The sequence below is a fragment of the Serinus canaria genome, chromosome Z (genome assembly GCF_022539315.1).
Source record: "Serinus canaria isolate serCan28SL12 chromosome Z, serCan2020, whole genome shotgun sequence".
Lineage (NCBI taxonomy): Eukaryota > Metazoa > Chordata > Aves > Passeriformes > Fringillidae > Serinus > Serinus canaria.
The window spans coordinates 21437454-21581632 of NC_066343.1; the positions used below are offsets into that span (position 1 = coordinate 21437454).

The window sequence follows — 144179 nt, forward strand, 5'->3', positions numbered from 1 at the left end:
GTTTTGCTTCACAAGTAATAGTTCAGTTTTGCTTTGACTCTAAATTGCAATGACGTTTGGGAATAATATTCTGTTCCTGTTAAGTTAGGAAGTCAACTGAAGTAAATACTACTTATGCTTGTATTTTGGAAGTGGTTCCTACCGATTAAAAGTCCGGAATGGTAGAGCCACCAGCTGTGGCACCCTTTATTGTCAAATTGTGGGAATCACAGTTGTACAAAAAATGGAAGAATCATGTCCATTTAGCTGGGATGAAGTTGATACAGGCTGACAGAATGCCTTAACAGAGATGCACACTTGGAGTGTGTCATTGTGAAGACTAGCCACAGGAAAAAGAAGTGATGGAAAAACATAAAATATTATGCCCCCCAAAAGATTAACAGTTCAGAGCAAATTTGTATTTTGAGCCAGGAGCATAGAGTCATCTTACTGTGAAATCACAGCCCACCAGATTGACTGCAGGTCCAGAAAAATCTTAGTTTTTATACCATTTAAAATCTTAGTAATTATACCATTTACAGGTATAATTAAAGCTTTATATAGAGTTTTGTCTCGTTTCAACTCTGTAAAAATTCTTGAATTTAATTTGGACTGGGGACATTTCAAGATGTAGTTAAGAGTTAAATACGTTATTCTTTTAACTTATTAATTTGAATAATATAATTTAGGTGACGATTTAGGTATATTTGTTTGAATTGAATAATTTAGGTGAAGACTAAGTGAAATATAAATATTACCATCACATCACCCTTGCAAAAGTCCCTTTGTCTGCTGATATGTGATAAGTAATTTATTATTATATACATGTTATTCTGATGGGAAAATAAGTTATAAATAGTTTTTTGCATCAAGGAGTATGCAAGTATAAAGGGGAATTTATGTGGGTGTAGTTACTCATTCACATTATCACTTGGCTTTCATGCCAAGGCTAACATCCTTTCTTTCTTGAACACTTCTCTACATATAATGGTTGCAAGTTATTTAAGCCCTAATTCTCCCCTCAATTCATGTAACATGCTGACCCTTGAACAACACAGCACTTCCTACCTTTGTGCTGCACACCAAGGTTTGTTAGCAGTGACCCAAAAGAAGGCTGTTATCACCATATAGTGCAGCACTTCCCAGCAGTATACGTCCACAGAGTCAGGGAGAGCAGACCATATATTGTCTGCCTTCTTCTGGACTACATTTAAGATATTGCTTCTCAACTATTTTCTTGTACTGTGTTAGCTAATCAGCAGCTCTCTTTAAAATTGCTTTGCATTTATGGTTTCTTAAATACTTTTTAAACACTTTTTAACAGAAAAGTATTTGCACTCTTCAATCTCTAGTGGGCTTCCTGATCTTAGTTAAATAAATCATAGTACTTAGAAAAGAGCCTAGAGTACAAAATTCTGTCAAAAATATATTTTAAAAATATGTTGAAAATCTGTGCCTGAATATTAATTTGGTACTACCATTTGAAAAATCGAACTTGTTGGTCTTACACACACATGTGGCCCTGGAGCTATCAGGAGAGTAACAAACATGACTCCTGAAGGATGAAGGAGTCCAGAAAGCCTGGGTGTACTTTCAAAAAACTGTTAAATACTCAGGAGCAGGCTGTCCAAATGTGTGGAAAGACAACTTATCAGGGAAAAAAGATTGGCCTGGTTAAACAGAGAAGTTAGGCTAGCACTTAGGGGAAAAAGAGACTGTGCCATGTCTGTAAGGGGGCGTCAGGTATCTTGGGAGAGCTACAAGGATGTCCTGAGGTCATATAAGGAGAAGATTAGAAGGGCCAAAACTCAACTAGAATTTGATTTGGCAGCTATAGTTAAAGATAACAAGAAAGTTTATATAAATACATTTGCAGCAAAAGGAGGTTCAAGGAGAGTCTCCATCATCTGTTGATAGCAGAGAGTACTGTAGTGGCTCAGGATGAAGAAAAGGCAAAGGTGCTTAATGCTTTCTTTGCCTCAGTCTTTAATATCAAAACCAGTTGTCCTCAAGATAGCCATCTCCCTGAGATGGGAATAGGTGATGGGGAGATCAGTGAAGGCTGCAAAATCTGTGAGGAGATGGTAAGTGACTTGCTGTGCCTCCTGGAAGGAGGTTGTGGTGAGGTGGGAATCAGTCTCCTGTACGGTGCCTGCAGTGAGAGGATAAGTAGAAATGGCATTAAACTGAGACATGGGAGATTCAGATTAGATACCAGAAAAAATATTTCCCTCTTAGGAGGTCAGACATTGGAATAGGTTGCCCAGGGAGGTGGTGGATCCTCCATCCCCAGAGCAGTTTCAGAAGTCTCTGTATCTGGTACTGAGTATACTCCTGAAGATTTACTAAAGGAAAGACAAAGTAAGACATACTTTTCTAACAATTTTAATGCATTTAATCTCCTTAAGAGTTATGTAGTTTGTCATGGATTTGGATTGCTCAGAGGTATGTCGTCACATATCAAATAATCTACATGTAACCACTGCTGGAATAGCTCTTTATTTTCAATTTAAACCACAAGGCTCTCTTATCTTGAACCCAAAGACACAGATGTGCCTTAGATAACCAGTCCCTGTATGTGGCACATGATATAACCTCCTATATACTCTGGCTATAGATCTACCTAGAACAACATAGGATATGATGCCCTGTGGATAGTATGTTAATAGTCACTGTATATTTTAGCTGTAGAAGAACCAAAAGTTCTAACCCCTGTCAGTGTTACCATGTTACATAAAAGCCAGATTCCAGGATGTGGACATTTCCACTAAAACCTACCAGAACGTCTGTTAAATCTGGCAGACAGATTATTTTGGGAGCACTATGAAGTTATTTTAGACAAATTCTTTCGTCTAAACAGTCAGTTTAAAGTCTCATCCCATCAGAAGTTAAAGACTTTTCTTACTCCTGGGAGGTCTTGAAGCCACCATCATACCTCCTGGACAATTTGGGATCTGAATGGAATTATCTTCAAATGTAGATTAATACATAACATAGCTAAAGGAAAAGTGAAATTTCAGGAACGTCCCAATATTTTGGCTTTCCCAACAACACCGCATCTGAAAGTTTGTGAGAATGTACGAATTTGTGATATCCAAAATTTTGCCTAATTAATTGTAGATGTTCATGCAAGTTTTCTAACAGAGAAAGGACTGGGGATTTGATAATTAAAAATGCTGATTTTGCATTATAAAACACAGGGTCTTGCCATTCAAAGGAGGAAAATTGGGGATGATTCACTACTATGTCTCAGTTACAGCCCTAGGCTTACTGCTGATGAGACCCTAATGAAGCTGCCCTTAAAGACACCTTGGTTTGCTTACTGTCGCACTTCCATGCCTGAGAAAGTCTTCCCTCAGGTGTGGGCCTTCAAAGTCTCTTTTACTGCTTCAGCATTCTCATTTCAGAGAAGCAGGACAGCAGGTCAGAGAACAACTTTCTAAGTTAAATGTGCTGATTGTATTTACATTTTATACATGCACACTTTTATGTGTAACATATACACACACACAAAAGAAATGTGTGTAAAGGTAAGATAGCATTGTGCCTTCTACATTAATCAGAAGTAGCAAGTTCACAAGGTAATTATATGCTAGTGGAAAAAAAATTACATTTTAGTATAAACTTAGCAATGGTCATATTTTTTAGTACTAAAAAAATATCTCCCTATTCTCCTTCTTGCACCAGTCATGACTTTTAATTTGTATTGTTCCTCTAAAAACATCAGTTTGCTCCTCTATGAAATGAAAGGTCCTATTCTAAGAGGCAACCACATCAAATTAAAACGTAGGAAACTTAATATTAAGAAAAATTATCTACTGCAAGGGTTATGAAACACTTGAACAGGCCCAGAAGGCAAGTGGGGTCTTCATCCCTGGAGATACTCAGAACCAGTCTGGGCACTGACCTGAGCAAGCTGCTGAGGCTGTGCTTCATATGCTTCATGAAGAAACAGAGACCTCTGCCCTCTGAGGAATCCCTTCCCATAATGTAGGGATAATATGGGCTGTTCTCTCACAACAGCTTCCTTTTGTTGCAAATATGTAAGGCAGGATGTTACCAAAAGCTTTTCTTAAAAAAAGTCAAGAATTGCAGGCATGCCTCAAAGTAGGTGTTGCAGACAGTGCTGCAGCAGCACAGGGAGCAGAGGGCTCTCAGCTGTGACTCCAGTGAAGCCTTTTAGCCTGGTATCTGCACTCTGATGAAAGGAACTGTTTGTGCTACCTGAAAAAAGGTGGTCATGAGTGATACCTTTGACTGCAAAGGCAGAAAATCTGTTCAAGGAATGCTTAATGTTCTTAGGAAACCCATTTTGGATATATTAAACCTGAAAACATACCAGGGGAAGCCAGGAGAGGGCAATGAGCACACAGAATATTGCTGATAGCTAGAAAGGCCCAAGTTACTGAATCGTATGCCATTTTTTTCTTTTCTATCAAAGGATAAATATATATTTGCACCATCACTGGTCTTGAAGAAGCTGCAATTCTGGGGTTAAATTATTACCACATTGCACACAATAGGTCTAAGGGTCTCTCAAAACAAACCAAAGGTTTCCTCATCCATCTTGCTAAAATAAAAGACAGTTCAGAATTGCTGCTGAGAATGTCCTCTTGCGCTAAATGGAAGAATGTGTTTAACTGGAAAAATTCCCAGAATCAATGCCACAGAAATTTGCATTAGAAAACAACAACAAAACCCCTCCCCAACAATCAGCATTTAGAAGTGGAAAACCCATTGAAAAAGAGCTGTTCTAAGAAATTGCTTTCACAACAGTCTTCACATGAATGCACTCTTAAGTTGCTTCTTTCCCAGAACATATTCTTTTTAAGAAACCTATTTAGCTCTTTTTAGTCACATTCAGGAAGTTTAACTTTTGGTGAACTCTGAAAAATCCATGTGTTCATTAACAAAAGGAGGGTGGCATTTGTTTAGTTTCCTCAGGAAAAAAATGCTTGCTGCTCTATGTGTTGCTGTTAAGTCCACTGCAGACATAAACAACAATAAATTGTACTGGTGGATTAAGGCATATAATTTTCTTCGTTTAAGAAGACAGGGTAACTGTTAACTTCAAAGATGCTGTAATAAAAAATTTAAAAAAAAAGAAGTTGCTTCAGCAGAAACAAAAATAACCCTCTCCAAAAGCAAATGAATAAGGTACATCATTATTCTCAGGTATAAACAAGTGCAGGGGTTTAAACTGGAGCCTTTTTATAGCTGAAGTGGAAATATGTTCCACTAAAATAATATTCTTCTGAAGCTCAAGTCCTGATTTTTTATTTTTCAGCCTTAGTAATTTAGGTGGCATGTGTTGGATTCTGTTTTTGTCCTAAAGGTATTGGTTTAATATTTTATAACATAATATTTAAAGTCCTGAGGGATTCAGAATACTTTTAGTATCCACGGGAGCAAACAAACACATACTGCCTGCATACCTAATAGTCTAGTGGTTTACTGCAGTGAGAAACTGCCCACCACTTTTTATAGTTTATCCTCAGTGCTTAGTTTTTTATGGGTTCAGATGAGTTGCGTTCATGTTTCTCCTGGATATTGTTTTCTCACACTTAACCTGCACAGTTTGCTCACTGCTTGAAACATCCTTCTGACATAATGCATTTTAAACACCTCTTTATAAAAACATGATTTCATGGGATATGAAGAACAAGATGACCATTTTTTTGGTCACAGAAAATGACTTAATAAAATCTTATGTTCTTCAAGAGGACAAACTTTATTGTTTATGAGAGCATTACTGTTACAATTGGGGTGCTGCCACAGGGAGCAAGGTAAATTGAAGGCAAATTTTTCTCAACAGTATTTTAAAACCTAGAGATAAGAGGTGCTGTCCAGGTGCTATACAGCCACCAAAGATTCAGAACAGGAAGAAACATATCTGTAGTCTCTGTTTTGATTTGCAGGCTTTTTTTGGATAAGTACTTTCCAGTAGGGGTTTTATCACATAGAGGTGGAGGTGCAACACACAGGTGCACAGGAATCAGTGGGATTGCACAGGCAAGACAGGACTGCCTGGGTCACACTAATTGCAGAGGAAATCTGTAGGTTTTTTGTGGCCTCTGTTTGATATCTTTTGAACCCAGAGAAACTTGGGTCAGTTTCTTTAGGTATGTTCAGATATGGTTTGCCTGCCACATTTTAAGCCTGGGCAAAAGCTGCTAATTATGATGTAAGACTAAACATGAGGACCTCTGTGGTCCCCCAGTACCAGGCTTTTTATGAGAAGTCTCTCCACCGAGTTTGTCTTTTGACTACAATAGGGATCCTAAATGTAGTTTTATAAACTACATTTAAAAATGTGTTCTGAATATAAATTTTGAGTGGTGAAGGAATTTGAATTTTTTCAAGGGATGCAGGGCTCATTCTGATTGCAGTGTTCAGCAAGTAAAAGGCAAGTAACAAAAGAGAAGACTTAGCAATTTCTCCTAATTAATGTGTTTGATGACTCCTTGAGAAAAAGACATCGGACTGTCTTCAGGTGCATGTCTATGAAAACTTCCCAAAATGCTTCTGGAGAATATGTGGAGCTCTTCCTCCCAGCTGACAGTTACTAGTGATTTTCTCAGCCCAGTAGCATTCCATCATTTGGTAGGAAGAATGTAAAGTTAGATAAATACATTTTCAACACACCAGAGTCTGCATCGAAAATCTCCTTAACAGCAACGTGCCCCTTTCTCAGTCAGAAATCTAGGGAAGGACAGTCACTCTGAAGACCAGATAATGGCAAGGGTGTTTGAAAGTTGCTGCAGCTCATCATCAAAAATCTGATCCCCCCCCTCATGAAGCAAGCAGCCAGGAGGGAAAAGTGAGGGACCTTATAAAAATGAGGGAATGAGAACAGTAAACAAAACTTTGGTGAATGAGAACAGTAAACAAAACTTTGCTTTCTTTTTCTTAATTCTCTAGTCAACACTTATCATGCTTAAAACATTTTTATTCATGCTTGTGTTAACAGATGTTTTCTTAGTACAGATGCTGTCCTGAATGACAGCTTCAGTGAAGGTGTTCAATTCAAATTATAAACAAGGCACATTTGTTACATTTTGTAAGGAAGGGAAGAAAGTATTGCATCAGCTGACTTTGGGATGTGGTGTGCCCTCTATCATTTGACCTCTTTAATCCAAGACTGTCTTTCTAAAAAAGATATCTTAGCTCAGATAATTATGATCTTTATGCAGAAATTGCTGGGTGAAATTCCATTGCCTGTGTTATGCAGAAAATCAGACTGTACAGGTCCTTCTTGGCTTTAAAATTTGTAAATCCAAATTCTAACACATATAATCTTGCAGATTTCTCCAGGGATTTCTATAAAAGGATATTTCATTTTCTTCCTGCCCAACACTGCTCTTTACATTACTTCAACAGAGTTAACATTCTCTTCCTCGGTGTTGAGCAAAGATCAGCCATGGGAGAGATTTCTGTAACATGCTTTTGAATCTTTCATGACATGACCCAAACCAAAGTTTCTTCTTGCTAGCTTTCAGTCTTTGGCATATACTAACCTGCAAAGAGAGTGCAGTAATGATGGAAAAGACAAGTAGTAGTCTGAGAAATACATTACATTGCCCTTAACTCAGGACTTTTAGATTGTGCTCTGGAAGTTTTAAATTTGGTTAATTTAAACTTAAATTAACCAAAGTTTTACACCACAATTGTGCTAGTAACCATTATTATTTTAATGAGAAGTAAAATCCAAAGCTAGAGCTACAATAAGTAGTTTTGGGCACCCCAACATAGGAAAGACATGGAGCCATTAGAGAGTGCCCAGAGGAGGGCCACAAGGAGGCTGAAGGGCCTTGAGGCCTTTGGGAGAAGTCTTGTGAGGAATGGCTGAGGTCCCTTGGTCTGTCCAGCCTGGAGAAGAGGAGACTGAGGGCAGACCTCACTGCAGTTCTGCAGCTTCCTTGGGAGAGGCAAAGGAGGGGCAGGCACTGATCTCTTCTCTGGGGGGACAGTGACAGGACATGAGGGAACTGCCTGAAGTTGTGTCAGGGGAGGTTTAGGTTGGTTATCAGGAGAAGCTCTTCATCCAGAAGGGTGTTGGGCACTGGAACAGGCTCTCCAGGGAATTGGTCATAGCACCAGCCTGACAGAGTTCAGTAAGTGTTTGGGCAATGCTCTCAGGCACACGGTGTGACTCTTGGGGTGTCCTGTGCAGGGCCAGGAGCTGGACTTGATCTTTGTGGGTCCCTTCCAACTCTGCATATTCTGTGATTTTATAATTCTGTGCAATAAATGGAAAATACAATACCTGGAGCAATTTACGTTATCTTAAAAGTCCATCACAGGTCACATAAAAACATGTTAAGTGTTCTACTCTCAGCTGCAAAGTCTCATGCTGGTGTAACTCAATTAATTTCCATGGAGTTTTTCACTAGAACTCAGTACTATCCACAAAACTTTTAAAGGGAATCCAGACATACTGTATTCCTTTCTTGTCTGTGGGGGAAACATCCACTTCTGGAACCAGACATTCATTCTCCTCAAGCAGCATCTTTGCTTCTTAAACCTGCCAATGCTTAATCAGGTTCTGTCTCTCTACATGGTCTCTTCTGTTGATATGATTCCTACAGCAGCCCTGTAGCAGTTTCTGTAGTTTCTGCTCTTCTTTCCTCAAGAGGAGGTCCATAAGAGTGAGTAAAACAACTCCACCAAGGCAAGATTTTTGTGTTCATTATTGATTTCTTGTCACTCTTTGGAAAAACTCTTTCTGGATTACCCAACAACAACAACAGCTTCACTGGAGCAGGCACAGAAACTTCCACTTGAAAAAGCAGAAAACCTTGGAGCAGGCACACTTCCCTAAAGCCCTTTCACACTGTTGTGCTGCAAGCTGTAGTCTGTCCTACTATGACTACTAAGATATCCCATGCTGCAGAACAGCTGCCACCCTCCTGAGTTCTCCATAACAAAAGACAGAGGTGATCAGAAGTATAAAATTTTCTGAAAGTTAGGATTTTATGTGGGGTTTTTTGATGGTCTTTGTAGATCCAAGAATTTGATTTTGTACAAGCTATGCCAGGAAATTGTACTTGTACCTAGATACAGTGTTATATATACGGATGCATAGAGAAAATTGTGTTAAACAAGAGCAAGTACAGAAAAAAATTACCATAGTAAAACTAGACCAAAAGAAAAAGCGTGGCAGGTTTAACTGTAGATTTATTGGGGAGGATAAGTAAGGGGTTTAATTTTTCCTGGTTTTTCCCGTCTCATGTCCTCACATCAAGCTTCCATGTCACCACACAGATAACTCATACAAACCCAGCCACTATGTGAAACCACAGCTTTCCCCCAGAACTTTCAATGCCAAGAGAAGTCAGTGTTGCACCAGAGTCGAGGCTGTTGTCTGTGAGCTCCCACAGCCCATTGCCTGTCCTTCCGTGGGCCCCACCAGCAGCACCAGCCCAGCCCAGTGCCTGACCTGCGGCTATCATCCCACCCTGACCCAGCACAGGGAGATGGCACGAGTCAGCTGGAGAGATGGAGAAGGGGCTTTGCTTTCCCAGTTAAAGGCAGCAGCCACCTCTGTCAATACAGTACCTTCAAGTACCCACTTTTGACTAAACTACCTCTTTTCACATAATTTCTGTTTGACTACATGACAATGAATGTTGAGATAATCTGGAATTCTCTGAAATGACGCACATAAGAGCAGTTTAAACCAATTACTGTGTGAGACTTCAGCTCAGAATAAATATTGTGAAGTCAGCTTGGCCTTCCATTCAGGTTTTGGGCTTGCCCTCAAAGAATGGTTGGTCTTCCATTAGAAGCTGCTTGAGTCTGTTTGCTGTGCAGGAAGAAAGTGTTAAACATCAACTTTATTTCAGCTCATTAAAGTCAAACAAGTTCTTTGTAAGTTCTTCTACTCTTAGTTGGTAAAGCAAATATTAGAGTCATTGCCCTGATATACCTTCAGCATATTTTTATTAACATTCCTTTCAATCTAACTGCATGACTTAATGTTTTACTTCAAAAAATTTCCCCAGTCACTGAGAATATCTAAAGCTAAATCTGATAATCATGTGTGGATGAAAACAGGGATTAGATTAGGAATGTATTTCAAAAAGTATCTACCATGAAGCAGAATAGTAAAAGAGTTCATAATATTGGTATGTAAGACAAAATATTATGATGAAATTTAGACCAAAGAGAAAACCACCATGGGTGTTTTATTTGAGTCAGAATTGCTGAGTGTCAGCTGTGTTCAATAACACACACAGCTGCATGAGGGTTTTCACATGTTCTAAATATTGCATTTGTTCAATGAAGCATTCTGTATTCAGGACTGCTCTTCATATTGTAGCAGAGGCCAAAAGTAATAGTCAAACTCAGTGCCCTACTGTGAGCATCACTGAGCTGACACATAGGAAGCTGTGTTCCCTGCCCTGGGGAAAAAGGGACATATTAATTGGAAAAAAACCAGAGTAGCAAAGAGGAAAGATAACAGAACCAAGATCATGTACTTGATAGGATGAGAATCTGAACAACAAACAATTTCTCAATAGTTTTAGTGTTCTCTTCATCTTATAAGGAAGGTAAATAAATAAAGTCCATTTTTTCCAAGACTTATTCAATTAGATACTACTTATTTCAATCTTCCTGAAATAGATTAATTAGTTATGCCTAGACAAAGAAACGCTCAGAAGCCAAGAAATGCTCACCAGTCCAGACCATCACTTTAGGCAAACTGGCATATCTCTACTGCTGAATGTATGCTGATTTGTTTCAGGATTAGAAATATGTCTATTTTCACAGACTCATATAATGGTTTGGATTGGAGGGGACCTTCAAAGATCATCGAGTTTCAACTGTCCTGATATGGCAGGGACACCTTCACTAGACCAGGTTGCTCCAAGCTCATCCAATCTGGCCTTGAATGCTTCCAGCGATGGAGCATCCAAAGCTTCTCTGGGCAGCCTCTTTCCATGTCTCACCACAAGCAGCATAAAAAAAATTCTTCTTTGTATCTAACCTATACCTACCTGCTTTCAGTTTAAAAATATTCCTCCTTGTTCTGTCAGCACAGGCCTCAGTAAGAAGCCTCCCTCCATCTTCATTACAAGCCATCTGTATAGACTAATAGGCTGCTAGATTGTCTCCCTGAAGCCTTCTGTTCTCTGGGGTGAGCAACCACAATGCTCTCAGCCTGTATTCAAAAGCAAGTCCTCCAGCCCTCTGATCATTTTTGTGTTCCTCCTCTGGATGTGCTCCAATAGGTCTTAGTCTTTCTTGTGCTGATGACCCCAGAAGTGGACACAGTACTCCAGGTGGGATCTGAGTACAACAGAGCAGAGGAACAGAATTGCCCAGGATCCTGTTGGCTTTCTGAGCTGGAAGTGCACACTGTACCCCTTCTCTCCACCAAAGAAAATTACACTACTCAGAAAACTTTTTCAGTATGCCTTCAATCCCACGGCTTTTGTCATTAATAAAGATATTGAGCACTACTTGCCTAAATATGGACCTTTGAGGGGCACCCTTTGTTATCGATTACCATTTGGACACCGAGCTGTTGATGGCAGCTCTTTGGATTTTGCCCTTGGTGAAGCCATGCTGGCTGCCTCTAATTAGCTCCCTGTCATCCACATGGCCTTGACAGGTTATCCAGGAAAACATTTTTATGTAACACAGCTGTCTGATAAGCAAAATAGAAATAGGTGTTAATAATATCAAACATTTGCTTGCCAATACCATGCTAGGAACCAAGACTGAGTTGCAAATGTGTTGTTTTAGAAACATCCTTCCCCCATCAGGTATTTCCATTTTGACATCATGTACAGATAGTGTACATGCTGTAGATATTCAGGAGGGATAGATACCTAAACAATACTGTTTTTATATAGGAGCTTGGCTAATACCACTCACAAGTTGGAACTTGCCTCCCTTACCAGAAGACCTTTGTCAGGATCCTGTGTCCTGCAAGAAGCAGATCTCACTGTGGAGAGGTTGGACCATTCAGCTGTTTCTATTCTACCCTCATTTCTTTTTGAATGCAAACTGCAAACTCTATTTGTAATGTCCTTGATACCTCTAAACATTCTCTCTAATGCAAAGGCACAGGGGGGTTACTTGATTTTACTGTGTAAACAAATTCTCCAGTGAAAACAAAGAAGACAAGTAAAATCCTAGCCATAGGAGTTCCTCTACCAGTTCTTTATTTACCATCATCACTGTCCCACTTTTTATGCATTCACATTATGAAGGGCAATACTGAACAATGTTTTAATTGAGCCTTGCCAGTATAGCACCCTTTTTTTTCCTAACGTCAATTTTTAAAATTAACCTTGGGATTTGAAATAGGCATTTTCTCTGGCATTTTTCCATCAGGCATTGAAGTTCCACAAATATAGTCACCTGTCTCTGTGATGGCCATGAAAATTTGGGGATGGTTATAAAGACAAAGATGCTATTAAAAAAAAATCACATCCAGATATTTAGGAGAGTTTTCAGTGAGATGCACAGTAAAATCATGTTCCAGAATTTCCATTGACATGTTCTGTTCTTACATTATTGGGCAGTGTTCCTCTTTGTTAATGATTTACAGGCACTCATCCCCTGCTGAAGATGGAAAGAAAATGAAAGGTTTGGAAAGCTCTCAATTTCTCTCCTTTCATACATAATCTCAACCTGGTGAATGTCTTGATTCAAAACTAATTATTCTCTCAAGCCTTCCTCAGCTTAGGCTTACTAGATGGGTTTTCTTGCTTTTGTGCAAAATATGCATAAGGAAAGACTCGTTTTGGAGCACTGCCACAGCAAAGATGTGTACACAAACTGTTCAGCCAGTCTGTTTTTCACAGTAATCTCTCCTCAGTATACATAAGTTTCAATAAAATTAGGTGGGCAGTCCTTCAGCCTGAATGGTGGGCAGTCCTTTAGCACCTGTTCAGCTTGTGGAGACAATACTGAACTACCCAAGCAGTAAGGCACAGTTTACCCATGCATTGTCTAATCAAATCTGAATTTTATCGACCTTGTTAAATGAAGCTAACTCTAGTTCCTATCACAGGTGTTTATGCACAGATCTTTTCTTTGAGTGTCTTGGACTTCTGTTTCTTTGCATGTTTAATCAGACAACTTACATACCATTGCAATGAATACTATGTAGACAATAGGTAGAGAAGCTTTCATTACAGATGCTGATGGTATAAGAAATGAAAAAGCTTTGGTGGATTTTCGACTTTCTGAATTAATTTACAGTAACTGCATATTTATCTATTTATTTCACATTTTTTAGAATCTCGCTTTTGTAGAAATCTTGGAAGACAGAAAGCAAACAGGAAAGTTAGAAAAAATATAGAGATGGAACATATTATAAATTCAAGAAGTGAAAGGCTTTTTGTTTAATTCACTATGCTCTTTTAAAAACTACATTCATGGTTTCAAGAAAGAAACCATGTAACTGCATCCCGTGAAACCACTCATGTTCAGCTTTAGCAACACTTCAATACTCTAGGCTTAATAATACTGCTATTAAAACTCATCGTAAACCAGTGATTTGACAAATTCACTGATATCAGAAGGCTTTGTCTTCAGCCTTACCATGCAAGAAAAGAGCAACATCTGTCTCAGGTCCTGTAGCTGCTTTTCCTGATCAAGTTGCGAGGTCCTGAAGAGATAGACAAGTGCAATTAACTTACTTCAAATACTTGCAGGTATTTGCAATTCAGCTGTTCTCCCCATGGTGCATAAAACAAAGCAACTACAAACTGCTGTTGTAATGCAGATAGATAAACCCAAAATATTAGATAAGGGACAGGTGGCATTTTGGCTGTTAATTTTGAATCGAGAACCTTACCTGCTAATAAAATTATAATAATTTTATTTTTTCAACAAATTGACAAGTTCATTGAATCAACAAAAATCTGTTTGTTCCTTTATAAGTTAAGAGCAGAAAAAAAAAAATTCTGAACATTTACATTTGCATTTTACTTATGGTAGTGGAAAGTTGCCTGATTAGAGACTTCAAAATCATACATACAACGGGTAGCTAAATTTAACTGTAAGACTAACTTTTGTGAAAATAATAACTGTCTGCTCCAAAGACTACTGATGTCAGAAAAAGTCTATAACCCTTGTCTCTAATTAAGTTGGTTTGTTAAAAATATCTCATTACAGACCTGAATCTGAAAGTGCTCCGTGCTCTTAGTTTCATACAGTTCACATACTGTAAAGAATACCTTTACATCCTAATTCCAATTATTAAGGGGAATTCATTAAAATTAAGAACCTTTTAATCCAATGGACTAACAAGTGACTTCCTAAGTAAAGATACCTGGACCTTCTGTAAAACATGCTTCAGAAAAATCCACAGTGTTCTGGTGTGCAACAAAATTACACAACTTTTAATATTTGAATGCAAAAAATGGCAAGTAATAGAAAGCATTATAAGTAAGATCTACAACATAAGATAAATTTGAATAATCTAGTTGCAACTCATTGTTTATGCAAACTGAAGAATCACAGTAAGTTCTTTTTCTATTTAAGCATAAATCAGATTAGTACACTGAATAAAAAACTTTTTCTCAGGTAGAAAAAGTTCATGGTAAAGGTTTATGTGTGTGACCCTAGCTAAGAATACCAGTTTTTGCCTAAACAAGAACACAAATTATCCAAACAATAATACAGAGCTGAAATTAAAAAAAAATAAATAATGTAACAAATAATGTGATTGATGTAAACTGATAATTAAAATTTCTTCCCCTTTTTTAAACTATCATACTTTTTTCATACACATATCAAATAGTAAGATTAAAGGACCTTAAAATATGTGTCTTAGGATATGTATTAAGACATGCCAAATTCAAATAGCTTTGTTTCTGTTTGGGGTATTTTTGTCGTGAACAGATTAACATTTTTCCATTTTCAAGATTTACAAATGAATTAGAAATTTAGCAGTAGCGTACATATTAAGGTAACTCCAAATGCTACTAATGCCATTGGAGACATTTTTCCATTTGTAACATCTGAGTGAGGATTGCTACAACCTTACAATTAAATGTAAATTTAAATGTAAGTTACCTCTTGATACCAGGTTCTGAGACATTACTGCCATTACTTGCTGACATCTGCTTTAATTATTGTCATTTTTTAGTGAAGGAAGATTTTATTTCTCAGTTGATATACACTGTATTTATTTCTGCAGATGGCAGAAATCAAATCCCCAGTGCAAGAAGTACCGAGGCAAATCAGTTATTCCAGACCAAAAAGGGGTAAGCAAATGCTGAACTAAATTAACTGTGATCAGTATCAGAACTGGACTTTACAAAGCAGCTGTATCATCCTCATGAGAAAGTTTAATATCAGACTGCTTGACAGTTTTCTGGGCAGTCACAGTACCTTACTTGCTTATGAGTCTTTTTCACCTCCACACCTCGGGTCACAGAGCTTTTTGATGGTCTTTTCAGACCCATGATGTAAAAACCTGGTGTAACTGGGCAACCTGTGGGGAGGGGAAAGTAGTTAAATGGACATGGGCACCTAATGCTAAGGGAAGGACATGACTCTCTAGTGATGCTAATAATGCCTTTCAGGCCTTATGAACCCTAAATTAATTAACAAATGAAACTTGTGCTACGGAGAAAATGGCAAACAGTGTGAATGGCTGATAGATGGGCGAGAATACCAGTCTCAAATATGCTTTCTCCAATTTCATGAAAAATAGTAACTTAATCAGGCATAAGATAAAAATGGCTGGAATCCCACTGCGTGGAAACATTGTCTAATATCACACATTGGGCAACAACCTGATGTTTGTAACATTACTAAGATTTAGAGGAAGATTAAAAAGACAGAAATCTCATTCCTTCAGTGTTGCATTTTCCCTATCTTCAACCTTTCCATTTTACTCAGCTTTAGTCACTGATTGTTCCAGGCAAACCCTTAAACAGAGAATAATATTTTCAAAGCCACAATGAGAAAGATCATAGGGGATGAGCAGCCTGCAAATATGATGATTAAGAGAACCCAAACCAAGCCACCTCTGCAGCAGACTGCCCAAACTAGCACAGCCTCCTTGTGGAAAGGCACCAGTTACTGTTCTGGATGGGGGTCTGTCCAGTAGATGCTCCCCACCATCCTGGTGCTGGCTAGCAATGGTAACAACCACCCACCTGGCTACTGGATATGTTCTCAGGTGAGAAGGCTTTGCTGTCTTTGGAGCACAAGTGTCCTGTGCTCCTCAGTGTTCTGCAGGCTGACCATTTTTATGGTGAGAGCATGGCCAGCAAGCCTGGCATGGCGAGCATTCAGTGCCAGCCCCTGACCCCCAGTCCGTAGGGGGACACGCAGGGTGGCACCACTGATTTCAGGGTGGTGAAAGTACTTTAAGGATGAGCACTGCAACTAATAGTTCTATAGCAGTGTAAATCAGCATTCACCATCCATCACAGCCACAAATGCAGGACCTCATTTTGCTGTTTTTCTCTTATTAAGTGTGCACCATTTAAAGTCATAGGCAATTAAAATGAACTACAACACAACACATGATGGGAGAACTGTACAAAACCATCAAAATCCAGTCACAATATCCACCTGGCCAGTAATGTGTGACCAGTTAACCTGATCTGGGGAAGCTGGCAGAGGTCCTAGGGTGCCTTGAATCTACCTGAGTGAGGTGAAAACCTCCAGCCCAGACTGATCATCATTGGCAAGATTCACTTAAATATTCTCACCACCAAACTTTCGGTGAAGGAGAACTTTTGTGTATTCTTCTCAATTCCTTTGCAAGGATTCATAAGCAAACACTCTTGGAAAAATACACCCAAAAGAAATTTTGGCCGAAATCCATGGACCTTAATTCATTTGACTTACTGGGTGATTGTACTTATCAAAACACAGCCTTGATGAACTCTTGTAAAAGCATGAAAGAAGGGAGAGGCTTTCGGGCCGCAGCCTGCTCCTCTTCCCCAGCATGATTTTGGGGAGACACTACCCAAACTAGGTTTATTTGTTCTGGTGATGGGACTAAGCCTCTCCCATGTGAAATTTCACTTTTCAATGAAAACTTTTACTCTGCGAGGAGCATCGCCAATATATTTCTCGTGTGACTCATATGCACAAAACCCAAAAGTCAATAGTCAAGAGTTTATTTGATGAAGGTTTTCTCCTAATTAAGAGGTCACCAAGGGGATCCGACTGTTACTCAGCGCTGAGACGAAGGTCACCAGCAGCTGCTCCTGCCCGGGGGATGTGCCGGCCAGCACATTTTCCAGAAACATGTTTCCTCTCTCGCCAGCGGCCCCTTCCCCCTCCCCGCCACCCCGTTTCTAGTCTCTCCAGCGCTGATGAGCTAATAGCATTTTTCCTTTGCATACTTTGGCGCTGCCCCACGGCATACTCTGGCAGCCTACGTGTGTCTGAGCGCGCCGCAGGCTCGGCACGGCTCGGCGCGGCTCGGGGCGCGGGGGGAGGCAGGGAGGCAGGGCAGGGCAGGCAGGGAGGCAGGCAGGGAGGCAGGCATGCAGGGAGGATGGGGAGCCCCCGCCGCCGCGCCGGCCCGAGCCGCCCCGTTCCCCCCGAGCCGCCCCCGCGCGGGGCGGGCGGGGGGCGGCCGTGGGGGGAACTGTCAGGGCCGCACGTTTCCAGCCGCATTACGTGAACAAATGGCGGGGGTGCAGCCAGCCCAGCCAGCGGGGCTTGTGTAACTTTGCGAGCGTGCCAGCAAGTTTAAAGTCCCTGGTCTCTCCTCCTCCTCCTCCTTCCCTCGCTCCAGACACCAGCGCGGGCCGGAGGACGATGAGAGGCTGATTGTTTGCTCCGGCTCCCATTCGCATACCCTCGCCTATAAATACCGGGGAGAAGAAAAGCCGCTCTCGCCGCCTCCCCCGGGCCGGGTTTCCTTTCCGACGGCCCGACCTGCCCGATGGCACCTCCCGGGTGCTGCAGCGCCTGAGACCCCGCTGCCCGCCCGACCCTTCCAGAGGCTCAGCCCGCGCCCCTCGGCTTCCCCGCACCGCCCCACCGCTCCATCCCGAGCAGGAAAGGCGCCCCTCGCTCTTCTCTCGCCCCCCCCCCTCCCGCCCCACCGCTTCCCTCCCGTTTTCGCCCGTGTCTCTGTACCCGCCGGCGCCCACGAAAGAGGAGAAGATGCGTTTCGCGCCGCCGGGGCTCCTGATCGCCCAGCTTCACGCGTGCATCTACTGGAGCTGCCTCTGGCCCGCCGGCTGCCAGCAGCAGCCGCCACGCCGGGATCCCCCGCCGGCCCCCGCCGCCTGGAGGCAGCGGATCCAGTGGGAGAACAACGGGCAGGTGTACAGCCTGCTCAGCCTGGGCTCCCAGTACCAGCCCCCGCGGCGCAGGCAGGCGGCGGAGGCGGCGGGCAGCCCCATCCTGCTGCTGCGGAACAACGGCACGGTGCTGCCGCGGAGAGCCGCCGCCCGCGCCGCCGTCGCGCAGCCCCCGCCGCAGCCCCAGCCCCAGCCCGCTGCCGGCAGCCGGGGGGGCTCCGGAGCTCGGCACTGGTTCCAGGCCGGCTACCAGGCTTCCTCCGGGGGTCGCGCCGCTGCCGCGCAGCGGAGCCCAGCGGCCGCCACCTCCGCAGCCCGGAGCGCCTCCTCGGGGGCGCCGCGACCCAGCCCCGCAGGCGGCACCGGGGCCGACGGCAACGGGAGCAGCGCCGGGGCCGGCAGCCTGCCGCCGCTGGGCAGCTTCAGGCCCGGCCGGGAAGATGTCATGGTAGGAGACGACCCCTACAACCCCTACAAGTACACGGACGATAACCCCTACTACAACTACTACGACACGTACGAGAGGCCCCGCCAGGGCAGCAGGTACAGACCCGGCTATGGCACCGGCTACTTCCAGTACGGTAAGAGCCCTCCTTTCCGCCCGTCCCGTCCCTCCCCGGCCGGCGGCCCCGGCCCCGGCCCCGCCGCGCGATCCGCTCGCTCCGCGCACGCCGGTCCCGGCGGGATGCGCTGCCGGGGCCGCCGGCCCTGCCTGGCCCTCGCTTGGGGCAAAACTTGACCGGGAAGGCGTTCGCCCTGCGCCCGGACTGCGGGTAGCCCAGTCCCCGCGTCTCGGAGAGGGGCGAGCTGCCCATAAACCCACCGCGGGGTCCGGGCGTCGTTTGCGGTGGGGCGTTTGGGACAAGCCTGAGCAAAGGGGAAGAGTAGGTTAGCGGCGTCCGTAGCAAAACGACGGCTCCTAACGACTGGGATGGTAGCCAAATATTTGCAAACGTGTCCTGGGTTGATCTTACTGTTATGTGGTTGGTTTGATGAACTGCAGGTCTCCCTGACTTAGTCCCGGATCCCTATTACATCCAGGCGTCCACGTATGTCCAGAGGATGTCCATGTATAATTTGAGATGTGCTGCCGAGGAGAACTGCTTGGCAAGGTAGGCATTGTCCCAAGATTTGCCCGTTTGCTGTGGGTTTCTGTGCTCCTGTTTCCACCTGTGAACGCGGTGAAGAGTGGAGAAGGGTGAGGCTGAAGGGCTCACAGAAACACAGCCCTTTGTAACCTTCTTCCAAGTTTGTGGCAGGTGGTAGAGAAAGCAGTCCTGCCACATTAGAGAGACAAGCTGCAGATCTCCTGAAGAACCTACACACTGTGGAAAGTTTTATTACATGTTTTTATTGCCAGGCTCACTTGAACATTTCTGAATTTTGTGAAATGGAGGCACCTAGAAAACAACTTCATTCTGTTGATTTTCACCTCCCTCCTCTACTCCCACAAGCTCATACGTTACTTCTTTAAAAAAACCCCAAAACCCAAAGAACAAAACCCCCATTCTTAACCAGCACAATTTACTATTAAGATTATAATAAGCTAATTGTTTCTGGGCCTATGCCTTTTAACGTCTCCTAGAACTAAAATCCCTCTGAGAAGTGTTTCAGAGTCTCTTAAGGGGTTGAAATAACAGCTTTGTTATGAAGTTAGGTCTTGTCCAGTTGGCAAAGAAGGATTTTCCTGTTTTGTTTGGAAAGAAATCAACATGGCTGGTTTTAACCATTTTAACTTGTTTGATACCTTATCATGCAAAACAAATTTATTATTTTATCAGCATCATAAATTTATGTTTCAGGGTCATGCCTGCTCTTCACTTGCAGGAAAGAAAAAAAAGACATAGCAGTTTGGGTTTTTTTCTTAGCTTCACAATAAAGACTCATTGAAGTGCTGGCTATTAGCTGATTAAAATATTCCAGTATTTAAAAGAGTGTAGATAATAGCTATGTAGAATAGGAAAACACAGCCTGATTCACATACCCATTATTTTTTTTGTGTTTTTTTACAACAGAATCAAACATTTGTTGTGCGATCTTGCATACACAGGGAGTTATTTTGGTGAACAGCAACTAATAAAATTATGGTTTTTGGTACCAGAATTATTTTACGGCTCAGTAGTGATCTTCTTCATAGAGCGAGTCAGTCAGTGGTCAAACTTCAGTTTATAGAATTAAAACCAGGTCTAAATTTTACTCAGGTCTTGGTCTGACACCAGGAATTTCCACACCATATGGAATTCCTCTGTGAATCTCCAATGCATGAGGCTTATGGAGCCTGAAAAGATCTCTGCTATCAGTTACTTCTGAGACAAAATAAAACATTTTTTCAAAGTATTCCTTTCATGTACTTATGGCTTTTTTCTATGTTTTCTTTGATTTGCATCATTGCAGTTCAGCTTATCGAGCGGATGTTAGAGACTATGACAATCGGGTGCTCCTGAGATTCCCCCAGAGAGTGAAAAACCAAGGCACATCGGATTTTCTGCCCAGCAGACCCCGCTACTCATGGGAGTGGCACAGCTGTCACCAGTGAGTGAAGTGCTCAGTATGGCATCTTCTAATTATGCTTTTCACTAACAATTGTTACTTACAAGGCGACATTTGCTACAACTAAAGTGAAGTAGAGAGAAACCATGGGGAAAATTTAGCCTTTTACAACCGGATTAATTTTACGTTGTGGTAATTACTCTTTGTAGCTAGTGATAATTACACTTTGCACAGACACATGAAATGAAGATGGATACAAAGGTTATCCATATGTATGAAACTCTTACAATGTGTAGATTAAATACAAATACAAGTCTGAAATGCAATTTGACAGTAGCACTTTCTCCTTTTATTTTACATATAGTCCACTTACATTTAAGTGTATTCAGTGAATAAAAGTCTCAACCATGTAAAAATAAATAGAAACCCTAAAATGTACATTTACTAGCATATTCCCTATAATAACACCTCATTTTAAACTGTGACACATACTTTTTGAACTGTACTTAATGAGCTAGTTCTTCACAAGGAATGGTCTGATCAATTTGGAAAAGGAAAGCTACTGGGTTGACTGATCCCCTTATCAATGATATTATATATATATATATATATATATATATATATATATATATATATATATGTGAGATGATATTTTGATGTAGTGGAACAAGCAGGTAACATTGCAAACTTGTACCTTTTGAGAAAACTCCGAAAAAATATGCAGGAGTTTGCAGGTTTGTGCCAGTTTTTGCTACGTCTCAGCAGAAGCAGTTATAAAATACTAGAACCAATTATTCAAAATACTTACTTCCACCTTCCTTTAAATACAACTCTGCTGTTACAGGTACATAAATGATATGGCACTTAATGATAAGTCACTTAATCTTTTTTTAAAAATGGTAGGCAATGTGGGTTTGGTCTGAGAGCCTCTGAGCCAATGGAATATTTCCCTCTAGATTCAGAGGCTTTTCATTTTATTGAATGAAAAATCAGTATCATTAGAAAAAATTCTTTCAAAAAAGACTCATCAGTTTATAAATCTTACATGCATCAAAAAAGCTAAAACTAAATCAAACCTAACAAAAAAGCCTCCACAAATGCTTTAGTTAACCTCTATCCCTGAAAAAAAATCTCCACCAATAACAAAAATTCCCCCGACCCTCATGCTTACAAACTTGAGAAGTGGGTGAAATGGGTAGAGAGCAGTTGGAGTTTTCCATTTGTAGAAGAACAGTTTCTTACTGTGCCACAATAGCCCAGCTATCACTGTCCAGATGCAAAGTGTCTCTGATGTTGATTCAGTTCTTGGACAGAAAATATGTTGCCTACAAAAAAATGAAGCTCTCGTGATCATTTCCATAACAGTGAAGCAAACTCATTTGGAAATGAGCCCCAGCTGCCAGTTGCTCTGGCTAGCCATCAGACCGCAGTGTTAGTCATCATCATCATCTGTGGACCGGTTTTAGTGTTCTGGATGTGCTTGTGAGGCTCCCGTGCTGCTTTGTCCCACCAACACATTTGAGTTTTGTTTAATTAGGCCTCTCTCATATCCCTCTTGAGGTGAAATCATTCAAAAGTAATGGCAGCCAAATGCTGCAAAGATATGGTGCAGGTAGAGAAGAAAAGTTTATTTTGCCCACACTTTTGGAAAGGGTGAAATTACAAGAATAAGAGGTGTTAAAATTCCACAGTAAGAGCTAGAAGTCACTTTGTGTGAAAGCAAGAAAAATGCATCACTTTGCCCAAATCAAAAGCAGACACGCTTCTGAAATAGAGACAGCATTAAGTACAGACTGTAAAAATAGCTGATATTGGATGAAATCTGCATTGCCAGTACAGAGAAGCTGATTTCTTTATGCAGATTTTGTCTTCACCAATGTTATGAATGTGCTATACTGTCTGAGGGCCATGGAAATGTAAAGCCAAATTGTTGGGGTTTTGCTAGCAAGTAGCAAACTTCCATGGAATTTATGGTATGTAGGTAAGCATTCCTAGCAAACCTCTGGTTAAAGGCACTTATAAGATGTTCAATTCAAATATGAAGTACTTAATATTTGCTATTGTTGTTGGAAAAGAGGTGAAACAAAATTTTGGAAAAACAGTGCTGCTATGGAATCTTTCCTATAACAAATTAAAACCTATTATTTATTTATAGGATGACATGTGGTACTTGAAAATGAGAGTAATGAAAATAATTGGGTGGTCAGAAGTAGAAAAATATACTAACACGCAAGTTTTGAGTAGAGTTTTGAGTAGTAAATAAAGTTTGTCCAGATTTAATGAGATGTAGATCAAATAGGAATATGTGAACATGTTATTGATAAGATCTGATCCATCTCTAATAATGTATCTGTGGTTTAACAGACATTACCACAGCATGGATGAATTCAGCCACTATGACCTGTTGGATGCAAGCTCACACAGAAAAGTTGCTGAGGGACACAAAGCAAGTTTCTGCCTTGAAGATACTTCCTGTGATTATGGATATTACAGGCGGTATGCATGTACAGCACACACACAGGTGGGAGCTGCTTTGGAGACCACCACACCTTTGTGTTTGGATAACTTTTCTGTCAATCACCTGATGCCCTAAATTAGCTGATGCCCTAACTAGCTTCTGGAATTCCCCATTATGGAGGCCAGGATACTAACCTGGAGAGGGTAATTCACCCACGTGCTGTTGACTGTGGGTTTCCTGTTAAAGGGCAGTGACACTCACTAGTGTAGCACCACTGGTAACTGAGGTGTATTAAAACACACCACAAGTTCTCATGGCAGTAGGACTGGCCAGGCTTGCTAAGAGGCACTCAAGACAGCCCATAAAGAAGCTGTCCTCAATGTTCATCTCCCCAGACTGTGGCTGGTCCCAGAGTTTGTAGCTGGTATTTTCTCCCTTGTGGAGTGTGAAGCTGTAAAGGGCTGTATTTCTCCAACACCTGCAGCTGCTGGCTGGCAGCCTGACACAGAAATCTCAGGGGACTTTCTGTGCCTGCAGAGCAGGAAGCTGTTAAAGAGAAGAGCACCTGTGTGGATGCTGTGGTGGGCCACGTACCAATGTAAAGCCAGGTGCCAGGGCTTGTTAGGGGAGCATGGAAAATGGAACATACCATTATGACAGACCAAGGCAAGACTTCTGCCTTACATATTGCATCACCACCTCTCAGAACTGCTAAAGAAAAGCTTAAAAAATCCTAACCAGACAACCCTAGCAGAACAAGGTTGATCAGCAGTGTAGTATGGCTAAAAAATTTCATAGACTATTCCAATTGGAAAACCAGAAGTAAGACCAAAACTTGACTGGTTGCGGGTTGAAAGAGGAAATCTTTGATATTTAAAGACAATAGTTGATGTTTCTGTCAGTATATGAGCTGAAGACCTGTCAGGCAACAGCTTTAAAACAGAGAGGAGTGCTCTTTGGACACATGAATGAAGTATTAAATTCCTTGCTATTGGATGTTTCAGAGATCAGTAATCTCCATGGGCTCAAGAAGAATTTAGACAAAGCAACAGATGTTATTAAACATGAAAATCTAATGGTACCCTGTGCCTTAAATACAGTTAAATGCCCGGTGGAAGGAATTTGCCTGACATTACACATCCCATTCCTTATGCTCTTTACTCATTAAGCATCTGCTGCTGACCACTGCCAGAGACATGACACTGAGCTTTGCTGGATCTGTGGTTTAACTCGGTGTGGCCATACGTACGCATAAACCTGTATCCCTCTTCCTGCAGCTTTTAATCTAGAAAGTAGTTATTCTGTCACAGAGAAATGACTATGTTTCCCTGGCTGACGTGTCCATATTTGAGTTTTAACTATAATGAATGATCTGCAATACACAGAGGTTTGAAGAGGTTTTATAAATACCTTTTCTACTTCTGTAGACTATGACATCTAACTAAGCAACATACATATTTTACAGCTGAGTACTGGTGTCACTAGAATCATGGCTGTGTCAGCATTTCCACTGGAAGCCCATATTTCAGGGGTTTGTAACTGGACTGTAAAACTTTCCTCCAGCCTCAGACTTGGCACAAACATGAAAGAGTCTGAGCTGATCACCAGCTGGGTCAAGAGGGAATTCCAGCAGGACTTGGGCTTTCTGCACTCTGTGTGCTCCCAGAACAGATCAGCTCTGCCTAGAGCAATCTGTATTGGCCACAGCTAAAGACACTAGCTTTGAACCACCAATACATTCATATGTGGGATTCTTACTCATGTTCCTAACAAGAAAGATGCATCTGGAATAAAGGCTGCGTTTTCAGTTCCCTTGGATTCTTGTGTCACTATTTTGCAAAGCTCAATGTGAAAATAGCCCTTAACCCTACTATTCAAAGATGGCACATCCATAGCTAAAAGTTGCATCATTCCTAAGGGTAGAGAGAGGATCCAACATGGTGATCAAGACTGCCTGTACTCATGACCTCAAAAGATATTCACTCAACATTTACAGATATAAAAGTCTATAAAAGTGGAGTTGTTCTAGTTTAGACACACAAAGAAAATGCCAGCTAAAAATAAGATTAATTTTTCTAAGTTAATTTTCAAAGTGAACTGTGATAGCTGAGTGAACTTTCCCAAATGTCTAGAATGTCACTGTTTGTAAAGATACATGTTTTTTCACATCCATCTTAACTTCATTCTTAAGGGTCTGAGCCCTGGCTGCTACGACACTTACAATGCTGACATAGATTGCCAGTGGATTGATATTACTGATGTAAAGCCTGGAAATTACATTCTGAAGGTAAGTGTATTGGGAATGGGGAGGTTTGGGGTTTTTTAGGAGCATTTTTTTTTTTTTTTTCCTCTTCTGTTTAAAGAAGCAAATCATTTGCATACAACCTCTGGCATGCAAGTTCCCAGCTGAAGTGTGGCAGCAGACAGCAGTGTGCTCTCTCCCCTCCAGGTGAGTGTAAACCCCAGCTACCTGGTGCCTGAATCCGATTACTCCAACAACATCGTCCGCTGTGACATCCGCTACACGGGCCATCACGCCTACGCCTCTGGCTGCACCATTTCACCGTAAGTGCCTCCCCACTGCTGGCTTCTCTGCCACTCTTCCCACTGCCAGGATTTTGTTTTGTGGGAATTTTCAAATTGGTGGGAATTTTGCTCTCGCGCTCATGCCGTTGGAATATGTAACGCTTTCCAAAACTGTTGCTCCCGTCTGGTCTGCCAGACAACCACCTCTGGCTCACACACCTTCCTTTGTACTTGCATTAGGACCTTTCTAGGATCATTCAGTACCCTTTTACAGAGCCCACACACAACTGAGCAGCTGCAGTGCTCTTTAAGGCATTCTGCAAAATCCCACACATATGTGTTACTTGCAGAGCAGAGCAGCCTCTCTCCCTGAAACAGTTTTTTCACACATCCTTCCTTTACAGTTTTGCTCTTTAAAAGTTTAAGCAATGCCAAAATTGTGCCTTTTTTACATTTTTTCCTCCAAAAAGGCAAATTTGTTTAATAAATGTCCTCATGGTAGATCTACTGTACCTTAGTATCTGTGAAACACACACAGAGAAAGCAGTCTTTTGTAACACTGAGGTAAGCAGCTCTCAGAACACTGTGTAAGTTGCTCATATGAAATATTTTTCAAGAGACTTCATTTGGATTGTATAAGGAGCATTAGTATTGTATAGAGATTCATATGAAACAAATTCCAGAGTAGTAAAGGAAAAGTAAAACATATGACCAGTGGAGTCTTCCATAACAGTATCAATGAAACAGATAGACTGAATTAATGTGACTTGCTTAGTTAGCCTGTAAAATATTCATTCCTCACTTTGCGTTAGGAAATCAGTAGTTAAATGAGCCAAACTTATGTTTCATGCTTTTAACTTCTAATCTCTCCATCTTACCTCTGAAAATGTTACTGAGTACATAGAATAATAGAATAGTTAATGTCAGAAAAGACATTTTAGATAATGAAGTCCAGCCATCAACCTCAGACCTACACCACGTTCACCATTAAACCATATTCTCAAGTGCCATATTCATATCGCTTATGAGCACTTCCAGGGATAGCAACCTCACCACTTCCCTGGGTATTCTGCTCTAATGCTTCACAACCCTTTAAGTGAAGAAGTTTCCCCTGATATTCCATCTAAACCTCCTCTGAGGCCATTTCCTCTCATCCTGTCTCACTAGTTACGCGGGAGAAGGGACCAACCTACACCTCACCACTGCCTCCTCTTGGGGGTTTGTAGGAAGGGGTAAGATCTCCTCTCCTCTTCTCCAGGCTCATATATATGTGTGTGTATGTATGTGTGTGTATGTATGTGTGTGTGTGTGTGTGTGTGTGTGTGTGTGTGTGTGTGTGTGTGTGTGTGTGTGTGTGCGTATCTAGGTATAGATACATATATATATATATATATATATATTTGTATTATATCTCTCTCAGGTACATATTCATGCAGGGCTAGGAAACAAAATGTCTGTTACTGACTTGTGCTTTCAAGCTGAGAAGTGGGTGTCCAGCAGTTCCTCTTTCTCTGTGTGCCTGCTCACCTGCATAAAATTATTTCTCCTCTTTCAACAGATACTGAGAAAGATGCAAGAAGTGGACGAGATGGTGACAGATGTTTTGAACTGAAGTATCATTATACAAACTTCACTAGGATGCCAACACTATAGAAACAAAACTACAGAACATACACAGATACACCCACACTACTTATGTGACTTTGAAGCACTTCTGCTGCTTCTCGACCAAAACTTAACTGAATTTTAAGAATCTAAATTGGCATTACTTGTATTGCTATTGAAATGTGCGAAACTGGTGCTGCATGTAGAGATATTTTAATTTTTGATAATCTAACTCATTCATAAAAACATGGGACCATTTCTTAGCTCCTTCAGATTTGGAGTTTACGTGATAGTAGACGTCAGTGGGAATATTACTGGTGAATGAGTTGAACATATTTAAAAACGTAGAAAAAAATGTACGCAAAATGAATTAAATAAAACTCAAGAGAAAGTACTTATGTCAGCTATCTCAGAAAAGATCATAATGAAAATCAGATTAGAATGACGATGCAGTACTATTAAAAATTCTTGCTAGGACACATTGATACGAAAGAGAGAAGTATGTTCAGTTTTCAAGGAATATTAACATATAGCAGAGAAATACATATATATTATATATATCAGTTATACCCCTGCAAGAAAAGTTATGTTTACATTTTTAATACATTAGAAGTTTTTCCATTTTCTTAAGTGAAAAACAGATGGGGTTTTGAAATACACCTTTCATCTGTAAAAATGAATTAAAAAGCTTAGCCACCTTTATATGTTCAAGAAATTTTTCAAGGTGGGACTTTTAAAAAAGTTCCGCAAACTTAATGTGGATAAAAAATACCTGTTAAGAAATGGGCTCTTGGAGATGATGAGGAGTCCCTGATGTGGTCATCTGTGAAAAACATCCAATTTGAACAGGTTAACCATCAAAATAATACAAGGCAATTAATAAATAATAAGGCAATTAACTCAGGTGGCACCACAAACAGAAGTAGGTCAGAATCTCTTACAAAGTATTTTTATTGTGAAGAAAACCTACTACCTGCTTCCCCCTTAAGTACTGTAGTTGAGTTTAAAATGTATATCTCAGTATTCAAAATAACAAAGTGGAAAATATACTATGTAGAGAGGAAGAGCAAAGTTCAGTGTATTTGACATCCTACTTTAGGCTGTTCAGGAACCAAATGCAACATTGTTAAGGGGAAAAACTTCCAGCCCAAATAAATGTTTTTGCTGAACTGCTTAACTGGTGCTGGGTGTACTACTCCTCCTCCCATTCCCAAATTATTTTGCTTTTGCAGTGCACCCTGCTGTAAACTGCAGTAGCTGTGATTTTTGTTTTAAACTGTGAAATGACATATCACAAGGGGATCTGGCTTTATTTTTTTTCTTTCAGAAGAATTCTGATCATGTAAAATGAAGAATCTGCTTTTGGAGCAATGGGACCTATAAATATTGATTGGTGTTCAGTAATTTGGTCAGCAGTTCAAAACACCTAATGAAATATTGGAAGCTCAATAAATTAAAAAAAAAAAAGGAAAAAAATGTGCTATTCAATATAGTTAAAAAATTAAAAATCTGAGGAGTATGGAGAGGTTTTAGTCTCACTATTGAGAATACTTCAGGTAGTATTTGGAAATATTTTACGCATTAGAACCCTATGGATTTAATTTGGAAGTTTGAAGAATTACCATAATATCTTTCATGGATCAGCTTTATTTAAGTTTATTTCCACCTTAATCATAACTTGGTTACAAATTTGCACAATCAGAACTTAAAAGGAACCTGAGATTACTACTCACCAGAGAGAGAGGGTGTGGAATAATATAATTTATACCTGCAGGTCCGTTTCTGTTTGCTGCGAGATCCATTTAAGCAATCTGTAACCGGTATGGGCAATGAACAGAAACAAAATTTGTAAACTTGATTTATGAGAAGACCCTTTGTTACCTATGTCTGCAAAAATGAGGGCCTGTTTAAAGTCTAGGCTTCTGAAATCTCAGCCCAAAGAGTTCTTAGGTTTAAGAGGTGTTAAGGGATGCAAGCGCATTCACCTTTCTATTGACTTAGGTCAAAATTGGGGTCAAAGTCCTGAGAGCAGCTTGGGCAATGGACACAAAAGCTACTGAATGGAAGCCAGGCTGTGGGCATGGGCTGCTTCCTGGGAAGAGGTGGTGTACTTGTATCTCACGGTGCCTGAGGCTGAGTGTGGGAAATGAGAGCACTAACTGGAGACAGAGCAGCGGCAGGAAGGGAGGTACCCCTCGGCATGACACACTCACCTGCTCACACGTCTGTGCCCAAACTACTTGCAGAGCTCCACTGAAGTCAGCAAGAAGCCAGAGGGCCTTGAGCATCTGTGCAGGTGGAACAAGTGGGAATGGCCTCGTTTGGAAAGGTGTTGAATGCTGTAACTTTGAATATTGGGGATACTGGAGCTACGAAAATGTAGCTTTTTTTTCCGTAGCAAAATATTGTATTTGTTTTGAAATGTGTGTTAAGCGACATGACATTGGTGTACAATAGCACAAAAATTGCCTAAGACATGAACAGAAAAACAAGGGATTTTAGGATTAAAAAAAATGAAGGATTGTGACTTCAGCCCTGTCTAACTACAGTAAATCACAATGCAGTAGAAGAGTTTATTACATAGCATGTGTAGAAGTAGTGCCAACTAGGGGAGCGCAAACCAATATTTTCAGTATCTTGGCTCTGCAGATTTGACACCTTATTTTTTGCATACTGGAATATGGTTTTGGGATTATGTGCATTTCTAAGAACTGTTTTGGAAAAACGTTTTATTTTTACTGCAAATTATATTTGGATTCCATTTTACCAGACATCGAGCTTGTTCCCTTATCTTTGAAAATATGTCTTTGTATTGACATTGGTTGCAGTGGGGGCAAAACCAATTTAAATTTTGTGGGATTTCTACTATGAATTTGCTGTCTTGCAGTCTCAAATTTCTTCTGAAAAGCCAGAATGTAGAAATGTGTGTGAAACAATAACCTTCCACACTTCAAATCTTTACTTAAGAATTGCACAAAAGGAACATAATGTATGTCAGGCTCATTAGAGGAAGGGTTTGTTATGTATTTTTTTTAATCCTGAAATACATTTGGTATTTGTGTATTTCTAGACCAAAGTGTAACAAAAATGACAGACTGGTCACCAATGGAACCAAAACATTTGTGTAGATGATGTTTTTGTGTTAGGAAAAGTCTACTCTATTTTTTTTCTGCTCCAGCATGAATGCACATATCAAATGTACCTTCCTATTGTTATTCATGCATTGTTTGCAGTCTGCTCATTCAAAACCAGCAGGGTGGTTTTCATAAATGAGACATTGAAAGGTGGTTTATCCTGTGTCTCACATTTATGCCAAAAAGGCATTTTCATTTCCTCCAAATCCTAAAAGGTGCTGAAAGATTTTTAACTTGAATTAAAACCAAAGAGTATGTAATTGGGAGGCTTTTATTATGCAACTAAATGCTACAGATACAGTGAAATGCCACTTATTTTTGCAACTTTCTTGAAGACTTTTCATTTCCTTCACTTTTCTTCAAAGAGTCTTAATTTCAGTAACTTTGCATCTTTATCTGAAGAGCTCTAATTTATAATATTCAGGCACTAGCTTTGTATTCTTCACTGCACTTTCATATTCTTGTGTTACCTGCCCGTATTATGGTTGCAAGTTTATGTGAAAATGACTTGAATAAAATGTTTCAAGCGTTCTACTTGTTGAAGTATTACACTTACTGCAGAGACCAGATCCATCCCTCAGTGAGAAGGCTTCAGTTGAGGTTGTTATGTCTACATGAAAATGAAGAAAATTCTGTCTTGCTGACATGGGGTCAGAAAAAATGTGACAAGAAGGTAGAAACAAAAAAATTAAAAATTCAAGGCATGATAAACTACTCCCCACACTACACAAAGGATTAATGTGTCAAGGCTTAACAGGAGGAGGCATATGGTTTATCTGGAAACACAATTTCCTTACCATATCTGTCTTGCTAAAACCAGGAACTTAAAAAGCACTTTCAGAATTTCTGCTCCAAAAACTAAGCTTTCACAGAGAGAAGATTTGAGCAGTATGTGGTAGGAAGTCTGCGTACTCTAGAACTAAGATTAAACATGCAGTTACTCCAAACATTTTATCCTGTTATTTTACATCCTCTGAGTACAAGCCAGTGTCCTCCTGCCTCTTCAATCTGTACGCTAAACTTGATGAAACAGTCTGAGTTGTGAAGCATCTCTTGTCCCTTCACTGAGGGACTACTATAAATGAGAATAGTTAAAAAGATACTTGGGAGTCTAAATAGTTGAATACTTAAAAAGTATCTTGTTGGAGACTTGTTCCAATAAGAAGTCATCAAATACTTAAATATCAGCTAATTGGCACTCTTGGCTTCACGTAAATGGAGACAAAGCCAACGTAACATCTTTTAAAATTAATAAAATAAATGTAGAATTATTTCAGATATAACCCACTTTGTGTAATGTTTTGCTATTTGAAAAGTATTCCCTATCCTACTTCTTATTAGCGCTAAGAGCTTCAAACTGAGAATTTCTCCAAGTGCTATTTCTAGAGCACAGAAGCTGGAGTGGATCAGCTTCTGTGCAAACACAAAAATGCAATAAAAACGGCATATGATAACTGCAGAAAGCATATTCAAATCTATTGAAAATAAAGCATCTCCTAGTTCCCACGTACCTTCTACCCCCATTATGGGATCTCATTTTCACATTAGAACACCTGCCTCGTATCACAAAATGATCTAACAGCAGCAGATCTACCACCATTCACAAAGCAGCTCAACACTTTCACTCCAGAAAGTATTGCTGGAACTCATTTTTCATTCAAGCCCCATTTTTCCTCATCTAACAATTCCATAAAAATTGATTAAATAAATATTTATGCCTGTTTGGAAATCTACAAAATGGTCCCATCAATAATACACCCATTTGCTATTAAAAAAACCCCAACAATCACATTTAAACTAGTGATGACTATCTTAAAAGATACTGAAAAATCGGATATTGATTTGTTGGTAAGCCTGAACTGAGAAAATTGTGCACCTGAAGCAGCCTAGTAGTATCTAACAGTACATACCTGGCTAAAGACATTTCTTCTGTGGTATGGTACTGAACTGAAAAGCATAGCTCTCAACATAAAATCTAATCATCACAGAAAGAAATAACTTCCCATGTCACTACAAAAATAAATTGCTAGTACTTTGTGAGAGGTCTCTGTCCAAACAGTGCCACAGATATGATGTAAGTTAAAATCACATATATGCTGAAAATGCATGTTGTTATAATGAAGAGAAAACATTCTAAACTTTATCAACAACCTCCAGGCAAGTTCCCTGGGTTTATCAGTTCATAAACAAATTGCCCAGTTACACGTAAAAGATATTATCAAGTCTCCACCATCACTACTCATTTGTATAATGTATTAAGGCTGTGATCCAGGTGAGTCACTATGCACCAGCAGTAATCCATTAAAATATGAAGCAATGCCAGCATCCTAATCTCTCTCATTCATGTTCAGTGTATGTTATCTTTTTTCTTTTCTTTAAAGTAAAAGCTCAGAATATTTTTGAAGGAAAAAAAAAAGGGATGTTTTGATAAGTCAGGCTTCCTTCAGGGAGAATTCTGTGGCCACAAATTACAGCTGTAATAATGCACTAAGAAACTTGCTCTAATGCTAAGATAAACCAGTGCTCCTAGATCTTTTAAGCACATACAAAAAACCACTTTAGAACATTGTCTCCCTAAAGTCTTGAGGTTTTTTTCAAACTATTTGCAATCTTTAAGTTTTTGATCCTTAAACAGGGTACTCATCTGCTAAAAGAAAGGTAAGCAGAACATGAAAAACTGTTACAACTGATGACACCTACCAAAAGACATTTCTCTTGCCTTACAGTGGAAGCAGAGAAGTCACATAGCAAACCTTTGTTTGTTGTGGCATTCATCTAGGATTTATTTACTTATTTTTTCTAAAGCTTTAAAGATTAACATTTGCATCTGAAAATCTTGAAGTTTGTAGAAACCAGGTAAATGCATGGCTTTTTCTGTGAAATATAACCCTACAAAACCACAGTAAGCAAGTTTCTGTGCTTTATTTTGAAACTTTTGGCATTCAATGCTGTTCCATACGCTACAGTGAAAAAACCAGCAACAAAACCACTTTGAAATGAAAGGTGGTTTGAATTTCTCATTCCTCTGGGAGGCAATGCCATTAAAGACAGTATCACATATACTGGCATTTACTCAGTATATAGAAAAAAAGCCTAACTAAGTGAGGCAAACCATGCCTAAATATTAATACAGAACAGACCAACTCGAAGGTTTAGTCTTCAAGAACTTAACACAAGATGGGATGTGTATGATGTAGCATTATCTGTGCTTAGTCCCGGGCAAGGATCCTCATACTGCTGGCAACATTTTGCAGTCCAGGAACCTGATGGCTTTGGCTGAGACACAGAGAAAGACCAGGCTTTTTCAGACTGCAATACGTAGGAAGGCTGTCTACACCTTAAGGGATGACATATTCTACAAGTCTGCCAGGATTCAGAGATTTAAATCTGAAGAAAGGAAATTAATCAAGGATTATTAAACACCATAAGCTACAATATCACAAGATGTCGCCGAGCTGTAAAACTGGAAGCTTGAAGAGATGGATGTTGCATGATCTATCACTGCGTGCTCCCTCTGTCCTTAAAGCATCCCTTTTTGACTACTTTCAAAGATACTAGGTTAGATGGGCCTTTGGGGTGATGCAGGGCTTTCCTCAGGCATCTCAAAATGCTACATGAATAATACAGTCTAGTCATTTACAAAGTTCATTAATTGATTACGAAAGGTAACTATTTTTAAATAAACAATACTGTTAAAGATTAATTACATGTTCAGAATTTCTTTCAATTAGATAGTAGAAAAAGCACCTGAAGAAGTATTCAATGATTTTTTTGGTCATATTCTAATCAGATGAACTCCCAGTGTCAAACTGGCACTTAAAAGTCAAATGTTTCTTAGTGTACAAAGTTTTTACACATTTTTGCAGAAAGTGCAACACACATGTTGAAGAATCCAGACATAACTACCAGAACAATGTATTAAAGACACCTCTTCATTTCTTCAAACTGGCAGTATAATCAGAGGACAGAGATCACAATTTAAAAGCACAATATTTTATTCTCTCCAGAAATTTTCATATTATGCTTAAAACAGATTGACTTTTCCAGCTACCCAATACACTGAGGAATTTATGAAGTCTCTTCAAGTTTAAGAATCTTTTACTTTGTTTCAGCTGAGATGCCACAATATAGAACCTTTCTTTTGACAACCAAATTCTCATAAAAAGTACATTTTTCTACGTACAAAAAAACCCCTTCCACCCCCCCCAAAGAATCTGTCCTATTCCTACAGTGCACAAATTATGTTCCTAAAAGCCCTTTATTCACATTAGGGCACAACCCTTTATTCCTACAGGGCACAAATTATGTTCCTAAAAATCATTTATTCACATTAGGGTATATTTCATGAATAGTGGCACTACATAATGGGACTTAGGAACCAGCACCAAATGGCCACTACATTAATCAACAGACAGCATAAACAATGGATGAAACAATCTTGATATTCCATGATGGTAAATAATAGTTGCAATTTTGTCGGTTGCAAAGGATATGGACAGTATAACAAAGATGTTCAAACAGCAGCTGCAAAAATAAATTTATTTAGAACCTCCATTTACATATACTCTAGTCATCAAATTTAATCTTTTTCCCCTGGAATGCTGTAATTTGAGATGTTTGCTCCCTGCGTCGCCTGCTTGCTTCCCATGAAGGATGAAGAGGCTGCTCCAAAGGTGCTTTCTTATTGTTGCATTTAATATCCCCTGAAGCTTTTGCAAATGGTTTCTTCTTCTTGAGCATTGTTTCATTTTTAAGAAAACCTGCATGAGTACAAAACAAAACATTAACTACATCAGGAACACAGTCATCTGAATATTCACAGCCAGATTTCTTCATCTTGCACCCTGGTAAAATGCCACTCCGTAGGCTGCAGATAAGATTTATTAATATTGACTACACTCTAAATTTGTGTAGACAAACATTCAGCACAGTGTAAACTTTTTTCTTCACAATAAACCAATGACTGTTACACAATGTAACTCAATATGACTGGAATTATATCCTTAGTCCAATGAACTCCAAAATGGTACCACAGAAGATAAACTGCATAAAACATTCCATATTCAGGAGCTAGTGAAGAAATTACTTATGAGATAACGTACTAGTTACATATTACAAGTAATGCTAACTGCTCAACAGACAGAAAAGCACTTTCCAGTATAAACCTTATGTTAAGTATTTCTAATATGAGAAAACAGAAAATAGCAGACAATATCCACAGATTAAAATAAAAGCTGAACTGTTTGACCATTTCAACAACAAATGTTAAAATATGGGCCACAAACTCAAAAAGAAACAAATACATCCCATCATGAATAGACTGCAGAGGCAACAAAAATTCAAAATGCTTTTTCTCTCCTAATTTTACCAGGTTAAGTAATACATACCTGTTCTTTCCTTTTTGAGAGGCTGGTCTTTAGTATTTCTAAAAAACAAAAAGAGAAATTAAGATTTTTCAATAAAATTGTCAGATTACAAACACCAGTGAATAAAGAATCATTATCACCAAATCACTAATGGAATAACTTCAAACATAACATGCAAGCTTCTTCAATACTGCTCCACCCATGCTAATAAAGAAGTAGAAAGAGAAGTATTCAGAAGTTTTTGAATTTGCATTTAGATCTAGTTAAGAATCATAAATCAGGGCTACTGTGAATATAAAATATTGTCAAGAAAGCTTAAGAAGACTAGTGAGTAGTTTCTGTGAAAATGTTCTAAGGTTTAATGGGCTGAAATTCTCTTTGTTTAGAAAGGATTACTAGAAATCGCAACTAGAAATCATATTTCCATTGCCATGAAGGAGGGAAGGAATGGAGAACATAGCATGGGGAAGAAGCTTACCTTCTGTTCTGAGATTTCTGATTGGTGGTAGACAAAGAACTGCAGAACACTGACTCCAGCTTGCTTGCTTTCGCCTGTGACTTTCTCTCTTCCATGATTAAATCCTGTGCTGCCCTAGACACTGTGCTCTTTTCTGTTTTCATTACATTTTTCTGAACACCACCCTTTTCTTTTGTTGAAGAAAAATTATTAACTGCTGCTACTTTTTTCTTCTTTTTTACTTTTCCAATGAAGAAATCATCATTGCTGTCACTGTCAGAATCTGATGACTCATTATAAAACCTCTCCTCAGTACTATCATCAAAGTATTCCTTTTCATTGGGATGCTCTTGGTCACTATCATCAATTATTTCTTTTATTGCATTTAATTTGTTCATACTCATATTTTCTTTCCTTTTTTGATAGTCAAGTTTCTTTCCTATTTTGTTTTGAGTAACTGTTTGCATTTGTACTGCCTGAAACTGAGGCTCCTCTGGAGCACTTGCTCTCTCCATTTCCACAGTTTTCTGCTCATTTTCACTCTCACAGAGCTCTTCAACCTCTTTGTCATTTTCTACTTTCATGCCTGGTTTTGTTTTGTGTTCACATCCTTGCTGTTTTTGAGGCCGCTTACAAGCTTGGTCATCCAAGTTGTTATTGGAATGTTGTGATGATTTAGGCTGTTCTTCTGACTGATCCTTTTTCATAGGAGTGGCTTTGTCTGGGTTCTTTCTTGCATCCTTAAAAGCTTTAACAGCAGCTGTACAAGAGGCAGAAAAATATTTTGTTGCAAGTACATATGAACCATTTTTATATAATAAAACAGTTTTGCAACTTACACGCGTTGAATGGAGCATATTTTGAATGTCCTTATGAAATATTTACCAAACACATGGGACAAGAGATACCTTAGAATACAGTATCAACAAAAGTGAAGGAAAAACCCTGAAAATACTATCAATAAATACACTATGAAATTTGGGTTAAACTGTGAACTTCTCTTTAAAAAAAATAATCTGCACTGATAATCATACTCGCTTAGTGTACACTTGTACACACATTTATACTGTGTGTAAAACTGCAAACTGATATTAATTTGTTCATATATAACTAAATGGGTATTTGATATGCTGTTATTAATGAAGTAACTTTGTGACCTTACTACTCGGACTTTACCCTTTTTAACATTAATTTTAGGTGGAAAATTCCAGTTTCAAGAGAAATCCTAAATAACCAGGAAACATACCCTAAGGATTCTGAAGACAGTTTTCACAGAAAATTAAGAAAGTGATTTGTAAAACCTTTTAGGTACCTGTGAAGATCCAGTTGTAATGATCCATTTATGTTCCTATTTAATTTAGAAACACTCCATTACATCTATTTGATTTTTAGAATTCCCATTATAACCTCTGTTTGTTCAATACCCTATATCAAATAAATGTCATATTGTATACTGTCACATATAAAGCCATATAAATGGTTTGAAGTTTGTAACTTAGCTCACTGCAGCTAGTTAGGCTAATTACAGAAGCTTTTCGTTTTTGTGGGTTTCTTACTTTGGTTCATGTCAGAAATATACATGAACAAAGTAACACACCAGTAAGCAACAGATAAAATAAAAAATTCAATAAAATGTTTCATACCTTTAAGCTCAACAAATCTGGGCTTCAGGGTGGGGTGTGTTGCAAGTCTTGCCATGGCTCGCTCAGCTGCAGTACAGTTTGGCTACACAAGAAAAATTCAAGGGTATGAAGTGAACAGAACAGTCAGCTTACACAGGTCTGTGTCAGTATGCTACAATGCATACTAATATGATTCTCACCAGGAACTGAACAAGAGGAAAGCTTATGGCACTAACAAGTATTCTATTTTTCATGTATTACCATCCTTCTACATGCATTAAAATCTGCCTGCCTAAACATTGACAGAAACATAGCAGATGCACAACACGTGATATTTCTCAGGTACTGAACAGGGATAACATGATTTATGCTTTCTTTAAAGCCTAACAGACACATCGTTCACTGATTTTACATTTACTATTTTATACAAGAGCACAGAAAATAAATGAACTCACTGAATAAAGAACATCATACCGGTAGAAGGCATTCTGCTTGCAGGAATGCAAGAGCTTGCAAGAATTACAGTATTGATCCCATAAAAGCTGGCAAAATGACATAGCAGAAATTGAAGGAATACATGTAAACCAATGAAAGGCAAGGTCTAACTTGACCACAAAGACAAATAACCTTAAATTTGACGTGGTAGAATACTGGAACTCAGCAAACTGATTCAAAGAAGAAATATTCTTACTTCAATTAAAAAAAAAAAAAAAAAAAAAGAAGGAATTGCTTCTATTATGACTTTCTCTTTTACATACTGGAAATCACAGGTATGAGACATTGTAAAAGCTCTCATTTTCAGGTTCTTGCCATCACTCTGCTTGAAAAACAAAATGAAGGGTATCTAAGACTTTTTCAAAGACAGCTCTGTCATCTGTTTTTTTTTTCTGTGTGATTGTTTGTTTGTTTCCTTTTTTCTTATCTTCTTTTTTGAAAGAAGGAGAAGTAAGTTCAACAAATTTGTAAAACACAGCTTTATCAGGAAGATTTCTTAGAGCCTGCAGTAGAATTCTCTGGGAGAGAGTGGAAAAGACCTACAAAAGACATACCTTTCTCTCTTCCTCCCAGTGGTACTGCAACAGAGGATGATATTCATAAAGAACCAGACAAGTGCCCTGTGACCCAACCTGAGCTGATTTTGGTGCCATCAACTCAACAGAGCATGCTGCCTCTCCTGTCCTAAGCAACCACCACAGCAGATGGAGCCCAAGCCACAGGTGTTATCTGGTAAATACCAAGGAGTAGAAGTGGTACTGGCTCTCTCCTGGGATGGAGTTAACATGCCTCATAGTAGACAAGATGGTGCTGTGTTTTGGATTTGTGACTAAAACATTTTAGAGTTGGTAACACATCAGTGTTTTAGTTACTGCTGGGCAGTGCTTGCACAGCATCAAGGCCTTCTCTGTTGCTTGATCTGACCCAACCATAGGCAAGGAACACCCCTGGTACAGCTGATCCACATGAACCAAAATAATATCAAGTCCTTTTCAAGTCATGCTTAGCAATAAAAGCTTGAGGTAACAAAAAGGTATGGGGAAATGTTTGTGGTTATGACATTTATCTTCCCAAGTAACCATTATGTGAAGCGAAGCCCTATTCTCTGGGATGTGGCTAAACATCTGTCTGGTGAGGGGAAGGGGTGAATAAATTCCTTTTTCTCCTTTTCTTGCACACACAGCTTTGATTTCCTCCTCAAACTGTCTTTAAGACAGAAGTTTTTCTGACTTCTGTTCTTGGGATGCTCTCCCCATCCCACAGGGGTAGGATGACTGAGCAGCTGTTGGGTGCTTAGCTGCTGGCTGGGGTCAAACCACCATGATACCCAACACATCAACAATTCATGCTTAAAGCAGCTGACGTGATCCATGTAAGACTGCTCAGTGGTGAATGTTACTTGTTTGCATGTCCATTTTCTTCCAGCAGAACCATGTGACTATAAACAGTTATATAGCCAGTGCCTAAAGACAGATGGGACAATTCCCACTGACTGCTAGTGCAAGAGAGTGACTCTCAGTGCTTTGCTCTGAAGGAAACAGAGCAAAAGAAGGCACTACAAATAAACCAGAGTCAGTACTTCTAAATGCAGAAACATTTAATTGGTTTGCCAGTCATAAATCTTCTTCCTCAACCAGTGGAAAGCAAATCCCATTTTGTAATTCTTTTGCCAGTTTTAGAGCTTATAAAATATACTCTGTGGTCAGCCATATTTCAAGTTTGAAGTGTAGAGCATCTGGGAATTCTAGTACTTTCCCCTCAAGTCTCTGCTACTACAACATTATTTCTTCAGGTCAAGAAAAACTGAAAAAATGTTCTTTCTGAAGACTGTCTATAGAACTATGAACACTGGCCAGAGGGGACAGGTCAAAAGATGGGTACAATTCCAAGGGCCACAGACTGGCTTATTTCCAGGCTAGTTTAGCTGTAAAAACTCGAAATCTGAACTTTGATCCCCATGAGACAGTGCTGCATGCTGCCACCAGATTCTTGGGACAGAAAGCTCACATTTCTGAAGATCATATGATATTTTCTTTGGAGATTTTCCTATAGCTGGAAAATCTATTTCTGAACTTAATTAATACACTTTTTCCCTCAGCTACTTCCTGTGGGTTTTGAAAGAATATACCATGACGTTCAGAAAGCAGCAGCAGCTTCTGTGCAACATCTGGTGTCTTTTAATTCAAGTATTTATAGAAAGGTTTTAAGCATATACAGGCCAATCCATATGGAATAACCACATTTTTTTCCTTAGAGCAAAATACTTCAAAAACACTACTTATACTGATAGCTACCAGCTACACACAATACGATATTCACATTCCCTCAAATTTCTCATTTTTCTGTGTATGGGTTTTTTAGTTTTGCTTTGCTTTGGGGTTTTTTTGGCACAGCCAACAATCAATTTATTTTCCCTCAAGTATTTTCCAGTATATAAAATGCTTTAGAAATATAGACAATACTGAAAAACAACAAAGGAAATGCCAACTGTCTTTAAAATCAAGAACACTTTTATCCCTCCTTCCCATCCCTTGGATGTTAATTAGATACGAAAACTGTACACCTTTTTTCTGACATACTTCTGCTACTTCTTGTATTATTTTGCACTACTTATTTTTTATGCAAGAATGTGCTAGTACTTTCTACAGGAATGTTCTTCCTCCTTCAGTGTGCAACTGAGGCACTGGGAAGGGGACAAAGCAACTGAGCAGTGTATAGTCACACTCTGCAGGGAGAAATTTTAAGTTACTGTGCTGGTTAAGGCTGGGATAGAGCTGTGAATTTCCTTCACAGTGGTCCTGGGATGGGGCTGTGTTTTAGATTTGTGCTGAACACAGGGTTGATAACATAGAGATGTTTTTGTTATTGTTGAACAGGGCTTACACAGAGCCAAGGCCTCTTCCGCTGTTTGTACTTCCACACTGGCAAGGAAGTTGGGGGTGCATGAGAGGTTGGGAGGAGACACAGCCGGGACAGGTAACCCAAACTGACCAAAGGGATTTCCAGACCATCTAACATCATGGTAAGTACATGAAGTGGGGGGTAAAAGGAGGAATGGGGGGGACATTTGGAGTGATGGCGGTTGTTTTTCCAAATGACTGTCACATCTGATAGGGCCCTGCTCTCCTGGAGAGAGCTAAACCTGACCTGCCTGGCATAGGAAGCACTGCATTCATTCCTTGTTTTGCTTTCCTAGTGTGCACAGCTTTTGCTTTCTATATTAAAGTGTCTTTATCTTAGCCCGTGAGTTTTCTACGTTTTATCCTTCAAATTCTCTCCCTAATCCTGCTGGTGCAGGAGTGAGTGAGCATTTGCTTGGCACTTGCTGTTGGTTACAGTTAAACCACCTGAAGACAGTCTCCTCTAAAATTCTATCTTGGTAAATAATGCATTATTTCTGTAAATAATACTAAAAACATCTATTATCAAACACACATGTAAGCCATAAGAGAGCCATAAGAGAAACCATAAGAGAGACAAACTTGGTAAAAAGTGGCAATGACTGTGAAGAGAATGGAGACTACCAATGTGCGAAGATAAAAGCAGATTCACAATGCAAGTTCTGAGATGTGCTGGAACAGGTCAGAAGCTTGGAATGGCTCTGAGAGCTGGCACCACAAGGTAAAAAGAAGGAGCAGTGTGATGTAAACATCAGGCAGAAGCTGTGTGGATAGAACTTGTTTCATACAATGCAGGTAAATAAAGTGAGAATGAGAAAGTGAGTGTCTCAAGGCAGATGGGATTCCAGGAGCTGTATGGTATGCCTTGGTAGTAAGCCTGAGACAGTAGAGCTTCAGAATGAATTAAAGGGCAGAAACCTGTGATCAGTCTGAGAACATGAAATGTAGACTTTTGACCATTGCTATATTCTGAACCATCTTTCTGTTCCAAGACTACTTTTGTCTGTACCCTCTTTGCTATAGTTATAACCAATAATATGAAAGAGGTAATATTCTGTTCTTCAACTCACTTTTGCACAAAAGAGAACTGCCTCATCAGATCTCATCAGAAACAATACTGTTATTAGAAGCATATACTACTATAAGGACAACAACTAGAGTTTCACCTGTGTGAGAGTGCTACCAAACTGGTAATACTTTGTGGCTCTGATTTTTCATTATTTAGTCAGTTCTTTAAAACAATTACATTCAAATTGAGAGACAGTAAGAAACCCCACTGGTAAGTAAGCTGTACATGGAAAAAACATGACACAGAAACCAACCTTGGGGAATATCATACTAGTTTTTAAACTATCTAGAAGTGCAGTTTTGTGGTATTGTCCACAAGGGTCCCAGGACGAGGGAAGAGACGAGAAAGTTGACTCCATGTATCAGAAGCTTGATTTATTATTTTATGATAGATAATATATTAAAACTATACTAAAAGAAAAGAGGAAAGGATTTCATCAGAAGGCTAAGCTAAGAATAGAAAAGGAATAACAAAGGCTTGTCTCTGCCTGAGACCATCTGGACAGGTGATCTGTGATTGGCCCGTAATTGGAAACAGCCAGATGAGACCAATCACAGATTCCCCCTGTTGCATTCCACAGCAGCAGATAAGAATTGTTTACAAGTTGTTCCTGAGGCCTCTCAGCTTCTCAGGAGGGGAAAAATCCTAAGGAAAGGATTTTTCATAAACATGTCGGTGACACAGTTTAATTTCAAATGTTAACAACACCCTGAATGTAAGATAAAGGAAAAAAAAAAGGGTCAATACTAACTAGAGTAAGCATAAAAAAGGTAATACCCAATTCTGGGCCAAAAAAGATGTCATTGCAATACCCTTTATTAGCAGCTTGGGAGTAGACCTCTCTATTAAAACATAGCACAAAGCAACCAAACAACTAGAACACCTGTTAATCCACACATTCTTTACAAAACTCTGAGTAGTTACAGCTGTCCTTCAGAACAGCAGATGTGATTAATGTGAAGTCACAGGGTGGCTGAAGGTGCCAAATCATGGCTGTCACCCATGTCTATACCATGACCTCATACTACTTTGGAACAAGACTTGACAGAAGTTACTTTCTGACTGTGAAGCTCAGCTAGTTCTCCCTCTTGCTTTATGTCTGTAAGGCATACAGCATGTGATCTGTGGCCATTAGACATGGTGAAGATTTTTGCATGGGAAGCAACTAGTAAACGGTATCACTCATGGCAGCATTGACGTCTCAGCTCCTGACAGCAAGGGGCTGGCAGTTGACTGTCTCTCACATTAATGATGACAAATTATTTATTCATCATCTGCCAAAACTTCTCATTTTTATAAGAATCTACTACTTTGATTTCACTCAAGCTTTAAGTATTTTCAAAACGATTGCACAGGTATTATAAAGTAGCAATTATAAAAGCTTGATAGCATGACAGGTGAGAAGTTTTTAAAGAAATAAATTCGTTATGGATCTCAGGAAATTGTCCAAGTTTCAGTAGATTTTTTTTTTAATTGGACAATATACAATTTTTAAAACAGGCTGATGAAAAATTTCCTTTTGAAGATAAAAAAATGTCTTAACAGATCTAAAACCTTTGCAAAAACTCATCAAGACAATGTTCTGTGAAAGAACTACAAAATTAAAACTGAGCAACTTCTTACAAAACACCAAGATACAGAAGAAAATTTGTTTATTATTCTTTTCAATGCTTGCCACAATTTATATTAATTTACATTGTTTTCTTTTATCATGGTAATTCAGCCATGAAAGTATCTGGATATTTACTTTATTTATCTTGAAAGCCATGGTGGGTCAACCTTGGCTGGACGCCAGGTGCCCAGTGAAGCTGTTTTTATCATTCCCCTTCTCAGCAGAACAAGGAAGAGAAAATACAATGAAGGACTCATGGGTCAAGATGTGGACAGGGAGATATCACTAACCAAGTACCACAATGGGCAAAACAGACTCAGCTTGGGGAAGTAATAATTTATTGCCAATCAAATAAGAATAGGGTAGTGACATCTAAAAGCTAAATCTTAAACACCTTCCCTCCACTCCTCCCTTCTTCCCAGGTTCAATTTCACTTGCCTTTTCTCTACCTCCTCCACCCCAGTGGCACAGGGAGACAAGTAATGGGGGGCCTTGGGTCAGTTCACATATGGTCTCTGCTGCTCCTTCCTCAGCTCCAGTGTCTGAAGCACCTCCTTCCCTTCTTTCTTCCACTTATTCTCACTCCTCTGTTCCCTGGCTGCAGTTGCTCCTGTGCATTCCCGCCCGCCCCCATTCCTTTTTAACTCTGTTATCCCAGAGGTGCTGCCACGATCGCTGAAGGGCTCAGCCTTGGCCAGTGGTGGGTCCATCCTGGAGATGGATGGCATTGGCTCCATTAGACACAGGGCAAGCTTCTGGTCCCATCTCACAGAATACACCCCTATAGCCAACCCACTTACCAAAGTCTTGCCATGCAAACCCAGCACAAAACATTATGAAGAACATTATGAAACTGAAGACATGGGGTACTTGGCAGTATGCACAATCTTTTTGCTTATATGTAAAACTGCACACAGTAGAAGGCAGAAGTCTGGAAAATCTATCTGAGCTTGGGCTGCCAGCAGCAGCACCAACCCAACTCATTACTGCCTACCACAGACTCTTGAATCCAGCACCAGGAAACAGCATGAGATGCTTCTAAATACTATCAAGGTACTTACATTGCTGTAATTTTATTTGAATGTCTGGACCAAAGCTACCCTTTTCCAATAGATTTGGTCACTTAGATTCACATTCCTTTCCACATTAAGTTCGTCTTGTCTTGTTTTTTGGCTTGTCTAAAGAGAAGTCTGATGTTTCTATCATTCCTCCTCTTCTTTTAAATAGGAAGGTCCAAATAGGTCATCGATTCAAACAAAAATATTATTTGCTGTTCTTCACTACATGCATGATAAAAAGTACCTACTATCTAAACATTTTAAGATGTTCACAACAGGCTCTTTAAAAAGCCTAGCACTCTGCAAATGTCAGATGACCATATTTAATATGAGTATAAAAGAGTCAATAAAGTTTCTTTGGACTAACCTGTCACAATTAACTTAGCCAGGCAAAGAAGTGTGATGTAAATGCTTATTTTTCAGATTTGGAAATGGTCAAAGAAAAGTGGAGTCTTTCATCCCAAACTATCAGAGAGATCTACAGCAGAGCTTGGCATAAACCCCAGACCTGCCCAAGTACAAGGCTAGTGAGGCTAGGTGTCTATAATCATCTCAATTTGGCATCCCACACAAACAATGTGCACATTAAAAAACCAAACAAACAACTTCTTAAGGTTATGAAAGAGGACATAAAGTGAGCTCTGTGACAACTCCTCCCTGAGTTGTGATGGTCTAATTCATATGAACACTGAAACCACTGCTGGCCTTTAAGAAAACCTCGGAGAATGCTGAACATTATTTTATGCTATAGAAAACTATGTACAAATTCCAAGTGGAAAACAGATGTGAAGGGAGTGCTCCCTAAGTCAGAGTCTAAAAAAATTAAATAATTTAAATTGTACATCCAGGACAATTGACCAGGATAAAATACATGCAGTTCTAACTTATACAAATGTAAAATCAAACACATAAAGTATAAGTGTAAACTCTACATGGTTTTGGCTTATTTTAATATATAGTTTTCTATAAACTATATGCCTTTCATATTTTTTTGACATTTGAACTGTTTGGGCACAGTATTGCTATAAAATATATGCACCATGCCAAACTGCATAAACAATTTTGGGGGAGAGCATAGATGGCACTAAAAAAACCTACCCAAACACCACATAAGAAAACCAAGCAAACATTCCATCTCAAAAAGCCAAGAGACAATCACATTGAGAGATTAAATGGTAAAGCAAACTAAGATTAAATAGAAACCCTGAAAGAAAATATGTACTTCAGGGGGAATAGAAACAAAATACCTCCTGGATAACAGGCAGTAGCTGTGACAAAGAGAAAGTTCTTTGCCACAAAATTCACACAGACTTAGAAAAAGAAAATGAAAATTTGGAGAAAAACATCATAAACAAATTAGTTGGACGCCAATTATATATCAGATCTGAAAACACAACTGACTTTTACAAAAAAGTAAAGTTGAGATCATTTCTTTTAACTGGCCATCTTGAATGAGGGTCTGAAAAATTAAAACAGGCAATCGTCTGAATAGAGAGTAAAGCTAGGTAATATAAAAAGTAAACATGAAATTTTTTTTTGGAAAAATATTAAAAATTGATTATTTATACTTCTTTGTTATAGAAAAGAGAGTCGATACACAAAGGAGACCAACAACATTTAGGCAGTGCTGTAAAACAATCAGTAAACAGAATTCTCTGGCTTCACTTTAAGGAGAATGCATCTGAACTCCCATGAGTAAGCTGTGCACCATGGGCTTGTCCAAAGACTGAGTGGAGCTCATGGTAGCAACTAAATTGGTGATACAAGGATGAGCTCTGTATTATTAAAACTATTATAATGAACCAAAAAGTTCAAAATATTCTGTCTTGGATGAATCAAAGAACTTTCAGAACTGATATATTCACAACTCTCCCTATGACATCAATATGCTGACAAAACTGTGTACCAAACTATCAGGGATGTAATCTTGAGATACCCTTAAAATATTTTACTTTAAAACAGATGCTCAAACCTCAAACTATAACTATTCAGTTGCAGCCTGATACTGTACCATAAGTATAAGCACATATGAACTTAAGTTTATAGCAGAGAAAGTAGATGTAGTTGAGCTCTTAAAATTTAAAACAGATGTAATGCTTTAAAACTAGCTAACATTTCAAAAAGAAGTGCCATTTTAATCAGGCATATTTCAGATAATTTATAGCATAAAGGAAAAAAAATTATCCCTGTGGACAAATCTTGCTCAGACCTTTACAATTGCAAGCATTACTACCAGGGAACACACCTACATATAATTAAAGTATTGTCAAGTTAAATGTCTTCAGATAAAACTCTCTGGAGAGATGCACTTCTGTTCAAAGCACCGTTGAAGGAACTAAGAGAGAGGGAAATGGAGGCACAGATGACTTAAAAGACTTCACAAGTACTGCACACACTAACCAGGGTTAGGCCATCTTATAATATGTTACTCAAGACAGCATTTCTTGGCATGCCACATTGCAATTTGTGTGCATGATTGAAACCAGATTTTTTTAATAATATATATATGTCTTTCAGACTTTTTCTGAAAAAGACAATGGAAATACAAGTTCAGTTCACTGAAAAACTATTAAAACATCAGAGATAAACATGCCAGTTCTCTGGCACCAAAATGTAGATTTTCCATCATTAAGTCTATTGACTTAATGCATTCGAGACCAACTTTAAAGATAAACACACAGATACACACATAATCCCTGGTATCACTTGAGCACATCAGCAGGGAATGATGTAAAATACATGGCAATCCTGGGTGATCACATTTTATAGCTGGTATTTCACTATATGACACACAGAACCTTTATGCTCAGAGGCCCTTGGGCATCTTCTAGGCTATTACATTTTTATTACCTAACTCTTGCATGCTGTTTCCCTGGTGCAACTCCAATCACTTGGCAGTTAAGTGAATTCCAAAACCAAGAGAAAACAGATCATCAACACTATAAACGTAATGTTGTTATATTTCCATTAAGTCACTAGTTACCTCCAGGTTCCAATACTTTGTCTTACCTACCAATATTGCCAGAGAGGTGCAATGTGCTATAAACTTATGCTGTCATTTTACCAAGCTAAAACCTTTTCACATGGATGGTCTTAGCAGCTATGTTCATTGGCACCCCAATATGTGAGAATTTTTTTAAAGTGAATCCAATAATTCAGGAACATCTTCTACAGTTTCAGGCAATGGTGGCTCTTTTCTTTTCCAGTGTTAGCAACAGATGATGGGCTTCCTAATGAGTTGAATGAGCCTGCTTAATTCCATAACTTTTGTTTTACTTTTTTGATTTTTCTAAGTATCAATTTCCTAGTGCTTAGTTGGACATTTTAAAAACTTACCTGGATAGCAGAGATGGGAAGAAATCAGAAAAATGTATTTTTACATTATATATATAATGAAAAACTGATAGAGTTTCATTTGCAAAAATAAAAGGAGCATAAGAACCAGCAGCTGGTTTTCATTTTCAGAAATATCAGGAATGTCAGATTTTTTTTTTATTTTGCAATGCAATTCTGAATCACACAACAAAGCAATATACAGAAAGAGTTTTTCCTTGTTAATAATGCACATGGAACTGTTAGTCTTTAACATAAGTAATCACACTTGTTTATATAACATTAAAGACATCTTAACACTTAAAATTTTCTAAGCAAGTAACCAAAATAATGTTTAAACTCATGTAAATACTACCTTATGTGGTCTCCTTGCACTTTACTTCTAGACAGGAGTGCATTCACTTGGCATACTACCATAGAGTCCCAACTCTATTGTGCTTCTCAAAGCAAGATCAAGACATAATAAACTATGGCCATTTTCCCCTCCAGGATTCACTGATTTCTCACATTCACAAAAACAGAAAAAAGCCTTCCTGCTGGAAGTTAAATCTCTTAAAACCAGCTACAGGAAGCTTGGTTGAAATTGCTCAATGAGTATCTATTCCCAGAGGATTTTAAGATAGATGACAAGACAGAGGAAATATTTTCCTTTGTCATTTGGTTGCACAAATCCATCATCCTACTCCTTCATATGGATCAAATTTACGAACTGATTACTTTGCCTATAAATAATATACAATGTAAAGATTCTGACTTTCTGTTCAAAAGGATTAAGAGTAACTGAAAACACTGACTCTTATTATCTGTCCTAAAGTTGTAGCTTCTCTAGTCTCCTTGAACATTTTCAATGTTCAATGTTTTCAATGTTCAGTCTCCTTGAACATTTTCTGTTCACCATTACCATTCTCTCTGGGGCCTGTAATACATAAGTGGTATCAAACTTTTGTTACAGTTGGAACTTCCACTCAAAACATTTCTGAGTGCCTTTTTTTTTTTTTCCTGGTAATACCTTTGAGCTGTTAAACTACAGTGCTTCACAGAAAAGTACCACTCTCATGTGTGTACATCACATCCCATTATCCCTGTAAATTGCATTAAGTATCTTGAAGAAGTGGTGGAAGGAGGGCATCTATATTGTCTGTAATCATGTTACATGTCAGGAATTCTAGTTCCCTGCCATTATTGTTTTCAGTGCAAGGGTTAATACTGAAGCATTCATAATTAACCCTCTTTCCCGGTACCTTAGTATTGGAGGTGTCAATCAGCTGTCACTGGAGTCAGTCTGATTTAACTTTGTTACTTGTTGGATCAAGCTGTTCTGTCCCTGGCCTGTAAGAGACATCCTCAAAAGCAGCCACATGCTCCCTGTGTGTAACATCACTGTTAGTATGATGTTCCTCCATGCATATAACCTTCCCTGTGCTTTTAAATATTCCTTTATTTCCTTTAAAATTTTTAATGCTGAGAGCCCAGTGCAATAATGATTATGCTGCAGGTCATCTTTCATGTCAACTTTTCCTGGCCCCAAACACACTACAAATATCTAAGTGTCTAATTTTTATACCATACACTTATCTAGGCACTGATATTCTGCCTCATAGGAATTGTATGCAAGTCTGGGCAATCTTGAGAAGAAGATTGTGGCCATCAGTAACCTGGACTTCCTTTGTTAAAACAAACAAACAAACAAACAAAAAACTCAAAACCCACCAAAACAACAAAACCCAAATCAAACCAAACAGTTGCCAAATCAACCACAGTACCCTGAGAACCTCTTTTTATGCAAATTTTCTGTATTTTCTTCAAGGAAAGCACAGAAACTAGACTACTTCTAATATTCTCCTCTATAATTTCTGTGACAGCTCATATTCCAATAGATACTGATCACATATCACTCAAATACTCATTTAAAATAGGAATGAGAGTTGTGAACTGCTTGTCTTTTGTGAGTGTTGTAACATAAAACCTTCTGTGACTAAAGAAGTACAGCCATGTACATGTGCAGCATCATGCATCACAACACCACTGCCACAGGCATATCTGACTAACAGCACTGTTCTTCCCATCCTGCTTTTCATCCATTATAACCTCATTTTGTTTGAATTACCTGGGGATCCAAGCCAAGTCTCACTCACAAAAATGTGAACCAACTTCCTTTGAGCTTTACTAACTGCGATATGCTTGCCCACATTCTGGTCTGGCACATCAAATAAGTGAAATGAGCACATTAAAATCAAAGGCAATCACACCACTTCTGAGTCTAGGGAAAAGACTGTACTTTAGCAAATTTGAACTTTCAGCCAGGCAACAAAATTAAGAAATACAGCCTCACAGGATTGCAAATGAGTGGTAGAAAGATTCTTGGACTAGCAATTTAAAATCTGAAAGAAGACAGCCCTTTTGTGTCAGAGATACACAATATCTCTGTGAAACACTGCCAAAGTTACTAGCAGCTTATTTAGATACTGAACTTAGAAGAAGACTCCTTCCAGAATGAACAAAATCAAAGTTGAGGTTTAACTGAGCTCATTGCAATTACTACTCTGTATGTTGAAGATGATGCTAGCTTTGGTCTAGCCTACCTCCTTGCTCTCGCAGCGGCACTATAGTGGAGTGTGTACGGCAGCCTGGTCGGAATGTGAAGGGGCAACTAGAGAAGATGGGTAAGGTGGCAGTGACATGGACAGAACTCAGCACAACTCTGTACTCTCCCACTGGAAGCCTGGGGAGGGATTGATACTGGCTAGGCTAGCAGACATATGGCCAATTGCAAAGCAAAGTAGGTGGAAAGAAGACTGGAGAGAGATTTGTCAAAAATTGGCAGACTTCATTTATACTGACATAAAATTCCAGTTGCAGCCACAGAAATGGATTCTAGGCTCCAAAATACAGCCTGGTATACATAAAGGCCATGCTAAACAGCTTGGAGTTCAAGTGATCAAATTTGGAAGATGAGGAACTTTCAGGAAAAGAAGACAAAGAACAATCAGTTACACAGAGGAAGTATTTACATCTAAATGTCATATTCATCAATAAATGCAAAATTCTTCATTTCATCAGTGGTCTTCAGAAGATCACAGACATTCCTGTTTAAGAATAACATATGGTGTTTGACATGGAAAATTCTCAGGAAACCGTGGCTTCATACATTTAGTGTAACTTCCATTGAAACTGAGTAAAAATACTAAGGACAAAAAGAATCAAACTCTGTAACACTGATGCCCAGCATAAAGACAATTATCTTAGTCTGTAATGCAGAAAATTGTAACATTAAATGAATGCAACATATTTCCAAAAAATATAACATGTTGACAGATGCATCTATTAAAGACAGAAAAGTCTAGCTGACACCTAATATGCAAATTAGTATCTATTGTTTCTGTCCTAGGGTGACTGTTATCCCCATTCGTGTGTATGTAATTTATGCTGGATATTATGTTCTGTGCCTTTAAGACTGGCAGAGTGAGAGTTTTGTTTTGGGCCTCTTATCAGCCACTCGGCGGGACATACAGATAGCACCAGTGCATGTTGCGGCTTTTTTGCTTTTTGCCCTGCTTTTTGCTTTCGCTCTTGCTTCTGCTTCGCTTCTGCTTTGCTTGCTCTTGCTTTTTTCCCCCCTTCTCATTAGTTACTTTAGCTAAACAGTCCAAATTCCTTTCTGGACTGTTCCCCCCACCCCGTTGGACCTGCTGACTGCTCTGGACTGGGATTTAGAACACCGGAGAGAGAGTTTACACCTTGTGGCTGCAGCAGCTGCCTCAGCGCCGGAGGGACTGATAACAGCAAACAACCCCCAGGAGAGACTTTCTGAATTTGTCATCTTTCTCAGAGTAGTGGAAGAGTGGTGTAATCCGGTATTGTTCATTGAGTGTGCTGGGGGGTGCTGTGCTTGTCAAATAAACAGGTTCTTTCCACTTCTCTCCGAGGAATTCTTCCCGAACCAGTTGGGGGAGGGGCCGTGTGGGTTTGCTTTTGGAGAAGCCCTTTTTGGGGATTCTCTCCCAAATTTGCCCTAAACCAGGACAATTGTGGCGCCCAGAGTGTGGGGCTCGAGAAAGAGTGGAGAAACCCTGTTTTGAGTGCATTTTGGTTACCATTATTCTGTGTCAGTATAAAGCAGTTAATAGCCATGCTTTTTGAATTCATAATGTCTATTGGGGTGAAGGCTTGCATGCATTTCTGGTCCCTAAGGCTTTTTGAGATCTTAATACCTCTATGGTCCCTTGGTTTATGTTCTTATCCAGAAATAGCTCTTGTATTGTCCCTAATACGTAGCTTTTACAGCAGAAGGGTAGTGACCAGAATAGCTATCCTGCTGGGCTTGGTAGTAATAGCTTGTAAGAAGTTTATAAACATGCTGGGGTCTGCTCCAGGTGTGAATGGTTCGTGGCTATGGTTATGCATCCAGATTGTTAGAGGAAGAGCAGGGGGTGAGGCTTTTCAGCCTTTGCTTTCCTTCTCCTCTGAATCTGTTACATCACTATTGGAGAATGTTCAGTTTCCCCTGAATGTTAAAGAGACCATCTTTCTGGGATTCAGTCTGGTAAGCTTCCTCTACACAGTCTGCTGCATCTCTAGAATGAGGGCTGAGATTTCTAGACGGGCTGATGAGATCCCTGACTCAGGAATAGACCCAGGTGTGGAAAATCCTAAGTGGTGTGGGAAATGGGAGAATATGGGCCAAATCCTGAAGGAATTCTCTGACCCTATAGTCTGGGACTTTCCCCATGAACAAATTCAGAACCCAGTTGAGGTGGGGAAATATCTGAAAGAGAAGTACCAGGATGACCCTAAAGAGAAAAAGATCATTGCAGTGAGCTGGGCCTTGGCATATGCTTATCGCACGTTGCTAGATACGGTTGGCCAGCAGACAGAGGCAGGGGGGCAGGGAGACAAACAGCAGCTATAGTCCTAGCCAGCAAACCAGGCTCACGCACTGCATGTGAGCCTAAGCCAGCAGCTAAACCAATGGCTGTTGCTACTAGCACTAGAAGCGGGAAATGCACAGGCAAGACCAATCGACCAGTGGATGATGATGAGGATGATGCAGGAGAAGGACCCTCAGTGCCTCCTGATGTAAAATCAGAAGTCAAAGCAGCAGGTGCCAGACCAGAAGCCAATATGGAGTCCTTTTCCCTGAAGGACCTCTGTGGCCTAAGGAAGGATTACACCCGGCGACCCGATGAATCCATAATTAGTTGGTTAGTCTGTCTCTGGGATGCTGCAGGCGAGGCCACAATTCTGGATGGCACTGAAGCCAGGCATTTGGGATCCCTGTCACATGATCCTGTTATCGACCAAGGAATGATGAGGGGGGTTAATCCTCACAGCCTCTGAGCACGGGTCTTGGACAGTGTTGCACAAAGATATCTGCGTGCAGATGATCTTTATATGCAGCAGACCCAATGGAAAACCATAGAGCAAGGGATCCAACGCTTGAGAGAAATGGCAGTGGCAGAGATTATCTTCTCAGATGACGTAACAACTAGGAACCCAGACTTGGTACCATGCACGTCTGTGATGTGGCGGAAACTTGTACAACTCGGGCCACATGAATATGCTTCTGCCTTAGCCATAATGAAGCGGGATGAGAGGGATGAGACCGTGCTGGATATGGCGAAGAAGCTCCGAGCATATGCAGACGCTGTGCATGGCCCAACACATGCCAGGATCGCAGCAGTGGAAACACGTCTGCAGAAGTTAGAGGATAAGATAGAGGAGAATCACAAGAAGCTCAGAGAGGAGATTAAAGAAGACCTCCAAATCTCAGCAGTACAGATCAGAGGTTCTGGTACCCAATACAGATGTTCTCCAGATGGAGAGAGAAGGTACACCCCACGAGCTGAGCTGTGGTTCTTCCTGAGTGATTGTGAAGAAAACATGTGGAGATGGGATGGGAAATCTACTGCTGCTCTGGCACGACGGGTACGTGAATTGAAGGAAGGCAGGACTCAGAGAGGGAGTTCCACCAAGAGGGAAGCAGCTCCAGTTGCCCGTAGCCGAACTGCCAGATATGATGATGATATGTCTGATCCCCTTGAAGGAACATCCAAGACATATGCCCAGGGAAAGAAGGATGACCAGGCTTAGAGGGGCCTTGCCTCTAGCCAGGTAGAGGCTAGGGAAAATCGTGTTTTTTGGACTGTGTGGATTCGTTGGCCTGGCACATCTGAACCACAAGAATACAAAGCTTTGGTTGACACTGGCACACAATGTATATTAATCCCATCGAGACATGTGGGGACAGAGTCTGTTTCTATTGTCGGCGTGACAGGGGGATCCCAGGATTTCACCTTGGTGGAAGCGGATGTGAGCCTGACGGGAAATGAGTGGAAGAAACACCCTATTGTGACTGGCCCCGAGGCCCCATGTATTTTGGGCATAGATTACCTTCAAAGTGGGTATTTCAAGGACCCAAAAGGACTCAGGTGGGCATTTGGGATAGCAGCTGTAGTGACTGAGGGCATCCAGCAATTGAACACTTTGCCTGGACTGTCCGAAAATCCATCTGCAGTAGGACTTCTGAAGGGAGAAGAGCAACAGGTGCCAATTGCCATTTCCACAGCGCATCGACGGCAGTATAGAACCACTCGAGATGCTGTGATCCCCATCCATAAGATGATCCGAGAGCCAGAGAGCCAAGGGGTGGTCATCAAGACCCACTCACCCTTCAACAACCCCATTTGGCCTGTGCGTAAATCTGAGGGGGAATGGAGATTGACGGTGGACTACCGTGCATTGAATGAAGTGACGCCACCGCTGAATGCTGCTGTGCCAGACATATTAGAGCTTCAGTACGAGCTAGAGTCCAAGGCAGCAAAGTGGTATGCCACTATTGACATTGCCAATGCATTTTTCTCCATTCCTCTGGCAGCAGAATGCAGGCCTCAGTTTGCTTTCACCTGGAGGGGAGTGCAGTATACCTGGAACCGACTGCCCCAAGAGTGGAAGCACAGTCCCACCATCTGCCATGGACTGATCCGGACCACACTGGAAAAGGGTGAAGCTCCAGAACACCTCCAGTATATTGATGACATCATTGTGTGGGGGAACACAGCTGCAGAAGTGTTTGAGAAAGGGAAGAAAATAATCCAAATCCTCCTGGGAGTGGTTTCGCCATTAAAAAGAGCAAAGTAAAGGGACCAGCTCGTGAGATTCAGTTCCTAGGAGTGAAGTGGCAGGACGGACGGCGTCAGATCCTTACAGATGTCGTTAACAAGATCACAGCTACGTCCCCACCAACCAATAAGAAGGAAACGCAAGCTTTCCTAGGTGCCATACGCTTTTGGAGAATGCACATTCCCGAGTACAGTCAGATCGTGAGCCCTCTTTACCTGGTCACCCGCAAGAAGAACAATTTCCACTGGGGCCCTGAGCAACAAGCTTTTGCCCAGATCAAGTAGGAGATTGCTCATGCAGTAGCCCTTGGTCCGGTCAGGACAGGACCAGATGTGAAGAACACGCTCTACTCTGCAGCCAGGAACCATGGCTTGTCCTGGAGCCTTTGGCAGAAGGTGCCTGGGGAGACTCGGGGTCGGCCACTAGGATTTTGGAGTCGAAGCTACAGAGGCTCTGAAGCCAATTATACTCCAACGGAGAAAGAAATCTTGGCTGCCTATGAAGGAGTCCAAGCTGCCTCAGAGGTGACTGGCACGGAAGCACAACTCCTCCTGGCACCCCGCCTGCTGGTGCTGGGGTAAATTTTCAAAGGCAAGGTTCCTTCATCTCATCATGCCACTGACACTACATGGAGCAAGTGGATTGCCCTTATCACTCAGCGCGCCCGTATAGGTAAACTGAATCGCCCTGAGATTTTGGAGGTGATTACAACTTGGCCCGAAGGTGAGAATTTTGGTGTCACAGATGAAGAACCAGAACCAGTAACATGGGCTGAAGAGGCCCCTCCATATAACCAGCTTCCACCAGAGGAAACACGCTACGCTTTTTTCACAGACGGTTCCTGTTGCATTGTAGGGATGAACCAGAAGTGGAAAGCAGCCGTATGGAGCCCCACATGACAGGTCGCTCAAGCTACCGAAGGAGAAGGTGGATTGAGCCAACTTGCTGAACTCAAAGCTGTTCAGCTGGCCCTGGACATTGCTGAGAGAGAGAAATGGCCAAGGCTCTACCTTTACACTGATTCATGGATGGTAGCTAATGCTCTGTGGGGATGGCTAGAGAGGTGGAGAGAGGCCAATTGGCAGCATAGGGGAAAACCAATTTGGGCTGCTGATGAGTGGAAAGACATCACAGCTAGGGTAGGGAAGCTACCTGTGAAGGTCCACTATGTAGACGCCCATGTCCCCAAGAGTAGAGCCAATGAGGAGCACCAACACAATGAGCAAGTAGACTGGGCTGCAAAGATAGGGGTGTCAAAGATAGACCTGGATTGGGAACACAAGGGAGAGTTATTCCTAGCTCAGTGGGCCCATGATGCCTCAGGCCATCAGGGCAGGGATGCCACCTATAAGTGGGCACAAGACCGAGGGGTGGATCTAACCATGGACAGTATTTCTCAGGTTATCCATGACTGTGAGATGTGTGCTGCCATCAAACAGGCCAAGCGAGTGAAGCCCCTGTGGTATGGTGGGCGGTGGTCCAAGTACAGGTAAGGGGAGGCCTGGCAGATTGACTACATCATACTGCCCCAGACACGCCAAGGCAAGCGCCACGTGCTGACCATGGTAGAAGCCACCACTGGATGGTTGGAAACCTACCCTGTGTCTCATGCCACTGCCTGTAACACCATCCCAGGCCTTGAAAAGCAGGTCCTTTGGAGGCATGGTACCCCTTAGAGGATTGAGTCAGACAATGGGACTCATTTCAAGAACAGCCTTATCAACACCTGGGCTAGGGAACACGGCATTGAGTGGGTGTACCATATCCCCTACCATGCACCAGCTGCATGGAAGGTAGAGAGGTACAATGGGCTACTAAAAACCCAGCTGAAAGCCCTGGGTGGAGGATCCTTCAAAAACTGGGAGCAGCACTTAGCAAAGGCTACCTGGTTAGTTAACACTCGAGGTTCCACTAACCGAGCAGGTCCTGCCCAGTCTGAGTCCCTGAATATAATAGATGGAGATAAAGTCCCAGTGGTACATGTCAAAGGTTTGTTAGGGAGGACAGTGTGGATCAATTCTGCCTCAAGTACGGACAAACCCATCCGTGGGGTTGTCTTTGCTCAGGGACCAGGATGCACATGGTGGGTGATGCAGAGAGATGAAACAACACTTTGTGTACCTCAGGGAGACCTGATTGTGGGGTGAGAATGAAATTGTTTGACGATATGGGGATAAGGGGTGGAATGTCCTAGGGTGACTGTTATCCCCATCCGTGTGTATGTAATTTATGCTGGATATTATGTTCTGTGCCTTTAAGACTGGCAGAGTGAGAGTTTTGTTTTGGGCCTCTTATCAGCCACTCGGCGGGACATACAGATAGCACCAGTGCATGTGGCGGCTTTTTTGCTTTTTGCCCTGCTTTTTGCTTTCGCTCTTGCTTCTGCTTCGCTTCTGCTTTGCTTGCTCTTGCTTTTTTTCCCCCCTTCTCATTAGTTACTTTAGATAAACAGTCCAAATTCCTTTCTGGACTGTTCCCCCCACCCCGCTGGACCTGCTGACTGCTCCGGACTGGGATTTAGAACACGGAGAGAGAGTTTACACCTTGTGACTGCAGCAGCTGCCTCAGCGCCGGAGGGACTGATAACAGAGCAAACCCCCAGGAGAGACTTTCTGAATTTGTCATCTTTCTCACAGCAGTGGAAGAGTGGTGTCATCCGGTATTGTTCATTGTGTGTGCTGTGCTTGTCAAATAAACAGGTTCTTTCCACCTCTCTCCGAGGAAATCTTCCCGAACCAGTTGGGGGAGGGGGCTGTGTGGGTTTGCTTTTGGAGAAGCCCTTTTTGGGGATTCTCTCCCAAATTTGCCCTAAACAGGGACAGTTTCATACTGGAATAAAATGGGAAGGTAACATTTTAACATGTAGGAAAATAATTTGACTATTATTATTTTACTATTTTCAACTTCTATTCTATAAAGAATAAAAAAGTCTATAAAGACTTCGTTGGAGAATAGAAGCCATGCACCTAGCAAGGCAATACATTCCTTCTGGAGCAGAAGGAAATAAGATAACAATGTTTCCAATACTTAATACTTATAGGGAAGGGGGCAGAGAGTGAGATGGAGATTATCTATGAAATCCAGGTAGGTTATTAAATTATCAGATTGTAACAACCAAAATTTAGATAAAAACGAGAATCAAGTTTTCTATGTGTTCCCTAAAACCACCAGCCATTTGCCCCTGCATAGCCAAAAATCAAACCACAAAACTGTAATGTATTAATGATAAGCATATTATACAACGCTTATGGACTATCATATCAGTATTACAAAGAAAATTGATTCATACAATAGTCTTGTCCCTATGGTTTATGTACTGCAAACAAAATATTTCCATAGGCAATGTTAAAAATCCATGTACATAAGAATCTACTAATAAAGGCACTAGCAACATAAACAGAAGTTTTACATCAATAATAACATCTAGACTAATTACTATGTTTGTGTCATGAGTAGAATTCTTCAGGAGGGCTGGGGAAGGAGAAGGGAGGAGGTGGAACACTAAACAAAAGACAGGAACTATCTGTGTCTTATCCAAAGCCTTTAAAGCTAACAGCAAGTCTCCAGTTAAAACGCAGAAGACCATTTTCAGGGGCCTTTTTTATCATTTAGTAGATTTCCTCAGATTAAATCTATAGTACATGCAGAGGGCTTGTTTAGACATTCTCAGCTAGGAAGTATATTTTTAAAATAAATTAAGGAAAGGATCACAAACATACATTTAGAATTATCAGATGAGAGAGAAACATTTCTATTTTTCAAAATCAGGAAATACAGACATGACTGTTCCTCTAATCAAAAACCGTACTTGATTCAGAAATTAGATCTTTCTTATCCTGCCACAAAGTTCAAAAGTGTGAGGAGTATTAAGTTTGAAATTTCCTTAGTAAATAAGTGTATTTATTAGAACAAAGTCTCGTATATTCCTTTAGCAAGAATGATGTCTTGTATCCATCTGGTGAGTTATTCTGGGACACCTGGTATGCCAATTAATTACTCACTGTTAATTAAAGCCTCAAAGCTAGCAGCCTTTCATAAACTGCCTTTCACATACTGTTGGTGTGAAAAACATTTTCAATGTAAATCTAAAAATAAGAACAAAACTAGTATTGTGACTATTCCACCCTTGCTCTTTCTTTGTTTACTAATGACAGAGAGGCTGTGAATTGATAGACTGATCTCAGGCCGTCACCCGCACAATTTAAAAAGGACATGAATCTGACAAATGCTATTTTGATTATGTGCTTGAAACACACTTTTGAAAGAAATAAAGTTGATACATATTTAGCCCTATAACTCTGTCATTCTTCTTCCTGTCTGTCCTGGGCAGAAACACCTTTCTAATCTCTTTCTCATCTCCTTTTTGCCCAAGAACTTCCTTAGCCCCACACTAGAGATTGAGTGAATTCAAGAAGTTTGGGACGTGAAACAGAAATGTTCTTCTCACATGTGAATAAGTCAAAGTCCTGTTTGATAAATCAAAGAAAACCCTTTCATATTACTCTTAGTATTTTGGTTGGTTCCCCATCCCAAGTTCATTTAAGCCATATAGGTAAAGTGCCAGAGATACTGAATGCACTCACCCCAGAACTTCTAACAGTACTATATCTTTAGGCATCTGTTAAAAATATCTGCACCAGAAGCCACACAGCACTAATGTCAACCCTCCAAAATCATGTTAAGCCAAGTTGTCCTCATCAGGCAGCTTAGATTTTAAATGACCAAACTCACACTGTTTACCCAGTTGCTCAGTTAAATCCTGGCATGTCTCTCTATGCCTTTTCATGAGCTGCCTGAGATCCAATTTCTAAAGCCTTTGAATTCCTTTTAAATTCCAAACAAGACAAAGTTGGTTCCTGTACATGAAGCAATCCAAAACAAGCTTGCCAGACCTTAAATTAGGGAAAAAAACCAAAAAAAGGCGCTTCAAAAAGCTACTAATGACTTACATTTCTGGCCTACAAAAATTTTTTAAACATATTTAGAAACTGTGGCAAGCTTTTCAGTAATCTTCAGATTCAGAAGAATGTGGCCCCAGAAAAGCTCTGAGGATTATAACATACTCAATACTTGCTGTGCAGAAAAGCATCTGTATGATTCAAACACAACAGGATTTGAGCAATGGGTGCAATACAAGACTTAATAGGAAAAGGTAGCATTCTTCTCAAGGACCACAGATTAAAGATCAGTGTAAAACAAGGGAATATTATGCTCCCACAGTTATGTGAAGATTGCATCTGGAGGCAAAAAAATTAGGTGGTATTTATGATCTGTGAATGCTTTTTCTGTAAGTCAGAAGCGATGTGCCAACCTCAGATCATAATGTATATGCGTACTCTATTCACCCAAAGTAAAATACAATAGTTGTTTCAACCCTGCTCCCAGGGATTGGATACTGTTGCTGCATTTTGAAACACATACAGTGTGTATTCTTTAGAAAAATTAAGATGTATTTTGACTAAAGGCAAGATGACATATCACTGCTTGTAAGCACAGTTCCATTATGCTGGAATTCTGTCATTCTCAAGTGTTTAAAACGCAGGGATTTCTTCCTTATGTTCTATACACCAAAGACTTAGTGGAAGAAAAGCTAAATGAGATGCTACAGTAAGTTAGTCAACATCTGTTAGCAAAGGCAACAAAACCAACTGTGCTTATGATGAAGGTGTTGGCAGGTGGACCAACATCCTCTTTTCCTGAATAAACAGCCCAGATTATAAACACAATTTTGTAATACTGGAAAAACATTAATTCATATTAGCTTATTTATCCAGCCTACCTTCACCTATCTGAATTACCCTAAATCTCTGTTAGCAAGAAGTTGAAGGTAACACTTAAGACTTTGCCAGTGCTCAATTCAGTTTTTTGCTTGTAATGAACAACATTATTAGGATTAGCTTCCAATTTATAACTTCAGTGTCCTGGAGCACAACACTGATGATCAAGCCACCAATACACTGCAGGAATATATGCTGTGTGCAACAGTTCAAAATGCCACCACAGCTGCAAATCTGAGTTTAAAATATGAGCTCTATGACATGTTTTTCTAATTTTACTAATGTTTGTCAAATATATTTGTGACAGACAATGCACAACTTGGTACAAAAAGTGCACAAGGACTTGGAGAAAACCTACAAAATACAGGACCTGTTCTTCAACAGCTGTAACTAGAACCAACAATATAAAGCCTAATCAAAGTTGCATGGTAACATTTAATTACAATTTTTACAATAGGATTTATCACCTGTTGGTAACAATGGTACTAGCTGCAGCAATATTCAAATTGATTAAAAATACTTCAGCAGACATATACAAAGAATTGTTTATCTACTGATTCTTATAATGCTTTTATAAAAAGTCTTGTGTCATGGGACTGGTGACTCTTGCCAACACCCCCTGCAACTTGATAAATCTGATCTGCTTATTATCAATACAGCCATATTAAAATCTTAATCACAGGAACTCACAGTAAACTGCCACCTGCTAAACACTTAGCACAATTTCATTGTACTTGATGGAAATATGTGCAAACTCTTTTTAAACAAAAAAGTATGCATAACTTATTCTGAAAAAGTTTGGGAAACAGTAATGGAACATAAAAGCTCAGTGAGCAGAAGCAATTAAAAAGTATCCTGACTACATGACCACTACGCAAAACTAATATTCAGCATTCCACAGTGAATTAAAAGCAGATTGCCTTTTGTCAATGAAAACAAACCCATTCTGAAAATGAAAACAGCCACAGGATGTTTTCCTTCAAATATTATGAAACTCAAGATAATGAAAAGGTAAACAGTGTGGTCTGTATTTCACGAGACTACCAAATATTGCTAAGGATAGAGAATCAAAATTTTTTAATTGTATGTTTAATGACTAACTGTGGGAAAATAAGAAACAAAATACTGGAGAATTAACTTCTGTTTAAGCACAGAAGGGATGTCTTCTTTAGTTGGAGATATGTTATGGTCAATCAAAAGCAACAAGAAAAGTTATGATATATATTGTAAATATTCTTCTACTGCAAGGAGGTTAAAACTCTCTACGGATTTAAAAAAGGATGAGCATTTTTTCATCAGCTTTATTTGAAATGTAAGTTCCATCCACTAAAAACTGTGAGATTAACAGACTTCCATTCCCTGAAAAACAGGGACACCAGCAGAAAGTAACAGAAAAAACCACAGATCAAAACCCTGAAACAACTCCATGCAATATACATTTTCAAGAATTAAAGCTAAATTAAAGCCTATTTTAAGACTTTAAATAAATATGAGAAGTACACCATCAGTCATGACTATGAATATATGAATATATAAAAATACATAAAAAATAAGATTAATTAAATTCTTTTAGCATTCTTTTCAATAAAATTGCCACCTTAGAAAATAAAATTCCAACTGTGAACCTACAAACGCCTTTAAAAAATAGCATCAATAATTTCATTTTGGTGCTCCTTCACTTTATGAAATCAGCATAAGCCTGATGAATTTGAAATCTTGGCAGAAGAATCTCCTATGGTTAAGTGACAAAATGTCACAGAATTTAGCATCTCTCTTCAAGAACGAAATCCCTCTCCATGTGTCCTCACACATTCAAAATCTTTGTGTCTGCCCTGATTCTAATATCAGAGTAACCAGTTTCTGACTACCTCATCTTCACACTGGAAAATCCTGGTCAAATAAATTTAAAAGAAGAATGCTTTTTAGCTTCATGCCAGTGTACCTGTGACCTTTTCCTTACTCTCTTCTATCACTACGAGAAGGAAAAACATTTAGGATGCTTCTACCCAAACACTTCTCCAGGAATACCGAATTCCTATGATATTTTCCTATTAACTTGATTTTGCTGACATAAAACATTGAAAAACTTGCTGCACACTATGCTAATAACTGAATTACATCACATGACTGTAATATGCAACAGCAGAGTTATATTACAAATTAATGATGCCATTGGGTCATTTACAGGAGTAAATGACCCAATTCTACGTTAAAACTCACCCTGTGTACAACAAACATTTGAAGTTTCAGCCTTCCTCAGTGGGCCACCCATAGGAATTAAGGATAAAGTGAAAAAACCCCATAAAACGTCATGCATTGACATTTTTAAACTCAGAATTGCTTTCTCACGTCAAAAATGTAACATGCTCTTTAAAAGAGGGATGCTCTCAGCCTCAGCCGCTTATTTCAAACAATATCTTCGAACTACTCAAAGATACTTTCTGTGAGTATCTTCTATGTCTTCATTTAATCTCTTAGGACATCCCTAGTTAGGCTGTCAATATTTGATACTGTACCATCAGCAGGTTTCCAGAGAAACATTACATTGAAACGACTAAGACACAGGGGTGTTAGAATTCCAGCTTTATTTCAAGCTAATGTTTGTCCTGTTTTGTTTACACATGGAAACTTCTCACTGCATTTAAAAGTACTGAGAACCTTTTCCCAACTGCTGCTGAAAGCTTATTTAGGATTATTTATACTAATTGAAAATGAACTTATACTAATTGACTTTATACTATTTCATGCATATATACTATAAAAACAGAACAAATCTATTTATAAAGACTAGGAAATAACTACTATTATTCCTGGTATTCTGTTCTAATTACTATGGACTAGCCCACCCAGCTAATAGATAGCTATTCATTTTTCTGTAGATATGTCCCAATGGATAAACTTCCTCAGAAACAGAAGATCTCCAACGAAGATACAACACAACAAACAGAACACATTGTGTCAAATCCATGTACTTGCACCTTTTCACACTCAGAGAAGCAGGGGAAGGAAAACAAAAACCAGCAAGTCTTACCTTTTTGCAGACACTTTCAAAATTAACTTCTGTCCTAAGAGCAAGTCTGGTAACTTCATCTGGTTTTATTTCCTGTAGATGAAAGATAAGTTTATTCTTCTTATGATCAGACTATATGAAGTCTTTCTAAGGTTCACCTTCCTTATAAACATTCTAATCATAGCACCTCTCTAATCTCTTAAAGGAAGAAAACCAGTTCATTATGTGGCGAATTTTTTTGGTGTGTATGTAAACACTACATTTATACTGACTGACCTTTTCAAAACACTACCTTATACCTAATCTGACTGTATATACTAGTGCTGAAGGAAAAAGGGATTTTTCAAAAGCAAAGTATGTAGAATGGGTGGTTTTATTAGCAGAAATATTTCAATTGCCCAAATTGTTGTACTACAAATAAACTTTGGAAGGCCTAAATCCTGACTTCTCTTCTGATGAAGTTACATCTTATCAATGTGCATTAATATATAAGTTAAAGACAATGAAAATTAAACTAAGATGAAAAAAATACTATCTTTTTTCTAAAGAGACTGACTGAACATGCAGTTTGCATTCCTGGATTTAAGCATTTGCATTGGCAGCTGAAATAGAGGAATGAAAATCCTGGACAAGTGGATTTTGTTAAAAGCTGAATATTTAATGAAACATGCCCCCATGACAGATTTTTTGCTATTTTAAGACACATGCTTTATGTAGGTTGTATTACAAAATGCTCTATTAACCTCATCAAATGAATTAATTTAACATTATTTTCCTCCTAGGGCAGTGCAACAAAAAGTCATGTTACATACCAGTTGTTTCCCAGACAGCCATTCAAAAGCAGTTTAGCTATTCTTATGCCAGACCCCAATAACATCCACTCATTTTGAAAAGTTAAAATTCTCTACAAAGTAATTTAGTTCTTCTGATTGCTTTCATGTTCAACAACTATACTGTATTTGTTAATTTCTTTCCCTGCTTAAGCATTCTTGAAACCTATTCCAATATCTTCATTTTAACTCCATGGTTAAGTTCCATATTCTATTCCTTTTCTGTTGTACATCTGGAGCAGTCTGTACACTTCCATAGATATAATTTCAGGAAAAACTGAGTAGCTTACCTTTTTATAAAAGGTATTACCTTGCATCTCAAAATCTTATGTTTTTCTTCTCTATACTGTATAGATAAGATACTTTACAGACACTTGCAATTTATCTATTTATTTATCATGAATTGCATATGACTTAAAACTGTAAACAATTATCTGCTAATGGGAAAAAAGTAACAGAACTCAGTTAAATTAACAACAACAACAACAAAAATATCTTTTTGTGAATGTCAGAAGAGCTTCCTGACAATGAGATCTAGAACTCTGCAAAATCATCTTCCAAAGGTACTAGAGGAAGCCAAATCGCTTAGAGGACAGGATCCACACTGGAAAAACACTGGTGGATGTAGGAAACAATATTCTACTGGCAGATGAACAGTTGGGTGACCTAACAGAGATGGAAAAGACCTATGATTCAGTTTTCCATGACTTTCCAAAGTGTTTCACAGATGGTGAAAGTAGGACACGTTGGTTAAGTGACATGCTTACTGTCACATAGGAGCTTATTGTGACATGGTTAAGTGACACGCTTACTGTCACACTGTTACAAATGAAGCTCTGTAATTCAATATTATTCATTAAATCAAGCTGTTGGTTTATAAAAAAGGAACAAAACACAAAAAAAGATAATTCCTATGATCTTTATCCCAAATAAAACTGCCTATTTCCTGATTCCTTAGGATTTAACAAGGTTCAGGGCAGAGGCAGACAAACGTCAGTGATCCCTCCATGAGTGTCAGAAGTTTAATTTTGATATGACAATACTGCAGAATTCCCAAGACACTGCAGAATCATGAATAATACTGGAGAATTAATTACACTTTGGAATGTGAAGTCATTAAAGCCACACTAAAATGCCTAGGATACAAAATGAAGCCAAGAACCTTCCGCTCAGGCTTAAATCCCCAACTTTATAAATAATCTCCTTCAGTTCTCCTACGCTTAAGGCAAACCAAGCATTTTTGACTTAAATATTCTTCCATAGAAGAATATTGTTTGGTTTTGTAAACACAGTCACATGAATCAAGTTACTGTAATAAATACATGTTTATTCTGTCTCTATTAATGGTCAGCAATGGACAATAAAACAGAAAAAGGAAATAGTGGTATTTTTCTCAGTACTGTTTTCTCAACTTTGAGATGCACCTGACTCACAAGGAAAATCTTAGTGTTGAATATCCATCATGGAACCCTCTTTCTGATTGTGCTAAGGGATGATATAATGGATGCCCCCTCCAGCATCTCTGAGGCCAGTCCAGGGATTCCTCCTGCCCTGATGCTGGAGCCCAACCCAATGAGTCCAGAGATATAGAGGCATCTGTCCCAGGTTCACAGATGTAGCACTTGCTTTCTTATTGACAGGTTCAACCAATAGTGAAGCTCAGCTTTGCAGTATGTAGCACTCTCAGGACTCACATGAACTTCAGCAGAGCAAGCCAAGACCTCTTCCTTCTTTTTTGATCAGGACTGAAAGTTCACTACTGAGAGCATGCCACCTTCCAGCCCCTCAAAATGCCCAAACACATGAGGACTTGTGGATCCCTCAGTATCAGCAAAGCATATCCTTCTGTCCATCAAACACCCCTCAGCCTGAGCCATAGCCCTTGTGCCCCTCTCGTGGGCCTCTCATTTGCTGGCTGGCGGCAAGTCACCAGCAGGTAGATACACACACTCACCTTACAGGCACCAGCAAGGCTCTCTGGCCACCTGATACCCCTTCCCAGATCACAGAACCACAGAATGGTTAGAAGGGGCCTTAAAGCTCCTGTAGTTCCAATCCCCACCATGGGCACTCTTCCGCTAGACAAGGTTGCTAAGGGCTCCGCCTAACCTGGCCTTGAACATTCCCAGGGATGGGGTATCCACAGCCTTGGGTAACATGTGCCAGCACCTCCACACCCCCACAATAAGGAATTTCTTAATATTCAAACCTAACCTATCTCAGTCTAAAGCTATTACCCCATGTCTTATTACTACAAGCTCTTGTAAAAAGTCCCTCTCCCACACAGTGCTACTCCCATTTGAGGTTTGCTAGTGAACTGCACATGCCAGAGAGACATACATGTGGGGGTCAAAGCACATGAATATTAGACAGTCTGCCTGTCCCATCAGCAGTAGCATGGGCACATGCTACTGGACTGGGCTGCTGTGACCAGCAGCCCAGTCCAGATGTGCCAAGAGCCTCACTCACCCCAGCCCCACCTACAGATGCATGAAGAACACACTCTGCCTGTCCTCCCCAGCAGTGCATATACTGCTACTGCCTCGGTGCCTGGAGCTGAGACCCCCACGCACTGCTGCTGACACCACAGGCTTGGGGCACCTACACTTCTGCCCTGACTCCTGCTGCTTCCCCCACAGCCTCAGCAGCTGGCACCTAGTCCTAACAGCACTTGCGGGCAGGGGGCAAAGAGGTGAAATTACATACAGGTAAGAAAAGAAAAAAATGTCAAGATGACACTGGGAAGAGGTGGCAAAGGCAGGGCAGCAGTAGGACCAGCCTGACTCAATTTCTCCAACAGTTTGGGGACTGCTGCTCCTCCAGTCATTCAGTACCCAGGCAGCTGCTCCAGTGGGCACTGGAACACTGTCAGGAGAACTGACCTGTCAGCCAGCTGGATCCTGGCTGCAGGCAATGACCAGGCCTTGGCCTGAGATTAAGATGAATAAACAGGGTGTGAAAAACTACTGGACATATGAAAACTGCTGGACGTGACAGACAATGCAAGAAGCTGCAGAGTGGCTGCACAGACCATCACGGCAGAGTTACACAACATGGAAAAGTGGAATACGGGGCAGACTTCAGGGCAGACATCTTGCAAGGTACTAAGGTAACTGAATAGCACATGAAGCCAACATTGTTACAGTTACAGTGAAACACCAAATTTATGGAAAAAGTAACTACGGGTGGGCAAAGGCTGGCCTGGGCTGGGAAAAGTGAGCACTGGGGTACCGGAAGGGGTAGATTGTGGGGCAGGCAATCACCTCTGAACAGAGTACAGGAGGCAGCAAGTTCACCCCACGCACTTACAGAAACTTAGAACAGAAATGTTGGGAGCTTTTTTTTTTTTTTAAATAAACTATAACTGTCTTACACAGAAAGACAAGACTATATTGAAGAGAAGTATGTCAAGTGTAAATGGTATGTGAAAATAAGATTTCATGCTTATATTGATAGTGGCTGCTCAGATGATACTTTATCCAAGTGATACTGAGAAAGATAGAGGTTCTAACCTAACAGGCATGGAAATGTAATTTATTGAATAGCCTCTGGAAGACAGCAAAACCAAAAAAAATTACTGTCAAACAAGGCTTCAACAAATCTCAAAAATGCAAGATTTTTCACACAAAATGTATTCTCAGCTATGCTGTCTCAGGCAGTTTTAGATTACTCAGGAAAAAACCCTAGGCTGCCAGTGCCCTGTGGAAGCAATTTAAGAGTCCTCAGACTATTAAAAAGACACGATTTCAATTTTGTTTTGACTAGTATTTTTTGTTTACCTTTATAATAAAATCCACTACTTCTCATCATTATTTTTTCATATTTTTTTAGCTGTGCAAGTTTTAAATCTTTCCACATGAAAAGACAATTTTAATTATAAATGCTAAAAATTCTACAAAAAGTAAGTAACAGAATCAAGGTATATAGAAACAGAAACAGAACATGTTTACCAAAAGTCATATTTCTGGTGAAATCTCAGCTATAGTTTGCTACCCATTTAATGCACTTTCAGCTTTTAAAACATAACCATTTAGTCTGATTTAGCTACTTTGTAATTTTTCTTGGTTGCTTAGAGAGGAGAAAGGTATAAGAGAAAAAATTCCAGTACACATCTTTAGCTTTTTCCCCCTACAATTTAAGTCCTATATGTCTTCTTTTCATAACCAATTTGCTCCCCTAAGTCTTCAGAAGTTCAGTATTTTAGTCATTCAGAACAAAAGTAGTCTTAAGACTTATGGTAAGTATTACCATTGTGAAAATACACAAATATGGGATATCTTCAAAGTAGAGAAATAAATCAGCCATGTCTCATCTGAAAGCTTATCCAGCTTCCAAAAAGACACTAAATCCATTATAAAAGCACAATTTTTTTTAAGTTACAAAGGCATGTTTTCCAGAAATGCAATGCTGTAACTGATTATTATCAAACTGATTATGAAGAAAAAGAATACCTTCTTTCCCTAGCAGTTTATAAATCCAAATCCCTTGTCAGTAGCTGTGACCTAAATACACACACAAGAATTTCCATTCTAAGTCACATTAGTGGACCACCACACCAAAGTAAATGGCACTCTGCCTATACAAAAAAAGAAAATAAATAAATCCCAAACCTTTATCTCCTTAAGTCCCCATTTTACTAGATGTACAACAAAGATGAAAAGTACTACCAGAATAAAAATTTGGATAAAATTAATAACAGAACGAAAAAAAATTGATCTGGTAAGTAAAATATAACTATTTATAGTGTCTAGTTATTGTCTAGTTAAGTGTGGCTTAAGCTTGTTAGCAAGTTTATTAAACAAATCAGTGCTACACTGACTTACCTGCTTTATTTTAAAATCCCTCTGTCTCTAAGTAATTTTATCACAGACAAAGCAAAGCAATTTCAAGCAAATGCCTGACTTACTGCCAGTGTTTATAAACTATTAGTAAAACACATCTCAAGCTCTCTTATGATTAATTAGATATCCTGAACTTCATCTACAGAACAAAAGTTTAAAGATGTGTAAAGACTCTAAGCATCTTTAGTACTTGCTCTCATTTTTTAACTACAACATTTAAAACAGGAATAAAATGGGAGGCAGTATCTTTCTTGGTAATATCACACAGAAGAAGAGAAGTCGGATCCTAGACAAAGAGACTGTAGCCTTGGCTCTGGAAATTTCATCTTCCATTTGGCTTTAGTTTTTTCCTCAATGGAATCCAGGCAATCCAGGTCACTCATCTTTATCCAATACCTGTAAATTCCATAAAATCCTTCCAGCGAGGCCTGCTGATTTGTCCCAAATTTCCCTAACTGTACTCTGATGATAGGTAAACTCAGAACACTGTACTTGCTACTTGTTTGCAACTGCAGCTTCTACAGTAAAGCATTTTTCACCTGAGAACTCACTTTTGTTTTAATGATTTCCTGCTTCGCTGACTGTGACAGTTCTCAGTAAAAATTTATCCTTCCAGCTGAAAGACAACGTGAGAATGCCCAAATGGTGCAATTGTTTAATTTATTTTACTTGGTGCAAAGAAACAGACTGGATAATCATTAAGATGTTGCATTCTTTGAATTTCTAAAGCACTTCTAAAAAGACCCACCACTGCCTCCTTTTGCAGCGAGCAACATCTGTGGATGTGAAAGCACTACGAATCTACTGGGAGTTTCCTGCTGAGAAGGACTGAGGTTTTCAATCCACAGGTAAGAATTCAGTGGGGGCCAGTAACAGTCTCATGAGAGGTTGATTAATTTGACAGGAAGTCCAGGATGGTGCTCTGTCACAGGTCTGAAGCTGAATGATGTCCAGAAATTTATGAAGACTGCCAAGTCACTGGTAGAGAATACTATAATCCTTCATGAATCTAGTAAATACCTATGCATCTCCATGCTAAAAACTTTCCTGCTAGTTCCTTTTTTTAACTGTCATTGGGAAAAAACCTGCACTCACCCATCCTGAAAGCATCAGCTGACTCGCTGGCCCATGCAGCTGAAATGAGGACTTGTTCTTGGAGTTCATGGGTGAACCACACTTGGGGCTCAGGGCATGGAATGTGCTGGGGAACTTCAGCACTTCAGCTCCCCTCTGTTACCACAATGCACTCATACCACATAGGAGGTATAGGGCCTTGCTGTGCCTACTAAGAAACAGTTAATGCTGGATTTAAATAAAATGCCATTAGACCCATTTATTTTTAAATCTTGAAAAAGACAGAAACATCTACAAAAGTTCTTAGGAAAATAAATAAAAGACAAGTTATACCTAGTATACCCATACTAAGGTTAAAGATCTCTCTGCCTCATTCAGTTAGACTTGCCATTCCTCCTGGCAAGACAACATTTAGGATTTTCAATGTTTGTGTACATTTATGCCAGAGCCTTCACCTTTCAGTATAAAATATAAAGGAATCTATTTCTGGGAGCTATATTCAGGATTTCTTTGGTGACTCACTGGTATAAGTTCTTGCTTTTCAAATTACAGAAGAACACAAAATCTAAGTGGTACTACCATGTAAATCTCCTTAAAAAACACAGGACTCTACTGTGTGGTTAAGAGACCATAAAAGACAGTAACCACTGTGGGGTGCATGTGTTTGGGAAGACCTTCTTATCTAAAGTAATGTAATACAGTGACGAAGTAAAGACTGCTGAGGCATATGTGCACTCAAAATTAATATAAACAAAACAAATCAGCATATTACTAATGTACTCTTTATTCCAAGAAAATTAGATGCCACATTACAATTGGGGTGGGAATGTCTTTCCAACTAGCAACGCTCTGCATGTTGTGGAAGCTTCTCACTATCAAAGACATATATATACTAACAGATCTCAAATGGAAATCTAATAGTACTTGAATAAATACCATTTCAGAAGTTTGCACATATTCAGAAGCAACATACTCTTTTAATAAATAATTTCAAGAAGTTTGCCTTTGCTAAGCTTACAGTTAATGCAGCAAGTCTGATAAATGTCCTAAAAAAAAAAAAAATATATATATATATATATATATATATATATGTAGCTTTCTGTGGAAGTCAAGTTTTACTGTACATACCCGTGTAATAAAGGACAGACAACTACAGCAAAGCAAGAGCACAGTAAGAAAAAATATTCCATCAATTTTTTAAATTTGTTTCACCAGTATAGCCAACACAGCTTTTGCCAGTGACCTCACTGGATGACTTGTTTCTGTATCACTATATACTGAAAACAGAAGCTTTATCCAGTAGAAATGAAGACATTTTCTCTCCAATTGGAGAGACAGGTTAATTAATTATAATTTAAATATATTTCCCTGTATCACTTGGGTTTAAGCTTATTACGATGTTCGAAAGTAATGACATAGTTTTTAATTAATAACTTATCTAAGATCTGTATTACAAAGAGGAAGAAAAGCATAGGAAGAAGTGGTTCTACAGTTTCTAATTTTCCTGATGTATGGATCAAATACATTTAATGTATTTTTAATGACTTTGCATGTTTTATCTACTACCTAAAATTTTCAAAAGCTGTATTGAATTTTATGTTGCTTTAACTGGTCTCTGATTTTAATATAAGACATCTCAAAATAAAAAAAAAAATCTTGAAATCGTTAATTTTCAATCTTGTTGGGTTAATAACAACTTGGGAGAGAAATACTACAAAACAGATTAAGAAAAAAATGGTAAAATTTAATTCATATTTTAAAATACCAAAACCAAAGACATCACTAGAGGAAATTACCAGAATACAACTTCCCAAAAAAACCAGAAGCTTAGGAATCACCTTACTTTAGAGGAACAAAGGACAATTGATTTTGATGCAAATTAACTATTCCTAACCTGTCAAAAAAAAAAAAAAAAAAACCAAACAAAAAACCCCTCCAAAATCACAGTTAATCATTGGGAATTTAAGAATGTACTTCAAGGGGAACTTGTCTAGCAATTGTTCTTTTTGTAAACTATACTGGTGTCAGGTTTTTGCTGGCACCAGTTTTAAACATTACCAAATGTCTACAGTACTGCTGTCTCAGTTTAGATCCAAGTGAAATTCAGTGTCAACCTGTGAATTTTCATCTAGTAAGTTTCACAATACAAAATTTTATAGTTTTCTGGGTTTGTTGTTTTCTGGAAAATTAAAGTTACAAAAATACACATCTAACCAACTGACACCATATTCTTATAAACACAGTTTTGCACAAATGGTTACTTTCCTCAAGCTAAATACCATCATTCTTCTATGCTGCATAACCTCTTCTAAAAGCAGAACAAGCAGCTGAGGGAAAGACTACTTATTCATGCTTTAATAACAAAACAAAATGAATAAAACAACTTCCCAAAAAGAACACTTAACATGGCTAATTGCTTGAGCTTTTGTAAAATACCCAAACTTTATTTGGCAAGTATAGGCCACTCTTTTCTGCCACGTTTATAAACTAATTTAATGTTTCAAGAGGTATGCAAGTCAAATGCCAGCAATTACATCAGTCTACTGAGATGAACACTGTGAACTTGGCATTTTATTCTGTCAATTAGATTAAACGAATTGTTTCATTTTGGAGGTTCACATCTGATTCAGTAGTCACATTCAGAGCACAGTCACTATTTTCACCACAGCATACAGAAAGCAATTAGCAAGTCTGCAATCTTGAGACAATTTCAGAAGTAGAAGGTATTATGAAAGTAAACTACAATTACAAGCATATAAAAATGACAAAAAAGAGAAGTAAAACAAGCTTAGAACCACAGCAAGCATGATGCCAAAAATTGTCATTATTTGAATATTCCTTTTTCTTCAAACATCCCTTTTGTTTTCTGGTTCTGAATGTCAGTGTTCCCTCGCACTGTAATGCAATCTGCAATATCATTGTACTGACACACTTTGTTCCACAGTGCTTTCCTAACATTAAAATAACAACCGCATCTGACTTGAGGGTTAACATACTTCCAAGCAGCCCTGCACTGGCTGGAAGTGCCGGGGGTTTTGAGTTACTATCCGCGGCATTCGGCGCGGCTGCCAGCAGCGCCGGCGGCTGCCAGCGGCAGGCGGGCAGGCAGCGCTACCTGCCAGGAGAGGGCGCGGGGCTCCCCTGGCGCGAAGCCCCGCTCCCCGCCGCTCCCGCCCGGCAGCCTTTTGTTCCTGGGCTGAACCACTGCTGGGATTTGCAGAGGAGCTTGCGAGGGGGATCTGTTGCGCCCCCGTTGTCGTCGTCGCCTGGCTGGCGACTAATTATCGCCCCGGCAGCTGGCTGTTCTTGTCTACCTTTGGTAGACCTCCTATTTGTGTTCGGGCATTGTTTATCCATACCGCCTTCTTCTCCATTATGTTAAGTGGTCTTTACATTGTATTCCCTACTTGGGAGAGCTTTTACTTCTACCTCAACATAATTTTAGATAGCCACTGAATTAGTACGCAGTTTGTTTAACAAAAGTAAAACTCCCTAGTAAGGCATATGTTGTCCAGAACAGCCTTGAGCTGCCACTAGCAAAGTAGAATGTGCTGTTAAGAGCACAAGCAGAACACTTTTGTGTTTCCTAATAGTGCCTGACGCCTCACACATCTATGCTGACCAACGCACATGTGGATATACCTGCCATTCAAAGTCCCACGCTTCCTGCATTACTATCAAAGAATGCATCATGCATAGATAGAAAGCCAGATGCCTGCACCAAACCAAAGATCTGGGCTGCTCCATTGAAGGAGGGCTGAATAACTTTAGGCACTACCCCTTCTTCCTTCCCTGAAATCATCTACAAGTGGCATCTGGCCCACACCATCGTGGGAGCTGAACCACTCCTGCCTCTGCCTTTTGTTGAGAAACATCAAGAACTGCTCCTAGGATGACTACACTGAAGTTTATGCAATTCCCATTACTCTTACAAAAACTTTTAAAGATTAAAGATTCTACAACATTAGGATGAATGTTTGCTATCTATTTTAAAAGAAAATATGCAAGACTGTTGGAAACACATGCCAGGAGAAAGAAAAAGCAAAATGTGCCTTTGTTTCCACTGTGACTTAAGACAATTTTACAGTGTGATGTTAACTGAAAGCCAGGTTAAAGAAGATGAAACCATTAATCAAGAAAGAACACAGTACTGCTGGATGAAAATGACAGATCTACAAAAAAGACTGGTATTTTAGGATATAAAAATTCCATGCAAAAAAAGCCATACTAGAAGAAAGACCTACCAAGTTCCCTAAGCTGACCTGCTACAAAAATTATCAGCTACCCAGCCCTGTCCTCAACCTCAGCACTATTCCACACCTATTACTTTCAGGAAATGGAATGACTGTTGTTCCAAGGACATTGAGTGTGTCCTTGAAAAACAGCCTTCAAACTGAGGTTCTACTTCTATAAAATAATTTGGTTTTCAAAACCATAGTAATGAAGTTCACATTTAAGTCTACTTCTGTTAACATCTTGCTAGAATATAAAACTAAGAAAATAATGTTTTTATTTTTTCCTGTATCTCTGTCCTGGTTTGAAAGGAAGTGGTTTTTTTTTTGGAGACAGTGGTTAGCCCAGTGGGGGCTCAGGTGTGAATATTGGCACCTGTTTGGACCAATGAGGAGATGGTTCCGCCTCTGAGAACACAGGGTATAAAGGTAGAACTCCCAGGAAGTGACACTCTCTTGCTTGTCGGTCAGCAAAGGGATCAGGTCAGTTCTCTCTCCCCCTCCGGCTGTAGGCCGGGTGGGGGAGGGGAAAAGGCCACGAGGCGCCGTGAGCTAGGCCGGAGGCCTTGGATCTTGGAGAGAGAGAGAGAGAGAGACGGGGAGGGAAGTGAAAGGATGGAGGGGTGGAAGTAGTGAAGAGAAGAGAGCAAGATCCCCCCCCCCCAGCACCGCGCTAGAGAGAGAGAGAGAGAGAAGAGAGAGAGAGAAAGAGATAAGACGCGCTGGGCAGCTCCTGGAAGTCGGCCAAGAGTGAGAAGAGAGTCCGGCACCTAGAGATGATTTTAACTTTTTTTCCTTCACGATGGAAACCTTCCAAACGTTGATCCTCCCGGAGGACAGAGATAAGAACAAGAAGAAATGGACAAGTGAAATGAGAGGTTTGTGTGAGTAGGGAGTAGTGGAGTTAATGAGAAGAATTTACTTGGGAAGAGATAAACGGAGGAGCAGTTTTTTTTCGTCTGTGGATGGGCTAACTTTCTATTGTAACACAGAGACTGCGGTTTTGGGGGGAAAGCAATGGCTCAGACCCAAGAAAGGCAGTGAAGAGTAGTGGTGGGCAGAAATCAGAAATGAGAGGATTTCTGTCGTGAAGCCCTAGCCCCGGGGGAAATGGGGGGGATTTTGTTATCCCAAAATGGAGAGACTGTCGTTTTGTGGAACTGACCAAAGTATCCTTAAAAAGAGAAACCCCAAAAGCAATCTTCTGGTCCATTTCCATGGTGAGAGCATGGAATATGGAAAGGGGTTAGTCAAGAAATGGCACAAGGAGAAGACTCCTTCCTCTTTAATAGAATGTATTGATTGTTTGAAGAAGGATAATGGACTGAGAATTAAAACCTGGGAGATGGGGACTGAAGGAAGATTTGAGTTGGTATTGTATGTTGTAATGTGGGTTGAGAGGGGGAGGAGAAATGTGTTTGAAAGATTTCCATTCTGTTCTTTGTGTGTGTGTGTGTGTGTGTGTGTGTGTTAATAAAGTTTTTTTTCCTTTTATTCCTAAATTGGTGTTTGCTTGCTCTGTTTCTGGTCACATCTCACAGTAGACACTACGTGGATGTGTTTTCATGGAGGCACTGGCATTGTGCCCAGTCTAAAACCAAGACAATCTCTTGTACTACATTCACTATTCTGTAATAAATACTGTAGTTTAAGCGTACTAAAACCCCTCATTGTATTAACTAATCTGTTTCTCCAGTGACAGTTTTCAGGACAGAGAACATACCTTTCCAAGACACGTGAAAATGGCTGAAACCAACTGCTGCTCATTCCTGACAAATGGAAAGCATTTTTCCTTCAAGCACTGCAAATTGCCTTTTTGCCCATATTTTCTAAATGGGCATCCTCCAAACATGATATAGCAACATCTCGCAATATCATTGTCATCGTTGGAGCCTGGCGCAATGCCAATGCCCCCATGACAATACCTCTTTCCCTGGTATTAACTGTGAGATGTGATCAGGGACAGAGCAGAGCAGGCTCCAACTTAAGATTGAAAGAAAAAAAAGAATTTTATTAACCTAAAACTACACAGAAAAACACACAGAACACAGGATGAAAACCTTCCAAATTTCTTCCTCCTCCCCCCACCAAATTTCCAATTCCATTACCACCCTTGACTGAATAGTTTTTCTCGTGGGTGCCTGGTGCTTAGCCAGTGTCAAACCACAACTTTGGCAACTGGAAGAAACTTGGGAAAAAATTGTCTTATTTTCTTCAACCTACAGAAAGCCTTCAGGCCTTCAACCATTAAAGAATTCCTAGAAGTTGTAAGTTACCACTTTAATAAATCATTTATCCCAAAAATACACACACTATCAAATTCTGGTGCAACATCCACTTTCTGGCTCCAAACCACTTTGGCTGGTAATTATTTTGTTGGATTTTTTGCCTTTTCCACTGAACTGCTCTTTGCAGTTTGCAGCTCCTCAAGACTAATCATTCACTAAGAGAGAAGAGGCATTTTTTCTTGCATAAAACACATAAGGAGAAGTTAATGGACAACTTCTTGATGTTAACAGAACATGAAAAATTGCTATATCCACCACACAATCCATCAATTTTGAAAGGATTTTGAATTTCCTCTGGCATGTGTTTGAGATCCACACACTAAAACTGTTAAAATAATCTAGCAGAACTCAAGCCTTAGTTGCTCTAAACTGCAACTTTATAGATAATTTTCAATTTCTATTGTATCCAATCTTTCCTTTAAATTCTTAAATTCATAATTTAAGTTATGTGAAGGTGGTTTTTATGAATCTTATAATCAATAACTTAAGACAAAAGGTTGGTGGGAGTGAGATTTCATCAATATAAAATCTTCCAGTCATCTGAAGTAACATTACCAGTTTGTGTGAATGCTCTCTTTTTTACTTCTTCCATGCTGAATGAGGAATGTTTCTATGTAAACTCTAAAAATCTCTGTTAGTGCAGAAATCAAGAGGCTGAAAAAGTATGTTAACAACTAGTGCCTTTTAGGCAGTAATTCATAAGAAACAGGAGTTTTTCTTTCATTTAAGAAATAAATATACTATAGAGCTAGTAAGTGTCAACTTGTGCATTTTTGAAGTCTAAAAAACCTCCAAGTAAACAAAACTTTTTTCTATTAAATATTAATATAACAGTGCATTGTTTTTAACAATAAAGTGAACCTACAGCTCTTAAAATTTCAGATAATCAAGCACATTCACTAATTTCAACCTGCAGCACTACTTTTCAAATAACCAAGTGCATCTGCCCAAGAAGTGGGAGAGTTCTTCCTTCTCAGCTGCTTACTTTGAGGACTCCTCCCTTTCTATAAACTATTTCAGAGCAAAACTTGCCTTCAGCTTTCTAGACTAGAAATCTATCCTTCCCTAACAGCCATTCTTAAAGCTACCACTTACAAGCCCTGTACGTGTTCGTGCCAACTGAAGCAACACTTGAATGTACTTGGCCAATACAGTCCTGAGTGCAAGCAGGCTTTAAGATGTTGGCATGAGTTGATCCTGACAGCAAAACCACAATGTGGACAAAACAAAGACTCCCAGTAAATGTGTGCAGAACAAATCCTGCAGTGAAACCCTCTCAAACTCACAAAAGCCCCATTAAAAAATATGGGCTTCTGAGCTCAGTGCTCCAGCACACCTGATCACTTCATCATTTTCTTAGAAAGTGAGACACACACACTTGGCATTAATAAACAATTTAAAAAAATTAGAAAAAAAAACAGAGAGAGAAAAAGGAGCAAATACAAGACCAAGTTTAAGACTGAAGGTAAGTCAGTCAGATGGCAATGCAGAGTGCCTCAATATTACTGTCATGGTAATTGAGCAGTGCTGCCTGTTTTTTTTTCCCTTTTGCTGGTTTATGAAGACTCTTCCTGGAAGTATTAAGCTAAAAATCCCTCTGATTCTACTTGATCAATTTGGCACAAAGCACATCTAAATTGGTCAATGAAGCCCTTCCTAGGCTATTAACCTTTTTTGAAGACTAAAATCTCTGTAAGGTTGAGAAAAGAAAGAGAGAAATGTTAAAAACTAGCAACAATATTGTGTGCCCCCAGAGTAGCACACAAGAGTAGTGTAAAGATATAATCACTAAAGTTATCAACTATGCTTGTCAAGGAAACAATCAAAACCAGCCATATTGTGAGAAAACATTTGTCACCACCTATACATGACTTGCGTGCAAGTCTATGATTGGAATTCAGAACTCATTTCACCACACAATTTTATGTAGAATCAACTAAAATTGAGAGATTAGCACAAATCATTATGAAGTTATAAACTTTCTGAAGCATTTTCTTGATGTCATAACATATAAGATACAAATACTGTATCAATGAACAGCAAGGCTGACCGCCAAAAAAAGATCTGACTCTAGTGTAACCAGTCCCTTACAGCTACAATTTGAAATTATTACAGAACCAAATACAAATGGCATGATATTTAGAGCTTGCAGGACAGACAATGAGGATACTGTACTGTTAGACACACAAAATGCCTCCCCATACTCCTGAGCAGCACAAGAACTTCAAATTCTGTGCTTTAACTGTTACAGTAAAAACTTTCAACAACACACACTGCTAAGCAAATTCATTGGAGCACTTAAGACTCAAATTGTTTAACACCTCAACAAATGCAAATACTCACAATTTGCTAGCTGTGTTCACGTTCAAGCTTACTCTGAAAATACTTAGTTTCAGTAATGCAGTTGCAGAAAACAGAGAACTTAAAATATATATAACTTAAACTCTGATACTGAATTATCTAAACATGGCCTTACCTTCATGGCATGGATTTCTTCTATTAATCTCTCAACTCTTTTTTGGTTCTTTAGTTTCAAGTCTTCTGAACCCCTGCAAGTGAAGTCCATCATTATTTTAAAAAATCTCAGTTTAGTTACTTTATTTCCTCTCTTGCAAGACTAAGTAGCAAAATAAAAAAGAAAATCAGGAGATGGTGCAAAAACACAATCCCTTATTGGCAAATGAACATTTTAGCAAAGAGCTGAACATAGCCTAAAGCTTTTGCTGTACTGTACAGCAGAAAAAACACTGAGGATTTAGCAGAACAATGTGAAAAACAAATGTTACTGTATCAGAAAATACAAAACCACAAATCATATCAAGAAGAGGTGACACCAGTGTCTCAAATGTAATTTTATTCTAAGATCTCTAGTATTTAAATATGGAAGTTCATTGGATTACTTCTTATTTTGGACAACTTGCTAAAATTGTGAGTATCCTCAATTTACACTGTGAACACAGTAGGAGATGTATCTTACACCATTTCTAAGACATGTGCTAAGTTATTTCAGGTCAGTAATCTTTAAAAACATAATCTACAATACATTGTTTAAGCTGTTCATATAAGAATTAATTAATAGTAATTACTAAAAATCAAGTATGACATGAATACCTATGCAAATTAAGTATTTTTTGCTACACAATCCAGAAGACAACTATAGTGAGAAAACTTGGTGAAACCTAAATTCAACAGCAGAATAACCTAAAAGACGAAATCTGACACTTTCAGATGTGCTGTAAAAGGTTCTGTAACTGATTCAGGTTACCTTCCAATACACTAAATCCCATTAAAAAAGTAATCTCAATTCAGCTTTATGAAACACCTTTTAGTTAGTATTTTTAGTCTAAAATTATGTTAAAATAAGACAAATATGTGTTTTAGTGCCTTAAGTTTTAAATGTAGTACATTTTTTCTCCCATTTTCCATTTTTGTGAAAACAATTAAAATAGTGCCTTATTTATAAACCAGGAAAAACCACTATTATTTAAAACTGACTTTTTCGATTTTAATTTCCCGATGTGTCTGGTTAGTCTGCGAATAGTGAGGACTCTGGCCTTCTTCACATCTTTTCTCATCTTCACAACCTGTGAGAAATATGGAAGACATTATAAACTGTTTTCCTTGATTATGTTCCATACATAATACATTCATTACATTGACCTAAATTTTAGAAATTAGTTCAACAAATAGAAATATTTTGAAAATAGAGTGCATTTCCCTGCTAACCAAATCTCATTTCAAATTAATACAGAGTTCCATTAAAATCAAACTGCTTCCTAAACATCAGAGGAAGAATAACCAACAGTCTAAAAATGTGTCTGAGGTCTAAGCAGAAGACAAGACATTCCTAACTAGCCATACTTTAATATTATTCTTAGAGCTAGACTGAGCTAGGTATTTGAAATGTCTCACCTTTTGCCTTCACTCCACTTATTTTTGTCCCAGAGAAAAACCAGCAGTACATTAAGTCCATTGGTGCATAGTACATAAAAGCATTTTAATTATTAAACATCTTCAAGTGTTAAGGAAAGACTTTCAAAAATTAACATTATTTATTATGGAACAGAATTTGAGATATTAAATTCTTGTTATACATTTGAATTCATTCTTGTTGAAAACAGAAGTCCAAGTGATTTCTAACTTGTTGCAGTCTGTCTCAACCTGCCATCCTAGCCACTACTCTGTTCTCAAATTTAAAGCAGGCAGTTTTAAAGAAAATTTGGCAATGATGTTTTGGTCTTAATTCTCACTCCAATAACAAAGAAAGAATTCTTTTTATTATTATTATTAGACAGATAGGAAGAACAAAGAAATCTTTCCAATCTTTTGCAATTAAATTCCATAATGGAAAACCTTATGCCCAGATACTGTCTAATGATGAACGTTTCAGATAGAGGGAGTCAACAGTGATCCTTTATTTTTACAATTCAACTTCCCCCTAATTTATACATATATATCTTACTATATCTACTAAAATTTTGTATTTAACAGTTAAGCTTAGAATAACATGAAATACTAAACCAAAAAACCAAAAAAGCAACAGCAACAACAACAACAACAAAAATCAATCTCCCTGACAAAAAACAAATTTATCTTAAATTTATCCAGTGGGATAAGCTTCAAAATGAAGTTGGCACCTCCTTCTCAATAAAGTTCTTTACATCAGATTTCTATTCTAATTTTTCAGCGATAACATCAAAATGACATACTGATGATGACACCACGACCTAGTAAGGTCAATAATATTAAGTACTATAAACCTACATCAGGCTTGAACAAAAAAAAAAACCAAAAAGAAAAATCTTCAAAGCTCACAGAGCAGTACTTCACACCTGTGATGGGGAGTCTAGCTAGTACATATACACCTTGTGCAGAGACCACGAAGATCACACTTAAAAAAAACAAAAGGAAAGCAGAACACATACTTTTCATAACTGATTATGTTTGTAGCTTAGTGCACTGATTCAATCAAGTTGTTAAGCCCTGCATGGTATTCACCAGTAGCTTAACTGAAGGCTGAATCTGAGCAAAACAATTTCTAGGGAGCATGTCTGATTGTCAGCCTTGCCTCTGGCAGGCAAGCAAAGGAACATGGGAAGCAGTGCTCCTCTGAGAAGCAGGGGAGGGGAACTGTATAGGGGGCAGCATTAGTCACTTGCACCATGAGAAATAAAAAGGTGAAGCAGACTTTTGGGATAAAAATAACTGACCTAAATGTGGTATCCTGTTCCAAAAATTGTAACAGCAAAGGTCAGTACTTACCTTAGTTACCCTAGTAAAAGTAACTGTACACACAGATCTACCCACAAAAGCATTTCTACTTCAGTTAACAGCAGAAATCACATGCCAAAAAACACCAAGTGCCAAGTTTCTGCTACACAGCAGCACTGCTTGAGACTTTAACATGTTAAGGAAGAAACCCATAACATCACCATTTGCCATCAAGGCATTCAGATATTCCTTTCTTTATAAAACATTGAATGAGATTATCATAGGTCCCTAGAGTACATCATCTTCTAAAAGGAAGAAAGAATAAAAATGGAGCTTCTGTCTGAACACCTCTTAATACGATACATACATACTGGTACATTCAGTGGAACGTTTGGAATGTCAGAGGAAAACTGGGTAAGCCTTCTTAGAACATCTGGGTAGGGGAGGTAGTTTGGAGGTTGGGATTTTTTACTCTCTATTTTTTTTAACAACCACTAAAAACATCCACAAGCTAGAAACATACTGCAATTAAAGTAACTCATACTTTACATATTAGTTACTGCGTATGCAAACATGAAGTATATTTAACTTTCTCCCAAAAATGTTTTGTCAGGTATTTTTTAATAGAAATATTAATGCACACACAGCATGTTTCTGGGGCCTACAAGAGCCAAACTTCAGCCTCCTCTGCTGCCAGCCAGTGAAGACTGTATAGACATGACAGCAGGAATGAGGGAAGGTATTCGCTCCTTGGCAGACTAAGAGTATCAATTTATGTAATCCAGTCACTTTTTTCACACGGGACAGTATGCATCAACTCTGTTCTTGGAAGTACTCATAACGTTCTCAAGAAAGCAGTCAGCTCTTTGGGAAAGAAATCAAAAAAGTTTAGCTTCAGATTTACAGTGTGCCTGAAGCAATGGGGCTTAGACCACCAGGGCAGGCCCTGGTCTCTTGCATTACAAAGTGAGAGAGGCAACTTTGCCATCAGTAGGGAAAAAAAAAACAAACTAAGCCAAACCAAACCAAAAAAAACCCACCACGAATAGTCACGACTTTCAAAAAATAATAACAAATATTTATTCATAATAAGGTACTTTTTATAAAAAGTTTAAGAAAAGACAGTAAGAAAAGGGGACATCTTTGCACTGAAACATAAAAAGGCTGCAGTCTAAGTCAAGATCAGACTTTATGCTTTAAGACTAGGCAATAAGGATTTTAATGTACTCAGCAGTGACAGTAAGCACTAAAGAATAATTATAAACAAACAAAACAGAAACCAAACAATTTCTTCTATCAATAGGATCTAGGATTCCTGGAAATTAAGGAAGTCTGCAATTGTGTGTGGAAATAACCACTTCAAGGATTATTTTGAACAAAGAACAAGAGATGTTTTCCTCTGTTGAAGACAGTTCTTTATTTTGTTGGTAAATACTATTTATGAGACCATTAAACTACACCTCCTCATGAATGCTACCAAATGTCTGTGTTCACACATTATTAATAATAGATAATATCAAAGCAATAGTAGATATAGACTATATACCAATTATCAAATTTAAAGAAAACATAAAAGAAATTAACTCATTTTTGGAAACAAGTCTAGGTAGTAACATATAGAATGCACATAAGCATATTTCAAAAGCTATGGTTATAAACAAAAATCATCCATTTAGCACTATGCCCTTTCATAAAACAAATACAAAATGTATAAATATTACTACTAATGCTAAACAAAGATGAAGTCAAAAAAATTCCATGACTCATGGTACTCCATCAACCCAACAGCTTTTCACCTGCAGTAAGCACTGCCACAAAGCATTGACATGTCCCAACCAGCAGCACACAAACCATCTCAAGCCATAGGCAGATGGTAGCTGCTGCTGCCCTTTCAAGAAAGGGCAAACAAAGAGCACAGCATGGGATCAGCAGATGACAAGCCAGACAAGAACTAGAAACTCTCCTGCAAGTCACCTTTTCCAAGGAGAGCACATTTCTGAGGAAGACTGTAACAGGAATTGCTGGCTTCAGCACAGCCTACATTAATGTGACACTTGGCACAATGCTCCCAGTACTCATCTGGCAATGAAAACAGCCCCAGCTTTAATGTATGGGTACCACTCACACAGTCCAAAGGCACAGAGGGTGATTTCTACCAAACAATAAAGAACAAGCGTGTGTTTAAAGACATCACAAGAACTGCATTTAACCCAGAATGCACAGGCAAGAAAGAGAGAAACTAATAGCTTCACCTACATGGCGTTCTATTTTAGGTTATACCTGGCTCCAAAGGGTTAAAAGCCATTCCTGAGATATGTCTTTTTGTGTGGAAGTTCAATCAGACCTTTCCAATCTCCAGCATGTCCAAGCCCTTCTCATGCCCAGAAAGAAACTGACACAGCATTACTTAATTACACCTTTGATCTCTTAGTCTTCTCTAGGGTTTTTCCATGAACACTGGAAGTTCCATTTTGACACTGGCATTTCACTTGTAGTTCAAATTAATTTTCACTAACAAAAGTCTTGGAAGGGCTGAATCAGTTCTTAAATCAGTGTTAGACAGTGTTAGGAAAGAGCTTCTGATCACAGACATGATCCCTTTTAGATTAATGGGGCGCTGTTCTTGTACATAATATAAGACAAAACACATGTACAATAGAAGAGGAAGTTATTTTAAGAGCCTCCCACATAATTAATCTGTTCCAAAAAAACTTATTTGAAAGTTTTCAAGTTTCTTTTAGAGAAATGTAAGGTATTTTTAGATAAAACATCAAGAAGGCTAGTTCTGAAAGTCTGTATTACTACAAAACCATCCTCATATTAGGGATGGCAAGAAAAACACTAAGGAATGTGGATAAAATGACAGTGTAGGTACAATTACACATTCAAATTCACATGACTAGCCAAAGATATTTGCCTTCACATTTTTAAAACAACAGCAGCAAAGTTCTCAAACAAGCATTACATTAGAATAAAATGTTATACTTGGCCACTTCTTGAACTTGTTTTGAGGTCTATACAAGCAACATGACTCCAAACTAAGCTAGTGTTCAGCCAGTTAGAAAAACAAAAAAGGAAAGTGTGACTAAAGATATGTAGATGTATCAAGAAAGGTACGTGTCTACTCTGAACTATGGTATCAACGGTACTTGACAAAAAAAATATCCCAAAACCAAACCATTATTCAAAACAAAAAAATTCAACGGATTGAGAGAAGCACTAATATGTTTCTACCAATGACTTGTTTGAATGTATTTTATTCAAACAACACTGAAATACTGGAACAACTGTGAAGGAAACGCTTTTTGTATTACCACATACAAAATCTAATACTGTATATGAAAATATCTGAAGGACCTCGAATATCTTAAATTCTTTTTAACTAAATTTAATAGAAGTTAACTTATACAGTTAGCCCCAGCTATCCAAATGCATGAAAGCCAATAAACTAATGGACATGTCCTTTTCTTTGGAGCAGTCTGAAGCATATACAACTGTTCTTGGGCTTCAGTCCACGAGGTACTGAATACTTTGGTCCTGACCCAATAATGCACTTAAAATATTAAATCCTTAAACAACCAGCACTAGACAGACCAGAATTTCTTCATCCACTTCTGCTTTATGCCAGCAACAGTCTAGTCCTAGTTCTGGTACAAGTAACCAGAAAAGACAAATCATTCTGTTCTCTTCAAGGAAGGACACTGCATGTAACCTCATCTAGTGAAAAAAACCCTTATTATAAGAGTTAATAACATTGTGAAATATCCATAATGTTGAACAAACACACACTCATTAAACAGAGGCCTCCAGCCAATCCCTCAACATGGTATGATATCTATGAAAACTGTCTTCAACAAGACAATTTTGCAGACACAACTGCAAAAATACTTTTACAATTTGAAGACAATGTTCCTAAAGCAGTGTTCTGTAATTTTACATAGATACATCTAAATTCAATATAAGGTGCAATATAAGGTCTCTAATATCTTTTCTATGACTTGATGCCTGGAAAAAAAGACGGCAGTTCTTGCTTTTCCACTTCAGTTTCTTCTGTAGTCTCCAGGCTAACAGGATTTATTTGACATGAGGGTCACATGTGAGAGTGGATAACAAGGAGAAAACATCAAGAACCAAGGCCATTAATTCTGTCCCAGGAAGGGTCTATTTTAAATATAGCCTATCATATTGCAATTGACAAACTACCATTTACCAGGGTCTAGTGAATGAATGACAGGAAAAAGATGAAATTGCAGGTACAGGATGTACTTGATCCCTAATACATTCCCCTCATGCCAAGAGAACTCTAGAAGGTTGAAATGAGAGCCTGATCTACTGGAATCAAAATGGCTCAAAGCAAAAGGAAAAAATTATTTATATATGCCTGTAGGTACACAATAGCTTTCAGATTTTACTGCAGTAAAAGATTTACTTTTGAACTCTGTCAAGTTTAAACAGTGCTGCTAAAGTAGAAGGGGAAGAAGTCATTAAAAATACACCAAAACCACTTGTGTTTTGTAAAGTGGCCTTTTCTACAAATTTTTACAAATTGCTTAAATTACACATTAACAAGTGTCAAAGCAAGAAATCCAGCTTTAAAAACCCCAAATCAAATAATAAAAGGCAAGTGAAAAGTTAAAGACAGATATTCAAGGTCTCTCCAATACCTGCAAAAAAACCCATGTTTTTTACTTTACTGGAACTCAGTAAAGTTTCAGTTCTCACTGATCTTCTTTCTCTTCCTTATTTCAGGACACATCAAAAGCACTGGTTTCACTTTATAGTTACTTGACAGTCTTCTAACAAAGAAGTTACCATGGTAACAGTGTATTCTCAATGTTAATTTTTGGTGCTACTTGGCAACACAGAGTTTTAAAATTTGAAACACCTGCAGTTGGATCACAAATTAGCCAGAACTAACAATAGTACATAATCTTTTGAGTGAATAAGCTAAATGAAAAAATGTTTCTGGAACTTCATTTCAAATATTTCTCTCTAATATCTGGAATGCCAGCTTGAAACATCTAATCATTTTTAGAGTCTTAGGAAAAGCTAGCAATTGCCAAGTTTTCTTTTTTTCTTTTTTTACAAAAAGAATCCTTGTATTACAGTATATATTTTATACATGTCAAAATATGTGGAACTAGGCAGAAAGACTTAATACAGCTTCATACATTTCATTATAAAAACACATATAAGTAGGGTGGCAAAGGCAGCAAGAAACAACACAAACACACCTGTGAGCAGTATCACTGCTCAGTTCCGGAACAGTTTTATACAGATATATACTGCAAAAAAGAATATATATAAAAAAACAAAACAGGGTGAATTTTCAGCCAGATCCGTTTCCTAAACTGTTTTCCCTTATGGTCACATAAATGTTACCTAGTTCCAGCACAAAAGAGCAAAGTTAGAACACACAGAAGACAGATATGGACCACAACAAATCAGACTACAATAAATGAGCTATCTCTTCATTTAATATAACGATCAAATCTCAACATAGGAAGTGCTAAGTAACACAGTTTTTCAGTTACTGTTTGTGCCAACATCAATACCACTGTCATGTTAATCTTGCCTTTGCCATCTGCAGCTACATGAGAACAGGTTTGAATCAAGTGGATTAAATTCTATTCCAATACAACTATCAGAACATACAGAAATTCTTGAAACATGAGGTAAATTCTTCTGGATTAAACTATTTCACTCTGCTGCCCAAAGCTGAAAGAAGTGCCACTGCTGGCTAGAGCATCCAGAAACCAAAACACCTACAGCTTCTCAGGCCTCTGGGTACTCACCCTGTCAGGTTTCCTAAAGGATCTGCTAAGGATGAATGAATAAAAGCACACCACCCACTTGGGTGAATTTCCACCTTCCTCACAGGAAAAGTAATACACATCTCATGTGAGTTACTGTCAAACCCTTCCTCCACAGTCTGCCCATGCTGCTTTCTTTGTATTTTCACAACTGAAGCACTGAAATATCAGTTTCTTTATTCTTTATAGCACTGTATTTCCTCCTGCATGGAGAACAGTTGTCAGTTCTAACGTAACTTCTCCAAGTGGAAACCACAGTGAGTACTTGGAAATGCTAGAAAAGATCATTTTCATCTAAAGGTTTTGAAAAGCATTTCCAAGTATCTAAGATAGTTGGGAAGGAGTAAGGCTAGCCTAGAATTACTTGATCATTGCCAAAGACCAAAATTTAATGGATTTGCTGCTTCAAAGTCAGTGTCTCACTGGATGGAGTCAGACTCTATGCTGTACTTCAGAAAGCATTCAAGTCCAAACCAGGATCATGAGACGGCTAGACACATTTCTAAACCCTAAATACACATCAGTAGTTGTAAACGTCCAGATAAGAAATAACTGTTATAAACTAGCCTCAAAATGCTATATTAGATATATCACTTTGCCCACATGGAAGTAGAAACTATACACGTTTTCTAAAACAGAGGACTACCTGAAGGTACTTTTAAACTGTATTTAATTGATCAGCAAGTTTAAAAACCTCCAGCTACCACTCTGCTAAAAATATTTCCATGGAATATTGAAGGAGGATGAGATCAAGGCATTCAATATAGACAAGTTCAACTGAATGGACTTTGATGTCTAGGACTTCTTAATCAGACCAGAGCTCTAGCTAGAGCTCACACGTGAATTTCATGCATCCTTAAGCTCTGAATTTACAGAAAGACAGTAACAGCAGAAGCTGCAGTAGTGACATAAGAATTACGAGGGTGAACACACATGAATAAATAGTAAGAGGACTTCTGCCCCTCTTCAAATAGTGAACCTTTTAAAAGCAGCTGGAAAAGAGTGCTGATCACAAGGCAACATTATGAATCTCCACATTACTTGCATGAACTGAAGCATGACACCACAGCTTGACTACAATGACTCACAAATTATCTATGTAATTTTTTACATTAATTATATAGGTCACAAACATGATCCACACCTGTAGAGCTGAACTGCCATCACAAAAAGAAAATTGTGTCAAAACTGGATAAGAACCTTTCCCCCTAACAAATACAAAATTCAATCACAGTGATTCCAGTATTAATTTGAAGGCATGTTTGGTGGTGTGGTGCTTTGGCTTGAGATTAAGAGATGCTAGTATAAATGGCAGTATGGCCTCCTAAGTCACCACAAAAAAACTTCAAGTCTTGAGTGCTAATATGTTGCAACTTTTCCCAGCCATTCAGAAAGAACGGTATATCAAAACTGTGTATTCGGGAATTATACTTGTTAGCATGATTTCTGAGAAAATTAGGTTTGTCAGCACACTGCTTGTCTGTCAGTATCCATCTCTGGTAACTTTTGGGCTTATTAAACTGAAATCAACATTGACCAATAATCACAGCTCCTACATGTTTTGTGAAAACTGATAGCCATGTAGAGCTGTAAACTAACATCAGCGTGACCAGCATGGAAGAACGCAGAATTCAAGTCTTTTCCGTTTTGGCTGAGAACAGTACATGCAAACTCATTCAACATAACATGTGACTCTGAACCAACCACAGAACATCCTCTCCTGACTGTCCAAACAGGCAGGAAACATAGGCCATAACTGCAGTTACTGAGAACACTCCAAAAGCATAACAAACAACAAACCCCAAGGATAACACAATGAAAACTAAAAAGAGACAGAGGAATAACTCATGATCTATACTATATGAAGTTTTATAGAACACTGGACTGAAAGCTGTAACATGCCAGGCATCATTGGTTCTCAGCTTACACACACAATACATTTTATTTTTATCACATTGTTTGTACTGATTGTTTAATGTCATGATTCAAACTTCAAGGGAAATCAGAACACAGAGGCCTTGATGAATGGCATAGGAGAAGAGCTTCTTCTATGCAAGACAGCTCATGAGCAATATAGTTATTTCAACTGCCCTCAGCTTGCACTAGTCTCACACACCAAGAGGCCAGGAAAAGAATGGGAAGCCTGAACAATGTTACAGCATCACAATATTTGACAAATATTTGTATCTTAATAGTATCAGGAGAATGCATTATTATCATCTCTCATTCAACACAAATACTCATTTTATAGTAACACTCATTAATTTCAAAATTTGTATTACAATGTCACTATATAGTTGTTATTATTATGCTGGCATAAAGTAATAATTAAGGAAAAATGGCTTCAAGTTCATGAAATGAAACAAAACAGCAGCAGGAGAGGAGTGATGAAGTTGGAGAAATACCTACTAAATAATTTTCCATTTCTCCCTAAATCTGAATGATAAAAAAACTAGTTAAGTACCACAATTTTTAGATTAGCCATAGATATACATTTAGTCTGCATTATGGCATAAGTACTAGAAAAAGGCAGGAAGGCTATTTAGGTATGTGAAAATTCCCATTAAAAATAGGGATGATCAACTGTCAACAAAAGGAAGAGCGAACAACTACTGCTGCTCATGCAGAAGTCCATGTTCTGGATAGAAGCAAGCCACGCCTAGAGTTACATCTTGCAACAGTTACAGCTAATTTTCACCACCAGTATTGCCACCTTTTGGAGGGATAAACAGGTCTCCCAATTACGTTCTCCTCACAGCCTGAAGAAATTTCAGTCCTGCAAGTATATTTTAAAATAACAATAAAAGTTTCTCCTCTCTAAGGTGTAACTTTCAAGACTGTGCTTTCTTGTCTGATGTTCTGATATGACATGTATAACATTTTGAAAGACAAAGAAATCATCTCTAAAAGTAGCATCACAAGACCATAACAAAAAACTTCACGCAGGAAGGAAGTAGAGTGGTATGTCATGGAATGACACAGCATGATAAGAAAAGCACAGAATGATGTTAAATCTAAAACAATGATCACATAAAAATGAGTGAGTTGAGTTCCAGGAGGAAAAAAGAATTAAGAATAATAAAAACAAAAAAATCATGACCACTTTCTTCTTACACCTGGGAAAAAAAGCTATTGAGAAACAAATAAGGATTTAGTATCCACATTTTTAAAGGAAAAATTCCTTTGTTAAAAAAAGAAAAGAGAACAAGAAAATAGGGAAATCAGAAAAGATGTGTTTGTGGTTTATGACTTTCAAAGTATTTGGTACTTTTGCCTTTCTTAAAAAAAAGTCTGTCTCCTTATTCAAAAAATGTTACCAACCCCAAATTTCTTTGAAGAAGTGTGAAACTCCTTTTACTAAGAGACTATCAACTCTAACTTTTCATCTGTCTTATGGTGCCCCTAGCACAGACACCTGACATGCATATAAAAAGCAAGTATCAAAATGCATCCAGTGAGTACAAGTAAGTACAATCAACTCCTGTTCAGACCTAGGGTATGCCAGCAACCAGCAAAAGCTATGGTCTCAAGAAACACACTCTGATAAAAACCTCATATAAGGGAAATCCAAATTTGCATCACAGATCTTTCTGACTTTAACTTCCTAACAGAGTGAATATTCAATCAAAGACTATGAACATCACCAGAACATGAGGTAAACTTCCATTGGCTTCAAACATGTTGCAGTATTACTGGCCTGACAAACTCCGAAATACTATCCTACTTCTCACAGAAAAACTGCTCATCCCTTTCTGCAATTATGTCTTTATGACTTATATTTTTGTGGGAACTTTCTCTCAGTCAGTAGTTATAGATTTATGCCAAAAAAAAAAAAAAATTAAGTAGCACTACTATATAAGCTACTCTTCAATCTTTTTGGACAGATGGTAAGAATTCTTGCTCATGGGAATGGAGAAAAAACTTGTTACACCAGTTAGTGTTCCTTATTCCCTCCAAGCAGTTTAAAAAAGAAGACAATTTCAAGATGAGAGTTCTTCAAAAACACGAACACATGGGAAAGTCAGTGTTTAAAAAAAAATGTGAAAAATCTAATAATCTCCTTTCTTCCTAGAAGTTTCTTCATGACATCAATAGAAACTGGGGAAAAGGAGAAGTATGAAAAGTAGAAGAAATAAAGCGCTTAAAATACCCCTGCCAGATGTCTGACATCTATTCATTAATTTAAATACCTTTCCACAAATTGTTCTCCATCAGTTGCCAAGATGCCAAATGTACAACAGATTTGTACACAACTATCCCAGTAATACTTACTAACAACTAGGAGCAATGCTTAAAGGCTCTTGCAAAACCTTTATTGTGACAGAAAAGTACTCTCACCTGTCTGCCCAATAGTATGTACATTGTCCAGCCACTGACAACTTTTCTTTCACACCAAGTGCTGGTTCTGTTGGAAGATTTCCTTCTACTGAAGCTTGCTACCTTTTTCTTCTATCTCTAGGTGCTTCTTACCTCATTTCCCTTTTCCCATCCTTATAAGCTCTCCTCACTCATCAACCTATTTCTTCTTGTTCAACACACCCCATCACCCACCCATCATTTTCGACCCACCCATCATTTTCGTCTGGTCTAATATTCAAATACTTTGAAGCTCCTTCCTTCCTTCCGCCACTTCCTTCCTTCCGCCACTTCCTTCCGCCCCTTCCTTCCTTCCTTCCTTCCTTCCTTCCTTCCTTCCTTCCTTCCTTCCTTCCTTCCTTCCTTCCTTCCTTCCTTCCTTCCTCCCTTCCTCCCTTCCTCCCTTCCTCCCTTCCTCCCTTCCTCCCTTCCTCCCTTCCTCCCTTCCTCCCTTCCTCCCTCCCTTTCCTTCCAGCAAGCAAGCACCTTAACCGCCCTTTTGTTTTATACTATTTGGAACTCCTATATTATCCATGTAACGTATGTGCTATTCACAACCTCTGCAGCATTTCTTCAGTGACACCTGCCTCTGGATGAAATCCACCATTCATTCCTTTGAACCAGTTGCCATTCAGAACAGTCCTTACCAGCCTCTCGTGCAAACAGCTTTTATCTGCTCATCTCTTGCTATATTAATGTACCTGTACATGACCTTATGTTTTCTCATATGTGTCCTCATTAAACAGCAAAGAGAATTCACAAAATCATTTACATTGAAAAACACCTTTAAGACAAAGTCTAGCCATAAACCAAATACTGCCAAGCCAACCACTGAACCATGTCCCTAAGTGCCACATCTACACACTTTTAAATACTTCCAGGCATGACTCAGCCATTACCCTGAGCATGCTGTTGCAGTGCTTGACAACCCTTTAGGTGAAGAAATCTTCCCTAATAGCCAAACTAGCACAACTTGATGCCATTTCCTCATGTCCTGTTACTTGGGAAAAGAGACCAATCCCCACCTCACTACAACCTCCTTTTAGGTAGATGAAGAGAGCAATCCACCTCAGCTTATTTTTCTATGCACAGTTTCATTAGATATTAAATGCCATATGAATAAACAGATATCACTGTGACCCCTCTTTGCAAAGGAAATAACATAATGGTATTTTTTTTCAGAAAAAATCAGTACAAGACTTGTAAATCCCTTTACGTGATTTAAAAGACGTTCAAAAGAGTCATTGAATTTAGCAGTTGGCCACATTACTTCATTAATTGCTCTTACTACTGCAGCACAAGACAAACTGAGAAGAATTTTATCATTGCGTATCAATTAGGAATTGCAATGAATTCACAACTGGCTACTATTCTCTTACAGGAACATCTCCCCCCCCAAGCCCCCAAATTCTATTATGAAAAAGTCTAACACCACACCTTCCCTCCTACACCTATTTCAGCCTTGCTCCCTTCTTCATTTAGCACCAAGTTCCAGACCCAGCAATGTAAAGGCTGCTGAAAGACCTCTGCAAGGACAGCAGTAAGCAATTATGCCCATTTACTATAAAAGAACTGCTTTTAAATTGTGTTTTATTCAGGCATATATAGCCATAAATTACATTTAATAAAAAAAAACTACACTGTGTACTGCAAGTACCTCACAGTTCCCTTAAAGTAAAAGTTACTAAGTTTCCCATGACCATTTGCATGTTTTTTTCATTATTGTACACTACCACACCAAGGAACCACAGATGTTTTTGTTTTATGAGAGCATCTTACTAGCCTACGTGGCCTACCACACACACTTTATATAAACCACTTGAGCTAAGAAAAAGTTTTCATTCCTGTCCTCAAGTACAGTAGTCCAATAATGGCTATATACAATACTGTCAGTAAAAAACTTCCTTGTTAGCCATGGTTAATTGCTTCAGTAATCTGATGAAAAAAAAATCTGTGTGAAGAGCAAGCAGATCAGAATTTGCTGCTAATATTAGTAAAACCGATGATGTGGCAACTCTAGAAACTTTAGAAACAGCTGCTGGAACAGTTCCTAGGGGGAAAAAAAGCCACAGTTCCTCAGAATTTTATCTCACAAAGTTTGGAAATTTCATAAGCTTTCAAAAGACTTTTTCCTTAGGACATTTACATGGTCTGTAAAAGAATGTCAGCAATTTAACACTTGAACTGTTTAAAGCACAAATCAAGCTCTATGCAGCACAACTTTCTTTTCCCTCTTTAAGAAACTGTTGTTCCTACAATTATTCATTAGTAACAAAACTAATGCAAGAATTTTTACATGCATTTCCATACAGCTAAAATGACTCCTGCCAAGTAATCCAGAGTTTAAAAAGAAAGCCGTGTTTGCTTTCCAACTCTGCATAGACTTGTAATATACAGAAAAAACACAGTGATTTGCCAGTATACTAAGAAATGAACTGATGGAAAAGATTAGCTATTTAGTTTTGAATCGTGCAGAAATTTATCTTTTCTCAGTTCTCATAACTTGTTTATATGCCTTTCCAAGACTTTAGACTGACTTTAGTGACATTTAAGAGAATGCAGAACAAGCTTCAAGAAGTATTTAAGACCATGTGTGAGCCAGGGATACACAGATCTTGGCAGTGCCAGCAGTCAGCCACAGCTTCAATTTGACCACAAAGCATCCTAGACACCCATACTTTTTCAAAAGTATCCGAGTGCTAGCTACTCTACCTTGAGAATAATTTTGAAGTGGTCACACATGAACTTCAAGCCAGGTTAAGATGACCAAGAGGCAGAGATGCTGTGATACATGTGTGAACCGTACTGGCAAATAGCTCAGGAGAGTACAAGAACTGGTGTCCACCATCTGAGGAACAGTCTAGATGCTGGGGCACTTAACAGAACTGCAAAACCTGGTACAGGAATCTAGGGTAAGTAAATATTTCTACTTCAAGAAAAGGGATCAGCCAGCACACTGTATAGGTGCTGGATGAAATACAGCTCATAAACCACAGAGAAAATAGCAAGAGAACTTGTCTATAGACCAGCATGAAGAATTTTCTCGGGAGTTAAGAGTTCTGAGTTCCAGTTTTTCCTTTCAGGGAGCTCACGTATTTTATGCTAATTGTTGGATAAGCAGCCCTTGGAGCACAGTCAAGGACTTTTCCTACGGAAATGCTCCCACTGGTGAAACACATGACCAGGCTCCCCATACTCCACAAAACCACCCTTTGCCAGACAGTAGCCCAGCAATAGTATTTGTTAATATTTGTGATTAGTGCACTCTGCTGGTCACTGTGATTCACAGGAACCAACTCACCTCAGACTGAGGGAACCTATACATCAGCTTTCTCAATTACTGGCAAGTTTTACAACAACTAAGCCATTAAACTAAAAATTTTCCCCCCTAAGACAGCTTCATGCCTTAAAGAAAAAGACTGTATTTTGAATTATGAGCAGTTAAGACATCTCACAGTACAGTCCAACACCAGGTAACTGGTGAGATGCCTCACCTCAAGTCTCATTTCCCCTTTATATAAAGAGACCAGACACAAATATGAAATTGCCCTAAGGGATTCCTCAATAACCTCACAGCCCAGGGGATAGCATAAAAATAGATCTTTGGGGGTAGCTACTTTATTTCGGTGAGACACTGGATCACTGTACTGGATGGACTGCCCAGTACTCCAAACTGCCTTAAACACAGTAGTGCCTACAGCACTCAGTCAGTGTTATTCTGAAAGCTGCCATCTCAAATTCTTTTTCATCACTGTAAGGAAGGCTTAGGAATATACTTTAAAATATCATAACATACCTTAGGCAATAGAAGCAATTTCGATCCTTGGATCTAATACAATAAAAATTTGAATGCTCACATCAATTTGCCAGGGATAGCAAAAAGCATTTTAAAAGAAAGCCCATTGAAGCATCATGCTTCAACAAGTCCTTGAGAGCAACAAGTCTTAACTTCTTAATTACTATTGGAAATACAACTCAAATACTACATTTTCCCCTACTTATTACCGGACTGCAACTTGTTCTTTTGCAACAGATAAGAGACCATTTTTTTCCCCCCTTAGTCACATTTCCCAAAAAATAAACTTAAACTTAGTGACATACAAGAGACAGTATGACCAGGTTCAAGGAAATATTTAAGAACACAAATTGTCAGGTATAAACAGATCTTGGCAGTGCCAGCATCCAGCCACAGCTTCAACTCTGACCACAGAGCATCCTAGGCACCTGTGTACCTAAACACCACTGAAATTTTAAGATTCTCTTTAAAGCTGATTTTTAACTAGTCTCCTAGGAACTCATTATGTAAAGCTATCAAGATCAGACAAATAAAAGGGTTCCTTTGGCTTCTCCTTCAAACTCTGTATTTCTCCTGCCTTTACAGCCTTGACCACCATTTAACTTCTGCAACAAAACACCTGCCAGACAACATAACTGCACATTATGTATCACCCTATTGTACATTTTTATGGTTCAATACCCTCCTTAAATTCTACATTTATTCCACAGAAAGCCACTGCTTACAGAGAAACACATAAATGAGATTAAATACAGCACAGCTCTATCAGCCAACCAATCAGCTCACTCACTGCAGTGGGATAGTCCATCTCTCTACCTGTGTGCCCACCCCAAGTCCCACATGGCTCCCACTTCCACTGGCTTGTAAGACCCTGGTAAGATTGTTACCATCAACCTGTAGCAGAAAACTACCCTAGCAACAAACTTCTCATGATCACAGTAGCTGGAGGCGAGACCATGCGGCTGGAATGGGTGAGGGAGAAGCCCCAGATTCAGAAGCAGCAAGTCCAGAATGCTTGTGAAACCACAGAGAATCACACTCCATCAGGGGCACGTATCATCTGTCTGAGCTGCAAAGCAACTCTCCACAAAAAGCCTTATATTTAACATTGAAGGCGCTTCAATGTTAAAAACTCTCTTGGTTTCTACAGAATAAAATGTGAGTAAAAAACCAGAACATGAATAAAGATTTTAAATTATATGTCTAATTTATCACCCTAAATCAATAAAAACATAGAGAAGCATATCACATCTGAGTGACAAGAAAGTCATACATAATGCTGAAGAAGGCTGAAAATACGGAAAATCTTATGTAACTGTAAATAAATACTCACTTTGTACAGAATGCTTCTTGCAAAAATGGTAACCATTCAAAGACTAAAAAACTTTAGGTTAATTTTATTATCAATTCAAAAATATTATACTGGCATGCTAGACGTACTGTATAAAAACCAGAAATACATAATACCCAAAGGACTAGCATAGGTAAATACTCAGATCTTTCATATTCAGTGCACCTTACTAAAATCATGAGTCAGTTCCTGGTTATAGAAATCAGTTCAGCTTCAGGAAGAATGAATGACCCGCTCAAATTTCCCTCTCCTTAATCTTTCCTGATATTATGTTCACACCACATTCTCTTTAGTGCTATACAGAAACTTTGGTGACCAAAAGTTATTTACTTATAAAAGGATGTACTCGAATTTTCTTCAACTTGTGAAGAAAGACAAGTATAAATGCAATTTCAATAGCGCTTTCCTTTTTGTTTTCTGTCTTAGCTGCATCTGAACTCCTAAGGAGAAACCCAACACCTACCCATGATACACCATGACAACTCAGTCTTTATACAAGCATCTCCAAATATACATTTACTTCTGTCTGCACTGTGATAAAAGATCAAATAATTACAGATATAGTTCTGTACAATTATTAAGCAACAGCTCAAACTCAAGACTGCAGTTTCAGACTTCCAGAGACTGTATAAGCTTCACTTTCTCCCTAAGTTAAGGTTATTCCCCATGGCTTTTTTGCCTAATTTTTTTCCATTATCAGCCACACTACTGACACCTGACTTGGCAATACACCAATTTGAATTCTTAATTCCCATGTCCAGACTGCTTTCTAAATGTGCCATTACCTAAACTGCTGCCTGGGTAAATCTGAGGCCAGGATGTTGGCCCTAAATCTAAAGAGTAGAAGAGCTGAGTGTCGCCATGCAGAGTATCACAACGCAAAGTGCTGGGACCCAAAATAACATAAATGGAATGTATCACCTTGAGCTTTATTACAAAGCTCCCCACATAACAATTTCAATTCTGGACTTTGCTTAGCAGGCTAAAAAATATGTGTGCATATTTTGAGAATGATATGCACACATATCATTCTCAAGGTATGGTCTTATCTTGATCCTACCTTTTAGGAAAGAAAAAGAACAATTCTACTGTAGATGACAAGCATTATGCAGACAACAGCTTTTACTATCTAAAACCTGTAGTTTTGTAAATACGGAGAAAAACTAGTTTGTTAACATAAGATTAATTATTGCAAATTTAAGATAAAAATTCACTTGATAGCAAAGTTTTGATATCAAATCATGTTTAGAAAATTTGATTCACATGTCCCACAGACAGAAATGACTCTCAACTCTAAGAATTTGCTTTATATATATGTTGCCTTACTAATATTCAACTTCAGCCATTACAGCACTCATGGAGATACAAATAAGAACACTTATTTTTATATGAAGTCTGTATACAGACTTCATTTGCATTACCTTCATGAGCTTTCTGCAGTATAGCTCAAGGTAGCTGCAAACAGAATACCATTCAGAAAAGAGGGTAGAAAGAGAACTGAATTTGTTGCAATAATTCAATATTGATAGCAAATTAGGACTGTAAAAGCAGAGCAACAATTTAAGAAACACAGGTTCTAAAAAAAAACCCTAGAAGTCTGTAGGGCTCCCATTCAACAGCTTCTGTTTCATACTATTGTGTACTGCTGATCAACAAGGATAATTTTTCACATTAAACATGAGCTATCTCCCTTTAAACTTAATGATGATGTGCTGCCATCTAGCAAATGTTTCCAGAAAAGTTTAACTTTGGAAGCCATTCTGTGGCAAGACACCTGAAATTTCTTAGAAAGCTTTTAAAAATAGGAAACATATTCAAGACAGCAAGAGGTTTTTAAAATTCTTCCTTCAGCCTGCATGCCTGTAAGAGTAACCACAATTGGAGAATACCATTAGGCTTAATACAGACAAACTCTTCAAAAGTAAGATCATATACAGCGAATATGGAATGGCAAAACTGAAATTTTCATTCTACGACTTATGCTTTCCTTTGTTTCAGCTAACACAATGAGTAGAAAATGGAAAGAAATACTGCATTTTCTTCTTTCCCAAAAACTCTAGGCTTCACTGTTTCACTTTGTCAATTTTCTAGTTTTTATTTCCTTTACACCCACTCCCCCTCCTTCCCCCACCCAATTGTTCTCTGGGCAGTAATCAAAAAGCAGCAATCCCATACAGTAATATGATGCCCACATTACAAAAAAATCTGTGTTTCTTAACCCTTTTCAATCTCAATTTTTCAGTCATGCAGTCACACTGAAACTGTATCATGCTATTTACCAACAGCAAGATGGCTTCCTAAAATTACTGGATCTTACTGATTGTGGGTTCTGACAAGACCTTACTTTATTGTTATTGTCTAGGTATATATTCAATTAGAAAAAACTAAAGAAAACATTTTGACAATTTTTGGGACAAGTCCTGCTTGTTAACATGGAAATAGTGTGACGTTTTGAAGCACTTACACTGCTTTTCATTAAAAGAAACATTATTGAAATGGCTTAACTAATTATTTGTGAATATGATTGACTTCTTATTGTTTTCTGTCTTATATCACCTCATCACAATAATTGCAACTTCCTCTTTTCACCCTGGGTCCTTAATATTGTACAGCTACCTTAAATGTCTCATTCATCCAGTCACCTAAACAGTACAACATTTTCATTCTTTGCTCCTCATAGATCAGAACAGTTGGGAGACTACTGCTCCATGGAGGTATTATTCTTTCAGCAAATTAGAATTAAAAAACCCTAAAGCCCAACAACTTTTGAGGTCTCCATTCCTTTCCAATTTCTCTGAAATTAGCCAATGAGTTCAAAAGCTCTCAGAAAGGACACAGACATCACAATCCACTATTTGTCTCACTTCCCCAGAGCATTTTCTAAATCATCATCATTATATCATCATGCAATTAAATGTCCTCTAGTTTCAAAGCACATATACACCTCATGTAGCAGACACTGCAGAACAAGTAAGCTTTTTGACACTTATAACTATTTGTTAGCAAACAAAACCAGTAAATAATTAAAATAAGGTCAAATAAAGGTCTCCAGTTTATCTCACTGAGAAACATTGGCCTTAAGAATACCTGCTCTTCCTGTAAACAAAAGGTGAATTGGTAAAAAAATTTTTGATATCTGTCATAGAATTCCTTAAGATTCCACCATTTGGCATGTCATGGTATTTTACATTATTAAAAGCAGAAGACTTTGCTAGAATTAAAACCTGAAATATATAATATTACAGAATTTCATAGAGTAGTTCGGGTTGAAAGTGACCTGGTTCCAACCTTGCTGCAATGAGAAGAGTCACCTCCCACTGGACCAGGTTGCTTGGAATGCACCCAACCTGGCCTTAAATACCTCCAGAGATAGGGCATCCACATATGCACAGCTCAAAACACGCTAATTCCTCACGACCCTCACAGCATAGAATTTCTTCCTAATATCCAATCTAAATCTACTCTCTTTCAATTTAAAGCCATTCCCTCTTATACTATTTCTACATGCCTTAGAGAAAAGTCTCTCTCCAGCTTTCTTGTAGACTCCCTTCAGATAGCAAATTCCTGTAAATCCAGCAAAGACAAACAAGTTTATCAGCTACACAAGGGTGACAAGGTTGTCTCTGCAACAAATACCATTATACCTACTGTATATGGCCTAACGGGGAAAAAAACATATGATCCCTAGTACTGTCTGATTGTGGAAAGCTGAAGGTGCACAGAATAGAGCTGCTCCATAATTTGCTTTCCCTCAGCAAACTGGAAGAACACACAAGAAATATTATTTAATAGACTGCATTTTCAAAAGTTATTCCTTTAAACATGGTCCTAATAAAATTCCTCCATTTCATCTTTATTAGAAGAGGATATGATTCTTACTCTTTAAATGCATTCTCACAAGGAAATCTCTGTAATAAATACACAGAGGGTATATGTTATAGAGATATGAAATATCTAGGTATTGGTAAATAATTTATTTCACATTTTATAACTAAACACCACGGTCATTAATACAGCTCTGACACTTACAAAAGGACATAGGCATAGAAATGGAAAACACCTTTTACTCTACTCACGCTAGGTCTCATCCTACTCTGAGCCAGACTGACCTTCTGTTCCCTCTAGAACAGATGGCAACCAGGATTTCAGTCTCTGTCCTATCTTACATCTCAGATGGACCTATTATTTCAGCATGTCTACTTTTTGTAGAAACTGGTAAAAGCTATCTCCTCCAGAACTTTCAGTTTCCTCTCAGGAGAAAGTTATGTTTGAAGTAGTAGATGAAATGACATTCCTAGTGTCCTTACTGAAATCTTCCATTGTTTTGTGCAGAAACTTACTGTACTCTTTCTCTGAAGAGCTTCTCAGCCAAAGAATGCTCCCAATTTCATCCCTGGTTATTTAGCACTTTTGTGGTGAAAGACTATGAAACATCACCCAGATGTGAATCAATCACAAGAAGCCCACACTACCACAATGAATGAAATACCCTCTTCTTTCCTTGGGGATTTACAGGTATGTTTCAATGTCAAATCACTCATTTCTGACATTACACTTCTTAACAGCGACAACCAAAAACTACTGAGTAAGCATCCTGATTTTATGCACTATCATGCACTTTTCCTGATAAAGAGGCTACACTTCACTAAATTCTTGAAATCAACTTGCAAATTAACTCCTGTCCAAGTTACCATATGCCTAAAATAAAGTAATTTTTGTTCTGCTGATAACTGTAATCAAGCTGTTAGTTATGTAGGAATTCTGGAAGTGCACTCTGCTAAGCGCAGGTGCTCATATCACACATGCTGAGCAGAACTGCCAGCTACTCTAAACTGATGGTACAACACCTAAAATGAGGTTACTTTAGTTGTGTCAGGCTTACTGTGCACAAAGATTTGCAAATATGTAACCAAAACCCATCACAAGTGATACACACATAACGGAATTCACACTATAAAGAAGACAAAAATATACTGAAATAAACATGAGACACCAAGAAGAGAAAGAAATTAGCAGTAGCCTATTAATTTTTCATTTTGAATCCCTCCATGTCCAAAAGAACAAGGCAATATCTTTGCCATCCAGGAGACAGGCAGCTGGGGCTTTGGGGGGTCCGCCAGATCACCTGCAAAACTTCAGGGTGAACACAAACATAGCAAGACAGGCCTGATGAAACGACACCCAGGTACAGGACGTCGCACCGAGGCACACGTGTCGAAATCGCGTGGCACCCCCCTTATAAGTAGCTTAACTTCGCCCGACAGACGTTTGTTTTCATCACAGCTGAGCTCCAGCACGATGGGATGCGCTTCCCCACGCCGAGGGGCGGCGGCAGTCACCTGCGGTTTCCCCTACGGCTCCAGGCCGCCACGCCGGCTGCGGGGAGGGTTGGCCCCAAGCCGGCTCGCTCGCAGGGCGGTCCGCCGCCGCTGACCGCCGCCCGCCGCCCCGGCCCTTCCCCGGCCCAAGCCCCCCCGGCCCGCTCCCGGCGGCTCCCTGAGGCCGCGGGTGTCTCACCTCGTTGTTGAGGTTCAGCACGGCAGCCATGGCGCCGCCAATCCGCGCAGGCCGCTCCGAGCGCTCCGCACGCCGCCGCACGAACCGAAACCGCGCGCAGGCGCCGAGGGGCCGCGCAGGCGCCGAGGGGCCGCGCCCGCCCCGCCCCGCCCCGCCCCGGAGCCCGGGTTCAAACAGGGGTCGAAGAGCCTTGACTGGGGCTGCGCTCTGGGCTCACGCGTGGGGGCGGCCTGCTCAGGGGGCGGCCTGCTCAGGGGGCGGCCTGCTCAGGGGGCGGCCTGCTCAGGGGGCGGATCCGCAGCCCGGCCTACCCGAGGCGTCTAGGCCGTGCCTAAGCAAGTCGCCTCGGCTCGGGTGAAAGCTGAAGCGTTGCAGCGCGGCGTTGTGCCCGGCCTCGCCGACCGGCTGGCTAGCTGGCGTGATCCGGGCAGTGTAGGCTTGTAAATCCTTAGACTGAAGTGTCCTCTGCCGCCACGACTTTTTATAATAGAAATGTTGTGGGGTTTTTGCTTTTCCCGCCGTGTTGCTGTTGGAACGCGTTGCTAGAGCAAGCTGCGGCCGCTGCCGTGACTCTAGGCTTTGCCCCCTGCCCACCATGACAAAACAGCATCCGTTTTCAGAGTGCCTCGGAATTTTCAGATTGAGTTTTCCGTTTGTGCAGAAGGAAGATTTAGGGCTGTGTAGGAACTATACGTCCTGAAGCTTTGGTTGTGTAAAATTTTATGTACATAATTAATTTTAAATCGCCGTGGTGAAGTGTGGCTGAGCATGGGTTTTGGACTGAGTGATGTCTCAGTCTGAAAATTTTGGCGAAGTTTTATCAGAACTTTCCTCATCATTGCCATTTTCTTGTGCTAGAAGGATTTGTTGATTTAAATTGCTACAAATATTCTTCTATTGAAACTTTTGCAAAACCCGTGCTTAAATGTAAGCAAAGCTTAGTATGTTCTGATTTTTTTTTTTTTTTTTTACATTCCTGTTTATCTGCTGCAGTATGCAAAAAGAACAGAGGTCATATTTGAAATTACTTGGGGAAATTGTTTTAAACAAACCAAATTTTGTTTCTATAAGAAACAAAAAAACCCCAAAAGCAAATAACACAAAACAAGCCAAAAACCTCCCCAAAAAAGTTTCAGGAAATTTACCAGCAATTAGCTGGCCCCTGGATGGCACTGTTGTGCCTAGAATTCTGCTTTGAAGTCTGAATGTTTAAACAAATACAGCTGTTGTCAGCTGTCTCTGTAATACATTTTATCTGCAGGACCTAGCATTTGGATCTTGTTATATTTTAGTATTTGATTTCTAACTGGTACTTAGGCATCTCCTGTGAGTGAACTGCAACAAAATCACCCTTGACTGTGCTTTTTATCAAGCTTTGCATGCAAATGAGGTTAGCCCAAACTAGTCCTTTCAAAGTGTTACTTTTGAGTTCCATTTAGGATGTTTCTGAAAGTGGTGCTGGATGTTCAGTAGCAGTCTAGGTGTCATCTGGATCAGTAAAGAGCCAGCTGAAAATACTTTGAGATCATCCTTTCATTTTGTAGTAAAGGAATTTTGTTCCAACAGGAGCTGAATTTAATTTAAAGTGTATTTTTGTTTTGAGAGTGCTTTGAGTCTCACTGCAGATGGGGGGGTGTTTACCCCAGCTGGTGCTTCACAAAAGTTCTGACTTGGACTATTATATCCAGTTTAGCAAAAGTCAGCCAACCATCAGAGAGTGAACTTTTCTTTGCAGTACCACCAGTGTCAGGCAGCTACAGTGATCTGTGCGAGGAGGAGCTGAATCTGACTCTGTCTGAGAATAGATTAGTACTGAATGTGATAGACACCATGTTTAAGAATTGGTGGATATAATCTCACATCTAGGTTGTGTTTGTTTGCAGTGACTGTAAAATTGGATGCAAAAAAAAAAAAATCCAGAAGGAAAGATCTTCCAAGGAAAAGAAAGAGCTCCTTCCTTTTGTCTTGGTATTTCATGCAAAACTAATCCTTACATATGCCAGTTTTAGGTTCTGTTGTGCATCTTAGCAAAGAGAAAGACAAAAGCAGGAGCAGGGAGCCAGCTGCGGTTCTGTGAATCCAACCAGTGCCAGCTTCACTGAGGCTGGCACTGGTTGAATTCAATTAGAGTTGTTCCATCTCTGTAGCCTATTGGGTCATAACTTCAATTTTCCTTTCCATTTCCTCTGAACACTGAAATAACTTGCTTTGAAAGTTTCTTGTCGTTAGGGCCCTAATGACACACTTCTGGCCCTTCTTCATCCAACAATTTTGTTTTCTTCTGACTTAGTCATTGCTGAAAATAAGTGCTTTATTTCTTTCTCCCTTTTTAAACCTCAGTGGTCATCCAGAGTTAAGAATCTTTGTACCTCATAGCTTCCTTGTTGGCCCTTTGTCATACTATTTTTGACTTAAATCTTGACTAAGTCAAGATTTTCTTGTCAGCTTGTCACAGCCAGGATGCTTTGAGGCATTGCCCCATATAACACTTTTGTACTTTGATGCTTCATTCTGACATTTCTTCCTGTGGTGTCAGTATTTCACTCCAATATTTTGGCATATATCCTTGGTGTTGGAATGCAGTTTTCTGAACTATTTTCTCTCCTTTGTGAACAACTGTCTGTGTTTGCACATTGCAGGGCAGCATATATTTATTGGCTACGAAGATGGTGAAGCCATACAGGGAGCAGCTGAGGACACTTGGTTTGTTCAGCCTGGAGAAGAGGAGACTGAAGGCAGACCTCACTGCAGGTACAACTTCCTCCTGAGGGGAAGAGGAGGGGCAGACACTGATCTCTCCTCCCTGGTGACAGTAACAGGAGCCAAGGGAATGGCCTGAAATTGTGTCAGGAGAGGTTTAGGCTGGGCATTAGAAAAGGGTTTTTCATCCAGAGGGTGGCTGAACACGCTCCCCAGGGAAGTGGTCACAGCACCAGCCTGACAGAGCTCAAGAAGTGTTTGGACAATGCTCTAAAGTATTTGGAGTGATTCTTGGGGTTTTCTGTGCAAGGCCAGGAGCTGGACTTGAGTGATCCTGATGGGTCCCTTCCAACTCAGGGTATTGTACAATTCTATGTTTCTATTTGGAGGATGTAAGATGTTGCAGAACAATACAGGGGAGTTGAAATGAAAAACTATTTCAAGAAAGAGGGGGTTATAGCTGTGTCCTATTTCTTTCCCTTTATCTTGGCACTCTCCAGGTTCATGTGATGGGGTAGCAGCTGTGTAGACCATCTTGTAATTACAACTGGCCTTGATCCCAGAAGCCATGCATAAAAGTTATATTTTTGGAATAGTTTCTGCAATACGTGGTTATTGCAGACACTTGGATTGTATGCTCAGTACAGATGTAATGAAATACGTATGAAGTTTGTTTTGTGTTGAAAATGACAATAGGTAAATTTTAGAAATTTCAATTAATCTTTTATGTTTTGTGAATTGAATTTAAACTTTAAGAAGTTTCATAGAAAGAAGTGCCTTCGTAGAAAGAAGTAGTTAACATTACTAGGCACTGAGGACAACAAAACCAGAAGGTTTTCTGCAACTTGGTGTTTCCTATAGCTTGTGCTTTGACTTTTGCCAGAGGAGTTTCTTTTTACTTATACCAAGACATCTGTTCTGGGCTTGCTCCCTTTCTTTTCGTCATGACAATTTAAAGATATGGACACTCATTAAAATGAGTTACCTCCCCCTAATTTCAACCAACCCCTTTCCACCTACAAGGAAAAAGTATTAGTAGATATAAGTTAAAAAATATCGGTTACCAACAGGCAAAACAGCAATAGCAAAAAACCCCCACACCAACTAGTAAATAATCACTTAACACAAAATTGCTAAATCTCAGGAGCCCCATGGGAACAAGGAGACTCCCAAAATGGTGGGAACTGCCCCTTCCCAAGATGGCAGCCCCTGCTGCTGACTGCGTGTAAGGAGACAAAGGGAAAATGATGCCAGCCTCTTCCCCAAGATAGGAATTTTTATTTACATAGGGAAATTATTGAAAAAATATACAGTAACAAATTCCTTCATCCTCTATGAACAGGTTCAATGAAATTAGTTGTTTTGACTTCTAAGACAGAATAGAAACATTTGTTCTTAGCATTGCAGGTGTTTTCCTTATTATTTTCTTCACTTTTGAGTCTTCATACACACAAAAGACATGAGTCTTCATGTGTTACTGTCCTTATGTACACATAAGAGCACACACTTTGGTGAAACTCACTATATTTACATCATAAATGATCATATCCCTCTATTAATAAGAAAGCAGAACTAACATTGAAATTCATTCCTGCTTAGAATCCATTCAACTTTGAGAATTTAAATTAAAAAAAAAAATCTGAATTTAATAATTATTTTGATGTGTATGAAAACAGAGCTTAGAAAGAAGATTTTGTGGTGAACTTCCACCTGGGATATTAAGTTTAAATGTGTAAAGCACATTGTTTTCTTCTACAATCCATCATAAATGCATTATTTAATAATTCTTATAGCCTACATTTTTCTTTTTTAAGAAGCAGTTCCACCAGTTCAGCTGGCTATTTCACTTGCTTGTTGTGTGAGGCCAAAATTTTCTCTTATTACACACAGGTAAAGTATTAAGTAAAAAATGGGATCCTAATGTCTTTTAGATTCCTGAATTATTACTATAAATTAAAAAAAAAAAAAATTCACATGAAAGTGTCATCGGTAACTCAAAACATTCCATATCCAGAAATTGTTACAACCTGGTTGGTGGGTTTGGAGTAGAAAAAAGTAACTCTATGTTTGAGTCCAGAGATGACTGCTGAATTTATGATAGCTGAAAAGACTACTCAAAGACAAGATTCAGGTGGAGAAAAAGACAAAAGACCAATCTCTCTCTGATCCCTTGCAGGAGGAACTCTTGAAAATAAACTGCAGAAGCACTCTGAAGAGTTCCCATGAGCAAAAGACGGACAGTGGGTCTTTGTCGTGGTTCTCAAACAAGAGATGTACTGGGAAAGATGAGAATGAAGTGGGTCTGACTCATTCACAGAGCGAGGTTGTTCAAATTTTCAGTAAAATATGCACAGGGAGTGCATATCTGTGGTGTCTACAGTTAGAGCTGTAGGATGAGTCCTTGTACCAAGTCCCTGAAAAGGAATTTGGAAGTGAGTGATGGAGCTTATAAATAGATGGGGAAGGGGTGTATGGGATATTACTGGAGTGACTGATGGGATTAATGGGACTGTCTGCTGCCTGTATAGCAAAGAAAAAGCTGCAGAGAATGAGTGGGCAAGAAAAGGAAAAATTTTAGTACAAAAGTTTTAGTAAGTGGGTCAGGAGTATCATGGAATCATTACTACTAATGATGATGTAGGACCAGACAAATAGAGTAGAAACTTCTTGGCTAAAGTGGAAGAGAATTTCATATCCATAGAATAATTTTATGAAAATGTGAAAATGTAAAGCAAAGCATCATTTAATTTTACTCTGACAATTCAGAGATTATTTTGTTCCAGAGTTTAGATTTGGTCAGCATAAATTTTTTGTGTAGAAAAGTCTGAAGGCCAAAGTTTGTCACACCCAGTGTTAGGCTTTTAAACAGAATGTCAGGCAGGAGTCAAATCAGGATTATTTGTTACTTCCATTCCCTTCAGAGTGAGACACAGGGATACTTCCAGAGAGCATTTAAGGCTTATCTCAGGCTTATCTTGCTGAGGGTAACAGAAGTCTAGGGTGGCTAGATTCTTGACCTAACTGTCTCAATTAAAAATTTTTTTAGATAGGATGAAACTTAGCATGGTTGTCATTGTAGGTGTGATGAAAAACTCAGAAATACAGAAGGAGAGTAACTGGTAGTTACAGTCTGCCTAAGTCTGAAAGCATAAACAGATGTGATTTACTCCAGACAAAACATGGGGATTCTTGAGTGCCCCCTGGAGTAATTAAAAGCCTTTGAGTCAGTGCCATGTTTCATCAGGTTCACGGACAAAATCAGCTGGGGAATTGAGTCTCAGGGCATATTCCAGTGGGAACCTGACTGATCAAGATTGTTCTCTATTTTCTTTTCCTTTTGGAACTGATCTAGGAGTCAAGTCTGAAGCTGAACAGAATTTGGGTAGGATTCTTCCCTCAGGAGTCCAGTCCAAAGCACTCATCAAACTCCATAGATCAGAAGCTTCCTTGCTTCTAAAACAAAGCTTTAGTTTGGTAAATCAAATGATTAAAGTACAAAGAGTACTACTTTGAAAATTGTATGTTTACACAGTACTGTTAAGTGGTCATTAATGAGAATCATGGTTCAGTGTTGATAATAAAAATTTTGATATATGAGAAAGATAAAAGACATACAAGAACAAATTTTAACAATGTTAAGTTCTCTGAATTTCTTTCAGGCTACTAGTTAACAGTTGTTTTTACCAGAATGCGCAAAGGATTGTGGCATTTTAACCTGAGTTTTTTTTAAAGGCATTGTTTCGTTATATCCTATTCTTAAAGTAAACTGATTTTTTCTAGAAAAAGATTCATGTTTTGTCTCCATGAAAATCAGCAAAATGTAACAAAAGCTTGAAATGCACTGTAAGTTTTCTTAAAGTAATTAGTTATACTCAGTAGTTCTTGGAACACTCAAATTTTCTGTCACTTATCTTCTGACTTTAAGACTGCTGCTGTCACTTAGGTTATGAGCATAATCACAGAACTAATGAAAGTTCTAAGAGGTTTGGGTAGCCAAGAACATGAGCAAGTGTTGCAATATGAGGTGCATAATGCATTTTACAATCTCACATACATTTCAAGCACTACCCTTATATATTTTCACTTGACCATCTGTTATATCTTTGAATAGGAAAGTACATTACTGGCCAATTTCAGGATACATTTAATATAAGATAGATTGTAGCAACTTGAGAGAAGAAGGTTCTACTTAAAAGCATGTGAGTCCAGTCAGTTGTAGTAGCAAGTTCTCAAGGAAAACTTCATCATTTTTTTTATCAAAATGAGCAAAAAGTTAGAACAATTTTCAATAATTTGTCTTCAATATGTAGTTTATGAAACAGTCTGATTTTCGTTTTATACATTTTATAGGAACATAAAAGCTGGGAGACTTTATGCTTTAAAGCTGGACAATACACAAACACAACAAGTGTTTTCTTGGTTTTTTGTGTGTGTGTGTTCCTGGCTTAGAACTAGTTTACAATTAGTCTTAGAAAGCTAATGTTAATACCTAAACATAATTTTATGATGCAAGTTTGAGAGTAAGAGTCTGTGGTGAAGATTCTGACTAATGAATCTGTAACTGTGGCACCATTAGCAGAATTTTATTTCAAGGTTTTTAAAAGCGTACTTGAGAAATACAGATGAAAAATTAATGAGTCTTTTTAATTTACAAGTTTGTTGAACCCGCACAAACAGTAAAAAGTGTTTCATTTAAAAGCACTCCGTGTCATTGCAAGAGAGTACATTATGTGATATACCCAGAGTTTATGTAACATATGATCCTTTGGCAAAGATTAAACATACTGAGCTTTCAAGCTGCAAAATGATGGAGAAAATCTGGTGTCTTTCCAATGTCAAAGCTGTTGTTGAATGTTTCCTATGAAATCACTAAAAACAAGATAATTTTCTGAATTCTGAAAGCTTGAGGCTGACATGGTGGAAAGCAACTTGGCAGGAAAACACCTTTGTGTCCTGGTGGGCACTAGTTGACCATGAGCCAGAAATGCACCGTCATAGCAAAGAAGGCTGGAGGTCTCCTGGGTTACATTAGGAATGACATTGCCCGGTGGTAGGTTGAGGGTAGTGTTTCTTCCCCTCTGTCACGTGTGAGACACATCTGAAACTGTCAGTCCAGCTCTAGGCTTCCCAGTGCAAGAAATACATGGACATCCTGGATCAAGTCAAGTGGAGGATGACTACAGGACCATATCTTCAAGGAGCATGCAAGAGAGCTGGGACTGCTTAGCCTTGAAAAAGCTCAGGGGGGGTCTTAGCAATAAACATAACTATGTGATGAATATAATTATGTGATGAATATAACTATGTGTAGTGGTGCCTACTTGATATGACAAGAGGCAGCAGATGCAAACTGATAGTAATATAAAAACCCAGTGTATAAGTAAGTTTTTGGTGTTTATTATTCTATATTGAAACAGGCAAGTGATGGGAAGAATAGGCCGTTCCTAACTGATCAATGTTTATATCTCACTTCTTTATGTTTTTTGAGCAACTTTGTTATATCTTGAGGGAACACATTGGGGTAGAATCTTGTATTTTGGTCAGAAGAATATTGCTAGAGTGATGAAAAGATGTTAGCCAGCAGACTTGCATGATTTGAGCAAAAGAGTACTCCCTCTTTTATGGTTTTTTTTTTTTTTTTTTTTTTGGTTGGTTGGTTGTTTTTTTCCTGGTGTGATTTTGTAGGAAGGTGGAGTTTGTTTTTTGTAGCAAGTGAGTAATATGCTAGAACATGGAAGAATCAAGAATGTTGTTACTGCATAAATATATTAGACACCTGTGATGGTTTTCTTCACAGTCTCCAAATCTGGCCTCCTTTTCAGTCTGCTGAAATCTATTCTGAATAGAGATTCCACCATACAGATTGTCAGGGACTTCCTGGTTTTTCTTATTGTCTCTTTTTTCAAATTGCCTGCATTGTATACATCTGTTCTTGTTTCCAACTTGGTCTAACTTCCATTTCTGAAATAAAAGCCTTTCTTAGATGCATAACTTCTAACAGAATAGGAAAGTAGTTGTGTCTGTTGGCTTGGATTTTTAATTTTTTTTGCATTTCATTGACATTTGTAATAAACACTCCAGCAATTTTGTTAACCTCTGTATTTTAATTTATTATAACTGTAGGAAGAATATTCTAATTTCTTCTTTGCTTTTTTCCTTGATATTTTTAGCATTAGCAAATTTTTAAAGCTTGCCAATAAAACATTAGTAGGGTTTTTTCAGGGCTTTGATATTTGTGTGTGTGTGCGCACGCATAAGTGTTGTGGATCTGTGACTTTGATACTGCATGAGAGAATAAATAGAAAACTCTTTTGCATGTCTGAGAGAAATTTAGAGGAATTCATTCACAAGGGTTTCCATAGGACTACTGCAGCAGCCTCTACATGGCTGAGTTAGTACACACACAGCTCTTCACAGATTTTGGTTCTTTCAAAGCAAATAGAGCAGGAGAGGAGCTTAGTGAATAACCTGGCTTTTCTGTTGCATCTGCTGCAATAGAAGACTCTCAGTGGTGTTGACAGCAGTGTCAGGCAATGTTTTAGTCACAATATTTTTGGTGTTTATTAGTTTTGTAAATTTTTTATGTGAGTTCTTTTGAAAATGTTCACCAGAAGTGAATATTCATAAGGGAGAGGCAGTTGGGGTGATTACTACTCTGAATAAATAGCAGTTATTTTATGAAGAAATGCATTTACGCAGAGAACTTTTCAAGTTCTCTGCCGTTGAATGTACAAAGTCTCTGCAACCCTTAATAATATCTTGATCAATACCTGATTGTAATTATTCTATTCATAGAATCATACCTGGAAAGTAACAAATGTATTCATGATGTTTCAATCAGAAAGAAGCCTGTTTAAAGTGAAATTTTCAACTGAATATATGAGTAAGGAATTCTGTGAAATGATTCTCGTCATCTGATTTCTTGATGTCTAATGATGAATACCCACCTCTGGAAAAATTTCAGAGAGAAGGACTGTCATAAAATATATGCTGAGAACATCTTTTAAGACTGCTTAGGCTTGGTTCGCTCAAAATTCTTGCTCAAATTTCTATCAAGCAAGGAAATAAATTTGGTTTATACTTTTAGCTTTGTGGCCTATCTATTGCATTAGCAACATTTTAGGCTTTGGTTTCCAAGGGACAGGTTATGTCAGTAGTTCTGATTTCTCATTCATTTTGTTGATAGGTGAAAGACCTGAGATTTGTGCAATGCAGTAGTTTTGGAAGGCAGATAGAAAGTTGATAACTCAACCTCCATAAGACTTCTCTGCACAACTTCTAGGGGTTAATTAGTGGTAATGTGTTGTGTTGTGTTGGACTGTTCTGTTTCCCTCTCTGTTGTAGATGGTTGGTTCTGTTTTCCCCCCTTTTAGTTTATATGGTTCAGGCCTGGCTCACTCTGCCCTCCTCCTCCCTGCCTGTCACCCCTGCTCCTCCCAAGTCCCAATGTATCCTCCCTTAAACTCCTCTCTGGTGCCCTGCCTGTCACTCAGCGCTCCCTCCCCTCCCTCTAGAAAGTTCTAGCCGGAGCGTCGAGTGATTGGCTCTGGGACCGGGGCCCCGCCCTTTAAGCATTCCTATTGGTTTTCCCCTTATGTCATTCCCTCAGATACCACTCCTTTCTTTCTCCCTATTGGTCCTGACATTGTCTCCACCCATGTTGTCGGCGCCCTTTATAACCTGGTGTAAGCCGGGGGTCTCTGGCTTCAGCTCCAGGATTTCCCAAGAGTTTAAAGTTTCTACAATCCTCAGTTGGGATTTTCTACTCTTTTTCTCTCTTTTCTACTGCTGGGTTGCTGCTGCGAGTCCCGTCCATTACAGGGAGCTGTGCCCGCTATAATGTGGGGCAGGTCTCCCTAGGCGCCCTCCAGGGTAACCGAGCCCAGGAGAGTGCTCCCTGCTGCGAGCAGCGTGCTGAGTGCTTGCCGGGCGGCTGAGAGGGTCGAGCCCTCTCCTGAACTCTCGCTGCTTCAGTAATGGATTCTGATTTTACTTTTTGCCCTGATATGGGAGCTCCTTGGGGAAAAAAGAGAGGTCAGAATAGTCATTAGCCACTGAATTCTTTTCTGCAGTTGCTGGCAGCAGGCTATTAGGATGCTTAAATTTATGTGAAGGTCAAAAAAGCCAATTGCAGGGATGCTGGATGTCCGAAACTGACAAAAATTCCTTGCTGAGCATAGCCAACTGAACCAGAAAATCTAGGCTGAAATCATACTGGAAATTTGCAGTGCAAAAGCACCTTTGTGCATAGGCTTCACACATAAAAGTTTGGCTTCAGATCAGGTAAATAATTCATCCACTTAGCCATATCTTTTTTATATCAGTTAAATTCAAGTATGTCATTAAAGCTCAAAAATAAAGATTAGAGTCAAATTGAGGGGTTTGGGTTGGGCACAGGGTTAGTATTGTTATAATGATCTGACCAGTGGGGATTTTTCTACTACCACAAGGAGATACTTTCAGAGATGGTGAGGTCTTTTATGATCCCATTAAAACGAAAAATTGGTGAAAAAGACCAGAAGCCAATTTCCACACTGCTTTTTGAATGTTTAGATAGTCCTTAAAGTAATATGTGGGCATCCACGAACAAGTACAACAAGAGGAATACAGCCTGAAAAGCACTCTCTGAATATTTATTTTTGTACTCTGGTGTCAAACCAGAAACCTGAAGGAGAAGTTCAAAATTACCTGGTTGTAAATTTAAATAATTTTTCACTTACATTTAAACCAAATTTCCCATTGTGCTGAACAACACTGGGAAGAACACCTAGAAAAGAAAAATTTTCCTCCTACACTTTTCTTTCTATTATTTTCTGACAGTTTGGGGTAAAGTTATTGATAAATTATGACTTCTTTATTAAAAGAAGTTTCTCTGCAGTCTTTGTTTAGCTGTACTGGTTTTGTACAAGATGTCTGAATGGGTAAAAATCCCCATTTCTTCCACGTATGATGCTTTGGATGATTCACTCATAAGATGTGTGCTCTACCTGAGAACCCTGATTTGGGTTGTATATGGTGGATTATGCTTGTAAAATAATTTCTAAGAGACAAATTATCATTTTCTGATTTTCTAAAATTCAGATTATTTTCAGCAGGTTTCTGTCTGCATTCTAAATATTAGAGAAAGAAAGTGTGTTCTTTATAGACAAAAAGATACTGACAGTCATGCATAATTAATGTTAATGACATTAATATTACAGTAATTTGAATATTTTCCTTGACTCTGTTATAGCAACTTAATTTTAAATTTGACTGTGCATTAGGAATTGTATGTTCTCTTGGTTGGTTCTCACAGATCTTGTGTATGAACTTCTAAGATCTTCTATGAATTGCTTTGCCTTCTGAAGTTATAGAGATTTGCTGCAGGAAAAGTGAGTACAGCAAGCTCAAGAGTTCAGGTTATGGTATTCTCTATGTTGTAGACTTTTATTGTGAAATAGCTTTTCTGGTGTCTATAGTAAAGGATAAAATAGAAATAGACTCAGCTGTTGGGTTTCAAGTAAATCATACAATCTCTTCTCTCTTAATTTCTGAATTCCAGCTTCTATTCTTACGGTTTACATCTCTGAAATAAGTAAGTTTAACCCAATGGAGTTTGGGTTTTTTGATAGCTCTGGGTTGGCTACTGCTGGACTTTTTAGTAAATACTTTAATAAAATTTATCCCCACACCAGATCATTTAGACCCTCTATAACTAAACCTCTTCAATTGTTATGTTTTTCAGTTAAATGGCAGGAGGTGTTATGTGCATATGCAGTGAATTGAGGAATGACTATTCTGGCAGAAGATGTCAGTACTTCTTCTGATAGTCTAAAAGATGAAGAAGTGTACAAATCTTGCAAAATATTACTTTATCTGGCTTGCAGGGAACCTATATGCAGTTCAGGATAATGCATGTAAGTGAGGAAATCTTTCAGGTTGTTGTTGGCTATTATAACTGGGAGGTCCAAAACCCACTAACATTTATTTGCATGAATGTTCACATGCATTTTGTAGCATACTTTTAGTTATATGTTAACCAAATGGATTTTCATTTTGCTTGAGTCAGGAGAGAGGAAATAGTTTATAGAAATTTTAATGTAATACTGACCAAATTCTTTCAGTTTTATGAATACAAGTCCACACAAGTACTTGCTAAATTATGGTGAGCAGATTTTAAGTAATTTGTGTGGTGTGTGCAATTCCACATAATAATCTGTGAAAAAAGTTAGGGACATAAAACAGGTGGTGGGATGCACCACATGCACGGGAACAGGAGGTGTTTTCTTTCTCTAGTAAGAGTGAAAATGTAATCATATTTGTAACTTTATGTCATGCAACTACTAATTAAGGTGGATATGAAAGTAGTTTAGCTTTTAATATCACCAAGCAATGCCTTCAGACATCACTCAACAGTCAGATCTGATCATGTAATTTCAGCTATTTTTACAAATTTTGCTCACTAATCCATAAATAACCGGTCTTCTACAATCACGTAGAAGCACTTTTGGGAAGAAAATGTTCACTGATTAAAGGAACCTTCCAGGTGTTTATAAGCATGTGCATCCTAACTTTTGTTCTATTGATGCCAATATTCTTTTATTTGTAAGAAAGAAAAGTAAAACTACTGTTGGAGTTATTGAAAGACTTTTCACTGCTAAAAGGGACAGCTTTCTAAAAGTTCACACTAATTTTTCTGAAAGTTCACACTGTTTAATGGTAATTTTTTTGCCTACTTGACAGAAGATGCAATGTGCAGAGATGTTCATGTTGAGAGAGAGACCTTTTTCATGATTACAAAACCCTTAGCATAGTCTTGCCGTACATGCTCTGAGGTCCTCATTGGAGACTTTTCTGTGTACATCTGTACATAGAAGTGGTGTATGAATTTCCTTACTTAGGTCAGTCTGGAATGCAACTTTTGAAATATAATAGGATTTCAGTTTAGTCTTCATGATCATAAATTTATTTATGTTGTGATATTATACTTACTCTACAGGTACTAACCCCATGATAGTCACAAAAGGTCCCCCTGGAGCTGCTGGAAAGTTAGCATTTCATTGCTAACTCTCACTTCTCTAATGTTTTTCCCTTTGAATTTAATTTCAGAATAATTTGTTGTCTAATATTTAAAAAAATCGTATTACCAAGCTCTGTATTGTTAGGTTAGAATTTCATTATGTAAAAAAATAAAAAAAACTAGTTAATAAATAGTTTTTAAATATTAAATGCTGTTTTCAGATACGTTGTACTCAATGAGGTTACTTTTAAAAGCTGAGGTATTATTAGTCTCCATCACTGTACTGATATATGTGTTGTTATAATATATTCTTATTATATTTCTAATTCCTATATATTCCTATATTCCTGGGGTATTCTGCAATGAAGCTGAAGCAAATGGCTGTTGGGGCATTGAGTATTGTTTCAAGACTCGTTCCTAACATCTGTTTCTCATTTGAACTTTCTGTACTCCTTTATTTTCCTGCCCTGTCTGGGCCTCACTGTGAAACAGAGCTGCCAAAAGGAAAAAGAAAAGTTTCTGGTCCCTTGAAACTCTGGTCAGGCAGCAATGTTCTGCAGTATTTTCTTTTTATACCATCTGACATAAGAACATACTCTCTCTCTTATTCTATGTTTTTTCTCGCAGGAAAAACTCCAGCCAACTTTATGACAGAAGAAAAGAAGCAAGAAAGGCTGATACATGACTCCAGAAGATGTTTTAGACATTGTGGTCTGCAAATAGATTTACCAGTCTATTGATCTGGACTAAGTCATCCTTCAAAGGAAAATAATTTATCAGGACTCAGTGGGCAGTAGTCCTTCTGAGAACACTTACCTTGAAGATCCAAGATATTTCAGAGGCTTGTGTTGTGAATGTGTGTTTTAGGGTTGCTTAAAGAATCATAGGCAAAGGTACTGCAAAAGCAGGGCTTGTGTAAAAGCTAAAGCTGAATAAGTTCATTGCTCAGGTTTACCTTGCAACTTACTAGATGGTTAAAGCACACAGAGAAAAAGCAAACAAAAATCTAAACCCATTCAATCTGCAACCAAAGTCAACTCCAAAATTACCTATGACAAGGCTTGGGGGCTGAGGGAGGAGGAGGAGAGGAAAAAAAATGGTTAGAAAGTATAAGGGTCAAAAGGAAAAAGGAATAAAGAAGGACTGGTGCCCCCTGAGTTTAAGTTTAAACCTAAACTTAAAAGAAGTTAGTCTATAGCTTAAATTAAACAATTGAACAATTCATACAGAATTTATGATAGCACCACAGTTACTCACAGGCCTAACTTACTTACCAATCTAAAATACTTAATCCAGGAGAACAACATTCCCAGTACATTCGCTGTGGCATATTCATGTTCGCACGCACACAGATGTCAAGGGGTGGAGGTCAGATATACACCTCTGAAAAAATTCCATTTCAGTGAAGTATTTGTGTCAGATGCTTTTGCATCTTCTCAGCAGGCAAAGGGTTGAGTCTGGAGGAGGGGATGTATCACCATCATTGTTGTTCAGTGATCCTCCACCTACAGCAGGCTGGAGAGTTCTCTGCCTCTGAGAGGCTGTGCTCAGAGGGAAGAGCTGGTGACAGCTGCTGTGGTCCAGGAGAGCTCCAAGGGTCTCACTTTGGACAATGGTTTATAGGGTTACAAGAGAGTGAGCCTTGGTCATAATGATTTCTCATCCTGGCTGTGATTCAGGTAGGTAACTTTGTTCAATAAGTGTAATTTCCCTTGGGCAGTTTTTCAGTCATGGAAAATAAATTTCCAACACTGTTTGTTGAAAACTGGCAGCTCGTTGGACAGCACCAGTTCCTGGGAACAGTTTTTCTGATAAGCTCAAGAAAAGCTGAGCCCAGGTGCTGTTCCTCGAGGCTGAGGCCTAATGAACATTTCTCAGGTCATGGTGTGGCCTGAGCAGGGCAGGGGACACACCACTACAAGCTATCACAACATTGCACTCTGCTTGAGTTTGGCCAAATTTTTGTCCAGGTTTCCCTGGACAAAAATTTGCAGTACTACCCAAATCCCACTTCAAGACAAGTCTGGTGGAGACATTTTAACAACACATGAAGGAAATTTAGTGAAATGTGTATATGAAGCGCATTTGGATTTTCTTTTTTTTTAAGTAGACAAGTATTTTCAGAAAATTCAATTACATATATATGGGCTGTGAGAATAAAATTGTATGGGATATTTTTGTAAAAGATGGAAAAGTTTTCTTAGAATTCGGAGAAACCGAAATTTTTCTAGAGCACATTAGCAATGACTCATGGGATGCAACAAAAAGGAACTCTGACAAAATTTCTTTGTCACTTGGAAGGCACTTAGGTGATAGCAAAGTTGGTGTACTTGCAGCATGGTTCAACACTGAAAGTGAAATCTGCTAGGAGTTAAAATGCTATAAAGTATGGTAAAGGGAGATTGACAGAGGCTAAAATCTGTTTTGCCTTTTTTTTTTTTTTTTTTTTTGGTGGGTTAGTTATGGTGGCATTTCATGATAGAGTTCCAGTAGTTGACAAGGGAAGAAAAGACTGTGTTTTATGGTCTTCTCTGCCTTCCAGTTTCTTCTGTGATGAATTCAAATTTTTCAATCATGTAGCCAGGTTAAAGAGAGAGAAGTTCACATTGGATTGTGGGACATGGTATTAGAAGAGCCTTGGCTGAAATGGATGCCTGACATACAAATTCCATAGTGCAGTATAGGGCCTGGGAAATGATACTTAACCTTTTTTTGTGTCAAAAAGATGTTTTCTTTTGGTGCATTATAAGATATATGAGTCAGAGAGACTCACAAAGAAATATTTGATTTTGACTTTATATAAGGAAAACAGTTTTCCTGTGGAAAATTCACAATGAGCTTTAGTATTAGTATTAGTTAAGTAACTAAACATGTAGAACTGTGCTAGTTCTAGTAAATTCCTTTTTAATTTGTATCCAAGAGCCTTCAGGAACACAAATATTTCAGTAGAAAACAGTGATCTAGCATCTGTTCTGTTCTTTCTAGTTAAAATTATAAGGAACTTGTAAAGACTAGATAAAATTTTTGTCATGGATATGTTTGTATTACAAGCACTGTGAGGAGTTACACTGAATGGAAAAAAATTTCTCATGTCAACCATAAACATACAAAAATCAATGAACGCCAGACTTTCCTTTCCCCTCTGATCACATTCCCTACATACAGGATCCAGTTGTTCCAAATTTTGATCTTGAAGCATTTATAGACGTAATTTTCTCATCAATTATTTAATCTGGAAATGTTTTAAAACTAGAACAAACTAGAAACTTATGTTTTCAGGCAACAATTCAATTCTGAGCTGGTATTCAGTCAGTTCCATAGATGACATCTCCCTAGTTTCACTCTCAAATGTGGATTGATTTATTACCTTCATACTTTGCAACTTTGTTGTCACAATTCTGTCTTGGAAGCAAGACAATACTCCCTTGTGGAGAGGTATGCCAGTTGTATATTAAGTCATCTGCATAGTTTGAAAACAATAGCAGACAAGGTTTTAGTAGTCAATAGTCCTATTTTACTTCCGTAAATAGAGAAAAGGCTGTGGATGGCATATAGGGCCTTCTCAATTTCTGCTCAGAGAAGCAGAGAACTTAAGTGATACTTCAAAAATTGTTGGAAATAGAGGCCCTGGTATCAGACTTAAATACTTGCAGACATGAAGCAGGAAGGAAAATTGGTCATGCTGACCAATCATAGTTCTTATAGTCTGCTCCATGTAAAAGAATAATGTTGTGTATTTCATTGCCTTATGAAAAACACTTCATTGCTCTTAATAGTGCTGAAGAATAAAGCACCACAAATACTTTTTGAGGCTTCTAGGTAGTTATTATCGTCATTTTCAAATGCGAAAAACCATCCCAAGGTATTAACAGCCTGAGACAGAGCTAGGGAAAGGACTCAAAATTCTTGAATTCCTTTGACTTAACCAGATGACCTTTTTAAGACCATGTCTCCTATTTTTGGATGTTTTCTTAATACACAGCGGAAGAAATAAAAGGATTTGTTTGGTATCCATTACTTCAAACTTTTCCTGTTAAGTCTGAATTTCCTGAAGGTAATGTGGGGGCTGACATGTTTATCCTGTGTTCCCGGATGAATATCAGGAGAAAAACACTGGTGAAGAAATATTAAAAGCACTTTTAATAAGAACTTGCATCAAAAGTTTAGGTTTCAGTAGCTCTTGTGAATCAAAAGTGATCAAAGACACCACAGATTCTAAACAAGCAGCATGTGCAATTGAGCCTCCTGTTATGTGTGCAGGAAATTCCTTGCTCAGTGCTGTAAGTGTAATGTTACAAAACTTAACATCTGGAAATTCTGAATTTTATTACTGCTTAATGAAGACTAGAAGTATTTTCACAAACCCTGTCATTGGTTCAGCTCAGGCTGTTGTATGACAGCTTTGCACATGGAATTGTAGAATGGCTTGGGTTGAAGGAGACGTTAAAGACAATTCCATCCCTCCCTGCCATGGGCAGGCACACCTTCAACTAGACCAAGCTGCCTAAAGTCCCATCCAATCTGACCTTGAACACTCCCAGGGATGTGACATGAACAACTTCTCTGGACAACCTGTTCCAGTGCCTCACCACTCTCACCAGAAATTTTTTTTTTCTGAAGTCTAATCTAAGCCTACTGTCAGTTTAAAGCCATATTGGAATTAATTGTCCAATTACAGCCTCAGGTTATGAAGTCCCATCTTCCTAGTTTGCTCCTCTCAATTTGTTGTTGTTTATACTTTCTTGGGCTTGAAGATGTGATGGTGACCTTGGTTTTCAGGGTGGAAATGGATTGTGTTGTCTAACTAAACTGTGAAGAGAACTTCCTAACATTTTATATATAGCTCAGAGTTATATACTAATACAGTACAGAATCTGAAAAATATGAGAGCTAAAACTTAAGACATCACTGGATTACCTCAATTAGGTCACCCTAAAATTTTCTTTTAACTAAAACTATAAAATTCTTACCCAGGATCTGAAACACAAATGAAGACTTTTCCTGCTTAAGTATTTTTTATTATGTGGAAAGAATGTGATTTTATAATAAGATCTGCATTTCAAACCCAACTTTTGTGAGGTCAGGCTGTGGAAATAGGTTTAGCATTATCACCTAGAATTTCTACTAGCCTTCCTCTGGTTGAAGAGCTGCTTTTCTAGCTTTTGGAAGGAGTTTAACTGGCAGCCCTGTAGAAGCTGGGTGAAAACATATTGCTGACGCTAGCCAAATGCAGTGGTTTTATTCAAAGAACTTGGACTTTTTGATTTATTATTAAGACAAGTGAGTATCTAAAGGAGGTTGCCTTCTGTTCATTCATTGAAAACATAAAGTACCATTGAAGCAATTCTCTTTTAGTTGGGCTAGATTATTGCATTTATGCAAAATAAACTCTTAAGTGTCACATACTGTAACAGCTTTCTAATGACAAATTACAGTTTTTATATGTGTCAGGGTTTTTAAGTCGTAATTTTCATAAAAAGCGGTTGAATTATCAAAAAAATCTGGCATAGAACAAAGATGTATCCATGGTCCTCAGGTTCTAATTTTTAAAAGCAGAATTTTTTTTTTTTTGTTGTTGTAATAATTTCCTTAAATACTTGATTATACATTGCTTGTGTTGGAGAACTTCCAAATAAGCAGAGGACACTGAACCATTTCTTGAACAATAGCATATAGAATCTGTATCTGAGGCTTCCACAGTGTTTACATTAGTGAAGATTGCAACTACTGGTGAAAGGAAAACCACTTTTCTCACTTTCTTCTGCACTAGTACATAATGATCAAAGTTAGAAAACCACCTTTTTATTTAGAAACCAGCTAAAAAAATGAAATGCAGCATGATTTTGTAATTATTCTTATTCTGTCTGGCTGTGCTGTTTTGCATGCCAAAAATTCCTTTCATCTAAGAGGCATTAGTGTAAAGTTTAGGCAGGCATCTATTTTTTCTTATGATGTGCCATTAAAAGCTTCAAGCAAGCACAGTATTAAATCAGCTTTAAAGAGATCCTAAACTCTTTTTCTTGCCCTTTCTCAGATGTATCAAAATGCAGCAATGTTAAAAAAGCAAAAAGATCAAAACTTCATTAATTCCCAAAATAATAATAAATCCAAACCACCAAACCTGGAGTAAGTACTTCTGAAGTGTCAAAGATTTCTGTTATTTCAAGGTAGCCAGGATATTATGCTGCAAGACTTTCATGCTTCAGCAAAAACTCCTATGTAGCTGTGCATTGAGATAAAAGTCATCAAGTCAGTATGGTTAATAGATGTAAACAATATTTTATCACCAGTCTCCTCTAATGGTACAGATAGCATAGAAACACTCATAGTAATACATTAGGAAAGCTGATAGAGTTACAAAACATTAAAAGAGAGGAATACCCTTTAATATCCTTTTGAGATCATGAGGCAAATTTATTCTAATATGTTGAAGTGCTAAAGTAGAGCTGTGATACAAATTCTTCCCTGTCATAATATGTCAAAATGAGTGCCTTGTCAATTTTAGCTAATTACCACTGCTGGTAATCCATGTAAGACATTTCCTTAAAAATAGCTTATGATCTCATGGGTACTGGAAAATTTAATTCCCCTGCTGCTATATCTGTCTTTTCCAACTCTCTACATTCAATTTATACAAAAAGTTTAAATTCCTTTAGGTTCTCTAAAAAATAATTGTAGTATCTTAGTGATTTCATATTTTGATTCTGGGTGGTGAATTTGAATATAAATTCATTCAGTCTTGAGTTGTTAGATTGAACAGGCTGCATGGGGATGTACACAAGCAGGGGATGAGTTATTGGCTTTTGCTTATTTCAAGCTGCTCAGTTCTGACTAATCTAAGAGATTTATTGCCAATCTTTTCTGAGGGATAGATTCACCATTTGCTTTACTTTTGTTTTTGTGTAGAGGATGTAATCTGTGCTTTTAAAGAACACCTTTCTACAAAAGGTTAATACACAAGTTGTTCCCTGTACACTTTAACTCATTTTGTTTCTTTTTATTTTCTTATTAAATAAGAAGACTAGTGCAAAAAGCAAGCCTAATAAACAAATCATCATCAAACATTAATTTACATTAAAATGAGGTTTTCTTGCTTTGATTTGAAAAACTAAAAGGAATGACTGTTAGGTGGCGAAGAATCTTCAGTAGCTAATGAGCAAAGAAACTCCAGAACATCAGCTATTTGCATTTATGTTGAAACTGAGTTGAGAAAATAATTGCTAGATAAAAAGAACCATGAAAAATATTAAACATTTTAAAGTAAAACAAAACCTAAAAAAATTAAATAGATTAAAATTAATGAACAAATATAGAAATTAAGATATGGCATTGCATTGCCAATTTACCTTTATTTAGTGAAAATGAGAGAAGGGAAGAAGATATTAGCAATTTAAGGTGAAATATAATTTAAATGAAAGTGATAGTAAAAAATTAAATGGTTGCAGTATGAAATCTAACTTTCCCAAGAGGGAAGCTATGAGTAAGCCATACTAATTTAATGGGTAATAAAACACGGGTGATACAGGATTAAAAATGAAGTGGAATAACATAATGACACTAAAGGCATGTATATTTTTTCTAACTGGTGGGGTTTTTTTTAAAAATGCATGTATGCAAGATTAATATTTTAGGCTGGTTTACTATGACTTCGTAATGGGCAATGGTTTCAAATTGAAAAAAAGTTTGTGTAAGAATATTGGAAGTTCTTTACTGTGAGGGTCATGAGGCACTGGAACAGGTTGTTCAGAACAGTCATGGATGTGCTACCCCGGAAGTGTTCAAGGCCAGCTGGAGTGGGGCTGTGAGCAGTATGCTCTCTTTGAAAGTGTGCCCTGCCCATGGTGGCAAGGTTGGAACTAGATGATCATTTAGATCCCTTCTTACCCAAACCACTCTGTGGTCCCTAGGATTCTGTGATTTAATTTCGGATGGTAAGAGGAAGTGAATCACAGCAAGAATATAAATTAGGAATGCATAAGACTGAATAAATTTTCCACTTGCCCAATGTTCATTCTGTGTAAAAGACCATGAATTAGGGGCCAAATTAATTTTTTCTGAATATTTATTAGTTTATGCATTGTTGGTTTTTAGCAGTAGTAAAGGTTCAGATAGAAAAGGTGGGTTAGAAAAACATCTTAATCTTTGGATATCTACTGCCAAGTCCAGAACAAAATGCTGATTAAAGTCATCAAAGTGTTAAATTTTGCTTTACAGCTCACTGCACATGAAATCAGCATGAAGATCTCACCTAAGACCTTAGTAAATAATCATGGCTAGCACATCTCTGTAGGGGCCCGTAAGTGATATTTTGTCAACACGAGTAAAGTATATGTTGCTTGTTTCACGGGTTTTGTAATTTCTACAAGTTATGAGAAATAACTACATAACTCAAAACGGCAATGTAGAAAATAGATATGTGCACTCAATTTATAAGGAACAGAAGAACAGACTGACTGCTCTAGGTGTTCGAACCACAGACTTCTTGTCTGGCACACTTCTGATGTGCAGAATGATTTTAATGACTTGGTTGAGGTAAGCAAAGATAATGCACTTTGCAAAAAAAAAAAAAATCATTTTCACAAAATCCTCAGTGCAAAATGAAATAACAGTAGCCCTTGTTTTGCCTCCTCTTCCAGCCCACAGAATGCCCCCTAAGCGTCCCCAGTGGCTTTTTTTCCCTGAACTTTTCAAATGCTTGTTACTAACAATGTTAATGCTTATTTGAAGTCTGATGGAGTTCTTGATGCCTTCCAAGGGCAGAACAAATCAAAGAAGCATTTTGAATGATGTAGTTCAACAGATCGTTTTTTAGGTTAAAGGGAAAAGATTTTGTGAGTTTGTTTTGTGTTTGGTTTTTTTTTTTGGCTTTATCCTACAGCATTGCTAAAGCAAACAATTCCTCCTGGTTTACCTGAGTCTCCTCTGACTGTAATCTCGTTGAAAGTCAGACATTCTTCGAATTACATCATAGGTATTTCTATTTCCATCACTTTTGAGGAAATTGTATAGGCTGTGGAAGAGTATTTACTGAACACTCCTCTCAAAACTTGAACCTTCTCTTCTCCAGATTGATGCTTCACTGTTCACTTCTTACAGCCGTCACACAGTAAAGGGATCTTATCCAGTTTGTGCCTTGTTAGGTACAGTTAAACCTCATATTCCTTATTTCTACAGGCTTGCAAGTAGAAAGTCTTTTTATGCACTAAAAATTGTAGATCTTATATGTACTACTGCACCCATTTGTCTGATGTGGCATTTTTCAGTAGATTATGGCTTGTGTTAGGGGCCTGTGTTGGAAAGCATGAAATCATAATCTGGCAAAGGTGTAACACTGAAGAACTGGTAAGATGTTGTTCCCAGGAACACTGTTCTGTTCCCCAGAACAGTGTTCCTGGGGAAAAACAAACAGTAAAAGAAACCAAGGAGGATGACAAAAGAAGAAAATTGTCAGAAATTGTATGACAAGAACTCAGAAGCTGATAAACAGGTTAAAAAGGGAGATGTTTTGTGGTTCGTAAGTGTGCAAGAAGATTTTGACAGTTACTTTCTATAGTGTAAAGGAATAAAGGTAAAGTAATAATAACCTAGACAAGGGACAGTAAAATTGCTATAGGAGAAGACCAATGAGAATTTTAATCACTGATATTGCAAATCCCCTGGATTTTGAGGACATTAAAAGCAAACAATAGCAGGCTGGATACAATAGAGGAGAGACCAAAAAGATTGTGGTTAGTAATCTCTATAATATTGAGCTTTATTAGCCATTGGGACAGCTGAAGGGGAACTGATTAGGATAAAAAATTATAAAAAACAAAATACATGAGAGCATCCAGCTATTGTGAAAGCAAATGTTTCCTGGGGTTAGCTGTCAAAACTGATAAAGCTGAACAGTCTCTTTATTACTTACATATCTTATTCTAATGCTTTAATAGTTCATGGCAGGAGATAAAAATTAACTTCCTATCAGTCACAGGAATTCTATTGGGTGACAGTGTAATAACATTTTGTGCTGCAATGGTCATTTAAATCTCTGCAAAGTTATGATTGATATTCATCTCATTTGCATGTTTTGACCTTTATTGTGGAGTTTTTCTCCTACAAAACCACTGCAATTAATTTCTTATTCATCCAATATTCTAGCACCTGACCTAATTGTGACACCATGATTCTGAAAGTAGTTACTTAACTGCTTTGGGCAGCCAAGGTCCACAAGTGAAAGTCTGAGCAGCCTGAGAGAATATGAAGTACATGCATTAACTCTAGCCCATTGTCACCTAGCACTTTGGAAGATATGGATTTCTAGAATAACCTAGTTGAACAAAGCCATTCCTTGAATTATAGGTTTATATAAGTTCGACATAGAAAAGGCCCATGGTTTGCTTAAGGAAGGGTTTGAGTTCTTACTCAGTGCATCATAATGACATTATAGTGGAAGCAAAACCACAGTTAAGCAAACATGCTGCCCTTCTGTGAGCCCTGAGGCTCTCTTTGATTCTTATATAGTGATATAATGGAGGCATGAAACTGTACACAATTTTTTCTGTTGACAACAGTCTCGTGTTCAATATTGCCATACAGAGATCAATTTAACTGCATGTAGTTCTGGCATGTGATTTTGGACTTCATCCTAATGTGTCAGATTGCTAAAATCACTGTACTGATTAGAAGTGTGAATTTAGATGTATATCTCAAGGAGGAATATGGAGTGCAAGTTATTTCTACTGATATTCGGGCTAGTATATTTCTGTTTGTGGTTATCACATGTTCACACATTCCACACTCCATTCCAAGGGACAAGGGTTGGTGAAGTGATGTAAGGTCTTTTTTTATGTTCAGTCATAATTTCCATTGGGCATTGTACAGGACCCTGCCCTGAATAAACCTGTGTGAAATAACAAGTTGCAACTTTGTAACTGATTTGGTGAAACTCCACACATAAGAACAAATAATTATTTGCTGGATTTTGAGTACCCTTAGCTTTTTTAATAAAGTAGAATTTTGATGAAGCAATGATCTTTTTTAATTACCTGTTTGTGTTCCAATCTTTGTTTCTTTACTTACAGAAATAAGGAGCAAAATAGTGTTAATGTTTGTTAAAAATTAATAGTGAAAATTACAGAGAAGTGATGTAAATCAGTTTGTAGTTCCTCTTAGGTTGTGAATAACTTTCAGTTGCAAAATGGTTGCCTTGCAGCAAATCTCTTTTGCCTTTAGATACATCTCAGGTAAGTTTTATTTGTGCTGTTAATTAGAAAGAATGAAGTGGTAGTTTTCATTTGGGGAAACATAATGAAATAACACATATTTTCTTTTCGGAACAGAATTGCATTTTAACTTTACCTTTACAATAATACCATAATTTAAAATAAGAAATCAACCAAATAACTGGGGCCAAATTTTCTTAAATCTTGTAAGCAGCTGCTGGAACTAGTGCCTTCAGTTCAAAGTTCTGCTCTTTAGATTAATTAAAAATGAATCCACCTTGTCTGCTCTCATCTTGCAGAGCAGTACAGTTTGTTCCCAAATTTTAACTTATATATGAAAATAGTGGAAAAGCTTTTAGTCCTTGAGATAATGTAAACATTTTAAATTGGTATGATTATCAGAATCATGGATATGCTATTTTACTAATAGAATTACAGCTGTGATCCCTAGTATGAGAGCAGAGTCCTATCCCTTTGTTTTCTGAGAGTATACATTTCCTCAAAAAGTCTGTCATATCGTAACACTGTGTTTATATTCTGGCGTTGTTCTCTTTTCCAGCTCTGATGGAACTGCTACATGAGTGCAACTTGGATGTTGTACAAGTGGTGTTTCATGGTTACTGCTTTATGCAAACACTGAAAGTATGAGCAACAGATAAACACCACCCATAAGTGTGTTTGCTGGCAAGGAACAGGCCAAGGCAGTTCTTCTGGATAGACAATACCAATTCTTCAACTACATGTTTCTCTTTGTGGAGAGTAATGGGTTTTTCCATACTTATCTATCCAACGTTTATGTATATAAATATTTTTGTTGGGTTGGAACCTAATTAGGCATTGTAGTGTGCCAGTCTGGCAAAATCACTACATCTGCATGAAGACTGTGGCTTCAGGAATATTCAGATCTCTAGATGGGAGTTGTTAAACAAATATCCAAGATCAAGACATAACTTTGTGCCGCCTGAATAGAGAAATTTTATTGTATTTTGTTCCTCATAAATTGGCATACCAAAATCGTTCACAAAACCAGCATCCTCCATTTGGGGGCTCAATGATTCCAATTATCTCTTAAAGCTGATTTATACCTTCTACTAAATCTCTAGAGCTCTTTAATTCTGTATTTACACTAAAAGTATCATGTCAAGCCACCTTAATCTGGTGTTTCTGATAGCTGTTGAAGAGTTTTAACAGATAATTCTTCCATAAGCCACCATGACTGAATATTGACTTATGAATGTTGTGTACAAATTTGTTAAGCACATTTTTTAAAGCAAGGATTTCACTAGAAAAGAGTACATCATTCTTTTTCATTAACACATGGGTAAATTTCTCCTAAACATTGAACAAGGCAAATTCCAGTGTAATTTATTTTTATGTATCAGAAACGAGGAAGCATGAATAATGCCTTAAAGCAGAATGTCCTAGGATATATGTTCTTAATATGTGGGTATTCCAGATTTATGGTAAACAATGGCCATTTTTTTCCCCATACAGAGCACATAAATTTGGCTATAACCATGGTCAAAGCAAAAGGGGGAAATGTTTAACACTCCATACTCCATACCTGCTGCTCCCACAACAGCCATGTCAGGTATTGGCAACAAGGAGGGTGATATCTTGTGTTTCCTCCCCACCAAAATGACCCTCATATTCTGTCCATAATTTTGTCTCTGGCCAAGTGCAAGGGCAGGGAACAACTATGGGATGGGCAAGCTCTTAAATTGTATCATTGCAAGTTGCCAGAGATGATGAGTGAGGCATTTTAGGGAGAATAGAGGGAGTGTGGACAGATCTGACTAAGCATAATGTGGTATTTGGAGTCAGTGTTCATAAACAGTTTTCAAGAGGCATGCCTGCCTTCTTCCCGTACAGTGTGGTGGCCATCAGCTTCATCCTGTGAAATGCTGGGCTATATCTTTGAATGTCTTAAACATCCCCTGGCCTTACTTGAAGAGTGTTCATTATTTCTGAAGTCTCTATATACTTTAAATAGCAGACATGAGAGTGGGAAAGCCTATTTTTTTTCTGTGGTGACATTTCCCACCACCTTTTGTCGTTCTAAATGGCAATTAGAAATGTTGACATTCTCCTCTAACAATGCATGAGTAAAGAGAGTTACTTTTTCTAAGAGATTGGAAGTGGTTTATACAGTCTTTGCAACTACATCTTGGGCAGACTGGGTCTTAGCAATGAAGACTAAAATGAGACTCATGCCTGATATTTCTAAATTATTCAGTATTCAATCATCCTGGCAGAGTTATGATGCTAGTAATGATGCTCATTTGTTATGTATATATGTCATTTTTCAAAAGCGAATACAGACAACACGCATGTTCACAGGAAATTAGTGCTGGTTTTGACAATATCTGAGCCTGCATTTGTATGCTGTGGGGATATTGAGAATAGTAACTTGTTGGTCAGCTCTGACAAGTAAACAAAAATGTTTCCAGAATCGTAACACTTTTGTGAAATAAAAAATGTAAATGTTGTTTGTAAAGTAAACAATTTTTTACATAAATTTACAAGAATCAAAATGTATTTTAATACTGAAACTCTGTGACATATTTTGTGGAATAGCTTTGCCTCACAGCAGTTATGTACTTTTCAGTATATGTATGCTTGAATAGAAAATATAGAGATATTTATACTCTCTTCCCTTAACTGTTAGTTTAAATCCTGCCTGCTGTGATAGAGCTGGACTGGCTTAGTTTTTAAGGTGTGAAGAGCAACCATCAAATAAGAAATCAAACTGATTTAACTCAATCAAGTTAAGTGTTATTGACCTCTCCAAAGAGTACTTTTTATTTCAATATGCTGGGGAAAGAAACACAAAAATGGGCTTTTCACCCCTGTAAATGCCACTTCGAAAAAATGTAGTGAGTTCCACTTCCCTAGATTAACTCCATTATTCATTCAGCTTTTGTTTAAGAATCCCATAAAGGCTTTCCAAACTGAGTAACAATTTAGTGGTCAGGCATTGATTCATATTTGACTAAAATTATTTAGTATTGTGTGTTGGTGACAAAATGCCTTCTCCTGCATTCTCCCCACACTCACACCTGCTCTTCCTTGCAATTTTCTCTAATGGGCAGTATGATTTAGGACTCCCACAACATAGGAGTACCACGTGTGGATTACAGGACTCAGGATGATCTCATGATGGAAGCATTTCAGAGATGAAGGAGCTGTAGTTAATGTCACAGGTTTTGGTGCACACTGACCAGCAAGAGAGTACAAAAAGCTGCTGGGAACTGAGCCGACCGGTCTGGTGGGGTTACAGGCAGCTTCCAGATGGATGTGCCCCCATCCCCTTCACTCCTCCACTTCCTTCTCCCCCATCTCCAGCCAGGAATATCTGCCAGGTGCATCCAGCCATAACACTGGAAAGTCTCACTTTTGAATGGATATGTAAAAGTGCTAAGATCCTGATTACCTACAGAGATAAAATCTTAAAGTAGTTCCATAGGTACTTATGGTACTGCTTTGCAGCTGTGCATTCTGCAAGGCCAAAGCCTGCACATTTCTAGGGCAATCTCTTGATATTTTATCTCTTTAGACCTATTTATCCTGTGTAGTGCATTGACAATATTTAGATATTTTATTAGCAACATATCTGAAAATAATCATCCACATAACCTAGTGGAGAGACTTTTCTCTACTGCTTTGTTATGTTAAAATTGAGAAGAGCCTGGGCCTATCTGTTTGACCCATCCTTATTTTTATGTCCTAAGTTTTTATTTTATTAAGATTGCCTCTTCATCTTCTTGAGCTTGGAGGAAGAAATGCTTGAGTAATAACCAGCTTTCTTAGGCTAATCTTCCCTCCAAGGCTTTATCCCAAGGCGTGTTACCAAACAGATCCCTGAAGATGCCAAGTCAATTCTCCTGAATATCAGGGTAACAAGCTTTCTGTGCACACTTTTTGCTGCCCCAAAAATCTTGGACTCCATTTCATGGTCACTGCAGCCAAGGCTGCCCTTGTGCTTCACATCCCCACCAGCCTCTCCTTGTTAGTGTGAACAAAATCCAGTGTAATGCCTCTCTTTTTAACTCCTCTGTCACTTGGAGAAGAAAGTTATCAAGGTAAGAGCTAACTTTCTTCATAGCATTTTCTCACCTCTTTGTTTTCTTACTTTGCTTTTAAATTGTCTTAACACATTTACGTTCCTCCAATTATCTTCCTTTCCTTGCTCTAGGTTTAAGTGAGTGAAGAATGAGGTGAGGACTTACCTACCAGCAAGCTGGGCCAACCCAGCTCAGTGTTTTGGTAAGTATGAATACTGTTTTGAGAGTTGGAAAAACAGTAAACTTCTATTCTTACTAACTGTTACATTGTTTACTATATTATTCAGAACTTAACCAGATTTCACTTCATCAGGTGCACATACCACTGACAATTTTAATTCAGGGGTTTTTTAAGTGTCAGTTATTTGTCAAGGCAATATTGGAAGTGCAAAACTCTATAACTTATCTAGCAAAGCATTTATACACATATTTCACTCCAAACTTAGCTAACACTGTCAAAAATAAGATGAGGCTTAATGTTTAATTCAATGAGAATCAGATCACACATGAAGTTAAGAATGCGTTTTAATATTTTTCTGGACTAGCACCAGGCAGCACATGTTCTTTCCAATTTGTAGATCTACAAATCAGGAGGCCACTTTGAAGTCCACACATACTTACAGGAGTGAAAGGAGGATTTTAAAGAAACTGGGTGTATTTAACCTCAATTTGATAAAAAGCATAGCAAGGAAAAAAATCTCTGTGCAGTAACATCCAGTTGGCTGGATTGGAAATGGCTGTCTGGCAGAGCTCCAGATCTCTTCTCATTATAATTTTAGCACTGTGGGATAGTTAAAGAGTAGAGGAGAAGCAGCCCGTGTTTAAAGTAATGTTGCTTATATTGCTGCTTAGCCAAGGAATTAATAGCTGACCTCTGGGGAATGTGGTTGGCATCTGGTTCCTGGCATGATTGAGGGCGCTGCTACAGAAGCTAGAATACTAGTTATCTTATTAATAAGTTGCCCTCATGTACATGTTAATTACCTACTCTGTCTTCTGTCAGAACTATTCTTTGTTCACAGAGTCTTTATTTATGGTTCTAATTCCATTATTTATCTACAGTGACCAAATATAAACACTGAAAGGTAGATGTACTATATAAAAAAATGTTTGGCTGATTGACTGAGTGAATCAATATTCATATTTATATTGTATATATCACCCAGGAAGGCCCCCTCAGGGCTTTCCTGTAATTACAAGAAGTTATAAAATATTGCTTTAAAGAGCCAACATAAATGCTAAATCCTGAACTTATTAGCCTGAGAACTCTGCATCAGCACTCTCCAATTTTAAAAGTGCCATAGCAAAAACTATTCATGTATCACAAGGATAGAAGTGGCCATCAGAGATTCTTAAAAATCTGGTGGAAAGATAGTTTGGAAAGATAGATTTATAGACAGAAAGTAGTAATATGATTCTGCTTCATATTTTATTTGCTGCAAAGGGAGTATTTTTATGGCTTCATCTTCATCACAATTCCAACTCCTGCCCGTGCTGTCACATCAAGTCAAGGGATGTTGTTCCCTTACTGACAGCAAATAGGGAGGAAAATCTGCTTTTTGAAAAATTAAGCTTGCATTGACAAGAATAATGTCAAAATCATTGGTTTAACTCTAATGTAACTCCACCATTTGTAAATGAAGTTCAGTTTCCCTGAAGCTACTGAAGTGGTGCTGCTCAAAAATTAGTCAAAATCTGATCACATTCAGAGGCAAAAACGAGATGATTTTAAGGAGTAGAAGTAGACCTAGAAAAAGCCTGTATAATGGTTGAGTAGGTTTTAACAATGAAAATGGATGTCAAATGATATCTTGAGTTAGAAGTTCAGGTTCAGGTTCACAATTTTCAGCTGATCACATTTTCTTCAGTTGGTCTGCTGGATCTGGACACTGTCAGTCCCTGTGGCTGAGTTACCTCTCCAGGGCAATACCTGGCCTTGAGTCTGCATCTCAAGTACTGACATTTTTAGAAGAACAGCGTATAAAAGGTAGAAAAGTCAGAAACTAAGACATTTTTCTGGAGTAAGAATTGCAGATGAGGTTTTAAACAACATTCTTCAGATAGCTTAATATGTGTGTAATAAGTTATTTCAGTGACTGGCTGGAGAGCTTCTATATTATCAACAAGTATTTGCTGATCTACTCTAACTGCAGATTTCTTTTTTTTCAGTGTAGTCGCCATTTCTTTTCTCAGCTCAGAATCTTGGAATCTTCTTTACATTAAACTTCACTATCCTTACTCCAGACATTTATCCTGCCCAATACTGATTTCATTATGTTTATTCTAGCTTTTTGTGTCTTGGAAAGTGGAGTACAGCTTTCAGCACATTGCTCTGTGTTGCAGAAGCAGTGAGAGAAGTGTTGTACAAGAGTGACTAAGCAGAAGAAGGAATGTACTGGAGTCTGGCTCTTGGAAACTTTTTTGCACGTACATACCATCCTTTGGAATAGCCAAGCTATGTCTAATGTGCCCACTGGGGTTTATGCAGCCCGATGGCCATGGCACTTCTACCCAGCAAATCACTCTCAAATCCAACTGTCAAGCTGGATTCAAACAATTTCAGAGAAGCAGGAATCAATTAGGCCAAAGATCATCTCAAACAGCTTAAGTGTTGGCAGCAAAGGTGATAGAATAGAATAGAAGGTCCAGTTTGCAAATTAATGAGCTAATGAACATGAACACTCAGTACTGATTACAAAAGCTATTTGGTGATCTGAGTTTTGCTGTGGGCTTGAGCACCTTTCAGGAAATCTCAGTTTTAACCACTTTCTAGCAGTGTGAAGTACATTCTAATTGGGCATTCTACACCATACTTAATTTCTTATTTTTGGGTAAGAAGATAGCAAATTCTTGTAAATTTTCTTGTCTATGGTGAACTGTTAGCTATTCCCACACTTCATGTGACACCTAAAGCTGGATATTAAGCTCCTGTGTGTCTTGTGTCCTTTGTGTCAAAGGTGTCATTCGTGGCATGTGTTACACTAATAAGTAATGGTAAATTCACAAGAGCCAGCTGGTTGCCATACATATTTATTTTGAGATCATTATAAATATACTTGATAAATCCACTTATTACAAATGATCTGCAACAAAGATAATAGCATATTTCCAAACTGTATGCACTATTAAAATAATTGTGTGAAGACCTTGAAGGTATTGTTTTCTAATGTCAGGACTTCAAAAACAGTGTTATAGAACATATGCACAATGGCAGAAAAGAGTGGTATAAATGAAGAGTAGCGTAATAGTGAAACTTCAAGTAATTTCATGCATGTGGGAGAATAAATGAATAATCATTTGCTGATGGTAAATATGTCACAGTTACAATGATTTCTTGGCCAGGAAATGGCTAGTAGGGGCATTACTTTTCTGTAACATTACTTCAAGTAACACCTGTAATTTTTTCAAAAAACATTTATGCCTAAATGAATTGTCAGCAGTCTTTCATTAAGTATGAATTATTTTAAAATAATTTCTCTTGTGTAACCTGAGAAACACTGTAAAGGTTTGGTGCCACTTTATTCAAAGACTTGGTCCCTCTGAAGTATCCGTAATTTTTGCCATTAATTTCACTATAAGCAGAATCCTGTAAGTCTTCCTGCTGTAGACACATCACTGTATATAATCTGGTCTAGGGCAATTTTTTCTCCTTTTTCTGTATTCAATAACCTCCTTATTATTATTGTTATTATTAATAAGAAAGGAACAATAACAGTGAGATCTCTTACAGCAAAATAAAAATTAGCCAATTAATATCTAGAAAAAGGATAAAATAAAAACACTATTGTTTTCTACTCTCTGCATAAGGTAGTCTTTAAATAATCAGGATACTTTTCTTATTGCAATACTTCAACTTAAAATAGTTTTCCCAATTTTGATTTAGGATAAGAAAAATGTAAAGCAAAATGTTTTTCTGACTGTGTTGCTTTTAATGATTTTGTGTCCACGAGCTGTTTTGACAGATATAAGGAAAGCTTAAGAGTTACAGAAGGGAGAAATACAGTTTTCAAATATATCAAAACCTCATTAACTTCAGTTATGATAATATTTTTAATAAAGAGATTCTGGAATGGTTTATTAATAGAAAGTTTTAGCATCATTTGAAAGAGATACTAATTAATGTATTTCAGAGCATTTAGCAAAAGCATAGAGACATTTCTGTATTGTTATTTGTAAGGCTTGAGTGGTTTTTTAAAATTTGCCTGTGATATATTCCAGAACTTCCCTGATGTCTACTGTAATTCTGCTTTTTACTTTAATGTAAAAAAAAAAAAAAAAATTTACATGTAAGCCTTAGGAACTGAAGTTTCTAAACATTTGATCTGAAAACTGCAAATATAGTTAGTTATGCTCATATCTCAATTTTGAGAAGAAAATGGGCATGGTAATTTTTGTAGATTTGCACTTAAGAGCTTAAAAGTTACACTTTTTATCAATATGAAGACCATGAACGAATCCTGTCGCTACCGGACACGAAAGAACCAGACGCACACCTTGCTCCGAGGTGAAGAGCAAAAGAGGAAGTTTATTCTCTGACCCCAATATTTATAGTTTTCCAAAAGTGACAGTGGATTGGAGGGTGACAATGCCACCTCTCCAATGCCACTGGACAAACTAACAGTCCATCAAGTTTCTCCTCCTCCATAAAGGAATGCAAAACAACGTGTTATCTACAGAAAGTGTGTGAGAACGTTCGCCACAAGGAGGTAAACATCAGAAGGCTTAGAAAATATTAGAAAATCAGGGCGACAGAATCCTTCGAGATTAATGTCTTGATATTATGAACTCCTAAAGCAAAGAGATTAATTATTTAAAATGTAGAAAGAGAAATGCTAATGGAGTAAATTTTTGTGACCTTATGCTTTAGGAGAATAGATCTTGTAAAATGGGAATGGATGACTTCTTAGCTTTAAAATGTACTGTACTAATACTCTCTGACCTCTTTCAAAGTTATGGCTCAATAACTTTGAGTAAGTAAATTTATAATGATTTATAGTATATAAATTTATAGTATATAAATATATAGTATATAAATATTTATAGTATATAAATTTAATATATATAGTATATATAGTAAATTTATAATGATTATAAATTTACTTTCCAGATTAACCTGTAAGAGTTTTTTGAAGAACAAATAGGTAATCCCTATTGTGAAGAACCACAATAACTGTAGCATGAGCTCAGTAGTATAACCTATAGATACAATTGGTTTTTTCTGTTATTTCTCTAACTCCTGTTTAATCTTGAATTGGATATTGATTTACTTGAAATTAGACCAAAAATCTGAAGAAAAATAGACCTTCCGAAAATTAAAACGACTTAAGTGAGATGAAATTAAGTAAATTGAAATTCATATTGCAATATAGAAGTGGTTTAAAGAACTAATGCTTCAGAAGATAGGCCAAATATTATTAATAAAACTTCAGTTTATAATTTTAGAAAGATAAATGGACAAAGTGTGGGCTCAAATGCAGATTACCATCATGGTACTCTTATGATTAAAACAGGTAAACATCATCTTTTCTTTTTAACACTGACAATATTTTGTAGAAGTATATGGATGTCATAATTCATTAAAAATTTAAGTTCATCCTTACACATTAAGTTTTAAAAAAATTACTTTATATTTTAATTGCTTCCTTCACCCCAGGTAATCATTGTGTGCGAGAAGTATTGCTAGTACACTAGTACTGATAGAAGGGATGTATGATCATGTTATGCCCCATCGCTCTGTCACTGCAATATTTGCAGCATTTTGATGGGTCTTGTCCTAATTATAACTCCACAAAGTACATTCAAAATAGGGGTTATCTTGAATCTGAAGTTCACTGTCCTATACATCCCTATCTATTTTTAATTATCTCAAAGTGAATTTCAGAATTATGAAAAGTCTTGGCATGTGTTATGGAATATTTCAGAAGAAGTTGAAGTTAAATACTTAGTACCTGCATCCTGCTGGGTGTCATTGCATGGATTTATATGGAATCTTTGAGAGAGGAATTGACAAATACTTCAATTCTTGTTAATAGGAATAGGCAGAACTTTCCACTTTAAACTTCAACAGTTCACTGCCTCAAGCATCAGCTAATTCGTGTTTCTGAACCACAGATTTATACAGAATAATTTAGCATCTAGTGCTTCTGGTTGTGCCAATCGAGCTCAATTTTTGTCTTCTTTAATCAAATGTAAAATTTTCGATAAATGTCACCACTGTCTTTGAATGTCCTTGATCTTTAGCAGCTTTGCTGTAGTTGCACAGAGTTGATCATGAAGTATTCTACTCACATTTTTAGAGACAACACTGAGGGGGCATCTGAGCTGACAGTTTACACAGTAGCAATTCCCTCTGACACATGATAGGAGATGGAAAAGAATTTATTTGTCCAGTGCCCTCGGCTCTGAATTGGCTCATTTCCATTCACATAAATGACTAGGCTGTATCAGGGTGTACAGAGCAGCTTTCTCTAGAAACTAAACATAAATTTCCTAAGAGCCCTAATGAAGGCTTGTGTTACACATGTGCTGCAACCTCTTTTCCCACCTGTGTACATGCTGTGCCTGGAACAGCCCAGCATTCACAGAGCTGACAGGGATGTTCCATCCTCCTCCAGCTTAGGTGCCAGACCAGTCAAAGACAATTTTGTGTGCTCTTCTGCTGTGGTGCATTGGTACTCCAAGAATCAGACTACCTTAAATCCGTGTGTGCTGAACTCCTGTCCTCTGCCACTTTTATACAGGTATTAATTCCCCTCATTTTGCCCTTGTTCTTCATATATGTATAAATGAGAATAAAATGAGTCTCAGTGTCTTTGTAGCATACCTTTCTTTTTTATCTGTCATACTTTCTGCTCTTAATTTTAAACATTTCAAGTGCTGCAAAAAGATTAATATGGGGCATATAAATTGGTACATAACATTATTTTATTCTTTTATTTAAGGAGAACTGTACCAGTGCCAACTCATGCTGGTTTTGAACAGGGACATATTAATCCTTTCATTTTGAATGATGAGAAACAATGAATAATGTTGTTTCACATATTTCTAAGATATAGAAGAATGATAGAATAAAAAATCTTTCATTAGAACTACTGAGTTTATGTCTGTCCCAGAGTAAGAATTTCCAGAATCTTAGTTTTTTATAAGAGGAACCACAAAAACATACTGTGTATGGTAAATTAGAGGTATTTTGTTTCAGTAATTTTCCCCTTTATAAGCTGATGGAATTTTAAATCGTGTCTGTAGAAGCAGTCATCTGGTTGGTGGGGGACCACTAAGGTGTGAAAAACCTCTGATGCCTATTCTTATGTTGGTGAGGGAAGATTTTTTATTGCATAATAAGATGCACCTTAGAGAGGTGCATACCACAAATGAGCATTGATTAGTATTAGAACACTGTTTGTCTGGGGTGAGAGAATAAGGTTGTGTTTCTTTCTAGTTTTTTTCAAATGGACAATGATAAGAGGATTTCCTGAAGTTTTCCAGAAAATGTAACTATTTATGTCATTAATTGCAATTAAAAAACTCTAAACTAGTATTTATTTGAATATGAATAATCTGCAGACTAATGACCACTGAGTAGATCCAAACTTTCCCTCTTTTCATTGTATGGAAAATAGCATCTGGCTTCCCCAGGTTAAAAGGCTTCTGTTTGAGTTCTGTATGAGCACAGGGGCGTTCTTAAAAATGACAGTCAAAAATTAAAGATTAAATTTTAATTTATTCTCATCACTTCTCTGGTGATGAGAATAAATTAAAAATAAATTATTTATTCTATATTCTCTGGTGTATGGCATGAGGAATTGCATGTGGTTCAGCGCTAATCCAGTGTTGGCAGCACTTCCAGTTACTTAAACATATTTAGAAATGTTTCCTGGTGACTAAATTTGAACTTTTCAAATTCTTTTCCATTAATGGAAAATTATAACTTGTAGCCTCATTTTGCTTTATCTAGCATTGTTTCTCCACAGATATTTTAAATATGATAGGAAGAGACTCCTACTTATTCAGAAGTGGCCATGGTGGTGGGGAAGTCACTGTCTTTTAGGGATCAGCATAGAGAAAAAAATGTACCTGTGAGCCCCAGTGTTTTGTCTTTGTGTATTCCTTCAGGTTAGGTTTTAAATTTCTGTCTGGCATAGCCATTTGCAATCTGGTATTCCATACTGCTGATGTTAAGTGCTCTATCTATTACTTATAGGTAATATGACCTTAAAACTGATTTCAGTCTCTTTAAGGTAGTAAATTAGATTGGACTTTAATTTAGGTCAAGTCATGGAAGTCAGTCAAGTCATGGAGGTCAGTCAAGAAAGGATACAAAGATGAGTAGCAACCCCCATCAATAAAAAAAATAAAACAAACCCTCTCCACCCAGAAAACCCATCATTTTTTATTTAAGTAGAAGCATGGAAATGGAATGAGTAACAATACCTAAAAATGGTGGAACATGCATTTCAACACTGAATATTTTGCTGTGAGGCCTCTTAAGTGAAATGGCCCAGCATTGTGTGCCTGCTCTGCCTGTACTATCTGCAGCTGCAAATCAAGGGAAGTCTGAAGCCCTGTAACCTTCTGAGCAAATGCACCCTGAGAGTCAGCCAGTGACGTAAGAGAGACATTTGTCTTAAATTTCTCCATTGGATGACTTTTGCAAAACAGCATCATAGGCCCTGAACTTTCTCATTAAGCAGTTTTTTCCAAGAGCTGAACAAGATTCATCCTGAGGCAATCACCTCCTATAGCAGCCATGTTCGTTTAAAGTATGTAATTATCAGCACCTGTATCAATGCCCTGTTATAAGGCACCTCTGTGTTTTCTTGGGAAAAACCCTGTCGTGCTGGTCTGCAGAGGACTGAAATGCAATGCACATTTGAAGCCACAGCCTTCCTAGCTATTCTCTCTGGGGATCTTGCCACTCTTTATTTAATCAGCATTCACCTGTCTGTGGGTTGTAATTAACAGATTAGGCAGCTGAAGTTCTGGAATTTTTGTCCTAATTTCCAGTACCTAAGTCTGGTACTTAGGTGCCATTCTCGGCATCTAGGTACTTTCCAGATCTGGGTTTGCTCCTCTCTGCACTGCAGAAGAGGAGCACATATCGATGCTCTTTGTTGTTGTCTGATTTCTAAAGAAGACTCTGTAATCTTTTAGATCAGCTGTTTTTCAGGCAGTTCTTCCTTAATTCTTAGTTACTGTGATCATCATTAGCTTCGTAGATTCTGCAATCAAGAAGGGAGATAAAGTTATTAATTAAATATCTTCTTCAGATGTCTGAGCAATCAGTGTAGTCTGTATCAGTTCGACTAGCTTCATCTTTCTCTTCTCTGCAATATAATCTATTTTGCATTGTATATATGATTCACTTTTTGATCCCCACCTCTCTGATAAGGGGTGAGAGATAAAAGGCGTATCATTCTGTATGAACTCTGTTTTCAGATTTGAGCTGTTGACTTTTTCAGATGCTCTCCTTTCTACCTACAGTCTTGATTTATTGATTCTTTTCCTCTGTGGCTATTCACTTCACATAATGAATGAAAAAAGGATCCATAATTCCTACTAACTTTTGGGTTCCCTTTCCTTTTGCTTATTTTATCCAGCAAGCAAAGTGTTAGAAAGGTGAAATATTACCATAATTATGAGAGATGTAAGGAAGGTGCATACTTTATAAAGGAAGACATTAGTATTTCAGTGCATGAGCTCTTTATACATAACATCAAGAAGACCATATGTTTATTTTTACCAGTAAACTGAGAGGCATCGTCAGCCTCATACTGAACAAGACCAGAGCCAGAAAATGAGATGGTGTGGCAGCAGATTTGAAATGAGATGGTGTGACAGATGATTTGGGTGTGACAGCAGCCACCAGGGCAGAAGACTCACAAATCCGAGGAATGTGGGCACAGGTCAGAATGGGGTTCACCATCCTGAGGCAGGGCTGACACCTGGCCAGGCAGGCAGCCCGCAGGGAAGTCCAGGTGGATAGCTGTGCACACGCAAGACTAGTCTAGACTATCAGACTGCAGTCTGTTTATTTCAGACTACATGCTATGTGTTTCAGACTGTCCTGACATGTTCGTATCGTGCTGGCATCAAAACCTTTGTTAGCTCTTTTCAATACTTCACATAAGTGTGATACACGATGTTTCCTGTTTATTATTTTTTATTTTTCTGAATAAATTCTTTGCAAAGGCATTGTAACTCAGAGTTCACACCGTAAATTGAAATTCTTGTTTATTTTTCTACATTAAATTAATTCTTTGCATTTTGTTTGTACATTAAATTAATTCATTTGCATTAATTCTTCTACCAGCATAGCTACATTTCCTATTGTATCTACAATAGATACAAATATTCGTGGTGGATGGATGGTTTTTCCTCTTTCTTTGTCATTGATCCTCTTTGTCAAACTGCACAGTATTGTTCATTAATTGTTTTTTTAAAAGTAACTTTAATACATTTTCCTGGGCACCTAATTTTGTTTCTTCATTCCACTTTTGGATATGAGGTTTTTAATTGTGACAGGCAGCATTTGTTTAACAGCATTTTTTAAACATGCATGTACCTACTAAGAAGTAGAACTACTTGATTCTGTACGTTTTCAGGAAACGAAAGATCTGTAAGTTTTCAGGAAACCTTTTCCCTACACAGAAGCTTGTTCAAATTTTTTTCAACCACTTCAATGACTGATCAGTGTTTTGAGGGTCTCCAGAGGAGGAAGAGAAGTATTTGACCAGTTAGGAGGGCCCATATTGCTGCTGTTTACTGAGTATTTTTTTAAAGTAATCGCTTTTATTGTTTCATGCTCGTTTACAAAGGTTTTATTTATCAGTTTTGCTCCTTTTTTACATAGAATCCACAAAATTTGCATGTTAAATCCCAATGAAGCACATGAAAACTTAGAAACAAGAAAACTCTGGTTCAACATGGAAAAGGGGTAAATGAATATGTTTTTTGTCTTCCGGAGCTCTTCTTAGTGTGCTGATTTCAAACACACACATAAAATAACCAGCCATAATGGGAAGACTGGGGTGTACTGGATTATGCAAAACTGCATTCTGATTTTTTATTTTGCTCAGATCATTGATGAGTACCCTGTAAATGAATAAAAAATAGCCAGAAATCGGTTATGTAGATCCAGTTCTCTAAATCACTAGATTACAGAAGAGTAAGTTTGCTTCCACAAATGCAAAGCATTTATTTTTCTTTCTGAGGTAATTTCATTGAGGTATAATATAAAATTATTTTCTTTGAAACCTTCTGATTATATGGAATACATTTAGGATGCAAAAAATACTGAACATGAATCACTTGTTGAAATATTAATCACTGCAGTAAACGAGAACCAGACTGAACAATAAAATCCTGCAGAATGTTTTCAGAATATAGTTTTTAAGACCCTGAAAAAGTACCGGTTTGTGTTTAGCGGTGGGAGTTTTGAAGGAATCTTATATGAGAAATTTTGCATGGTGTTTATACAACATATTATCTGTAAAAGGAATCCACTAGGATATGGTGAATCAATTTACAGTGAATCACTTAGGATATATATGTTTTGGCAAATGACTAAGAAAATATCAAAGGTCCCCATTGTATTGTCTCTATTCACATGTTCTTTTCCATACCCACTTGTAAGAGACTTCACTAAATTT

General features: G+C 38.4%; 2 protein-coding genes and 1 long non-coding RNA gene across 3 annotated transcripts; 2 read left to right on the forward strand and 1 right to left on the reverse strand.

Annotated features, from left to right (window-relative positions):
• The first annotated feature begins 18079 nt into the window (after positions 1 to 18079).
• Positions 18080 to 25741, forward strand: LOX (lysyl oxidase). The gene is made up of 6 exons (XM_050987192.1): positions 18080 to 18805; positions 19228 to 19336; positions 20619 to 20756; positions 23079 to 23235; positions 25364 to 25459; positions 25622 to 25741. The coding sequence occupies exons 1-6, from the start codon at positions 18085 to 18087 to the stop codon at positions 25739 to 25741; spliced, it is 1341 nt and encodes a 446-aa protein (XP_050843149.1). The 5' UTR covers positions 18080 to 18084.
• Positions 25742 to 34949: 9208 nt separating this feature from the next.
• SRFBP1 (serum response factor binding protein 1) lies at positions 34950 to 103668 on the reverse strand. Its single transcript, XM_050987193.1, has 8 exons — positions 103565 to 103668; positions 81016 to 81104; positions 79997 to 80069; positions 64277 to 64348; positions 37904 to 37985; positions 36282 to 37020; positions 35825 to 35862; positions 34950 to 35197 (listed from the first exon to the last, which is right to left on the reverse strand). Exons 1-8 carry the CDS (start codon positions 103592 to 103594, stop codon positions 35004 to 35006), a joined length of 1317 nt encoding a protein of 438 aa, XP_050843150.1. The 5' UTR covers positions 103595 to 103668; the 3' UTR covers positions 34950 to 35003.
• Positions 103669 to 103773: 105 nt separating this feature from the next.
• LOC127061065 (uncharacterized) lies at positions 103774 to 112369 on the forward strand. Its single transcript, XR_007780496.1, has 3 exons — positions 103774 to 106315; positions 108441 to 108696; positions 109617 to 112369. It is a non-coding gene; the product is annotated as an uncharacterized LOC127061065 (long non-coding RNA).
• The last annotated feature ends 31810 nt before the right edge of the window (positions 112370 to 144179 follow it).

What these genes read in the sequence shown, in the direction of transcription:
- LOX (XM_050987192.1), top strand. Translation starts at nt 18,085, where the DNA reads ATGCGTTTCGCGCCGCCGGGGCTCCTGATCGCCCAGCTTCACGCGTGC. An exon ending in GAGGAGAACTGCTTGGCAAG is followed by an intron (nt 19,337 to 20,618) that starts GTAGGCATTGTC and finishes GCATCATTGCAG; the next exon opens with TTCAGCTTATCGAGCGGATG. An exon ending in GAGTGGCACAGCTGTCACCA is followed by an intron (nt 20,757 to 23,078) that starts GTGAGTGAAGTG and finishes GTGGTTTAACAG; the next exon opens with ACATTACCACAGCATGGATG.
- SRFBP1 (XM_050987193.1), bottom strand. Translation starts at nt 103,594, where the DNA reads ATGGCTGCCGTGCTGAACCTCAACAACGAG. An exon ending in GGGAAATTAAAATCGAAAAA is followed by an intron (nt 80,070 to 81,015) that starts GTCAGTTTTAAA and finishes CTTCACTTGCAG; the next exon opens with GGGTTCAGAAGACTTGAAAC. An exon ending in CAGATTTGTTGAGCTTAAAG is followed by an intron (nt 37,021 to 37,903) that starts GTATGAAACATT and finishes CCTCTTGTACAG; the next exon opens with CTGCTGTTAAAGCTTTTAAG.